At 42.1% G+C, this 144,179-nt stretch overlaps 4 protein-coding genes across 4 annotated transcripts; 2 read left to right on the top strand and 2 right to left on the bottom strand.

Annotated features, from left to right (window-relative positions):
* Positions 1–34,359: 34,359 nt before the first annotated feature.
* Positions 34,360–56,575, bottom strand: cd109 (CD109 molecule). Its single transcript, XM_035422139.1, has 33 exons — positions 55,531–56,575; positions 54,939–55,105; positions 54,607–54,635; positions 53,094–53,330; positions 52,834–52,959; positions 52,258–52,297; positions 51,831–51,912; positions 51,434–51,527; positions 50,979–51,093; positions 50,604–50,713; positions 49,207–49,515; positions 48,823–48,924; positions 48,173–48,235; positions 47,170–47,343; positions 46,740–46,892; positions 46,186–46,275; positions 46,014–46,089; positions 45,276–45,381; positions 44,712–44,829; positions 43,710–43,823; positions 42,707–42,922; positions 42,076–42,217; positions 41,143–41,319; positions 40,753–40,834; positions 40,418–40,646; positions 40,160–40,331; positions 39,872–40,062; positions 38,203–38,358; positions 37,750–37,815; positions 36,914–37,056; positions 36,553–36,709; positions 35,786–35,888; positions 34,360–35,259 (listed from the first exon to the last, which is right to left on the bottom strand). The coding sequence occupies exons 1-33, from the start codon at positions 55,596–55,598 to the stop codon at positions 35,072–35,074; spliced, it is 4,395 nt and encodes a 1,464-aa protein (XP_035278030.1). The 5' UTR covers positions 55,599–56,575; the 3' UTR covers positions 34,360–35,071.
* Positions 56,576–56,759: 184 nt separating this feature from the next.
* crnkl1 (crooked neck pre-mRNA splicing factor 1) lies at positions 56,760–64,316 on the bottom strand. The gene is made up of 14 exons (XM_035422137.1): positions 64,112–64,316; positions 63,779–63,931; positions 62,580–62,671; positions 62,282–62,440; positions 61,481–61,647; positions 60,964–61,142; positions 60,675–60,845; positions 60,351–60,542; positions 60,190–60,249; positions 59,831–59,911; positions 59,404–59,643; positions 59,075–59,176; positions 58,235–58,483; positions 56,760–57,606 (listed from the first exon to the last, which is right to left on the bottom strand). Exons 1-14 carry the CDS (start codon positions 64,157–64,159, stop codon positions 57,067–57,069), a joined length of 2,433 nt encoding a protein of 810 aa, XP_035278028.1. The 5' UTR covers positions 64,160–64,316; the 3' UTR covers positions 56,760–57,066.
* A 15-nt stretch (positions 64,317–64,331) lies between these two features.
* cfap61 (cilia and flagella associated protein 61) lies at positions 64,332–98,905 on the top strand. Its single transcript, XM_035422136.1, has 25 exons — positions 64,332–64,417; positions 64,704–64,850; positions 65,139–65,289; positions 65,416–65,492; positions 66,191–66,258; positions 66,466–66,586; positions 67,196–67,328; positions 68,818–69,009; positions 69,563–69,642; positions 70,388–70,427; positions 70,597–70,736; positions 71,223–71,349; positions 71,631–71,708; positions 71,982–72,188; positions 73,398–73,526; positions 77,207–77,334; positions 81,092–81,184; positions 81,464–81,632; positions 82,909–83,065; positions 93,072–93,370; positions 94,897–95,236; positions 96,455–96,531; positions 96,725–96,930; positions 97,589–97,685; positions 97,997–98,905. Exons 2-25 carry the CDS (start codon positions 64,711–64,713, stop codon positions 98,198–98,200), a joined length of 3,453 nt encoding a protein of 1,150 aa, XP_035278027.1. The 5' UTR covers positions 64,332–64,417; positions 64,704–64,710; the 3' UTR covers positions 98,201–98,905.
* A 2,312-nt stretch (positions 98,906–101,217) lies between these two features.
* Positions 101,218–103,918, top strand: insm1a (insulinoma-associated 1a). The gene has a single exon (XM_035422138.1). The coding sequence runs from the start codon at positions 101,565–101,567 to the stop codon at positions 102,987–102,989; it is 1,425 nt and encodes a 474-aa protein (XP_035278029.1). The 5' UTR covers positions 101,218–101,564; the 3' UTR covers positions 102,990–103,918.
* The last annotated feature ends 40,261 nt before the right edge of the window (positions 103,919–144,179 follow it).

Raw genomic sequence — 144,179 nt, 5'->3', positions numbered from 1 at the left:
TTCCCACTCACATTGAAATCCACTACACCAACTGTAATCTTCACAACAGCATATAATATGACCTCAAATAGTTTATCACGCCATTGCATCTTTGTTGTCTATTTGAGATGAGGCCTTCATATTGTGTGTGCCTTCCAGCTTCACTTTGAAAATTGCCATCTTATATCTGCTCTTGAAATCTGAATGAGGTTTTATTTGACCTTAATTCATAGAGAAAATTTATTAAAACTATATTATTAAAATATAAATGGAAGCAACATTTCTATATACAACAATGATTAAATTGAAATGTTTTTTAGCAGCTCATGGCATAAATTTAACAGTAGATCAAAAGGTTGGAACATTAACTCTCATTATCCCTCTTAGACAGAGTAACTCAAAGTACCTTTATGCATCATTCACCATCTGCAGTTCTGTTTTCTTCCACCTGCAACACTGGGTTGGAGCCCAGGGTCATCAATCACCAACATAATCACAGAGCTGCATTCTGTATTTTCAGTCATTACCCAGGGTGCTTTCTGTGATCAAACTGATAAACTGTATTGCTGAATGACCTTAAGCAGCCCTTGTCCAACACTGCAATCAATTGCACAATGAAAGTAAAATTATTTATTTTACCTCACATCTGTATAATTCTTAGCATTTTATGCAAAGTTCTGAAAACCCCACACATCAGTGGTATTGTTTTATGGTACATGTATCTTATCAAATCATTTCAATGAAAATGTGATTGCGATTTATGTTCATACACACACACAAACACACACGCACACACACACATGCAAGTAGGGTTTGGATATCAACTATCAACTTTATCTCACTTTGGAATTTGTAATTCACATTAAAACAGATTTGTTTGTTTACATAAAAACAACAGTGGTTAGTATATCGTGCGTAACATTAATTTAAATGAAACTCTAGTCAATTTTCTATTTTCAGATGACGTGAATGAAAAGAATCATTGTCTTCAGGCAATTCCCATTTTGTGTTTCTGATGTAAGCATTCACAAGAAATCATCACTTCACGACTCCACTGATCTTTTGCCCAACACTTGTAGTTGGTTGTACTTTTGTGTCAGTGCTGAAAGGGAAATATGCAGAGACACTTTTGGAAAAAAATCTTTTCAATAACATGCTGTTGCTTGGATACCCACACAATAAAATGTCCAGTGTTAAAACAACTCTTGCAGAGTACATATGGTTTGTATTTGGCTCATGCAGCATGTACTCTGTTAGAGTTCAATTAACACTGGACATTTTACAGTGTAGGAGGAATTTCAATTTATTTCCTAATGTGTATTTTCTACTGTGTATCAGTATAAGAGGAAATGGAAAATGCCATATTTTTTTATGAACATCTATTCTTTTGTTTGAAACAGACTGTGTCTTTTGCAGATAAAATATTATCAATTTCTCATTAAACTGGAGTACTAGAATAATAATAAATTATACAGAAAGCAATTACTAAACCATTTCCAGTAAAGAAAAAGGAAAATATTTCCAGTTTCCATTCTCAATGAACTTATTTGACAGGATTCTGAAGTGAGCATTGGGTGTATCTTTGACAGCAGAAATTATTACATTATAATTATTTACATATGAATTCATAAAGAAAACCTCTTAAAACAACCTTGTTAGAGCCGTAATGGCAACTGAAGTGTGGTTTGAAGGCGTATCACTTTCTGCTGAAAAATCCTTCAGCTGAAGCAATAATTCCATTAGACAACCAGTTAACTTCAGGGGTTGAAGATAATGGAAACACCTAACAATATATGAATATAAAGTAACTATTAAGGGGCAGGGCCACCCTTTACCTTCAGATTAGCTTCAATCATTATTTTAATGCTGTCATCCATGTTGTGTATAGTAGGATATGGACCATTGGATGTTCAGATCTGGTGATTGTGGAGTCGATGGAAGGCTTTGAACTTCATCCTGGTGTTTATGAAGGACTCTTGAATTTGTTTAGAAGTGTGCATGCATGGGGGTATTATCATCTTGGAATATTAAGTGTGAGGCAGGGCTGGGCATGGCCACTGTTCATGTGATGGACAGACAGGACAGAATGACATTTGGCGTATTGCCTTTTATTGCACAAAAACAAAGCAATAGATAACTTTAAATAAGTCAGAAACCTCAGTCTGGCAACAAAACACTTCCAAGGAAAAGGGATCACAAAACCACACATAAATCTGGCACCATCCCACCTCACCATGCATTCCACAGCTCCCAAACGCTCTCCTAAAAAGCTGTCTCTAGGCCTGGAAGCCAGGCCTGTTATAGAACCCATAATTAGGTATTGGGCCACAGCTGATGCGATTGCAATGAACCACATCTGCGGCCGTACCTATCTGTTGGGCTGGACCCCAATTCCCGTCCTGGCATCACAGAAGATATCATGAGAGAAATGTGTCATGAAGCTCACGGTCTACAGTATTTGATCAGACAGGATCGCAAAGTTTTTGATTCATTTCTGTGGTCATTTTTGAGGCTAAGGTTTTGGGGTGTTTAGCATATATCCTATAAGTTGTCCAATTGTCCCTGTTTGTGAACTTGTGACTGCTGTGCCTCTTTTCCCAAGAAGTTTGTTCTTGTCTGGCATATGTTGTAACATTTTTTTGACACTGTTATTCTTGCCACATTAAAATATTTGGCTGTTTGTGGCCAATGAACCTGCAATTTGGAAATCAACAACTTGGACTCTTTTGAACTCTTCGCCGCTTGCCTCATGTTGCTTTGGAAACTCATATATACTATAGCCAGCATATGTATGATTTCATAAACAACTAAAATAAACCATCATTTTCTATCCTTGAGTTGCATTTTAGTTTGGAAGATTTTGGCAATGCTCAATAAGGATTCTGAAGAATAATATAATAAGTGTTTAATTGTGAAGCGGAAGTTGATGATATATTTATGATTGCATGGTGAGCTCTATCTTCACATAATTGTGAAATGTATTATGTGCCACATGTTACCAGATTGCTTGTGCGATAGCTGACCTATATTTCAATGAGTAAATAGGATTTTTAAAAATCCCTTCGGGAATTACTGGCCTGAGAAAAGTGTTGAAGGAGAAACTACAGTTATGTTATTCTAACTGTGGAATTTGAATGGTAAGTCTGCATGCTGTTAATTGCTATAGCAGGACTACAACAATGGCTTGCCTGCATCTGTTTGTAGTTCATTAACAAGAACCGCAAACACCCAACACGAGTTACCATGCATAAGTCACCTATACAGTACAGAACATTACTTATTGATTTCATTTCATTTTCTTCTACTTCAGCACTGCAGGACCACATAGGTTCTGTCAGCATTACCAACCAAAAACAGCAGGGGAAAAATGAATGATGAATTATCGAGTCAACCATCTGTTATTCCTCAATAAACCACCACAAACAACATACTGTACAAATCCCATTTCTCTTCTCTGCCTGTAACTGATGAGCACTGATTGCAATCATTTATCATCATTTATCATCATACACTCATATATCATCAATTTACAGACATGTCATCCGGTAAATTGCATTTCGCAAAGAACTGTGGTGAGAAACCGTGGACACTGTACTGTAAGTCTCTGTGTATCAAGTTTGAAATTGAGCACTGCTTTATCAGCATAATCATTTGCTGTTTTGGAAGCCTTGGGTTTATTGGTAAGCAGTACATACTGAGCAGCATAACGTGAAATGAACTGCTGCTATTTGGTACACTGAAAATAAAATAGGAATGTGTTCCAAGAAGTGCCATTCGCATAAAATGTACACCAAATGTGAGAGTGTGTGTTTTGGCAGATCTTTAAAGAGAAGCCAAACACTTGTTAATTTATTATATGACTCTGTTGTGTTTCCTTGTTTGTTCTTATAAAATTAGATGTTTAGCCACTCCGGACTGAACGTAGTAGCGTCTGCACACTAGGGCCTAACACCGGGAAACGGGTTCCCGGGAATTCCAACCCCAACTATTTCTCATTTCCCGAGAAATATAAAAACAGGCGAATGGGAAAACATTCTTATTCATTGGCTTGCTCCAATGCTGTTATTTTACGAAATATATGCAATTTAATTCTATTTAAACATCTGCAACACCTGATAGCTCATGCCTTAAGAGAGCAGCTTATGCCTTATGCCTATGCCTTTCCAGGTATTCCCAGGACAACGTGTGTATATTCCCAGGAGAGAAAATGTTTTATTTTTGGGAAAAAATATTAATATTTAAAGCACAGTTGCAAATAATATATATAATATGCCCTTTTCATTTGATGTGATCACCGATGGAGTTACTACCCTTCCAGTTATTTATATAAAGGACTTTTAGGTATGGAATAAACCCATAAATATGCTCATACGGTTAACCTTTTATTTGTGGAAGTGTGGCTATCCGCCTGATAAAGATGAGCTTTCAACCAACTCTCTACCGTTAGCTGAGTGCTGAGATCTATCCTCAAACTACTGCGCGTGCTGCAGGTACCTGCTTTATGAAAGACTACAACGGGCAGGCGCTTAAAGTCTATGGGCAACCGTTCGACATCATCAGTCACAGGTTGCCACTCCTAGTGAAAACAAACGTAGGGGCTCAGCATTACTACCTGGCCTGGAGCTGTTCTTCTAGAGGAGGAATGTCACTCGCTAGCAAGCTAGCCACTAAAGAAAGAGAATCTAGGTTTATGTGTTCAGGTTACTTTCCTAGATTCTACTAAAATGAAAATGCCCCTTCACTGTAGTTTGGCTACTTGCAAGGGCACAGCCTATCAATATGTAAGCTAAATTAATGCTTAGTCTTTTAATATAATTTAAATATTTCAATCTCCCATTACGCTAGAACGCTTGATGCAGCCTAAATAGGCTTTTTCATAGATAACCACACTCTTATAATCATATTGAAAAAAACATTCCCGGAAATTTATGACATGGCTTTCAAAAATCGTAAACTAGATAAATAGGTCATGTAGCTCTGTGGACGGATTATTCTCAGGAATTGTCTAAAAGCAACACATCTTCCGGACCCAAGGATCTTTTCAGCTCTTCATCCCTCTTATTTTCCATATTGTGTTCCGAGACGTTCGGCAACCAGACAGGCATTTCCGTGTTGTGGCGTGTGCCATTATACCATGCCCAATTTGAGGGAAGAAATATGAAATTATGAAAGCACACACAAACAACAAATAGTAAGCAAGTACGTACAAACAGCATGCTTTTATTTCTCGAATCGGTTTCGTATAATTCATGAAATATGTTCACATTTGTTCATAACATGCCATGTGTTTCGTATTTTTATGGATATAGATATAATTACAATGATTCCTCAGACTTTCATAAATAATATTTCAGCAATTGCTTAAATCGGCATGAAACTGGAAATTGATTATATTGTTGTACAGGTTACAGAGACCAGCTAGATTGACTTGCCATGTTATGCAGATCACTGTAAACTTTATACAACACAATCAGCCAATGCGTGCATTGAATATAGGGCTATGGGGCTCTCAATGATGGTGACGTCACAGTTAAATAGGTTATTGTGGAAATGTTTACTCCAGTATGTGAATTATAGTTAACTCTGGCATCATCATTAGAAAACAAAGCATTCTTTGTTACTTGAGTAGTTCCAGATTCAACATGTTAAACCGGGAGACACGTTCCAAATACCGCATCATACTTCCATATTGATTTCCTCCTCATCATCACTGTGGATATAGTAGTCACTGAGAGCAATGTTTTGATGGTGCAATATATTGGCACGAGGCATAAATTCAAAAGATAAAACAAAACAAAAAAAAAAGCTGGCACAGTCTTCGCACTGAAGGTCATAAGAATATAAGAATGTTTCACCAAAACAAGTTCAAGACCTTTAGTCAATGCACTAACAAACCCATCCCACCACCCATCCATGCATGCACACACAATTGAGCTCAACTGTATATTCACACACACACACACACACACACACGGTGCACAATGAGTAAGCAGGGCAGATCCGTCTCTTCTGCACCAGCCCCAGCAGTGCTGCATGAACGCTCTGCAGCGCTCAGCGCCTGCCCTAGGGTCCCGCCACTTCCTGTACAGCTGGCCCTGGTGCAGCGTCAGGCAGTCCCACTGGCTCACCAGTACTTTCGCCCCTGTAGAGAAAGCAGACAGACAAAACACAACTGGCCGTCACCCCTCCCACACCCACTGGAGCACTGGACCCGCTTCCAGGTTCTCTCTCTGAGCCTGCAGAACCTGAGGAGTCTGCTTCTCTTCCAGAGTGAAGGCAGCGCTGGCTGGAGCTACTCGGTTGTGGGCGTTATCAGGCTCTGGGGCGTTATTAGGTTCAGGCCCGGGGATGGTCTCAGGCTTAAGAGCAGTCTCGGGTTAAGGGGCAGTCTCCTGTTCTCTTCCTCGGTCCTCCCTCCGCTCTGTACATTTTCAGGGGCGGCTCTGACTACTGGCACAGGGACGGCGTGACAGGCTATCAGCACAGTTGCGCTTCTTACCCGGACAGTGCTCAGAGTTAAAGAGGTAGTTCTGTAGTAGCTCAATCCAGCGAGCTGTCTGCCCCTCCGGCTCTTTGAACCTCAACAGGCATTGCAGTCTGCGTGGAGCTGTACTGTTGCTACCACGGCCGAAATAGTTGCGCTCCTCTTTGCTAATCACAGGACTAAAATACGCTGCCATTTTCTCCCCTTCCTCTGTGAGCTGCGATAGCACCCCGGCAATGCGTACATTTCTAGCATCAGTTCCTAGAATGAATGGTTTGTCAGGGGCCCAGGCAACAAAAGGACTGGTGGCAAGACGGAGACCACTGAAATCTCTCAAACTTTTCAGTAATAGCATAGCAGAGGAGTCTAGCCGTTAGACCACTGCTAGCCTTCATAGGGCTATGGAACAGCAGGAATCGCTGCCTTGGACTGAGAGTGGAAATTAGCAGAAGTACTATCTGCATTGCTTCAGTAAATATTCAGCTGTATGGATTTTATGTAAAAAATAATGTCAGCTGCGTTTTTACTGATGGTGAGGTCATTAGGATGTCAATTTAGGCATCCTTGAAATTATACAGCATTACTATCTGCCCTAGTGCAGGATATTCTTCTGTTTCATATTTTAATGTCATGATCTAAGGAGGAAAAACTTTACCACAAAAATCTGCTTTCCATTGTTGTTGTTTTTTTTATTTATAAAAGTATATTCTTATCAAATTATTTTAATAGAATTAGGCGAAAATATGAAATATCTTGTGTTACTCATATGAAAACTGTTGAAAGCATAAACATATATTAGTTGTTGTTTAGTCTGAATCCCTTCAGTTTGACCAGCCAATTTTTTTCAACACAGCACTGGATTACAGTAGTTTTGCCAAGTATAGATAAATGCTAAACTGTTAGCAATCACATTTTGATGTTCAAGTTCAATACCCAAAATATTTTGTGTTAAAACATAGTTAAAGGTGTAGCTTTAAGTACAATATTTGATTAGAGGAAGGATTTAGCACTTAACTGTATACTATGCTTAATTACAAAGCTACCCTAGAGTTGACCAATTCAACTCATTATACGTCATTAACAACTTTTTACTCAGAAAATCCAGAGGCCTTGAACTCTCATCACCATTGTTGTATTCACAAGCTTTCTGGGTTGCCTCAAGTCAAGTACCCTTTATATAGGCCCAATGGGAGGGGTAGGAGGAATAGCAGTAGCACTGGTCACAGTAATTGCACATATGCTGAGAAGTAAATGGACGTGCCAGGTGCAAAACACATGCAGCACATGTAGACTACCACGGGTGTATTTCATATTTAACAAACATCAGTCATATGAGAGGCCACCGATCTTGCCTGCAGAATGTGAATGATGGCCTCTGTTACCCAAGAATAATTTGGATTAAATAACGGATCAGAACCACTAACCGGTCATCTCGTGTGCCCTTTGACACCACTATGTATGGCATGAAGATGTTAGGTGGATCATGATTGAAACTCTGTGTGGAAATGTGGAATTCTGGTCCGGAAAAGCTGAATGTATTTATCAAAACCCCACAAGTATGCTGAGGATTGAAATGTAAGTTTCAGAAAGGTTCATTTTCAGCAGAGGTGAATATAATATCTTGCTATATCTACATACTGTCTCTATAATGCAAGACAATAAACTGTATCTAAATATTAGAGGGGTTAAATGAGAACCTATTGTGTGGTCAACATTAAGTTTTATAGAGCACCCTTGTAATGTGTCAATGATGCTTTTTTTTTGTATGGTACCCTACTTGGAGGCTGGGCAATGGGTGAGACTGACAACCAGAGGCCTACAGGAAGAGTAACGATCTGCTGTCTCCATTTCAGCGAGTTAACTCGCTGGAGTTTGAATCTAACAAACAACAGCTCACGAGCGGGTTTATAATTTACATCTGCAATACAAAAATATCTAACTAGACATTGGTTCACTTCCAGTAAGACAGCACATCTTTTCATTAGTATGGTTTTAATCTTCACTACGATTAAAAAGTATCTGTCATCTGTAGGATGGGTTACTTTTCATAAGATGTTCCACATTACCTTCAGACGGGAGCACAGTGACATGCCACATTGTCTCTCCTACAACTCTGGTCAGGGCAACCTTAATGCAGTCTATCAAACCAGTCACCGCACAGCAAGTTTTCCCGGTACAATACAAGCCTTGAGCACTGTAATTATGTGGAAACACACATAGGCCAAAATATTTCCTACAGTTGAAAAAATTGGTTGAAACCATATACTAACTGCTAGTGGAGGTACAGATAACTCACGCAAAGATGAACACCCATCACCACTAACACCCCTCACCACTATCTGAAATGATCCATTCAATTCTTACATTACTTATATAAAAATGGCTCCTCTGGTGCTTAGTTTGATTCTCAGGTTTTCATCCAGTTCTCCATCATGTACTTAAAGACACACCTCCGCCTTTGGCCAGTCCAGCTTATTCTCATCCAAGGTAAATCACGGAAAGAGAGCTGAAAGCCAGGGTGATGGATTTAACAGACGAGGCTCTGTTTGCTCTCTGAGGATAATCTTGTTTTTCCTCTCTCTCTTTTTAATAAAGTCCCAAATTTTAATATTTGATTGATTGGGTATATACTAAAAAAATAATAATAGCATTTGTTAAAATGTCATTTTCTGGTTCTGTTTCATTAAGACTAAAAATATTTAGCCGTATTAGATTTATTTTTTTATTTTTTTATTTTTTGTAGTTTGGAACATTGTGTGAACGTGTTTGAAGTATAAATTATACTGAGGGACAATAAACAGTGTATGTTTGTAAGAATTTTCCAGAGGCAAAGTGCCCAAATAGAATCTGCATTTGCTGTGTGTGTGTGCGTGCGTGTGTGTGTGTGTGTTTTCCATAACCTATATATATTTATAGATTATGGTTACATTTCATGTGAGATTTGTGCTTAATCTCACAGTAAAACACTCACTGATAAATTATATAGATGTACAATATTAGAAGCTGTGGCACAGAAGTGTCTGCCTGCCATTTCTGTACTGTGAAATCTTTATGCCACACAAAAGCAGCGTGGACTGTAGAATAATGACAGAACACCACAGTAAGTAAATTATGATGCATGAAGTAGGAATTTGACCAGGCATTGACCCAGCACTGAATTGTTTACTTTTTCAGCTAGACCAAATCACTATTGAAACATGCCTTGAACTCTGAAAATTACAAGTGTGGTATCAGTAATTGTGTTTTAAAAATGTTGAAGGGCTGGTTGGTTTTATTCCACTTTTTAACACCTGTTGGCATGCGCTTGTCCTTAGGAATCAATGGCCTTGTGTCGTGGCTCCTGGAGGCCAAAGAACTTCTGGTTCCCCATCCTAGCCCTGTCCTTGTTTCCCCTGCTTAGCTTCCCTTTCATTATTATGCCCCTACCTGCTTTGCTTGTGCCTGGTTGGTTCACTTGTTTCCTTGTTAGTCTTTCTATTATTGTTTTATTGGTTGATTATGTTTCCTCACCTGTGTGTCATTAATCATTAATTGCACCTGATTGTTCAGTGTATGTAAGCTTGCGGTGTTTGTTCAGTCTGCTCAGTTTTCATGACTTTCTTCCTTTTTGGTAAATGGTAAATGGACTGCATTTATATAGCGCTTTTATCCAAAGCGCTTTACAATTGATGCCTCTCATTCGCCAGAGCAGTTAGGGGTTAGGGGTTAGGTGTCTTGCTCAAGGACACTTCGACACGCCCAGGGCGGGGTTTGAACCGGCAACCCTCCGACTGCCAGACAATCGGTCTTACCTCCTGAGCTATGTCGCCCCTGTTTTTCAGTATGTAGTCTTTATTCTAGGCTTTTGATTGCCTTTGGAGTCTTGTTATTGGCATTTGTCAACATAAGGGCCAGAGTTGTGCTATTGAAAGGAAGGAAGCCATTCTGAGGGTAAGATATAAGAAAAAAACAAAAAAAAAAAAACAAAGACATTGACCTATAAAATAAAATCAATTGTTTGGAACATCATTATGAAAAAAAAGAGCACCTATGAGCTTCGTAATCGCAAAAAAAACAACCTGGTAAGCCAAGGCAAACCTCTACAGTTTATGACAGAAGGATTCTCACCATAATGAAGAAAAACCCCCAAACACCTACACAGATCAGAAACATTAATCAAGGGGCCGGTGTGGATGTGTTAGTGACTGCTGTCCACAGAAAACTTTGCAAACAGTACTCCAGAGGCTACACTGCAATATGCAAACAATTTAGCTGCAAAAACAGGGTGGCCAGGTTAGTTTTCTTAGAATTACCTTAACGTTCTGGAAAAAGGTTGTGTGAACAGATGAGAGTCATTTGTGTCAGAGTTATGGCAAGGGCTAAGTGTAGATTCCAAGAAGAACTGCTCAAGATCCAAAACTATCATGGGCAAGATCCCCCTCATCTGTGAAACGTGGTGGCTGAGTTTAAGTGAACAGGACCATTGATTTATTGTCTAAGACAAATGATTGGTCACTATCCAGTACATGACATTTAAGCTTGTACCTCCTCATCCTATAGACTGTGTATGGCTTTGCAGCTGGTCTTTACAGTGTAATACCATAACCAAATTTAAACCTCAAACAGAAGCATGTTTTTCACAAAGGTCCAATGTCACAGTCCCATGACTGAGCAATTCTGTAGACGCCGCAGTGGTGGGATAATAAAACCAGGTATGTAATCTAACTGGTAAAACCATCAAACCCATCACAGTAAAAACTTGCAAAGAGCAAGTCAGTGCATTGCTCTAGTACCTTCCTAGACCTGGAACATGTGCAATGGGCCAGGTTCCAATCTCCCTACAGATATCCCCCCCAGAAAACCAACACAATAAAAAAAGATCTCAATTCATACAAATGCCTTCTTTCCCCTGTTAAAATGTCAGCGCATTTATTTATTGAACACAATGAGACTGCCAATTCCTTCGGTTAAGGCCAAGTAACAAGTCAGTCAGTTCCCCTCATTCCTCTGCTGTTTCTGATTAAAAACAGTAGTCATGCCTGAAAAGGAAAAATAAATAAATCAAATTTAAAAAGATTTTTGCAATGGGAGGAGAGCATGGCCAAGGAAGAGTTCAAGATACTGAAGAAGCAGTGGTTGGGGAATCTGCCACGTTTGAAGCGACTGCATTGTGCAAAGTCAATGTAAAGGTCTATCAGAATAAGTTTAGTTGCCAACAGTTTTTAAGCTTCAGGTACAAAATTGCACAACCAATAGGTTCCCGAACACTATTGTGTTTCTAGTATATTCAGTGCTATTCTTTATTGCATTACATTTAAAACTTTAATGTAAAATCTCCAATGACTTTCATTACGAACTTGTGGCCATATATTCAACAATTAACATGGTAATTGCAAATATTGATGACTGTCCTGGGCCAAGTATTGACTGGCTACAGAACTAATATTTCTCTCTTCCTGTGGATAGGGTAACTATGTTATCTTGATGACAAACTGCATTTACTTTCTGAGATGAACTGCCTTTATTACCAGACATTGTAGTTGGTAATATTGACTACTGCTTGCTATAAATTTGTGTTTATCCATATCTATTCATCAATACATTTTCTGTATACCAATCATTTCATAATTAACTATTAAATAATTATTTTAATAATTATTTCATAATCAATTATTACAATTAATATAATACATTTCAGCATCATAATTAATTATCATAAATTATGCAAAATGATGGTACTGAACAGAGAGGCGAAGCAGAGATTTGAATTAAACTCAAATGGCTGGCTGAAAGTGTCTCCCAAATGCTGGAACAATTGAATCAAGCTGCTCTCGATGTCTGTCTTTTACAAAAGTGACTGGGCTTGACTGGGCTTGAAATCGTAGCACCATGGGGAACAAACGGACCATAAAATCAAACATTTTCATCACATTTGAAAATGAGAAATATCTAAAATCCTGGGTTCGATAAGAGTGTAGGAAATCGTCAGCACGTGCACGCAAACAGAAGGCAGGACATGCCAGAAGGCAAGGGGGAAAGTTCTTTCTGAAACAGTTCAATAGAGCACGGAGGAAAGGGTGACATAAAACAAGTTTGAGAACAAGGGTTTGCTTGACATTGAAAAGACCTTTTATTGCACCAGGACAACTATGCGATATGATATACCGAGAATGATAATGTGGAATTCAAGATATACTTTCCAGTGCCTTAAATGCTGTTTTGGCAAAATTTTACCAAATATTCTCATAGCCTTAAGGATATTTGATATGGCGGGCTAGCCTCCCATCACAACTAGGCCGTTTTTACTGAATGTTCAGATTTGGTGACCAGAACTCCCTTAAATTTGGTATGCCAGATAGCCTGCTATGGTATAGCACTTGCTAATCAGATATGCATTGAGACATGTATCACATGTTGGATCTACAGTGGCTTAGCATCAATTCATGTTTCCAGCATACAGTACCTTCATGTTTTTAATTTTTTAATTTTTTTAATATAATGGCCAGCTAAACTAAACTGCCAGCAATGTGCAAATATATATTTTTAATTTTTTAAATGAACCTGTTCAGTCTCTGACAAGTTACAAATAATTTTAGCGATGAGCATACTTGCGCAATATACTGTATCTGGTCAAATCAAATCTCTAACATGTTTGAGATAATGAGGGCTGATAGTTCTTCATTAAATATTCTGTCGAGCAATGATTTAATGACAAGGAAGATAAAATCTTTGATTCCTTGACAACTTCACCTTTAGGCAATATGTCTGTTCATTTACTTTCATGCCATTCATACTGATCAAATAAAATGTATTTTTCTTATTTTGGGCATCTCCACTGAGTGAATACATAGCTATATTGTTTTACATTTTTGATCTTATCTTGCATGCATCTGTGGTTACATTCACACCTGTAAAAGACACAAAGACAGCATAGTTTTTCATTGGAAAGGAATATGAGTCCATCCTTGCCATGGTTGTGCTTGCAAGAACTGACTCACATCCAGTGTTAGCAAATTTGCAGTTTATGGCTAATATCAGTGTCACAAACTAGCTTCTAGGGGGAGCCTGTTCTTAAACAATTTACATCAGAGGAATGAAAGTTTACAATCTCAGATTATATAAATATAAATTAGAGTGAACTTTATTTTTTAATTTTTTTTTTAATTGCAGTTTTGTAGATATATTCATATTGAAAAGCCTGCAATCAGTTTACGGAGGAATATGCATATCCTTCCAAGATTGATGCTGTTTCTGTGTGGAATTTCCTCTTTTCTAATGCTTGAGCGATTCAAGGGAAATGGGATTTAGTTAATTTATGACTCCATACAACGTTTTTTTTAGTCTCTATATGAACCTTCAATGCAAAGCATGCATAGGTGACTCTTCTGAAAGATTTAAGACAGTTGAATTTTCTAGTAAGCATGTCAGTGATGAACTTCAATGTATCCAGTATTTTTCTTTTTCATTTATATCAACATTTTTTCTCAATGAGCGTCATTGTTTCAAATGGCTCCCCTCTCACAAGAACAGGCGGAAACCTACACATGGGAGAGAATTCATCCCATTGTGTTTCGGGTGTCCTGTTTTGACTCAATAACATTTTTTTTTTTTTTGTGAGAAATGCACTGGTCGTTACATCAGCAGCAAGTACTGTTTTGTGTGTAGAATAACAGGGAAAACTTTTTTTGCGATCTTTAGTATCCTGATTATTTGTTCGTTCCTCAGGTCATACATACTAAGAATCAGTTTAATTATCAATTCACAAGCTAATGACCACATCATAAAATGAACGTAGGCAGTATTTTTATTGAGCAGGTGTTCACGGCTGAAAGCGATAAATAGTAGTATGGGCAACGCGTAAGCAGTGTGGGGAACATGTCGCCGTAACTCCTGGGATCGCTGAACCCCCACTGGACCCTGTAGTAAAGAGAGAGAGCAAGATAAACGGAGAGAGAGGGGGGGAGAGAGAGCAGGGAGAGAGGGGGGAGACAGAGGGGCGGGAGTGTGGGGCACGTAAACGAAAGAGGACAGGTGCGGTGGGCGGGAAAGTTTCTTACAGAGAATACGCGGAAGGGGGGTGTTTGAGGTGTGGTGCCTCCCATTAACCTCAGCTATTCTAGCTCCATATGTCGTGGAGCACCGTGGCCAGCTGTTACATAAACAGAGCCCAGCATCTCCTAGGAGAGAAAACGCTCAGGGAAAAAGTTTTTGTAATTGCGGCTTAACAACTGTAAAAATAATCTGAGGTGAAATTCCATTGTATCCAATAAATTACATGCTGGACTGAAGCAAGGAAGGTTAACACCTGTACTGTAGGTTGCTTCTGAATTGAACATTTACTGCGGTGAGCTGGGCAGCCACCTAACCTTTAGACACAGTCATGAGCTGGGTTAAGCGTAGCTCGCATTCGAGTAAATGTGACCCTCGTCTGCCTGCCTTTAGAACCCTTCGTTTAAAAAAACATTTTTGGTAATAGCGCTGCGGAGGAATCTGCTCTTTGATCCAACAATGACGTCATCCCTGTCGTCCGCTTTTGGTGGAGATAGATGCCCTGTTGACGGGGGAGATCTGGTCCTTAACAAATGGCTACCGCGTGTACCTTGTTGTGGCAAATTGCCTTTTTGGAAATATTGTGTTTCCAGATGTAGTCACCCACAAGGTGAAATGCAGTAGTGGAAAAAGCGCATCCCGTCGAGGGATGTGCCTGTTGGAATGTTTTGCAACGTGGAAGGAGGGAGAAGGTGACCTGGGAGGCGGGAAACACAACTGAGGAAAAAATGCGATATGATATCACTGAGCCGATACTGCGCGAAAGGCCAATCCAGTTGCTCGGTCTCATCCTTTCCACTGCGAGGCTCTTCCCTGCAAAGCAACAGTGACATCTAGTGGCTGCCCAAGCCATTGGGAGCCTGAAGGAGATAGAATCTGTAATGCCACTTAATGCTTCCTGAGTCTAATACATCATACCAAACAATCAGTGCCCCACTTTAAAATGAGAGCTAAAAATTGTACATGTACTAAGACTTGCATCACACACATTATTGATAATGATGTTATATCAGTTGGACTCACATTGTTTGGAGGATTGAATTTGTCATTGGCATTCTACCCAGTACCTTACCCAACCCAAGGGTTTATTGTTGAATGTGTCTATTTTACATATAAATCAAGTAACAAACCCTTATGTAACATAAATTTTATCTGAATCAATGAATGTTTGCATGGATAGATTGATGAATAATTTATTTATATTTAATTAGTTTAGCATCAGAGGCCTTTGGTGTTTGTAACCTATTATTAACATTGGTTTTTCCCTTACATGTACACGGAGGTGGCTTAATTGTGAAGTGTAACCCAATGAACATTTTACAAAAAGTTACACTGCCGTTCATTTCCTCTAACCAGATGTCCACTATAATCACCACTGCCACAGAATGAAAAAGCAAGCATTGGAACCACACTTTGAATCACCTGTATGCATGTACTCATATGTGTCTCTGGATAAGCGCATTTAATAAATATGAATCCACATAACATTTGCCATTTAGTTAGACTACTTCCTCCCTGAAGTTGCTTTATAGATAACTTGAAACACTTAAAAAAAGGGGAACAATAAAGAAGTAATACAAATAATAAACAAGGAAACACACAAAAATCAATTTCCCCATTGAAGACAGAGAAGGTGGTCTCATTGGGTTTCATGTTGAAATTGGTGCTCCAGTCTATTGCCTGTTCCAGTTCAGCAGGGGCTTATTTATTTAAAAATTACTTTTAGGGCTGCCGTGACTAGTACATTTGCATGTTTAGTCATTGAAGAGTTTTTATTTTGGTTCCAGCTGGCATACTTACATTCAGGCTCCCTCTCTTTGAGTCTTTCCTTTTGGCCAGCTAATATAAAAATGACCAAATAGACATTCCAATCTTTACACAACAGATGAGGAAGTGCAGTTTGTGAGACATTTTACCAGATATATTTAATTTGATTTGTCATCAATCAAAGAATTTATTTCTTCATTGATTATTTGCAACAGATTTTTATTCATACATTTTGTATGTGGGTTTCCTTACTCTCTTTAAGATTATTTTCCCTTTGTGGACAATGCTTTCCTGTATGATAATTACTTCCTTTGTGAAGGATTTAGGTCAGTTATGAAATGACTTTTCCTTCATGAATGATTCAAGAATCTAAAAGATACAGATTTGATCCCTTTCTTGTGATCCGGGAAGGGTTTACACACATATTCCTTCTAAAATCATCTGATCTTAATTTCATTCGTTCCCTTAGAGATTCAAAAGCAAGTCTGGCTGTTTATGATGAACACGTAATTCTTTTCTCGCCGCAAACATAGTAAATAAACAAGGTCTTAAGATTCACGTTTCCCTGAATGTGTCTTGTGTATCACACAGTAGACGGGGGTTTAAAGGAGTCAAAGAAATCTTTCTGAAATGAGTCAATCAATTGAATTGGCGGTTTCCCTTCTCTTATTTTCCATCCCTTTCGTGTCTGGTGCCATGTGTGAGTGAAAGAGTCACTCTTAGCAACTGACATAACAGCCAGCGATTCTCTGTGACCTATGAATTCTTCAATAGGATGTAGGAGTGAAAAAAAATGAATTAAAAAGCCTACAAGTTCTGGAGAAGTATGTAATCTAATTGCCTTTAGGTCAATGCTATTTGTGTGTTCATTCAAGGAGATGAAATTTTTGAATATTATCTTTCGTGTCAGTCAGATTGTGTGTTCCACATTCCTAAAGTCTTGCACACAATCTTCGAAATACCTCCGTGTTTCCTGTCACGTAGGAGCTGTATCAGATGGCTGCAGAGGCAATCCAATAAATATTTTCGACAGACATAATAATAATAATAATAAAAATCTATTCACAATTTCATTTCAAAAAATATCCATGGCTTTGTTAATTGTGAATCTAATGCCATTGTACACTTCGATTTGGCCACCCATTCTCCTTTTTGAAACATTTACAAAGTTGCGTTTTCTCAGTTTTCCCTTTAGTCGGACGAAATGAACATCTGTGTGCCGGCCTTGTGAATTATGCCAGAAAAACACTTCCAAGCTGTCTCTTTGTCTGGTTTGACCTCAAGCTTTTGCAAGTTTTTTGACATGCTGTTGAAAATTCGGAACATTGCTTCAGCTTTCTACAGCAAGGAAAGACAAACCCGATTTATACAGCTTCTTAATTGCTCTTAAAATTTAAGCTAAACTGAAAAGTCATTATTTTGCTAATTAATGATTTGCTAAAATGTTAAAAAGATTATGAGGGTAAGCCTGTCAATACAATGACCTTGTGTAGCTCATAGGCCAAATATGAGCTCATATATAAGATCAGAATGGCATTGTGACTGAGATATTTAGTGGAGAGATTTAGCTGGGCTGTAGCATTTGAATATTAATTTAACTGCTGGAGCTGTTTTGCTCCCTGGTCCTGTAAGCTAGTACCACCAAGCTGTAACAGGTGATCAGTAAAGTGAGCTGAGGAGGGGTGTGACGTGAGCACACTTGGAAAGATCATTGACAAACCAAGTGAGCATTATTGGGCCTGATGATAAAATATAGCATTGGGTCCCACCAACCCAGACCATCCCATCCCTGCACAAATACAGAACAATGTTGTAACGGTGGCTGGCTAACTTGCTAGCTGTCGCATGTGCGTGTAGTTTAATGATCAAGAGTGAATTCTGTGTTTTGATGTAACTACTGTGAGAAAGCCAGTTAGGATATCGATGTTGTGTGTTTCGCAGATTTGAACTTGGGTGGCAGGTTGTGTTATAAAACGAGCAGGCTACCCACGCTCGTGCCCAGTTCCACTCCTTCTGTGCTTGTGTTTGAAGCTGCATTGTTCTTTATTAATCAATGAACACAATAGCTCAATAATGTCCTCTGCCTGGCTTGTCTTTCACTGAAATCCTTACTTTTAAACATTTTAAGGGCCCCTGTCAGTCAAGGCCCTTGAAATTATCCTTACTAACATAATTGTAGATTATGATTCCCTTATGTACATGGTTCTCCAGGGAATCTGGATTAATAGATTAAAATTGGTGTATTGGTTTATTTGAAAGGGTCAAGCATAGATAACATTGACACCAATGCAATTAAAGCTCATATTCAGTACCAGTTCCTTGATGGCTTTGATTGATCATCTTAAACAAAAAAATTGACACATTGTCTCAGTTAAGATCAGTACACATTCAGAAAATACTGCAAAAAATGTTGCAATATGTTAATAATACAAATTCAGCATCACTGCAGCTTGTGATTAGGGCTCTGGTTCTGTTTAAGCAAAGCTTTAAAGAGCAGTAAGTGGTGAAGGCATAAATTTGTTTAATGCTGCCAGGTAGAGACTTCCAATGTCATGTGCTTTTAAATTAATTATATAAATATCATTCATCTATTGATTTACATTGCATTACAGATTCACTTCTGCCAATACAAAAACATGCAAATTAGCTTTCCAGTCAGAAATTAAACTACATGTCCCATTACAGAAAATATAGCAGGGTCTTTGGAATATTTGACTTATACTTCACCACAAACTGTGCAGGGCTTTTCTTCCCAAATACTTTCCAAAGATATAAATACAGTGTATGGTTGTTTTTTCCACTCATTAAAAATAAAGTACTCACATGCTGAAAATTCTGTGTCATCACAATTTTGCCCAGAAACAAAACTACTAAAACAAGTGTTTTTTATTGGGGTGTTTTATCGACCACAAAAAAAGAGTTCAAAATTTCAAACTAAGTGGCAGCTCATAGAGAGGGTGGGTATGCATGTGGGACTGCATGTATACAAGACATTTTCATGGGGGGTATGTTTGTTTCAGCCTGGGTATTGAAGGCTATCAGGTGTAGAAATCTATTACATGACCTGGAGTTATTTGTTTTCCTAGAACCTGCTTATATAATTATAAACCATGTGACCCTGTTGAGCCAGTGAGGTGAAGCACAAACATAAAGCCCTAACGGACACAATCTAGTTCACCAACAATGCTTTACTCGATATTTAGCCCCAGTTTTAACAAGATAGGTTTGACTGCCTGGAGCTTATTCTGGGAAATACTTCATATGAAAGCGTTTAGCCATAAACAAACCAAGTAAATAGATATTCATTGTTCTCTAAGATGTCTTAACTTCTATTAAATCCACAAGCTTAAACAAAAGTAGGATCAAAGGACAGTCACACTCTGACCATGGAAATGGTTGGATTGCACTTTTATTTGTAATACTTGTGGCATATGTTATGTAGAAAAACAACGTAGCAATGAATATGCCATAGGCCAGAATTCCATACAATTTGCAGTGATAACATTTCATGGTGGTCTGGTGGATATCTATATTTAAAATTTTTAACCCATGTCATATTCATGTTCTGTATGCTGTGCTTTGTTGGATTGGTGCTCTGTGGAAGCTTTGTTGACTGAAGAATCACCTGACCTTAGACCACATTGTCTGAAACATGTTTCTGCATGCTGCAATTGTTCATTCCGTGGACATATGTTTTTTTTCTCTTTCTTTCTTCAAAAGGATAGTGGGGCTGCCTGCTTTCCTTATGTAGCTATTTCTATTTCATTCCAACTGGGCTAAAGCAGACAGAGTTACAGATAGAGATGACGTCACAGTTCGCATAGGGATAGCAATGGCAGTGAACTAAACCCTGTGTGCATGGGGGATTTGTATAGGGTTTGAGATTTGGTCATCTTTCAGTTAACCCAATCTGATGTCCCGTTGCACAGTTTTTTAAGTGTTGCATGTATATTTATGCCATGCATAGTACTGCATAATAACTGGAGGAAACTTTCACCTCATATGGGTTGCTGGCCTATATTGCTGATGTATAAATGAATGTTGGTTTCCTATATTGCAATTATAAGACGCTGCTAAATGTACAGTTTTGTTTTAACTCAAACAAACACCCCTGTGAGTACATAAAAATTATAGATCGCTGAAAAACAGTGGTAGGCTATAGCATTTGGTAAAATAAATCAACAAATTTAGTGTTCCCATACCTGATCATGCATCGCAGACTCACTCAGTGGTTTGCACATTTGAAATAATCTGCATGAGTTGTAGCGATTAAGTTAGAAAGTGCATTTAACAAAACAAATATCTCTTTTTACATCATGGAAGCTGACATAACATTTGTACTGAGCACGGCCTGTTGGCTTTGGCGAGATCTGTCAGCAAATGTTTTATGTTTTCACATTATTCACGGCAGACAGACAGCAATTAGCCACGGCTATTAGCATGCCTCCAGGACCGCGTTACCGCATGACATCCAATGGCCGAATCTGAAGAACGAGTGGGCGGGCCCAGAGTCGCACAAACCAGCCTATGCCTCGCTGCTCAGAATTCTGCAGAGGCCTGTGATTTTCATTCTTTCCCCCGACGAGCTCGTATAATGACTGTAAATGAGCCACTGAGGTACTTCCATCCTTTCCATTCTGTTTTCAGGGATTGTGATTTACGGTGGGGTTTTGTGCCTCTTGTGGTGGGGAGGAGGTGGGGTCTGGGGTGGGGGTGGGGGGGGGGGTGCAGGGAGCACTCAAAACCCCACCAGACAGACCATCTTCTCCTCTCACAAAAAATGTTCAGCGAGCATCAGCGCAGCAGACCCGACAGGGTCGCCTAACAGGAGCCACGGACAGAAAGCTGGCTCCCTTCAGATTATTACTCACACAGCGAGCACAGGGATGACTTCAGGTCGGAGATGAGTGTGGGCCGCATGTTTGAGGAACGGCACGTCCTTGAGTTACCCAGCACACTGCCGCAGCTGTGGAGTGAGGCTGCTTTAGCTTAGCGCGCAACACGGTCAGATAGGCAAAAGCCTTGAGAGGACCGTGCGTGCCACGCCACGAACCACTTAAATCTTGCCACTCCAAGAAGCCAAACTGCAAACTGGATAAAGCACCTTCGGCTTATTTTAGCCGTGTTGGGTTTCCATACTCCGACTGCTGTTTCAATATTGACTTTGGATTGTGTGTCTTTCTGTCATCATTTCCCATCAGTAAACACATCTGACTTAGCTTTGCTGGGAAAACAAAAAAAATTTCCCTATTACTGTTTTTTCCTAATAGAATGGAGACACGTCAAAGGAGGTCTAGAGCTATGACAAATCAGAATGACATTAAAAGTATCTTTAGAGGTCTTCTTCTTTGTAATAACTTGTTAGTAACTAAAGTATATAATTTGTGTAGGGCATGTAGAGGCATGTAGTGGAAGCACAAGGACTTGCTAAGATAAGCTGATTTGAATAAGAGTCACAGTCGTAGTTGAGGGTGTTTGATTATTGTATGAATATTGTAACTTTAAAAAATGATGAATGCATGCTTTCATTTAACACCTGTAGCCCCGAGTCATGGGATATTCTCTGATATACCCTGACACATGGAGTCTTCCATTCTGCTCCACGACACATGCAAATGCTACGACAGCCTTAGTTAATTCATACCTTTCATACCTTAACGCAAAATACAACCTAGTATTCCGCATTTCAGAATAGTTGGATGAATATGAAGGCTTTAAGTCAAAACAATTATACTCATACCACAAAAAATATCAGGGTGTGCCCTTGAAATAACCTGCACCCAATATATAAATTATATCATCTCATAAATCATTTTATAATCATTCAAAACCCTGTAGGACCATTGGACCACTAAAGCAACAGCATTTTGAAATGGCGTGATCATGCTATCTAATTGATAACTCGTCAGTACTATTAGATATTTTGTTCAGAAGGGTAGGGTAGGCTAGCAGACAATTAGCTTCATGAATAGACTGCCGGAGCCTTCTTTTCAGCAGATGGCTCGGGTCATGTGGAGCTCAGATGTCTGAAGTGAGCCATCGAAGGGAAATTCCACAGAGCGCATAATTCTGCAGGATCTGGAAACCCTCGAGACGGGGCACGTCATAGGAGAGAGTTGGGAGGTATCTCCCTGGAAACCTCTGCCCAATAGCCTGTCAACAAGGAGCTCGTCCCCTTCCCATTAAACCACACGAGTGACAGAACACTACTCTGGGTCACATTACTTCTAGAACGCAAACCATCATTCACAGGAACATCAAAGTGCAGGATGGGGGTAAGTCAGTGCAAAGAAGACTGTCCAGAGCAAGCCAGTGGGGTATTGTACACGTGAAGCCTAATAGATTGAACATAGTCTACAGACATGGCCTTGCGGTCAGAAGTGATCGCATTCTGATTCCTAACTCAGTTTCGGTTGCCATTGTAATGCACTGTGTACATTTGCCCACAGTTGTCTGTAAACCTGCTCTGAAAATCATTCCATCACTTCAACATTTACCAGCCACTGGAAACTATCTGGGTATGTTTATTCACTCCTGCCAGTGTAGTCCTGCCTCGAATTTATGTTTTTCTTGCCTTTTTTTTTTTTTAAACAAGATACAACTAAAATAAATAAATAAAATAGTTGTGCGTATTTGAATGTCTTTGTCTGTCCATCTGTTTGTTCGGTTTTCCAGAGCCAGAAATGACTTTGCAAGTTTAAGGCTTCTCAGCTGGTCCCCATCACCACTGCAACAACCATCACCATTATGTCTCTAAGGTCTGAGTAGATGTTTCCTCTCCCCTCTATGCTGAATGTACCTCCAAGGGCAGTTTAGCTTCAATTTGTTCAAGATGGAGAATTTTCTAAGAGGCACCACCATTAATTTTATGGCCACACCTGAGGCAGTCAGGAAAGAATACACAGGTGAGTGTAGTTAAAAGCAATTGGTTTTTTTTCCTTGGAAACCAAACTGTATCATAAACTCTAACATCAAAAGGACCGAGTGAATGATTACTGAGGCGTCAGTTCAATCAAAGTCGTTGCATCTGCACTTGATTAGATGAATCAGGACAAACACAGTTTAACTCTTTAGTACTAAACATTTTTACGCAACATTTTTATTGATATATATTGTGAGATTATTTGTTATTTTATTTGAGAGAAGCAATCAAATAGCCTACTTTTATCTGGAAAAAAAACAAGCTACAATGGTAATGTCTGGCCACTAATAAAGCCAGTATGTATGCTCTTGATATTGGATATACCAGAATATGGATACCCACATCTGGCTCTTAAATGCCATCGCCATACCCAAGATGCATTGCTTGACATATGCCACAACTGACCACGAATGTCCATTTTAACACGCTCGACAGCACCCCCAGAAATCTCATCCCCCTTCATTAATGGTTAGCATCTGCCAAACAACGTGAGCGAGCCGTCAGGAGATGCAGCACCCGGATTGAAACCACATTGCACGCTGTCTTCCGTATATATTCTAATGTGTAAGACGACCCCGGGAATGCGATTGGGAAAGTTATTGTTTAGCTGCCTCCGCTCGAATGCCTCCAGCACTGGGTCAGCACATCTGTCATATTGCTTCATTAAAGAAAAGAATTTTCCATATTTTCAGTCCTCATATTTTTCTGAAAGAGTATGAACCCTCAGGACTTCATTTGTTCCCAGACTGTCAAACGCACATACATACATGCCCACGCACATATTTGCACACGTATACATATAGTATACGTATGCGCACACACACACACACACACACACACACATATAGACATTCAGTATCTGGCAGGTTTATTATTCTTGTAATGGTCATTTTCTAGAGAAATGTCAGGCCTATCCATCAATTATGTGTAATGAATTTGAATTTGTCATAAAATTTAGATTTTTCCATCTCACTGATGATGCATGCCACAATCACATTCTTTATTTCTTCACCATTAGTTGCTTAATTGTATTCCTTAGTGTGCCTTAATTGGTCAACCTAGAAATTAAATTGCAATCGAGTCTGTAAAAAGCTGCTGAACAGAGAAGGACAGCTTTACTGTACGATAACAGTATAAGCCTCGTTCTCTTAAAAATTCAGATTCATGTGGTAAGATCTACACAAAGTTAACCCTAACATGGGTAGTAATACAAGAAACATTAGGCCAGTTTCACGAACACAGATTAGGCCTAGTCTAATAACAAAGCTTCAGCAAGAGGTGCTTTCTATGAATATTTGCTTGCAAGCAGGTCTAGAAAGTCATTCAATTATGAATTAATGGCTATTGCAGAAATTTTTCAAATATCTATGATGAGTAAAGTCACACCCAATCTAGCACTAGGGTCATTGCTGTTTAGCCCACTTTAGATTCCAAGGGTGCAAGAACATAACTTTCCATTGAATAGTGTCTCATTTGTTACTACTAATAAAGTACCACTGGCAATTCCAAAAGTTGTAAATATGGTTCCAAGTACCTCTTTGCTTGGCACACAACATGTGGGCGTATTAAGATAATTGCCCTGTGAAGAACTAGGAGTCACACCCAGGGGGTGAGCATATCTGCTTGGCTGCTTCATATTTGAAGGAGTGGCTTCTCTGACTCTCAAGCCCCCAGAGGCAGCTTACATAACACAGTAACATGGGTTGCCAGGTTGCATTTATGAGTGCTCAGGAGATGCATCTCGGTGGAGTCATTTTTCCCTCTCTGCGGGATTCCGGCCCTCACACCAGTTCCAAAAAGCAGAGAAAAACAGTGGTTCTCCCAGTGTTTATATTGTTCATATCGTCATAGTGTTCCACATAGTGCAGCGAGCTAAGACCACTGCCCCCCACAGTAAATAAATCAGTAACATCAGGCAATGGGTGTTTCAATGGAAACTCAATTGCCAGAGCCACGTAGTACACTATTCAACAAGACAACTGACACTTCCTTTCTGGAATCAAGATCCATGAAAGCAGGTTTCTTTCATGTTTTAGAGACCCTGATGTATCAAGTAGAGTGCATGACTTGTTCCGGATGAATCCAGCACCTTGGATTGTCCAAAGTGGCTTTCACCGTATTCACGCGGTGTAGCCGGGAAGCATGGCACATGGGAGAGATGGCATCACCTGTATTGGATTAGGCTAATTGGCCGGTGTGATAAAGAAAATGTATGGCTGCTATCAAATTTGTACTAGCAAAAGCAAAAAAAAAAAAAAGAGTTAAAAAAAAGAAGAAGAAAGTTCTGCTAATGAGGCCTAATGGGTGAATGGCTTCCTGACAGCTAGCGCTGAACGGCTACAATTAGGTACCAGCACTGGAGTCACTCTCTGCTTTGGTGGTGTCAAATGCGTGGGAGCTCAGATGATCTCAGATTCACTTACATCTGGGGAGAAAAGCTATGCCAAACTCACATTCCTCAACAACCAACAAAAAAGTATTTTGCAGTATCTTAAGTTCAGAGATAAGATTTAGGTTTGTTTTAAGTTGGGTTTTTTATCCATTGAGCTTACAAATAGTATTACATTTAATGGAATATGTCACATTGAGATTTCCGTTAGAGCGCAATGGATGGAACTTAATTCTTGAGCCAGGATTGGAAAGAGTGAAGGGAGGTCGGTCAGAGTGCCTGTTTGTTCCTGAAAGAAAATTCCAGAACAAGAAATCATGGTAACAAAAATATGTGTACTCAGCTGTTTCAGGTGTGGTTTCAGATGGTTAAACAACATTTTTTTCATGAAAGCAAAATGATCAGGCTAGGATTTGAAAGATCAACAAATACCATTTTGGGTCAAAAGGCATTTGGATTCATAGCAAAAAAAAAAGATTTTGTATGTTCTGAGAGCAATTAAATTTAACTCTGTAGGTAACTGGAAGTCATGCTGTAAAATTCTGAGTTCCTTACATGCTCTCGGTAGTGAAAGTGTGATTGTGGCCAGCAACAAAGCAGGGAATTGTACTGTTGTCCAGATATGAAAAGTGAAACACTAGAACTGTCACAATGGAAAACTAACTTGAAAATGAGAAATGTTACAGTGTGTGTTCGATTAGAAGGAAGTAGAAATCAAATAAATGTATGGCCTGCTCAAAAATGACCAGCAAGTACTAATGTCGGAAGTCCAGAATTTCCCTTTCTCATAACCCCCTCGCCCCAGACTCACAAACTGGAGTGTGAGCATCTGTGTTTCGCACATATACACTCACAAACTAACACCTGGAGGATCCCTACTGCAGTTTGGTTTGGTGCAAAAGTGTTACACTGTTGCAACATGTCATGCAAGCACTGGCAAGAGGCACACTTAGAGGTCATAAACAATTCAGTGTCACAGGAAGACTCACAGAGGTCAGAGGTCAAAGGTGATGCTGTCAATGATTGCAAGATTCTTCAGGCTTTGTTAGTCCGGTGAGGAGGGTTCTCTTTCAGTGGGGATTTCCCTTAGTCACTTTTCTTGGATGTGATTATTGTGCCCTAGCAGACAGATAAGTCATCATCATCATCATCATCATCATCCAGGCCAAAAATGGTTTTTGAAGTTGTTTATTTTCATATGTTTCTAATTCTCCTTCTGAGAATCTGTCTAAGTCTGGTGGACGCTGTTATCTGAAAAAGATATTTCACTGGAACAGTATAAATGGACAACGTTTGAAATTTAATCTTGGCAAGATGTCCGGGGTCTCGCAGACTGAAGATGATGGCTGAAATATGAGACCTCCCTAAGAACTGGACACCTTGCAAAGCTGGCAAAGCATTATCCATTTACACAGTTCAGGTGAAATACTTTTCTTTGAGATAACAACAGTGCCTAGCAGGTTTTTGACAGTTGTTTATTTTCATAAGCGTATTCATTTTCGTTCCGAGAAGCTGCTAAAAAATGGCGGTCACTGTTTTTATCACAAAGAAAGGCATTTCACCTGAACTGTACAAATGGATAATGTTTGAAATTAAGCTGTTCAAGATCTCCAGTTCCAGGGATGCCAAAGAATGAGGATTTTGTGTTGCAGACCTTGCCATTTGTTTATGATTTGATGTTAATACCTAATGTGGAAAAACAACAAGTGTTGGTAGCAGACGGTGGTCAGATTTGAGGTGATCGTTCCTGGAAACTTGGTTCTTAAGGAGGTCTCAAAGTTCAACCATCATCTTCATTTTGGATTTTTATTTATCTGTCTTGTTTTGTTACAAGTGAAAAATATTGACAATCTGTGTTTTGTTAAATAAGCCTGGAGTACAGTACCATGCTGTACTTTTGTCTATGATTATGGCAAAGTAAATATATCCTCAAGTTATATTGAGAAGATTTGTAATAAACAGATCGACTTAATCTTTAAGTTATTCGATATTAGTTCAATATGAGAATGCTTCTATAAAAGTGAATGCATCTGTTCCCTTGGAGGCTGAAGGAGTCATAATAAAGCATTTCATAACCCAATAAAAACGCATTTCCTCTTCTGTAATGTCATGTTCCATCCAATTAGAATGTTCAAAAAGCAGGTCAGATTTTTCATTTTTTTTTAAGAAAACCTCTGTTTAGGTTATAGACAATGAGATTTTTCACAAACACCTCTGTTTAGGGTTCAGTCAATGAGGCCTTTATGTTTGTGTGTTCCTCTTCGTCCCCACGGTAACAAGTCTGACAATATTTCATTTTGTTGTGAGGACATGGACATGACAGAGACTCAGTGAATTTCACTGGGGACACTAGAACACTACAACTGAGTGGCTTCACACTGATTGTGGACTGTAAATAACACTGACACATGGTGAAGAGGAACAAGTTGGATTTGTGTGTGTGTGTGTGTGTGTGTGTGTGCATGTGCGTGGGTGCATGCGTTTGCATAGAAAACAGACAACCTTTGTTTACTTATTACTAAGATGTGGGGAGTTATGCTGGCCCTTGGAGACATTTCTAATGAAAAATGTTAACATTTTCCTTGTTCATTTTTGTGATGCCAGGCTATGAGTAAACAATATATCACAGAACTGTGTGGGCTGGTCCAGTTACCATAGCTTGTTCATTGGATTATAAAAGGAGTGCATTCTGTCCCCTTGGCAGACGCTTGTTTTTGTGACTAGTGACTTCCTTTACCAAATCCTGGGAAAGACTTGATAATCTGTTAATAATACTTTTCATATTTATCAAAATTCCAATGACCTGAAAACTTAGGATGAATGTGCGCATGTGTGTGTGTGTGTGTGTGTGTGAGAGAGAGAAAGAGAGAGAGACCTTGCGGCTTCTAAAATTTTTACTTGGGATGAAAAAGTCAGTTTTTCCAAGGAACTCCTTTTGAATTTACAGACTGAGATATATTATTACAGCCCCTGGGGGGAGAAGACCCATACTGCCCCTAATACATCAGACATATCGTCTCTCACACTCTTGGCTGTGATTGTGTGCACTGTTACTTCTCTGGGCTTCAATCCTTTAACACTTGTCACATAATGTCCACTCCCTTCCAAACTATCCGTGAATATTTTTTGTCATTTTTTTTTACTTTTAACCCAAGTCATCAATATGAATAGTCCATACAGTGCATTATCAATCATTATCAGGGCATTCAGTTGAAATATATTATGAAGAAATATATTAAAAAGAAAATGTAATGGTAATGTCTGGTTCTGATCGGTCTTGCACCCCAGTGTATGGAGCAACTCCATTCCAGATCAGGTCACGTAATATCTCTTTGTGGAAACTGGAGCCCTTAAAGGCAAAACTAATTCTCTTCCTGCTTTCCCCTTTGCATCATACTTCTGTTTGAAATTTAGGAAACACCAATCATGTGTGAATTGTTTTCTCCAGCTGTGTATTTTCCACATTCTCTGTGAGTCTATAAAGATTCTTCAACTTCGTTGTCCAGCATTAATAGATAGGCTTTTCTTCAAACCCAACAATCCCATCTATGTGCATATGATTTTTTTCATAGCATACAATAAATTTAATTAAAAAAGAACAATAATAATTAAATAATGTAAAAAATCTCTGGGTACAGTACATGAATTCTCACCTTTCATTTTAGTACTTTGAACCAAGATGGAACAAATAGCAGTTACTGTAAGAAACATATAATATCTATCTCCCGTATTATATATGTGTGATATCTATGGGAGTTAGATACAGAACTGTTAATTAATTATTCAACTCCATAATTGAATATAAAACATTCTAATTTTGACATCAGTCTGATCACTCACTGGCTATGCATGTTCCTTCCAAACATGTCAGAAGGACCTGAACACTTGCATAAAAGCGTGATAATGTGATAATCGCCGGTGGCAACGATCATACACCTAAATGTACAGTAAACTGTCCTTGATTGATTAACAAATATTACTACACTGCAAATATCTTGGAACGCTGGCTTATAAATAGAAGGCTAGATACATAGTGGTGTATGCACATTAGCTAAATGGGAGGCTACCTAACCACCACTAAAGCTACATTGTTGTTTTTTTTCATAAAACTGAGTGCACGTCAGTTTCAAACATACAGTATTTTTATTTTAGTTTTTATTTTCGATTGCATTAGCAACCATTGTATTTTGCTCTCATCTACTTTAATAACTAAAAGGCCAAAGAGGTTGTCAATCAACAAAACAAACACACTAAAGGTAAAATCTATGGGCAGAAGGCTATGTATTGCAGTGTAAAGGTGGGAACACTTGGTAATTATAACAAATCAGTCAAATAGACTTTGTTGTACTTCATTTCAACACTGGAGCCGTTGTGAATCTGCAGGCAGTGCTCTGCGTATCAAGCCTCTGCAGACACGCCTTTGTGGACTTAAGTCCTGTTTTTATAAGAGAACATTGATTAAAGCAACGTAGATGGATGCATTTGTACATAATGCACTATGCTTAAATCCAATAATGCTTTTTCACTTATTGAACTTTTGTTGAATGCGGCGAAGGGCAGACATCCAGTCATCTGTGTGAAATCAATGGTAAGACTCCAAACAGTTTTGCTTTTCATCCCTCATTTCTCTAGAGGTTATTTCTTTGACAAGGTTACTGTCCCGTTGCCAGGAATCACAGTGCATTCAACAATTGTTCATTTCTGACTTCAATTAGCAACAGCTTGCATGTGTACACATACTGTACGTAAGAGATTCCCTGAATATATTTTTCTCTTGCTTTTATCACAAACTTCTCACAATATTTGAACTGTTAAAGGGACAGTTTTCACTCGGTCCATACAGATTTTATGTGTGATGAAAGATGTTTTTGATATTTTAAGAAGTTGCCACTTGCCCGAATGTGACCTGTCCTGTTAATTTTAATCAACAAGACTTAATCAAGTCTGCCACCTGGTGGTGGGCTTTCAAAAATTAAAGGTAGACCACAAATATGAGGATACAATCCCCAGTACAGAAACAGAAGTACATATCAACGACATCACAGCTGGACCTGTGTCCAGACTAACCCATTCAGTGAAAATATCAAACTGAGCAAGGTCTAAACTAATCTAAACTAAGTTTAGATTGTTGCACAGGGTAGAAATAAAACTCGGCCAAATAGACACAAATCCCTGATGGAATGCGGCAATTATAACCTTGAATATGATAAATAAATAAATAAATAAATAAATAATGCAAATGATCTTTGACTACAGCACATGCCAGTCAAGAGAAAAATCTACTAAAATGGAATGGACAGGTGGAATGACATGTCTTTCTGCATTGTTCAGAAAGCACAAAATGATTCATAAAGGCAAGCATGTCTGCATTAGCATAAAGACAATGTATTCTTTTTGATCAGATCTTACCTTTATGAGTCTTCTAGAGAAGGTTCATTTCCAGAAAGCTTTCTGCTTTACATGCTTACACGAGAACATGGGAAACAGAAGTGCTATATGAAGCATATGTACTCAACAAATGCATGTAGGTCTGAAACATATGGTCTGGGTAATTATATTTGCTACACTTTCTTGAATTGGAGGCTTTACGTAAGAACAACATTTGTCTTCTTTATTTTAATTTATATTCTGGGTTCTGTACATTGTCATAGCCAAGCATTTTCAGTCAAGGGGACATCTTTGTTGAATTATTATGGTCGTAATATTAACAACACAGAATAAAGTGGTCTTTTTTTACTGACTGGTAGTTTTTTATGTGAAGTGACTATGACTTTGAGACATAAAACTGAATTGTGGCCTGTGTAGATAGACTGGTCTCTGCTCTGTAAGCTCCATTTAATGCACACTCATAATATATTCTTATTATCATGAAAAGGTTTCATGTCAAGTCAAAAAGTACAGTTGACAGAAAATGTACATTAAAGTGCCTTGCATGCAGTACAATGTGCACAGTGCTGGATCAAGACCTGACAGCGTGGCCTGTGCGGATAAATGGGTCTGTGCACTGCCTCGTTGTGCACAAGCACGCAAGCTTTCTCTTGCTGGACAATCTCATAGAACATTCTGCTGGCAAATTAATACATCCCCTCTGGTTCAAATGAGGATTAGAATGCTCTTTAGCATTGGAAGTTGACTTACAGAGTTCTAGCTTCGTACTGCTTGGCCCATCCTTCTTGTCAGAAGAAATAGCTTCACGATGCGCAGACATCGGGAGACTGGAGACTGTCCAGAGTGTTGAACCCATCACAGACCCGAAATCAATCTAGAATGGATACAATTCACAGCACGGCACCCTGGAGACTCCTCAAAGCATGGAACCTGTCACAGATCTGAGTTCAGTCTGCTGGTGTAGTTAACTCTTTCAAGGCCCCAAAGGACAAAGTTTCCAGGTTCAAGAAGTCAGCTTTCTAGGTCTGAGGAGATAAATGAACCATCCGCTGCAATGCACTTGCTGTACAGTTCCAGTTTCCACAGGAAAATCATAGTGCAAGATTTCCTGGAGGCAAACTAACAACACTCAAAGCTCCAAATTTCACCATCCAGTAACTCCATGAAACCCCACCCCGTTGTCTACACAATTCTTGTGGGGTAATGCGGCACTCTACATGTTGAATAAACCTCAGAACCTTTGCCACTGGATCAGAACAATGTTTCAGACAATGCATTGCAGAAATACTGATTTGGAACTCCTTGAAGCAAAACAGTATTTCACTTTTTTTTTCCTTGTTTTGTTTGTGAATTGGAACAAATGGTAATGCTAACAGTTCAAAGTGATAATATTAATGCCTGGGCCATGCAGCAGATCTAAAGCAGACAGACTCATCTCCATTGCCTGCTTCAGCTGGCTCTTGAGCTGACATGTAAGAGACTGCAGCTGGCAGCTACGGTGGTGTGCCAAGTCATCACTGACACACAATGGACAGACAATAATGCATGGAACATTGAATTCAATAACAACCACAATAATCCTAAAGCTGGGGGTCTTTCCAGGATGCAAGGATTTACCAATACCAAGATGAAAAAATGCCTTGGAAAAAAAAAAAAACATTTTCTGTGATGAATCTATAGTAATGAGACAATGTTATGGAAAGAACAAACTGTGCTCTTCTACTTGTCTTTTGCTAGACAGACATACTCCAGACCACTGGGGGGCACTAATGTGTAACAGTCCTTATGGCCCTGTTACTTAAATCACAGTCCTCGAGGGCTGAGAACTGCTGGTTTTCAACCCTCCCTTTACCTGGAAGTTAGGTGTGAAGACAGTCTGGCCAATCAGTAGCTCTAACTGTCCAGTTGATGACAGGGGAAACAGAAATCCAGGGCCAGATTTGACTCTCCATGTCCAATGGAGGCATCTTCAATTAACAAACAAGGCCAGATCTGGCAGGTACAATAAAATTACCTTCAAAAAGAACACTCCCTTCATTAGTATAGTGTTTGTTTGCATTTCTGCACCAGCACAAAATTCACACAGTGATAGGCTTCTTTGTAAATATTAGGCCATAATTGCTGCACCTTCACTCTCTCTATTCCACAGCTTTGTTCAAAATTATTATTGATGGGATGACACCATATTTCCAGTTGAAGGTCTATAAGGTTAAAGGTTCTTTTCCGGTTATGGGTCTACAAGGAAGGCAATGATATTGAGGGCTCTATCCTTGGACCAATCACGCACATCACTTGTGAAACTACTGGTGTAATCCTTGTGACACCACTTCAGCTTGTTGAACCTTCATCATCATTATATACAAAAATACTGACTTTGTGTAATTTCTAGAGAGAATGTGGCTCATATTGTATATATACCTGTTAAGTGTTGCGTTGTGTTACCTGTCAAATCATGCTAGCAGGCCAATGGTGAAGATTTACAGAATGAATGTATTGAAGAATGCAAGCCGAGGCAGTCGATCATAGATGGCTATAAATGTGTTGTCACAATTTACTACTGCAATAAGTTACCATCTCTCTATTCGTTTTACAATAACTGTAAATCATGCCGTTTTGATATGTTGGAAAAATGTAGCAAAAAATAATGGCACACAGTGATGGTATGCAACTAGGTTGTGTGTAAAAAAAAAAAACTGGGCAACTTTTCCTTATGGGATATACTGTAGAACAAATAGAGGAACGTTTCCATGCACTGTTTCCATGGTGATACATGCATAAGAACAGCGGACCCTGGGTCCAAACGAAGCTCCACACGGGATGGGCAGGATCTCTGTTCTTCTGCCGCTGAAGCAGGCATAAGCTCCCCATAATCACCACAGCTTTGAAGTCGTAAAGGAGTTTTCACTCTCTTCCTGTCTCTTCCTTGCTTGAGTCTCATTCACTTTGCCAGTTGAAGCTTTGATACTTTTTGCAATAAAACCAAAAGGACGGCACTGGCATGATTTATGCAAGCCCTTAAAAGTGATTCAAACGGCGCTGCATCCAGATCGACCTTCTGCTCAGAACGGAAAAGAGCCAGGAGAGGGTTCGCCCCACGGGCTGCACGTGTCACAGCAGACTGATAAACGTTGGACAACGTGAACCGCTTTGGCAGTTGGGTTTATAGCACACGCAGAATAAATCAAATTTCATTGTTTACCACCTCTGGGAACCACGCCTGACAGATATTGTAAAAAAAAAAAAAAGAAGAAAAAAAGAAGCTTTGCTGACAGTCAGAGTCTACTGTTACGTGGCCAAACATTTAAACCTGGATTCCATAGCAAGCCCGCTGCTCAAAAAAAAACAATTCTGACAGAAGGAAGCTTTCATGTGGTGTGTTTATCTTCATAAAGCCACAGTAGGAGAACAATAACACATCAATGAGTGACAGCACTAGTGGGTAGATATTGACATACCAGATATGCATTGTTTTTCCCCCCATTACATTCAACATTACATATTCTTCACATTCGCAATGAGGGAGAAAGCTTCAGGTACATTTCAAAGATCTTTTCCCTGCCTTGACATATTTTATCCAACAAGAGTCTTTTATATTAGGTTTTACATCCTATCTGTTTATTTATTGTGCTAGTCAAGATGTTAACATGCTTCATTCATTGTTGCGAAGACTATTCATTGCAATATACATTTAATGAAAGTGCTGAGGTCTCAACAATAAATCATAAAATAAATCATAAAATCCAATAAATCATAAAATCTGTGCAAAAGCAGTTATCTAACGCTGGCTCTTAATGATCACCAATAAATGTAAAAAGAACAAAAAACAACCCTAATTAGAAAAAAAAGTATAAACATGTAAATGTGTATTTCCACTGAAAAAAATGTATGTGTATAAAATGACCTTCTATATTACATCTTACAAACAAATCTGATCACAAAATTTACAAGTATCTCCAGTGCAAGTAATTGAAACAGCTACAAAAACCAAACAGACTATATAAACATACATAGTCGACCGATTGAACAAATGTTAGACCTAAGCTGTTCTCCGTTCTGTAAAATCACAGGTACCACTCACACAGTAAAAGGTATATAAATACCGCCCTCCTTCCCATTAAAAGGCAGAGACGAGGGAGAGGAGAAGCAATGCTGCGCTGACGTAGGCCGCGCCCTGTGTGAGGGAGGGGCCGCCCGACACTTGGGCGCCCCGCCCGCCGCACTGACTGCAGTCGGCCCCGCAGAAGGAGCAGGCGGCCATCTTCCGCAGGGCCTCGGAGTTGTACGTCCTCTCGGCCTTCCTAACTGGAACGGGAAATGGGAGAAAGCGTCACAGGATCGCAGGCTACAATTGTCTGCTTTGCTTTGAGCGACCGTGCCCCAGAAAAATGAATAACACCAACAACAACAAAAAACGATCACCCTGGAAACATGATAGTTCATTGAAAGAAAAACATTCTGTCCCAACTGGCTCCTTGGCCTAGAAAAGCTGGCTCCTTGGCCTTGAAAAGCATTAAAACCAAAGACAGAGGTGTATAGATAAAAGAATAGGCCACAACAGAGATAACAGCTGTATAGGCTATGTTAAATGGCAACTGTCAAAAAGGAAGATGAGAAAAATTCCTCTATTGTTATATGTTAACAATGGAATTTTCTGCTCTGTTGTGCGTCAGCACAAATACAGAACAGACAACGTTATAATGCCTTCCATGTTCAGCGAGCTGGTAACATGTCTCCACTCCTGTGATCTTTCTTTGGCAACGTTTGATGCAGCTTGTTACCGTTATGGTGTTTTGAAACGATTGGGAACAGTGCATTTTACGGAACTTACGAGGCTCGTAGTAGTCATAAACGAGGACCACAGCATCCTGAACATGTGCCACTTTGAAGTCCCTCATCGTTGGGATGTGGACACACACTGGCGAATGGCTCACCTATGAATGGTTAACACAAAGGGTCATTAGGCAGACCGAAGGCTTTCAGCGGTCATCAGAACCGTTTGACCCGATCTCAAATCTCTGAAGAACGTGTTGAAATGCACATCATATACACATCACAGCACATCATATAGCACAGTGTTACATATTATCCAGTCTATAGGTAATCAGAGCACTAGATACAATTTAGTTAGGAAAATGGCGACCATTCTTGGGCTGAATGGCCTGTTCTCTTCATTAGAAGGGGTGGCACTGCAGTATAATGGGTAAGGAGCTGGTCTTGTAACTTAAAGGTCACAGTTTTGTTTCCTGGGGAGGACACTGCTGTTGTACCCTTGAGCAAGGCATTTATCCTGCATTGCTTCAGTATATACCCAGCTGTATATATAGATGCAATGTAAATGCTACTGTATGAAAAATTTGTGTAAGTTGCTCTGGATAAAAGCGTCTGCTATATGCCTGTAATGTAATGTAATGTTATGTATGTTATTTTGTGTTATATAAATTGAGTACTTCATCAGAGTATCTTGCCTCTGCACCTCTACTGTGCACCCTACACTGTACAAAGACACATCATGTCTCACTGCTTCAGATCCATAAGAACTCAAGCGAGGAAAAAAAGAGGACGCGATCTGCTCGGAAGGGAAACACGTTCACGTACTGAATCCAAGTAAAGCAGGACGCTTCCTGGGGATGTTTCCACTTTCTTAACGAGGTCGCCGGTCTTGACTCCCTCCTGAGCGAGGACAAACCCACTGAGCAGCCCCACATCCATCAAAACCATGCCCGTCCGATTAATGCCAGCGTTTTCCAACAGCCTGAAAGAGAAGAGAAACGCGTTTGCGAATGTAGCCACAGAGATACAAGGCACCAGTTGATTTAAAAAATGGAAGAGCAGCCTGTTCACAGATTGATCAGAAGAGAACTTGCTAGAAAAGTTTTTTTTTTTTTAATTGACTCTTTATGGGGGCCAGATGATGAAAGTATTTTTAATGTCAGCATAAGTCAGCGTGTAGAGGCACCTCGTGCACACGATGATGGTGAAGTGGTCCATGTTCCCCGCATCGGCGGTGATATCCACGGAAAGATCAAAAGCTTCCTGTCCTGCAATTTCTCTGGGTCTCCGTGACAACCATTCGCTCTCCAAGTTGTAGAAGACGTTCAGCTGTTTTTCAAAGGAGTAATTAAATGCCACGCTTCACAGCAGTAGCCTTTCTGGAGAAGACTGCATCAACATGACTAACATGCAACTGTTAAAGGGATATATAACAATATCCACAAAGGAAAGGGTATAAGGATATCGCAGAGAGAAAGAAAGAGTAGAGAGACACAGAGAGACTGAGAGAGAGAGATGGGGGGGGCTCAACCTGGACACCAACCAAAAATTCAACCATAGTGCATCACAGGAGAAACTGAAAACAGGATGTTTAAGGTCATTTATAAGAGACTACAACGGTTCAATTAAGATTTAAGATATACTTTTTATTGAACCCTGTGGGGTAATTTGTCCTCTGCATTTGACCCATCCTAGTTACTTAGTAGCAGGAAGGTAGTAGTAAAAGGAAGTTATCATGAGACGCTTTAGTAAGATTTATCCAAACAATATGGAGACAATGGTGATTGTATTCCAAACATTAATGGCTTAGCTTAACTTGAAGGAGCAAACATTTTCCCTGTTAGGGTGTGTTTTTGCATACTTTGTTTTGTCCTGAGTGAGTTTTCTGTAGCACACAGGAGGCAAACTTATCATGCACACATGCAGAAGGTTGGTTTTTATACACAAAATTGACAATTAAAATCTTTGGCAATGGTTATTTCAGAGGTGCTCAATTACAGAACAGTTGCTTATGGGAAGTACCTGAAAAAGGGCAAATCCTCGTCCCTCAGCAAAGACCTGAATGTGGATATCTCCCTCTGCTTCAATCTGAAAAGTACAAAACTCTGTTAAACCTGATTTGGAATGGGAAATCACTACTATTACATTAGATTTGATTGTATTTGAACAGCTTCAGCCTTCCCAGATGCGGCTTTGGCATCATATACGCAACTACAAAACGCATGGTGTATACAAACTGCACTTCACTGCACAATGCAGTGATACAACATTCCAGCTATACGGGTACTGCCATAGTCTGGATGTCATCACGGTCATAAATTGATGGCGTGGGTACAACTCAACAGCCCCACATTCTCACCTTCTTTTCAAGAAACCCACTATAAGTAAATGTCCCATAATTCATTGTGCTTTCATTTTTCACAACAGAGGTTAATGGTGGGGATGGGTTTGATTCAAAGGTTTTCGGGGAGTCACCTCCTTGCTCTGGCTGAGCAGGTAATTGGTGGAGTCGACCCGAAATCTGGCCTCCGTGCCGGACGGTGTGCGGACCACTTCCACGGCCAGGTCGATGGCTGCTGAGCCGCTCATGCCGGCATACCAGGACAGGGCCTCCAGAGCGACGATCGTGTCCTGGAAAGGGGGAGGGAGTTCGGCGGGAGAAAAAGCACCGGCGCGGTTTGAAAAAAGGCAACGCTCCAAACCAACAGCTGCGAGGAATTACAAAAGGTGGAAGACCACACAAAAAGGACTCGGGATTCAGACAGACCGTGAAGAACGAGGCGCGACCCCTTTCTCAACCTCAGGCAAAGTCAACAACGCGAGCAGCGTCGGTTCCCTGCATTACGAAGAAACCACCGGCGATCCCAAAGCAACAATTTGACTGAAGACTGAACGTTTAGAACAGACAGCTAAGCCGGACATGGTGACGATTAGCTTAGGGTGAGGCAATGTATTGCGAGCAGGTGGACATGTCGGCGATGGTGGCGCGCCACATGCATCCAGCTGCATGCTTTCACCGCGTCGCATGCAATGGGCTGGAATCGCATCCATGTCTGTCGCAGCAGATGCAACCCTCAAAAATAAAAGGGCTTTAATCCGCGTCTCTGCCCAGCGCGGAACTGCACCAGAGACAGCAGCTGTTCCGTCTCTGACCACCGCTGTTCCCCCCCCCCCCCCCCCCCCCAAGAGCACGGGTCCAGGAGAAAACATCCACAGTGAGTTAGTTGACCTGGAATCTGGAGCACAGCTTTGGATTTCTGAGTCATATCAGTTCGTATCATACCGCATTAGTTTTTCCCCCTTGTTCGGTTTTATTAACGGGAACTGAGAGCAAGATCTGAACTTCATTTCTGATTTGATAAGTTTTTTTCATGTACGCGCCAAAGATTTTCTCCATTAGATTAGAGCTTAAAGACAACAATACAGGACTCAATACAGCTGGACACAGAGCCAAGCCAGCTAACACCACCATGATAAAAGTACAGAAGTAAAACAGGGACAAAGTTCTAGCCAAGCCAAAGGCAGGGTATGCCCTACACCAAAGCTTCTCAGACGCAGCTCCTAGGTCCATGAAAGAGTCCCAAACAAAATTCAGTAATTATTTTTCCTTTTAACAATATTTGTTTGTTGTAAATTTCCAGATTCAATCTGCATCTGATGTTGATATAAAAATACTGTACTCGTACAGGAGTGCCCAATCTCATCTGACAAGGGCTGGTGTGGGTTTAGGGTTTTGTGTTCGCTCAGCACTTAGGTCTTGACTGAAGACCATGATTAGTTAATTAGGTGTGGTAGTGCTGGGCTAAATCAAAAACTCAACATCAGCTTTTTTCGGATAAGACTGGTGACCCCTGTATTGGCATATTAAATTTCCACTGTGGTCTGCCGTGGGTGTTGGATACCAGTTTGAAATGCTACCCATCTTATTGAGGTCCCTAGTCACCAGCTCTAAACCAACTGAAAAACGAATAGTAACCTAACTGACTGGACCTGGTCTAAAACTCTGAGATGGAACCCTGAGCTATCTCCTGCTCCGTATTGTAACCTTATAGCAAAAAATATAAAAGTACACTGCTTAGCATAGTGACAAATGTTCCACAACAGACTGATAGCCTTTTCATAAGACAGAAAATGACAGCCATACCTGTGTGGAGCCGTAACCTCCCAGATGGTTTCTCTGTACGATCAGCCACTTCATCAGCGGGATGGCCTGATCCACCATGGCCAGTTTGAACAGGGTGAGCAGCACGTAGGCGGCCATCTCGATGCCTGAGGAGCGCGGCTGCCACGACTCCGACAGCCCGGAGCTCGAGGACCTCCAGGACATCACGTTATCTGGAGGGGTAAAAATGTGGAAAGTTCCTCATATAATCTGCTAAATAAAAGCTCCTAAGATTTATATAGTAGTCATGTCTCGAGATTGGGCCAGTACCGTGTATATCGGCTCTGTTAATCAGCTCAGTCAGGGCTGTGTTGGCGCTGGAGTGGTTTGTCAGAGACAGAGCGTACGCCACCAGACACAGGCTGTAGTTACTGGAGATTCCAGACGCCAGCTTGACCTCCAGAAAAGCTAATGCTTTGGACACCGTGTCTTGGTACTGGTTCTGAAAGAAAACAACAGGATGTTGGAGGAACCGGTCCAGCGGTCCTCTGAGACAGGACAGACGAAACGGCGACCGCGGACTCCCACCGTGAAGGTCTGCTCCTCCAGCAGGGCGGTCAGCACGTAGGCTGTCAGCGCGACGGGGCCGTCCAGACCCCCCTGGAGCTCCGTGTGAATGACGCTGCCCGGCTCCAGGAAGGCCCCGTCCGGCCTCTGCTGGGCCGCCAGCCAGGCCGCCGTCCGGGACAGCACGCCCGGGTCGATGGAGATGAACGGACGGGCCTGCAGGAAGCACCTCAGCACGAAAGCGGACAGCCTTCGGAGAGGGGTGATAAGAGCGCAAACAGACCGTCGCTGGAGGCCCACTTATGGAAGCTTATGCCCTACGGCGAAACGGGCAAGGATTGAGTGGAGCTACGCACCAAGTGCTCCCGGAGTTATCGAAATCTCCGAAAGCGCTGAAGGAGCCATCTCTCCTCTGGTACGAGAGCTCCTGCTGGTAACCTGCACGGCAACAAGGGCCCGATGTTAATAATAAGCTAATAACATTACCCACTGAATACACTGAATGTCCGTAGGGCAAGGAAATCATATTAGAAAGAACTGCAAGCCTCTTAATATGTCAAAGGGTGCAACTAATAAACAGTGAATTTGAGACAGCACCTATGGCAAAGTCTTCAATGAGAGACAGACCTGTGCATTTTACTAATAGAAAGGTAAAAAGGGATAAAACAGAAAAGTTAAGGCAGATGTTAAGGCAGTAACTTGGTGTTCTTCCTGTGGTTGCTCAGTGCAGGCTTAGCACAGTCTACCTTGCCTCATGAAGGATATGGCCTTGCTGCGGATGTCCTCTGCGGCTTGTCGTGTTTTGGTCAGGTACTGAAGTACGTAAATGTTGGGGGCAAAGTGGATCATGTTCTGCTCCCCGCAGCCATAGGGCATCTGAATTAAAGACTCCAGACCTGCGATGGACGGGCCCAGGATGTCACCTACAGGGCCACAGTGCAGAGACAGGAAGCAGTGGCCATGAAAAACAAAATTTCAGACTAAGGCTACTAAGGCTATTACTGAAATGAATGGCTAAATGTGCCCCGGAGCTCAGCCACAAAGCCCTTAATAGAGCTTTTTACCCAGCCTAGCCTTTTCAAGAGATCTTCCATTTAGTCCAGTGGTCTTCAGTGATCTACTCATGAGTTCAAACCACTGCTAAGGCATTCGAAAGTGATCTACGATGATTTACTCTGGTGAAACAGATGTCAAACATCTCCCTTAAGTACAGTCGTGTCAGAATTAGTGAGTGCTGCCACCTAAAATAACAAACATGTTTACCAGAGGAGAAACTTCAAACAGCCAGGAGAGGCAGCAAAATGGATGAGCACAACAAACACAACATACTGTATCACTTCACGGCTGGAAGAGTCCTAAGCAAACAACCACACAAGTGTTTGTCATTAAACAGTAATCTGACTGATTACCAAAGCTGTCCCTTTCCATGGGAGTGAATGACATTAGCATCGCTAAAGGCCAGCGTAAATTTTCACATCTGTGTTACAAACCAAAGGGCTCTCACTTCCGCAGTTAGAAAAATAAAATGAATGCTCGGATTCACACAAACACATACATACAAATACAAATACACACACATGCACACACAGTCGTGCAAACACTCTCCTGACCGCATGCCTTTTAACAGTGTGTGACGGTCGATTTATACATGAAAAAATAAGACGAATGGTCTCACGTACCGACCACAGCCACTTCAGCCCGCTTGCTGCCCTGCACCACATTTGGGGGGAAGGTGAAGACAACCTCCTTGGAGAGGCGATGCTCGGTTGGGGCCAGCTCCAAAAATAAAGATTTTGAGAAGGACCGCGGAATTCCTTCAGGCTGAAGCAAACAAACAGCAAATTTGCAAACCTTGGATTAGACACATGAATCTGTACACAAGTCCTTTTAAGTTGCAATTTATAAATCACAGACTAACTATAAGGTATAAATCACGGATTAACTACATGACAAATAAAAGGTCATTTGATGAAGAAGACATATTTCTCAAGAATTAGTCAGAGAAATTAAAGCTAACACTGGGGTAGTCATTACCAATCATTTTCAGGTTCAAATGTGTAGTGGGGCACTGCTCTTGTACTTAATCAGGATCACAACTGATATATGCCAATGTAGAAAAAGTCTTTTTTAATTCAATCTTTATTTTACCAAAAAGTCCCATTAAGATAAGGAATCTTCTTTGCAAATGAGGCCTGGTAAAAATATGCATTGTGTCATCTTCGACAAGGGCAGCTATTGGCTATTAATATTATTGAATCTATTAATTTTCAAACTTGCATTTCGCCATCAGATTATAAACCTGCACAGTACCTTGACCAGAACTTTCTGAATAACGGCATCGGAAGAGATGGAGGAGACGGCTTTCACATAGATGGGCATCTCCCCAAGAATTCTGGGTTTTATGGGAAAGAGAACTGTGGTGCTATCCTGGCTCCTGACGGACACTCTCTGTGTACTGGGCATTGACAGGTCATTGTCAAGGAAGACAAACTCAAAGGACTCACTCTCTGCAACAATCACCATGACCTGTGAGCCGAGATAGAGAGAGGGGAAGACAGAGAATTTGGTGTATGTGTATACAGTATATACAGTGTGTGTGTGTGTGTGTGTGTGTGTGTGCTCTTTACATTGCTACGATTCATACTCATGTTTCAAAATAAGTGCATAAACACATGCATTCATCATAAATGAAAAGCCTATGTCCTGAAATACATCAAGTGCAATAGGATCACAATTGGATAAAGTCTCAGGAACGGTTCCCATAAAACACAGAGAGTACATGTGCTGAGTAGGAACCCATTATGTAGCCTGAATCTTAACTGAAGTGCACACAAGCTTGTCTTGATCCCAGTCTCCTGACCCGATGGGAAATGGGACTTAGAACAGCTATAAAGCACAAAGTGATGTCTGATGTAACATAGATAGCATTGGAAAACAAGTGAGCTCCTCAGTTTTTCCACTCAAGTAGGAAGTTACACAGACAAACTAAAAAGCATGTCACAATAAACAAAGCAAAACAAGAGTACTGTCTGTTGCTCCTAAGGTCACGGAATAAAGTTATGATCAGAATAGAATCAGTGCATGAGACATCTGAGTGTCAGAGGACAGAGTCATATGGTGCTTGAAGGGAATGAGTCACAGAAAGGAGCTGGTAGGCATCATTAAATATCATTTAAAAAGCCTGTGCCAGTGCATAGCACATGCATTCCTCATAAATTGAAAGCCTTTTTCCTGAAACATTCAAGGGTGATTCAGGATTTCCTTCAAACGCATTTCTCAGGAGTGGCCACACAGAACGGTGGGATTGGGTCACCTCGAGCTCCTGCGGCAGGTAGTTGAAGAGGTTGACCTCCAGAATCAGCAGCTCCCCTCGGATGATGTAAGGGGGCACATTCAGCGACAGGAAGAAGTCCTGGAAGACCGTAAGCTGAAGAGACACCGGGATTTTGCTCACTCTCCTGGCAGCACGTTCGGACCACACATGACCTTCATACGAGCGCATCATTTCCTGCTCTAGACAAACTCCCTCAGACTCAACATAGGGAACCACATTTTCTGAACAATTGAATATATTTCTCAAACATCGTGAACCGTAAGGCTACAAATAAAATCCCACCAAGCGTTTTTTGGAAAAGATGTGCTCAACAGATTGGATTGTTTCGGCTTTCCTCAAACATAGTTCACCCTGTGGCATATGAGACATCAATCTAACAGGTTTTTATTGTTTAGAATTTTGCTGTTTTTCTTATTTCTGAAGACTTTTAAGGACATCATCCTCACAGTACATATGTGCTAAAACGCAGTAATGGGTCCTGTTGGCTTTCCATTCCTGACATTTTTTTGCATGTTGACTGCCATGACAAAATTCTAGTACAAACCAGAGCCAAGCACTGAAAGGCTCAATATGAAGGGACAATATGGACAATTTAGGGGAAGATCCAGGTAGGCAGGTGTAATCTCCTGAAAATCTCTGGCAACATGCTGCTGAACTTATATACAGTAAAATGCTCAGTGTTAAATCAACTCTTAGAGTACATTTGGTCTTTTGCACTTATAGCCGATGTACTCTGTTAGAGTGTTAGAGTAGAATTAACAATGGATATTTTACTGTGTAGAAATTTCTCATTTAACTCTTGCGGGAGGTTCCTGGTACTGTATCTCTGCTGTGCCGAGCCACTTTTACACATTCACCGGCTGGGCACGTTACTCAAATCTGGAAACCAAAAGCAGACGACATGGCTATGCCCTGTGTGTCTGCCTGGAAAGCTGTCAACATTAAATGGGCTGTTTGGAAGAGGTGAAAAAGAGGCTGCACCTTTGGTGGGGCACTAACGAGCCCCAGGCCTAAATTGTCTGACATCACGAAAGCTGTAGCAGTCCAGGAAGTAATGCTGTCTGGCACCGTGACAGGGAGACTTGCTGTGGTTGAAGCACTGTGAAATATGAAACGAGAATGTGATTACCCTTTATGTTATAGCCATTATAATACAATAAGACTATTAGACAGTTTTCTTTCACCATGCACATATAAATTACAGCTGCTTCAGGGCACCATAATGTTTGGGACAATCAGGCTTCACAGGTGTTTCAGATTAGTCAGGAAACCAAAAAGAAAACAAATAAAAACCATAAATACACACAGTATCAAGCCAAAAACAGCATCAAATAAATAATAACAAATAATAAAGTAATAAATAAACAAAAATAAACCCTAGTCATAAAACCAAATCATAAACACATTTTTTTTTTACCTATTGTGCATGTGTAAAAGAAAGAGAGATAGATAGATAGAGAGAGAGATAGATAGAGAGAAAGAGAGAATATATGACTCATAGTGTGCTTGTGTCTGTATTCCTCTGGCAAGTTTCCTAAACTTCACCTAATGTTAGCGTCAAGCCACAGCCAGGTCTCTGGGAATTCCTTTCGCACCCGCGGCTGCTGGCCTGCCACTTCTTCATACTGAAAGGTACTGGGTCCCTCCCCTGCTGTGGAACACACAAGGATCAGCTGTCAGATCTGTTCAGAAAACAGGCTTCAGCTGGGCCTGGATTCACCGAGCAAGGGAACGGAACATAAATCTTCTGGCCGCTCAGCCAAGGTAATTTCCCTTATAAAGATAACCAATCAATTTCATTTGTATAGAGACTTCTACTGGCTTGACTGCCAGATACATTCAGCAGCCAGAGAAAATAAATGCAATCAGTTCAATCATTTAAGATTCAACACAAGAAGAGGCAATAAAATTATTTAATTATGGATTCAATTATCCCAAATAATTTGTAATAATTGATTGAGTACAGCAAATAACACAAATACAAATATTTCAAGGTTCAAGGTTATCTTCCTTTAAAAACATCTTTTTTCTCAATTTTCCAGTGTATTAGAAAAACAAAAACAAAAACAAATTAAATTGTGAGTCAGTGTTCTAGACAAATTATGAAAAACTAATTGAATCCGTCAATTACAAGAATTACAATATTTTTTTTAATTATTAGACTGATTTAGATGAATGTGGCAATAAGTGTTTCACTGAGCTAACATAATGAGAAAGGGAGTGATTCAAGGCTATAATAAAAAAAATTATACTTGATATGAATGGAAGATAAAAGATACTTACGGAACATGGGTATGTATTGCATGTCGTCCTTCACTTCAACTAGCAAGGCATCTGTTAAAACCATCAGGTTACAGGCCTGGGGATTGAAAACCAAATCCCAATGCCAATCCACAAAACAAACAAATCAGTTGATTGTCCAGATAAGCTGTTCCGCTCTGTGTGTCATCCTTACCTTGAAAACGGAGTATGGGTCACTCCTCATAATTGTCCTCTCAGGAATGCTGACCTTGTCCGTGTTGTATTTAGTCAGTTCATCCAGAACCTGAGACGGCCACACCCCCCAAGAATGCTTTTGTTACCGCTTCTAATGTTACTGGCTAAAACAACCCTGAACAGCACAAAGAAGCCAGCTATGTTTCAACCTGTTAGCTCAGGTTTGAAAACCATATTTTATAGGGCTTCTATAGACACCTAACTGATACTAGGGCAGAAATCTGAGGTTTGTATTTCACGGATGTTACAGTTCATGTTTTCATATCCCAAGAAACATACACTTTATCCATTTAGTAAAAAGAAAAAAAGGCTAACACAAGTGAAATTAAATCACATAAATGCTATCATAATCACCTTATTAAAACACATAATGAAAATGATTTTTTAATGAAAGTGAGTTTTAGGGCATTCATAGCGACAGATAGTTTAGAATACATGTTAAGCAGTTAGATTTCACAGTATTTGCATCTTATATTTCACTCCTTCATTAGAAAGATTTTGGTCTTTATTCACCGCTTCCAATGTGATGTCATTCTCCTGCTTCAGCCACTTGGTGGCCTGGTCAACCACCAGAATTCCCACCAGAGATTCGGGCTCCGTCACGGACACCCCGAGGGTCACCGCTTCTCCCGGCTTCGCTGACGCCTGACTCCAGCTCAGAGACACCTGTCAAACAAAGCCCATCAACGGCGCCACAGTTCAGTTCACGGGCAGGGACTAAAAAAACTGCAATTTACTGGCATCATAGCATAGTGAGCGTTTACTCACTGAGTAAAGCGAAACCCATCTCAAGCTAGTAAATAACAGACAGGATTTATCATGCCTTTACCTTGTACATTGATTTATCTATTTATCTATTGATTTACTTTATGTCCCTAAAAGCCAGTATTCCACAGGCAGGGATTAATGAGTTTGTATCGGATAAATAGCCACGGATAATTACGTTGTTCCTCAGCACTTGGGTGATGGGAATGAGCATTGCGTCATTGACGATCTCTCCATTGGTGAGGACAGTGTACACAACCAGGCAGGCCTGAGGGGCCCAGGACTCATCGGGGGTCAGAGTGAAGGAGGCGGACCTCTTCCCCGCAGCCACCACCTGCCCTTTTGACATAACCTGGGGGAAAACGACATTACCGGTCACTACAGGACAAGGTCATGGAAATGAAGAGGCAGGTGGCTATTGGGCAGAACATGTATGTTATACCTTTCAGCAACCCTATTGTAAAATCTAAAACTTAATCAATAAAAATAAAAATGTTTATTTACATATAAAACTTCTTCTGTATGAATGGGTCATTTAACATTTGTAGAATTCCTAGATTTTTTTTTTCTTTTTTGAATAATATAATTGCTGCAGGCTGTGAGCAAGTGTTTGAAAAGCCATGTTTAAAAACATTGCAGAAAATTCCAGAACTGGACTCCAAGTCCAATTTTACAATAAGGAATTCCACTAGTCCAAATATACAAAAAAGTTAACTACAAACACATTCAAGGCTTCAAAGAATTTTTTTTTTTTTTTTTAATTAAGGCTCTGGTTCACTTAGCACAATTATCAATTGAATCTATGAGAAAAGTTAAATATTTGATAGAAGATGTCAATATCCATCCCATTAAATTTTTTGTTGTAATAATAAATTATTCAAAATGTCTCATAAAGTGCATGTGGGGTGGGATAGCTGGAAAGTGTGGTTTAGATTCAATCAGATGTGTCTGAACTAATTAGCTGACTGTGTGGGATTATACACAGAGGGCTGTGAATTCATATCCTGGAACACATCTGCCGGTGTAAAATATTAGCTTCTACATGTGTGGGACTCCACAAATAATCTTCTTGTAAATAATTCAGACCATGTGGGCCTTTGAGGACTGTGTCAATTCAACATCAGTAAAAGCATCTGGTGAGCAAAGGGAAAAACAGAACGGACATCCTGTCCAGCACCTACCAAATAGTGCACTTCCGTTAATGGAAAATTGCTCTGTGCAGTCAGCCGCAAAGGGACTCCAACCTAAAACGAATCGATATTAATCAACACAATATGCATTTACTCACATCAGGTGCTTTGCACAATGTGCGCTTTACACAATGTGGTTTCTGCAATGCAAGGCACTTCATGATTTCCTAGGGTGTCTTGCTATAGCAGAGATTTACTAAAAGCTTTTGGAAGAACACAAGCCTTGTGAAAAACCCTTGCATGTGTTGGGATTCCCAGAGGCTTTCCTTGACTAATGCCATGACAAAAGACAAGACAGTGCTTTTCACACGCATTTTGTAAGCATGATTTATTGCAATGTAGTCCACACATGGTGATTTTCTCTCTGGGTAGAGGGACGTTTGGAGATTCCAAAAGTTTTTTGATGTCATTTCCACAGTTACAGTGAGGAAACAGTGTTTTTTTTCATATGGTACAGTAAGTTTGAGAAATCACACATAGTTTACATGCTCAACCACAATTAATGTACCTTGAGGATATCCTTCTCACCCACACCTGATTTACTTTCTTACCCATACCTAATTTAAGGACATGCTTCACAACACACCTCATTTAACCGTTCATCGACACCTGATGTACCTGCTAAATCACACATGACTTACCTGTGTAGGAGAATGGTCCCTGCGGATCTGGATGTATGATTTACTGGGAGAAAAGTAGCTGCCATACAGCGCCAAGGATGCTGTGTTGTCCTGGAACCTTGCCTGAAATCACCCCAAATAACCATAATTGAGAACAGAGTTATCTACAAACTTAGAATGAGAGGTTACATTAATAAGAGTCCAATAATAATTGAGTCTGAAGTAAGACACAGAATACATAGACCCCGTAGAATTATATAAATATGTTAATACTATAATGCTGGTAGAAAATTAGAGTCGGCAAAAATTCCCAGAAATATTTTGAAAATGCCACAGAGTAATGTTACATTGTGAAGGCGAGTGACCATGTGACATAGCTTCTGGCACCAGTCCCACGGTTCATACCTCAATGTGGAGCGTAGCCACGTCATCTGAAAGCTGAATGTGGATGGGAACGACTCCGCTAGCAGGCACAGGGAGGGTCAGGGTCTTGACCACAGGCCCATCCTTCCCTCCGGGCAGAGGGCGTGGATAGACCCGGGCTGGTTTAGTGGGGTCCACGTGGGAGGAGTTTGGGCCCCGGGGCTGGAGCTGGTCCCAGACGTCTTGCCTCCAGCTCCAGGGGCTGTACTTGTGCTGCGTCACGGTCAGGGTCACACTCTGCTTCTGACTCGCCGGGGTCAGGGGCTTCATGTCGTATGAGCAGACTTTCAGCTGCAACAGCAAGATACTGTGTTTCTTTGTATTCCCAAGACACTGATGTTCTCTGCTTTTTTAAAGGCACTCTGCACAAGAGAGTCTGCTAAATGGATGTAATGTAATGTCATGCAGACTCGTTCTAAGCAGGACAGAAAATCCGTGGGGATTATTTTTAGTATGGGAAGCCTGGTTTGGGGTCAGTTCCCTTTCAGTTCAGTCAATTGATGAATTGAATTGAAATTCTTTTCATGAATTGACAAATATCTACAATATTCCATGAGGATTTTGCAATTAATGAGTTGAATTTCAATGAATTACTGAAGTGTCAGAAGGAAATTGAGCATGACCCTATAGGTAGCACATGCTCAATATCAGATACTCAGTGGGCTCTGCTTCACCAGTAACTCATCTAGGTGGCTTTTTCTCCTGGCAATAGAAACCATTTTCATGGTACCTCTACTCACCAAACACCAAATATACATACTTAATGGCATGTGATTTACCAGCAGTATATCGTCATTTATCCACACATAGCCCATGTGAAAAAAATAGCATTCTGAAGTAGCTATTTTACATAGCAAGCAAAATAATGGCTTTTATCGTATGATACACCGACAGATTTTAATAAAGAAAAACAGGGTTTTTTGCTTGTTCATGTACATGTCGCTATGTTTTAGTACTATGCTTTAGCACTAGCACTATGGAGCCCATGTGTATAGCGCAAAATATAGTTCATAAATCTAGCAAGTGGCAACATACATCTAGCAACCTAGTATCGAAAACCTGATAACCATCAAAAATGACTGAACCAGTAGTGGGAGCATTTGCAAACTTTTCCTTCTTTCTGTTTTACCAAATTAAAAGAATCAAACAAAAATTACCTGCATGACAAACAATTGATGAAACAACTGCAGTAAGCTAGCTAAGCTATATAGCTAACTGTAAGAATCCTTTTTTAGATATATAACCAAAATTCTCACCTTCCTCTTTGACATTATAATGAGAACTGGTAGATTCTTGTGAGGAAAAATAGGTTCATTATTGTGTCCAAACAAATTGTCTAAATATTTCAGCCTAAATGCAGTTCAGAGGTATGTACTCACTTGTGTTGAGAAATTTAAAGACGGCTTTAATGTGCTGGAATATTCTTGAAATGTTAGCCGAAATTTATTTCTTACAACAGTCACTTCAGTGGTTGTGTTGTACTTCAATCCTTAAACAAAGAAAAAGAACTAATCACTATTGAAATGGATCAAAATCAACAAGTCGTTCAGGTTATAGTAAATATCAAGAATTGTAAATATCATACTTCCACATAAATACTAAATACTTTACTAAATACTAAATTTTTATATTTTTACATCATCACCACTTTCATTCAGCTAGGTGGAACAAACAACAAATAACAAAAAATTAAAAAAGGATATGAAATTTTGAGTAGTCCACATAAATATGACCAAGCAATTCATTTAGTTTACCTGTCAAGGACTCCGTTACACAAGCTGTGATGGAAATCACTTCCTCGTGTACATTATGCAACGAATACTCATGAAAGTCATCTTTGCTGAAGGTGAAATCGGCGGAGCCATCAATCTGAGAGATCATTTCAATATTATATATTATACAACATTAAATGAGACTATTTCAGATTTCACAATGTCACACTGGGGCTGATTGAAATCAAAACTTTTATCAGAAAATGAAATGAACTCTACATCATTCTCTGCAGTCAGATTCAAATGTCAATAACGTGTGTCGAGAGCCGTCACAAAATAGTTCAAATTCAAAAGGCAAGAGCCAAGGGCTCTGTGAAAAATACTCAGTAGTTTCAATGATAAGCACAGGCAGTGGTTGTTTGGTATTCCACAGTGTACTTTAAGAAAGGCCAAGCCACATGTATTTCCTTTCACTGTTTCACAAAGCAAACACTCACCTTCATGGTTTTATTCACACGCATGGGCATACTGTAAATCTCAAATGCAGCTATCACTGTCAACAATCCCTTCACTGGCTTCCCATAAGTGTACCTGAAAGAGAGGATTGTTTATTTATTTTTAATCATACCCTTTTATTTTCCTGTGCAGAATTTATGCATAAATTCTCATCCAACCAAGAAACAGGTAAAAATGTGTGCCATTTAATTAGCCTCATCAAAGCTCCACTCTCCCTTACCTGATTAGAAGTAGTGTCTTGCTATTGTTAAATGTTAAATATTGCATGGTATACCAAAAGCATCACAGGGCATGGGAAAGTACACATAAATATGTGTGTGTATTAACAATACTGCAGCAGGCGTCATTCACATAATAAAGTCATGAAATATTACTCACTGGGTAAGGACAGTGACTGTTAGGTCATCTTTATAATAGATTGTCTTGGGAGCTTTGATCTGCACCTCAAACCTGGGAAGCACTAAAGTGGAAAACAGGAAACACAATACGGTATTGACCTCTGTTTATTCTTCCCATAACAACAACTTCTCATATAATGGAACCCGCACAAATTTTATACTGTGTTATCTGATTTGAGGAGAATAGGCTAGAACTCTAGGTGCCAGAATGACAGTATTACCTTTTATAACTTTTCTTTGAATTTAAGAACACAATGAGCTTGCTTTTTTAAATTGGTGTAAAAGGTTTTTATTTTGTATCTACCCAAGCCATCGGTTACACCCGTTTTTTGTTGTCTGTCTTCGTTGTGGACAATGCAAGAAGAGCAAGCACACTGTGCCAATTTTCACAAAAAAAACAATCTTACCATAGTAATCCACTGTGAACGTCTTCTCACTCACCACTTCCTGCATGAGGACAGACAGGAAGACAGACATTGTAGACACAGGTTGTTCAGGCACAGTGAAGACCAGAGTCAAGGCCACGCATTTCTGACTTTTATTCCCGCTAATTACAATGAAAAACTGGCTTTGTAGCAGGTTTAAGTCTTCCAGGGAACCACTACATTAGTTCCTCCCGACAAGTAACAAGGACACCATAGGCCCAAATGCCAGTTTTCATTGTTGAGAAATCTAACTTTGAAAGCTGGCGCCAGCTCTCCTGTAGTGCTGTTTGATATGACACAGAAAATGATCACTTTCTTGCACTGGAGGACAGCACAGACTTCAGCTGCAGTGTTCCTTGTACAAGGTGTGAATGGTATTGTGGAACAATCTGGGATCAAAAATAAAGCAAAATAAATCTTCTACTTAAATAAGAATATGCTCAGTTAAATATCAGCTGGTATGACAAAGTCATCTTGCAAATTGAAGAATAACATAAACCAAACAGGTATTGGCAACAACTAAGTATGTTACATTTAGGAAATGAACACTTAACTTACATCGACTGAAGCTACAATCGTCCACAGCCCCAGAGGAGGGTTTTCAGACAGCTGAAACTCTCTGGAAACAACGCCCAGAAAGCCGTCCAATGCCCGCCACTGAAGGATCATGTTTCTCTTTGGATCCTGGCTCGCACAATGCAAAGAAGAGCAGCGTATCAGTCGAGCTTCATGAGAACACAATCCCTGCTCCAGATTCTACATCCCCATTCATCTCCCTGCTGGTGCAGTCTCGTTATATCCTGTTCACACACACCCACCTTAATGACAATATCGACCGGGCTTTTGCAAGGTTTGCCGTCTGGCAAAATGGACACGGTGCGGATTTTCACCGCCTGGCCCGGGCTGTAGGTGGACTTGTCTGTCTGGATGAAGGTGGAGGTGCTCTTGGGGTTGAAGAGCAGAAAGCTTGTGTTGGTGAACACCAAGCTGTCGCCGACATAACCCTTAACCACCAGCTGGTAGGGGGAGGAATAATGTATGGCGCTGTCCGGAATCTGAGGAATTGCAAGAAACAAATTTAAAAAAAACGAAAGTGTCAGGATAAAAATGTAATAGCACTGCTGTAGGTACAGTAACTGCCCCTTGCTCACATTAGCTACACAGGCAACCGCGGGGCTATCGGGTTCAGTGCTGTGTTGTTGACTTTGTGATATTCACATGAGACCTGCTACTTTGTGCTGTCCTCGCTCTAACCTACAATAGAATAATTTGATCTAAGGAGGTCAGGAGGATGATATTTTTCTGGATTTAAGCTAAAATATGCCACCTGATCCAGACTTGTGACTACGTATGAACAAGTGTTTATGATCCAGTCCCGAGCATTCTGGTGCACACTCATTACTGCTTCCTGCCATTTCTGCCAGGAAGGGGGATTGCTTAAGGGTCTCAAACATGTGACCTCCCTGCCCCGGACCTCATAAGCGACCTCACACATCTTCTCTTTAGCAAAACCACCTAATTCAGTTACCAAAGTTCACAAACACAGCAAGCTGTTAAACTATAGATGAATACTTGATGTTATAAGAGCAGATTAGATTGTAAATTGTGATTATTTACACACTGATGGTATGCCTGTTCATGAATACTACTTTAAATTATGGGCAGACCCTATCAACCTTTAATATCATCTGAATGGAAAAGGAGCAGACACATTATGAGGCCAAAACAGACTGTGACATCTGTGGCAGAGAATCTCCAATGTTTTACAGTGAGGTTTTCATTCATGTTCATTTCTAGAATGTATAATGTGCAGTTTATTATTCCCTCTGACATTAAGCATTTAAAATGCAACGTACCAAATATTGTGCCAATTTGGTTTTAACTACTGAACAGTCACTGTCCTATTTATATAAAACTCTTGACAGTTAAGCACGTTTAGCTTTTGGAAGATGGCAACTGCTGGATTTATGTGGTAAACATAAAATTGGTTGTAAGCTGATTTAGAAGGTAGTGACCACCAATGACCATACATAATAGCATTCATAATACGTATAACATAGCAATACATCTCCTGTTGGTATATTTCAGCATAGATTCATCATTTTAAGTTGATCCAGACTGCAGTGAATGAAATTAAATTCCTGAGTGTATGGTTATGGAGTGTATGGTTATACACTTTGTACGTCGCTCTGGATAAGAGCGTCTGCCAAATGCCTGTAATGTAATGTAATGTAATCCTAAAAAAAAAAATTTTTTTTAATTAATTGTCATCACTGTTGTGGAGAGTCACAATTTGCATACCTTTGTTCATAGGATAAAAATCATACTTACAGGAGGGAGGACCTGACGGCCAGTTGAACCTTTAAACAAAACAATTAAATAGCATATGAGAAACATAGAGTGAGTTTTTTTTTTGGTTTTTAAAAACTGATTCTGATTAACCAGCTTAACATCTTAAAAACATACAAATGAAATGTTTTCACAGCAACAATTCAGTGATATTAGAACTGTTACAGTGAGAATGATTATCACTGTAATTGTGTCTGGACAGTCCAGTTGTAGTCCAAATTATCAGAACCTACTATTGGCTAACACTGAAAGGTTATTAAAAAAAGAAGACACGGCAAAAGTAACCCCCAGCCTTTGACTCAACCCCAGTTTACCTCCTTGAAAAAGACTTTCCGCACTGACCACACTGGTGTTGCCATTGACAATTTCTGAGGTGACCCTGACCGGAGATTTGGTAAGGACAGTGACTGACAGGGAGGTGGGAATTCTGGGCCGCAGAACTCTTGGAGCTGAGATCAGATAGGAAGGGTTTTGCTTGGGACTAAGTGTAAATGAGAGAAAGAGAGACAGATAGCAGGAGACATAGAAGGAAATACGAAAGGTATTGAAATATTTAACATACAAATTGCTCAGGAATTTTCTTTACCAAGATACATATTTGAGAATTCTGTCTGACACAATATTGCCTCAGGAACAACATGAATTTGTTTTCAAGTTTATCGTCACATAATTTAGCCAGCCATTTTAATATTGGTTACGTCTATCAAATATAGTCTACATATGATAACTTTTTCTGAACACAATGTTGGTGAACACAGGTAGTGTAATCAATCACTGCACATACTTCACAAATATGAGCCCTTCTTGATAATTCATATAATGAAGACATTTGGCTCTTTCATACTACCAATGGATACATATTATATAAAGTAAGACAATGACTGAGTAAAAGACATCTTACAATACCTTGACGTTTGTGCTCCGCTATAAACAAAAAGAATCCCGCAAATGGCAATAACCTGAAGCCACTCCATATCTACAGCTATACAACTCCAAACTACGGATCGAGGGAAATCCTGGTGAAGGTCTTCACACCCATTCTATTATAACTCCACCTACAGAGCCCCAAGAGACCACAGCATTTCCTACAAACTTCCAGGCATATCAAATTCAATCCAGTCATAAGGATCCATGACATGTGCCCCAAGCCACATTTCTGCTTAAATAAGTCTCACCTTGAATTAAAAAAAAATGTATTGTGCACTTTCTCTGAAATGATAAAACAATGCAGAAATATGCACATGGTAAGTATATTGTGATAAAGTATCACACTACTAGTGCATACTACGGTGATGCACAAACCAGTGTAGTAATGTTAACATATTCATAGGCGCAATACAATAGTATAATTACTACTGTATATTAATATACTGACACAATATTTCAGTGGGAAAATTGTACAAATAAAAATAAGGGGAGGAACTTCAAAGGCTATATGGGCCTGAAATCCAAGTGAGGATCATGGGATTTAAATGCAAGTGAGGGTCATGTCTTTTACAGTCTCTCCACTAGATGGCAGAAAATAATATTTTATAGAAGACTCCCAACAGAGGTCCAGACAGATGTAAAACTCATTCCACCATCCAAATGGATTGGGCACCTCAACAGGATGATTGAGCACCAGAATTGCCAACTAGGAACTTCATTCCAGATTACAAACATATACAAAGGCCTCTACTAACAACAAATAAACAAAGATATCCTACGTTCATACACAGGCAGATTTGATTTTTACGTTGGAACTAACAATACCCTTTTCCATACTTGCATAAACAACAACTGTTATTTTGGGCAAAAGATATATGCTTAAGTGTGTCTTTCCTTGGGAGAAAATCATATCTGCCTATGGGACGAAGCACTTGTTCAGAAAGTTTTCCAAGAGTTTTCCATATTGTGACCGATCGTGCTGAAGAGCGTGAAAGCTTTGGCAAGAGTTCATTCTATAGTTATGTGAAACCGGACTCCTGGGTAGCATATTTTACAAATCTGAAATTTGGAAGGTAGTATGCACTTCCTTCACACTCCGATCCTTGCAAATATTGGACATTTTATTTTTTTCTCCTGTAAATGTATACAAGAAAAATACTGTTAACTGCCACACAAATGTTGACATGAAAAAACAAGCTGACATTCAATTTACTTTCTCACTGTAGCTTTTACTCAAGTACTCAGCTTTTTATTTCTGAAACATCTAGCCAACAGTTTCAGTGGTGAATAAACACACACACAGATATGGCTTCTTGATATCCAAGGATGTATTTACAGGTGTTGAGGGAAAATCTGGAAGCAATAAAAGAAACCCTGGCAAATGCTCGATGACAAGATCACAAAAGGGATTTATTTATTATTTTTTTGTATAAAAAAGCAGAAAGAAACCAGAATGAAGCCCCAACAAAGAGTGGAGGCCAACACAGTCACTTTGAGAGAAGAATTCTTCGGACATTAGTCCTCATCTTTTTTGTCTTTATTGTCTTTTCCGCCTTTGACTTTCTTGGCTTTGTCATTGGCGTCGCTGTCGCTGTCACTTCCGCTATCGCTGCCGCTGCCGCTGCTGCTGCCGCTACCGCTACCACTACGGCTACGGCTACCACTGCTGCTGCTGCTACCGCTGCTGCTTTCGTCGTCGTCATCCCGGTCATCATTCGCTGCCTCCTTGGGGTCTTTATCCTGCTGGTGATCGCCATTCTTCCCTGGCCGTACGGAGCCGCCCTCTCCCTCCTCCTCCTCCTCCTCCTCTTCCTCGTCGTCCTCCTCCCCCTCCTTCTCCCTCTCTCCCTCTTCCTCTTCCTCCCTCTGTTTCGCCATCTTCTCCAACTCCAGCTCCCTCTCCCTGGCCAGCTCCTCCTCCTCATCCTCGTCCACCTCGTCTTGTAGCTGCTGCTTCTTCCACATCTTGGCCATGGCCAGCAGCTTGAGGTTGGGCTGGTTGGCCGCGTCCTCGGGGAAGATGTAATCGTAGTACTCCTCCCAGCCAGCGTCCGACTAATGGGAGGAAGAGTAACAGTGTTACACGCAACTGAGCACCCAAATTCCTCAGCACAAATAAACAGTAAACGTAATCAATCATGATATCAAAAGCTTGAATCAGGAGCTAGAACATAATGATATTACATATGTGGACTTTTGGTGGGAAATTAATGAACTTGCATATTAGTCATATATTGTAAAGTACTGTAATTTATTTTTATACAGTGGAGTATATTTGGATGATCAGAGCATTAAGGAAGCATTAAGTTGTAGTTTCAACCCTTTGAACAGTATATTCTTTGGAATGTTTATATTTTCAAAATTCTAAATCAGTGTTCTAGAACTCCATTGCTTCAAATATCAGTAGTGATTGTTACATCAGCATTAGAATGTTCAGTTAAGAAGATTCTAATCACATATTTCTGATCTTACACCTTAAAAGGGTTAAAGAGAGGATGCTGAGCAGTCTGGGGGAAAGTAAGGAATTTGGACTTTATCAAGTAAACAGGATGCAGCATGTCAGGTTTTTAAACTCTGCTCCTCTACTCTATACTACTAAAGAAATAAAAAACACCACCCCCGAGTACTTTTGGCAATAGCTCCCCCTGCTGACAGAGCCCTGAAACGGCGGGCGCTTCCTCACCCCGTCCTCGGCGGTCAGCTTCCTCCTCTTCTTGACCTTCTCGGGCAGCAGCTTGCTGACGCGGTCGCGCGTGGCGTCGCCGCCGAACTCGGCCTCGAAGTCGCGCCAGGACTCGAGCAGCATGAGGCGCTCCTCCTTCTCCTCGCAGCCGCGCATGCCCTTGTTGGCCTCCTCGTAGATCTGCCGGCACCGGGCCAGCCGCTCCGGGCCGTCCACCGACAGCTCGAAGTGAGCGTAGCTGATCCAGACCTGCGGGACGCCGTGCGCAACATCGTCATCACTCTACTGGTAACCGCAACCGTGGTTAAACCGTTCATTTGATTGTTGTTTCCATTTTGTACTGTTGTTAGGTAGCATTTTTAGCTTCACTGCTGTCTTGATGTATGTTTTCCTGCTGTGTCTGAAAACATATGTACTGCTACTCTTCTTGGCCAAGTCGTTCATTTGACTCTGTTTCTCCTTCGCACTGTTGTTATGAAGCATTTTTAGCTTGACTGTTGTCATGACGATATGAGTTTTGTTGTTGTCTAAAAATGTATGCACTATTGCCCTTCTTGGCCATGTAAGGTAACATGAAAACAGGCCCATATTGTAAATAAGGAATGTTTGGCAACAAGAAAGCAAGTGGACATAAAACAAGACTACAAAGGATCAAGTTACACAAGTTGAAAAACATGTTAAAACCATGCAGTAATATACACACAGGCATTATATTCTACAGGAAAAGAGGACAACTTGGAAGTGCAGATGATGGACGTGACTTGTTGAAACTTTAGCCCCAGTGCCCCTCATGATCTGGCTGTAGGTGGGTGGGAAAGCACAGGGGTCAGAGGTGCTCACCTTCACGTGCTGAGTGCGCTGAAGCAGCCTCTTGTAAAGCTCTCGCGTGTTAGCGTACTCCTCCTGCTCGATCTCAAAGTCGATGTACGACTTCCACAGCACCTACAAATGAGGTTAACGCAGAATTGAACAGCTGAACCAAATGCTTCCATTACACAAATATGCTCATATCCCAATCACTGCCAAACAGGGGTACATAAAAACTTGAAAAACCAAAGAGAAAGTATCAATCGCGGTAAAGAACAGTGGCCTGTGATAGTCGTGCGCGGCTGAAGAGTTACACTACAGGGGGACTGTGGGAAGGGCAGTCTCAAGCAGGGAGGCCGCACCTCGGGCATGTCCAGGCGAGGCTGCCCGATGGCCAGCTCGAAGATGGCGCGCGCCCTCTCCGTGTCTCCCAGGATGGTCTCCAGCTCGGCGAACTTGATCCAGGTGGTGCAGTTCTCCGGGGCGAACTCCAGGTACTTCTCGTACAGCTTCCGGCAGCGGTCGAACTCTCTCAGCTGGAGCTCCAGCTCGATGTAACCCTTGAAAAGCTTGTTCTTCGGGCACTTGCCTATACCTGTACCCTGGATAAACGGGAGTTAAAAAGAAGTGAAGCAATATGCCAGGTCATTTAGATGCACTATAAGGAAATCCAGAAAAGAGTCTTTATATGGTAATGAATCGTTATTCTAAACCTTCGGACTGAAACGTATAGACCTACATAACAGTGCTAGTTTCAATTGAGTGTAGTTTCAAGTAAGTTCTACTTACCAGACCTCGTCTGGCGAACACGAGATTCTTCTGCCGTATTTCAAACTGGCCATACAACAACCAGATTTTGGCAAATGTGAACTGGGGAGGGGTGAAACATCCCATTAGTACACAGTAACAATCCAGCAACCCAAATAAAATTTTGTATAAATGCGAGCACAGAAAAATCACTAGAACTCTGCTCTGTCAGAAGATTAGTTACCATTTGTCACATGCAAAGCAAGAACATGAATAAAAAACAAGAACGCATACCAAATAACAGGAGTAATAACTGAGTTCTCTCCAGTACTGCATAACAACAATAAGAAAGGGGCACAGCCCAGTCTAAGTGGACATATCAACACACTGTAAGCACATACCTTCTTATGAGGGATGAGGTCAAGACAGGCCTGATAGACTTGCCTCGTTCTCTCAGGATCCTGTTTTTAAGCAGAACCAAGGTTACAACTCCACTATAAGAATACAGCCATAAGCACCGATTCCGACAATAACCTGAAAAAAATTCGATTTCAGGGCCTACCTTGACTTCCAGCTCCTCATAAAGGGCGTAGTTGATCCAAAGGTAGATGTACCTCCTCCAGTGTCTCTTCTCTTGGATTGGGGGCATATTGGCGATGGCCCTCTCATAAACCTCCCTGACAGTGTCGGGATCTGCATCACTCTCCACCAGGCGGAGGTAATCAAACCAGGCATCGTAATTATGGGGATTCGCCTGCAAAGGGAGAGGTTGATTAAAAGGGCTGGGGGTGGAGACTTCGGTAGGAATGCAGATTCATCTTACACCTGTGTCGAACAACCCACAATTTCTGAGAAATTCTAGATGCCGCAGGTGCAGTGGACTCACCTTGACCTCCTCCTCGTACTGAAACCTCCTCTTGTTGACAATGACGTCTTCGATGCCCCTCCTGTCTCCGAACTTCTTCTCAAAGACGGTGTAGCTCTTGAAGAGCTCCTGCGCCTTCTGCTTGGGGATCCGGTCCAGAGCGTATTTGTAGACGACGCGAACCCGCTCAAACTGGAAAAAGACCAGACCCCGGCCAATGATTAACCAGCACAGCTGAGACCAAGAGATAAGCTCCAAAACGCGAGTCAGAAGGAACAAAAAAATCTTTGGTAGCTGCGGGGAACCTTACCTCTTTCTGCTTCTCTTCGAATCTGGCGAAGGCCACATAGAGGTTTTCGTTGATGTTCTCCTCCCCGAAGAACTCCACCGCCCTCTCGTACACCTTCCTGCTGTGCGCGATGTAGCCGTGCTTCTCCTCGAAATGAGCGTATTTGATCCAGTTCTTCACCTCAGGGTGGACGATCACAAGTTCACCGGAGTTAAGCAACATAACTGAAGTAATCAAAGACTGAGGGGCAATGACGTGGGACTTCCAAAGATGAGAAAAAGACAGGTCAACAACCAATTTATACCCACCATTTACCAGCCCCTGTGGAGCAGGGTTAAGAGACAGGAGTGAGCACCAGAACATCCGCCACATAAGGTGACGTCGCCCCACGGAGTTTGACCCGGGCCAGCTAACCGTGCCCATTATCGTGCCACGAAAGATGGAAGGGGGTGAAGCTCTAAACCCGCAGCAGATCTGCCCCCATGCCCTTCCCGATGTGAAAGAAGGAAGGCCAGCGTGTTCAGGGGGGTAAGGATATATCTCTCGTAGGTGGAGCGGGCCTTCTCCACCTCCTTGTAGCGCAGCTCAAAGTTGATGTAGGAGTGCCAGGCCTGCTCCTCCGGCTCCCACTCCATCCAGCGCTCGAACACCTGCCGGCAGCCGGCCACGTTGCCCAGCATCTCCTCCATGTAGGTGTACTTGTACCTGCACGGCGGGGAGGGCGCCAGAAACCGCATGAGTGAGACAGGGCGGAAAGGCCTGCCAACGGCCCATAACAGTACTGACACTGTTCAATGCAGAGCCTTCTCTGGTGATAGTTTCTAACAATTATTCAATTTGTGCATTAACATATACAGTTATGCAACGGTTCATTTGTACGAAAGCGGAGATGATCGGCAATTTAGCTTGAGCTGGTATTGTCCTAAATTACTGAAAAGCACACGTGATAAAATGGCTACACTGAAACCATTTTGGAGGACAGGAATGATACCAGTTCAGTTCGTCAAGGAAACTGTTAGGGGTAACTGACATGAGATTTCAAGTCGATATTTCACTAATCGGGGTGCCTGATTGCCATTGAAAGTGGACCAGGTCCCGGAAAACCCAGGTAAAAGGCATCCAGTTAACTCTGGCGGGTCAGGCAACAAAACTTAATTGCAGCTTTATGCGCAATGAAGTCTTTTTACAGCCCTTTTCCAAAGATTTTGTGTAATTGCAACATATTGTAACACTTTTACAAAACTTTTAATTCCATCAAAATGTATGTTCACACTTCAGCTTAATCTCAACAGGGAACGCCAATTACATCCCAGATTAAACAAAGGGAGCTGATGCTTACCAGAACTGGTTAACCCGGGGCAGGATGGTGATGGCTCTGTCCCAGATGTTCCGCGCGTGGTTCACCTGGCGGTTCTTCATCTCCATCTCGGCGTATTTCAGCCACAGAGCGATGTTCCGGTGGTCCACGTCCAGAGCTCGCTCGTAGATGGAGCGCGCTCTACGGGGACAGAAAATAAAACGGGCAAACGTGAAATCTGAGATTCACTCCATTTCACGATTACCACAACGGTGATGAATTCTAGAACAGTAAATGCTTGGTGCAACTCGCAGTAACCATTGGTGCCACGGCGCAGTACCTCTGGACCTCCTTGAGGCTCTCCTCCCATTGTGCGTACTTTATCCAGTTGCTGATAACAGTACGATTCTTCCTGATGTTGTCTTCAAATCCCTGTCAAAGCAGAAAATCCATTGGATTTTGAATCAGTGAAGAAATAAAACAGTTGCTCTTCCAGGAAAAATCACAAAGAAGCACAAGAGGAAAACACAAGTAAAACTGTACTTTCTGAGACGGAATCAAAATGATATCTACAGAAATGAGTGGAAAGCAACATAGATGTTTCGACATAGTTGTTTAAACACAAGGAGAGGAGTGTACACTTCCACCTCCTTGCAGTATTTAACCACCTAATCCATGCATATTCAGATAGGGAGAAATCCATGATGAAAACCCTGGGGTTGCTGATGGCTATAGCCTATAATGTGGGTATTATTTTCTATTTGAAAATAACAGTGTCACTTTTCCTTTTGAAAGAAAACTTTAAACTGTGACACGAAAACTATGAACCGAACAGAGCCATTCATTTTGTAAATTGTTGCACCCAAAGTTTGATATTATACAAGGGACTCAGCTCAGCTCACCTGCTCAAGAATAAAATGCTCTAACGTAGGAATAAAATCTACACTTGTTTGTCAAATGCCTACCTCAAATAGACAACAATAGTGCAAACTGAAGTTTCCAATATAAGTTATTAAAATCCCTTTACTGAATTCCCTTCCATTAGTATGCTTCTGAATGTATGTTTTTACTTTCACGTTCAATTTCTGCCTTTTTACAGTGCACCCACCTTGATGTAATTGTATCCATCTTTGTATTCATGAGCAAAGGAAAAAACTGTACCTTATTAGTGCTAATAAGAAAAGCAGGAGCCATGTGCTCCATTAGTAGGCTATATTTCTCACACATATTAAATTAAATGACAAGCTCTCTCCCTGAAACATAGATGCGCATGTATGCCCAGAGACTGCCTAACAGAAACAGGGGAACAGATCGGAGAATTTGACAAGCAACCTTTTGGTTACGAGTCCAGGCACTAAGATGCACATGAAGTCAGTTTGAATATTCCTATCAGCTCATTTAGACTTATCTGGCCACAACTTACTAACATTACGCAAAGCATATTCTAAGGGGATATGTCAACTGTCGAACCAGAAAAGGAACCCGCTTTCACAGTCGAAGATATGCTGCTTATTTATACCGGTTTTGAATATCACTTACTTTCCTCTTCTTTAACTTGTAATCATTCAGCTCTTCTTCATCTGTGATCTTCTGTTTGGGTGGCGGCGGTAGAAGCTCTAGTTCCCTCTCTTTAGCCTCTCTGAGCAACTGTTCGGCAGTGATCTGAACTTCGGCCGGAGCTTTGTTTTTCACCTGCAAAAACCGTAAACATATCACGCTCATCTCAAATCACATGCAAATGGTTACCTCGGTTAAAGTAATGAAAAAATATCAATACACATTCGGATGTAAATATTACAGAATCACAAACCAAAAACGTTACAACAAATATCTTGAAGGCCTTTTCATCCGGTATAGCTAAACGTTTACTACCTTCGCCACTTTCGGTATTCTCTGTTTTCCTGCCGCTGTGGAAGCCATGTTTCCTGATAGTTTCTCCAAATACACGAACGTAAAACAAAATTCAAAAGATGAATTCAGTTAAGTGCAGAAAATATGACAATCGATAACAACGATGGCGCCCTCAGCCATCACACACGCCTCACGCACGTACGTAACCTCTACACTCTGACCTTTCACACAGTGACATCACGAGCGTTCTGTTTCTATGGTTACGGTTCCATTCTTGTTTTCTTGAAGTACTGTGTATTTTTTACAGACATTGACGCTACATGAGAGGTAAGAAACTAAAATTCTGTCCCGTTAGCAATCTGTTTTAAAGTGTATTATAGCATTGATTTGAGTATGCGCACACATTAGAGTGAACGATAAATTAATAACGACAGGACGAAATGTATATAAGTTATAGAGCTAGACTACTGTAAGTTAGTTGGTCACTCAGTCTTGTTGGTCCGAACAGATTGGTGATGACAGATAAAAGTAAACAAATATGACTGTGCAAACATCGGCAGTATGAGACATAATTCGTTCTTTCATTTGTCTGTCTCTTTTCCAATTCGCTCAGGATAAATATGAGGACTACCAACTGGGGCGATGAGGTTGAGACAATAACCGTGAGAAGAACGGAGTCGTCCGATGCTCGCGAAATCAATGAGCTCATAGCACCCGTAACCGAAGCGGTGTTTGGAAGAGTGAATGTCATTTACCTGTTGTAAGTCCAGGAGAGCGATAAACAAACTTTTTTTTTACACTGTTGTGATTATTTATTAAAAAGACAAAACAATGTAATACAGATTTTTTCCATTATTTCTGTATTAATTTCTGTATGGTGCTTAGGTGTCATTCATTTCTTGATATTCTCTGCGACCATTGTCTGATAATCATGCTATTCATAACTTATTTGATAAGTGTTTTTCACACCATAGAAATGCCTGTTTCATATGACAAATATTATGCAGGCTGAAGGACAGTATTAAACTGCAATGGGATTCTTTTTCAGGGAGAGGGCTAATCTTGCAGTGACTGTGACCAATTCCACAAATCAAGTTCTTGCCCATGCTGCTTTCCTTGACCACCCCAATGGTGACGTGGTTGATCCCGCTGACTGGGAACCATGGTTGCACAAGCACTTTAGTTCTGACAAATGCACTGTGAGTATTGGTTTCAGAAAAAGACTAACTAAATGTAAAAGTGAACTTGATGACCTGAGTAAGGACATCAGTAATGCTGACTAAATCGTGTCATTTTGTATTTTGTGCGTGTGTATAATGTCACAGCCCCTGAACACACTCTTCTTGCACCTATTTGTGGCTCAGCCAGACTTCTCTCTTGGTAGCGCTAAAGAGATTATAAGGTAAGGAAATGAGAAAAGAAAACTTTGCACATCGCTGACACTGATTTATAACCAGAAATAATGTTATTGTATAAAATTGAGCTGTCTTTTCATGCTTGTTAAAAACTAGCATTAGTGTTGTATTGTTTATTTCGTCAGTGTCATTTTGTATCCACTTGTCTGGCCTGCTGCTTTCTGTGGTTGTCATATACTCAATTTTCATTTGCTCCCTGTCTCTGTGTTGTAATGTAATACCTTGTGTCTGCACATGCAACTTATTTAAGCATGTTGGCTTAGCCGAAGCTTTGGGTAATGTGCTGTTGCTACCATCTCTATTGGGTCATTAGTACCACAAGTATTGATTGCGTATTGAAATACATTTCAGCAGCAGCAGTAATGTGAATTGATAGTTGCTTAAAAATGTAACACAACTGTACGTTATTGTTTACTCTTCAATCTATGACAGAACATAATTTTTGGTGGATCCATAGTTTAGCACTTTTTATATTTTATTGGTTGAGCCAAAGTTTCTAAGTTTTAATTGATAGTATAGTGCTGTTGAGTAAGATACCCCATTGAGCAAGATAACTCAGTTACCACAATGGGGCTTGAGTTGCAGGTCTAGTTTGCAGAATGGAATAATGATTGTATTTTGAAACAGTAACGATTTCTTTAAAGATATAAAAAGCATGTACTAATATCAATATGATCCCTTACAGAACAGCCTTCAATGCCATCACTGAGCTGCACTACGTCTTTCTAGTTATTCCAAACAGCGTTTGCCTGGGTGAGAGATATACATCAAACATCACAATCATGATATCTATGGAAACAAAATTAAATAATCATGTCCTTCTATCAATCATCGCTGTGCTAAAACTAATGCAATTATAGCAATTACTGTAAGAGTACTTTATTACAATTGTATTGTACACTGCCCAAACACATGCATTACTTTAACGGGGTGCTTCAATCCAATGTTTTATGTTTTCAGAGCCAGCATTGCTGGAGGTCTTCGAGCCTCTGAAGTGCCTCCAGGATTCTCAGTGTCAGTGGTCAGCGTTTGTGTGCCACAGACATAACTACTGCCCAATACTGCACGTCCGAAGAGCCAGGTCGCTTTTACAACCGTCACTCAATTTACAGTGCTTGGGTTATGTGTGTTTCTCAGCCGCTTAAACTGAACTGATACAGTAGGAACATAGACGTGGCGGATGTGGGCAAGGTACTGTGTATTAGCACTCATATTAGCTTACTGTATATTGAAACTATCATTGTATTTATGAAGATATGTTTAAGTAGCGCTCACTAGAAATACGCATTTAGCAACACAATGGGAGTACTCTTATGAACTGGGTGTGTTTTGGTCTTAGGACACAATTCCATTGAATCGTTTGTGCTTATGTGAAACTGATCTTTATCTGCCTGTCATTATATATTGAAATGAACAGTGCATTACAATAAAGAAACGTACTCATTTTTTATAAAATGATAATTAGACCTTACATTGTGTTCTTGGCCACAGAGTATACATATACAGTATGATTGTTAAAAAATGGCTTATCACATTTGAAAATTAAAACTGTGGGAAGTGTTTGGCAAGCTTATCAAGTGGACACCAAGAAGACTGCCATGTGCTGACTTCAGATAATAACCCAACATTAGGTACATTTAAATGCATGTGGGTGTGTCCTGGATTCTGACCCGCCTCCTTTCTGTGATAGGGTGGAAGACCATGATGACCTCACGCATATATTAACAGAGCAGACCAAGGTGTGCTGTGTGTCCTATGGCCCTTACTTCCTGGCTGAGCTGATTGAAGCTCAGAATGATGTCCTCCACGCTGCTGTTTGTGAGGTTAATGCTTTGTTAATTAATTTCTTCTTTTTTTCCCAGAAAAATACATACATACATTAATTATGTACATTAATCCAAACTAGATGCATAAGCAAGCACAGATGGAGAAATACACCTGAAATTAATAACAAAGAACAATTAATAATGTAGTCTCCCTGTTGAAGTTTATAAATTGCACAATAGGAAGGGATGTTTTCTGAAATAACGAGCAATAGCACACCATACCAACCTTTACTCAGATCTTTCTAAAACTTAAAATAATGTCAAAATTAGAAATAATAAGGTAGGGATACAGTCACAACCTTCCATACAGTTTGTTGAAGTACAATGAGTTATAGGTTTGGCATGTGATTACAGTATAAATCCTGTGTTGCAAACTGCTCCATGCATTTTGGTTGTCTGCATGACTGTGGACAGTCCACTAGAGTAACTAACCTTTTTGTCCATATATAAGAAAACCACACAATTTTTTAAAAGTGTATAATTACTATTTTTACTGTGGTACGCCCATGCCCAAAAGCTGGTTATTCAATCTTGCTGTTTTAAGTTATTCATATTATATATTTTTTTTATGTGAATGTTATTGTTAGCCCCGTTTTAGCATGTAGGTTAGCACTCACGTTCACCAAAAGGTGAAATGTTGTTTCATCCACAAATTAGAGAGCCACAAGGCATATAACAGAGCTCTCCGTCAAATACGCATTCCAATTTAATTAAAGGTTGGCAGATGTTTCCATCTAGTTTCAGTACATTATTTATTGCTTAATACACACCCTCACCTGGGGTGACTCAGTACAATGGCTTACATTTTTACATAGCATTACTTATACAGCTGGATGTGTTTGCTGAAACAATTCATGTTAAGAACTTTGCTCAGGGCTACATCGACAATGGCCCACCTGCAGTTTATCCCTTTGACAGTCTGGCTCCGAGTCTTGACACACTGCACTCCCCGTAACTGGAGAGATGACAGATCTCTGTTCCTCTTTTTTGGAAGTTAAGCCAGCCATGTTTTTTAATCTCCATATGGCAGATGAGATCTGAGTCCGAGCCAAAACTCGCCCACACACGAAACACGCTGTCTGCAGACAGCTGGAGCATGTATTTATTTATTTATTTTTTACTTTTTTGATGAAAAGATGACGATATTTTGGACAGAAGACTCGTGGAAAGATTCAGGGCTGTTGTTGCTTTGTCAGTGCCATTAATCATTCACTGAATCATTTGCTTTGTCTTTTTTCAACATTGCAGACTTTACATAATGGCAGTTACTGATAAATAGTTAATGTGCTGTTAGCAAACAACTTTTAGGTGAAAGCTATTGTTGTCAAATTAACTACTATAAATAGACACATTAAATGTTGTTAGAATGCTGATTATTATACATTTCTGTTAGTATCCTGTAAGGTTCTATTACTGAAAATAATTGACCATTTTTAAATGTTGATATGAAATTCATGCTTGTGCGTGTCCGTGTGTGTCCGCACAGAATGAAGGCGCAGCAGTGGGGTTCATGAGCATGAGCGGCGATGTCAATTTGAAGCTGTTGAACGAGTGCTTTGAGCTCGGGCCTTTCAATGGCCTCTACAAGACGAGCCCGGCCCTCCCATCCAAGCCTGCACCCGAGACCGAAGAATCAGAGGCTCCTGAAGAGTCGTGTGATGGTCCTGAGGAACCAGAGGTAGCATTTGACATGAATATCATAATAGTGGAATTGTAGCATTTGACATGAATATCATCATGTTGGAATTGTAGCATTTGACACGAATATCATAAGAGTGGAAAGGTAGCATTTGACATGAATATCATAAAAATGTGAAGGTAGCTTTTGACATGAATATCATAAAAATGGAAAGGTAGCATTTGACATGAATATCATAAAAATGTGAAGGTAGCTTTTGACATGAATATCATAAAAATGGAAAGGTAGCATTTGACATGAATATCATAAAAATGAAAAGGTAGCATTTGACATGAATATCATAAAAATGGAAAGGTAGAATTTGACATAAATATCATTCCAGTGCATTCATTGGTTTGGAGCTTTGAAAAGCTAATAAAATGTGGGGTTCAGAAAGAGATTAAGCGCATGAAAAAAAATGTTTGGAAAGCGGCTTCGTGAAAAATGGTTGGAGCGATGAAAGGCTGCGTTTAGATTTATCGTTAGATCTCTGAGTCTTGATGGCGCTAAAGCTGCTGTTAACGGTTTCCCCGTTTGTCTGCTGTTGTCTCAGGGCCCCGGAGAACCGGAGCAGAGCGGCCTGAACGCTTTCTGCATCCAGCTGTTTTTTATAGACAAGAAGTATGACATGAGGTAAGCTGGAAAAGAGGGACGGGAGTAGCGTCGGAGCACGCCGGGCCAAGCAATTACGCGCCGAGAACGCGGCTCTGCAGGCTCGTAAAAAAAACCTCTGTTGTTCTGCCAGTGCTCCCTCGTTGTAGTGTTTCCTTAGAGCCGAACACCTTCAGGCGCTTCGCTTTCCATCTGGCGCGGTCGTCTAGCCATTGTTTTGCAGTGGATCGCCGCCAAGCTGATTTTTTTAAAGTCATATTGTCAGCTTCAAAGAAGTCATCTGAAAAATTTTGTGTTGTGGTAACACTGCACATAGCCTAAAATTGGGCGGCAGATCTCCGGGAACACGGTTAGGCAGCCCTGACCTGACCCTAATGTCACTGGTCCTCCATACTGTTTTCCTTTGTTACTGAAAATATGAATAGGCTTGCTTTGTTTCATGACACCTATACTACATTGAAATGAATGCCTTATTTTTCCTGCTTCCAAAAGTATGTATAGTGTAGTATAGTATAGTATAATATAGTATAGTTTTGGAACCAGGAAAAAATAAGTCATTCATAGTATACTGTACTGTACTACTATACTATACTAAAGAAATTTCTAATGTAAGTAAGAGCTCTATCAGATGAAGTCTAGCATTTCATTCGAAATCAAAAAACCATTTATTAGCTAGCTAGCTAGCTGTGGTCTGATGGGTCGATTTGGCAGGCAATCCCAGGCTGGAGTTAGTCTGTCTACACCTTCTCATCTTTTCTCCTCATAGATCTGTGGACTTCCTGCCTTACATCTTCAAACTTTTCCCGGTGAGCAAACCCACATGCGTGCTGTAGATAAGGTCTTCTCTAGACCAAAAATAACTCAAGCACACTGTATAAGGAACGTACAATACTATGGAAATACCCCCTCTCCCTGAACGGTCGCTATGACCGCAGAGCATTGTGTGTTGATAAACTGTGTATGTTCCAACCGCAGGACCGGGACTTCTGCGTGGTCTTAGTGCCCAAGCTGGGCCCGGAGTTCCCCCTCCTGCAGTCCTTCCTCCGTGTGGTCCCCCAGAGCAACAGCACCCTGCCCAACGAGCTCTACATCTACCACCGCTCCGGCCTGCTGAAGTGCGCAGCCTCACACCACACAACTGCCTGCCTTATAATATAATATAATATAATATAATATAATATAATATGATATAATATGATATAATATAATATAATATAATATGATATAATATAATATAATATAATATAATATAATATAATATAATATAATATGATATAATATGATATAATATAATATAATATAATATGATATAATATGATATAATATGATATAATATAATATAATATAATATTATATAATATAATGATAATATGTTACATGTTGACTGCGCATGCTTCAGAGGAGATGCTTATCTACGCTCTCCCGTGGAGAATGAATCGTGAGCGTGGCTGTGTGCAATTGGCCATTCCAAACTGGAGGTCAGAAAATGGGGGAAGAAGCAGGAAGACAGTGTCTTAAATCAGTTTTAAATCCTGATCTTTGCACTGCATGGCAGTCATTCATTTTATAATAAATTAATTTTAAAATTAATTTTCTTGCAGGAACTTTGAGGTAAGGGTGGCTGTTTCCAGTGACCAGCCAGCTGTGGAGGCGCTGGTAAAGGAGCTCAGCTTGCACGAGTCCATGCTGGAGGATCTGGAATTATTCTACCAGGCCCGAAAGGACAAGGTTAGCCAGCCACCGCTGCTGCCACCCAGCAAAGTGTCCAGTGTTCATTCAACTTTAACTGAGTGCATGAGTCCAGTAGGGACTGCATGTACCCTTGGTTTCTTTTGTTGTACTGTGCAAACAAAATAGGCCAAAATGACCGAGAAACCAAAGATTGAAAAGTTTTGTGTTTATTTCTGATGTTTGCGAGAGTTGAACAATTTATATAATAATTACAGTATTTTGTCTTTTAACTTTCACGCCACATTTTTAAATTCTCTTTCCCTCACTCTCTTTTGTAGGATTGGATTCCTATGCAGGCATTTGTGGCCCAGGTCATGGAACAGGTTGTAGGGATTGCGATGATCAAAAATGAGGAGGTGATCATCCTTTATTTCCAGCTTGCTGTGTTTTCCCTCATCTCTCATATCTTTACTATATAAATATATCAGTCGGAACTGAGCCCTCAGTTGCAAGTAGTTTTTATCAAATCACTTCTTTTCAGTTCTAGTTGGACAACTTGTGATTTAAATGAAATATACCCGATTTTTTTAATTGAAGGTACACAGTGTAATTCAGATCTCAAAGTTTATCCTCATCAATAGGAACTTTATCCTCTCCCTCTCCCTCTCTCTCTCTCTCTCTCTCTCCAGGACATAGATTACATTCGGGCTCATTACAACATCGAGAGCTTCATCTACTTCAGCCACCACCGGCCCGAGGAGCACGGCCAGCTGTGCCAGTTTGCCCTCAACCCCGTCTTCCACCACTACGCCAAGCACTTCCTGAAGGAGGCGCTGCGCCTGGGCCACAAGTCCTGCCTCTACTACCCCGTCTACCCCTCCTACCACACGCAGAAGGTGGGGAAACGCGCTCCTTCGCGGGCCTCCGTCCAGGAGGAGAACATCCTCTAGATTAGCCGTGGCTTTATCCGGTATTTGATCCGGCTTTATCCGGTATTTCATCCAAACTCCCTTTTGGTGCATATCCAATCCGTGAACAAAACGGATCATCTATTACATCAGCTCCTCCAGCTTCCTTATTTCTCAAGGGAGGAAGCTATCGCAAGCCGTCTGCGTGAAATGAATGTTTTTTTTGTTGCCTCTGAAGGGAACAGGCAGTCTCCATTTTGTAATTTTCTTTTTTCCAGACACAGTCGTCTGGGTCTCTCTGTGAACAGGGGACCAGGTGCAGAAATAGGCAGTTGCCATAGAGCACCACCGTCCTCCCTCCCTCCCTCCCTCCCTCCTTCTCTCCTTCCCTCCCTCTCTCCCTTGTTCACCATGATGTAATGAGACATTTCCTTGCGAGCGTTCTTCCTGCTGCTAATTACCGTGTACAAACATGAGTCAGATTGGGAGATGAGACGCAAATAGAATTACTGGGGAGCTAACAAGGAGAGAGGATCCGCGGTGGGGGAATGGATGGGCCGGGGTCCGGTCTGTCAGCCAGGGCTCTTAAATGGGGAGACGGATTCTAACGCGCCGGAATCGCGGCGAATCGCGGTTACCGTGCTCCCAACGCGTTCTCCCGGAGAGGAAAGCCCCCGCGCGGAGAACATTCCCGTAAATCCGACCGCTCGTTTCCCCATAAGGCGGTCGCCGTGGCGAACACGGTCGTCGGGGCCAGCTGATGAAGACGTCTTGTTAGCCCCGGAAGGCTGAGGGGTGTTCACGCTGCAAATGAAGTCTGTCTTAACACGTGCTTTAGTCTCGTAATGAGACTTAAAATCTTGAGAGGAAAAAAAAAAGATTTTTTGTCACATTACAAGCCATTTTTTTCTTGTCCAGTGAAATTGTCTTGCCCCATTGGCAAATGAAATGAGTCAAACTGGCTCACCTCATTGGCAATCTTTCTGTTTTATTTAGCAAAAAAACGTAATAGAAATACAATGTTAAAAATCTAAATATAAGGCTAAAATAGTATGTTTGACTTTTTTTGGTTTTTGCAGTGCAGAGCTCATATTAGGTCCCTTTCTCTCCCTCTCCCTGTCCCTCTCTCTCTCGCTCTCTCGCTCTCTCTCTCTCCCCCTCTGTCTCTCTCTCCCCCTCTCCCTCTCCTTCCCGCAGAACGCCTGTGCCCACTCTCTCACCTCCGCGCTTAGCTGCATGGTGCCCGTGTGCCCGCGGCGGCAGATCGTCTACCCGCTGGAGGAGCTGGGCCTCAACGCGCCCTCCAGGCGGGTCACCGCGCAGCAGGTGAGTACGGGGGGGCAGCGCCACACAGAATGCCACAACCTGCAAGTGGACAAATGACAGACAGGGGGCGACAAACACGGGGAGAAAAAGTGAGACAGAGGCCTCCCTAAATTATGCTACAATATTTCACTTTTATGATTCGTAAGTTGATCAGTCAATCAATCTTTATTCCGGACTGAATGTCCGTAAATGGGCAAACAGGTTAAAAAGACAAACAGACAAAAAAGACAAGTCAGTTAATTGTGAATAATGTGATTTCTCAGAACAATTGTGTAACTGGACATCTGAACTGCCCTCAAACGTCTTGGGCTATTTGTTTCACTATTTAATCTTTATATTGTAAAACACCAGCTAACCTGACGTAAACTGAGTTAAACAATAACTGCTTGTAAATGCTGATGAAAACTCCATATTAAGTATAGAAATACTTACATAGAGTCAGAAACAGAGCAGTACCATACAGAGCTACACCTTCAACTTACAACTTGTTATAGACAGCTTAAGTGTTTATTTCATGATTTACTCAAAAGTTAACTACATTTTGAATGGTATTTGCCATGTCACCATTTTATGTGAAATATCTTGGCTAAGTATAAATCTGAGAACTTGGAGCTGTAAAGACTTCTTTTTTTATGTACTCAAAGCCAGTAACACATGCTATTTACAACATTTTTTCACATTTTTATAGTTTGGGAAACTGTTGCCCACAAGGGGGCACTGCATTGTAAAGTAGAACCAGTGGTGTCCTGTTATTTATTTATTTATTTGTTTGCTTCCTTACTTGTTTGTTTATTAATGAGTAACACTTAAAATGCATACAACAACAAAAACAGGTTATTTTATTTGTTTAATGTATAGCAAGCTATATTGCTGTAGCGCCCTGTGTCTGCTTTCTACAGTTGAAAAAGCAAAGAACTTAAAAAAATAAATACATAAATAAATAAACATGTATTTCTCAGTATATTGTGGGGGATTCATTAGTTTATATACCTGTTGCTTTTGCAGTGTTGCAGAAATTATTGTCTTGTGCTATTTAGCAAATATTTTGTTTTGTAATTATATATATATTAATTTGTTTCGATCAGTAAGCACAAAGCATAACTTGAACCTCTTTTTCAAAGAAGACTTCAAGCGTAAACGTGCCAATCAACATTATAAGCCAGGACAAAGACAACTGCAACAATAGCAACAACACTACTGACAACTGCTAAAAACAAACGTGCATAAGAGAAAGAAAATACTATTTGCAGATATGTATAAAGTAAAGTAAAAACAGATAAATGAGATAAACTAGCAAATGAAAAATAAGTCAAAATACAAAAAGAAAAAGCAGCAACTTGTAAACAAAGAAGACAGGCATCTTAAAAAAGGGGTACATGATGAATCATTCATTCTTAAAGTTAATTAATGGTCATTTGGAAATTTTGTATCAATTTATCAGTTTTCCCACATTTAAAATCTCTAAATATGCACATTTAAAATTATAATCCTTTTTTTCTTTTTTACAGGTTTCCAAATAGGTTTTTGCCATTGTTATATGCAAAATAATCAGGTAGCAAATTCCCAGTGTATACAGTATATACTATATGACACCGTGCCATGTTGTTGTGGCTGTTTTGACAAACCTTGTTGCCTCTAATCTTTTGTCATTTCCAAATTTTTAAATCTGTTTTAAATATGCATTGTGTATTTTCCTTACTCCATATATTATATACATGTGCTCTCTGTGTGGTATTTGTAACAAATAGAACTGTTTGTAAATAAGACGGGCTCATACAATAACAAGAGCTGTTTCTGTTTTATAAAGATGAGCCGTTGACAGGGAGGAAAAAGCTGGCCTCGGTCAGGCCTTGTTTTCGGAGGTAGAATTCATGCATCGCTTGTCTTTATTAGGCTCGGCGATGCAGGCTGCCCTTTGCGCCGGCTTCAACTTATTGTTAAATCGGCTCATTTTAATGTGAGGCAGCAGATGGCCTCTCAAACAGGTGGATGGAGGATGTTTACCGCGGGCGTTTAACAGGTGAAAATAGCACGCCCCCGCTCAACCAATCAGGAGCCAGCAGATGTCACACCGGGGCCTTTAAAGGTTTATGAGACACTTTTGTGCGGTCGCATTGACTTATTGTGAGACTTTTTGGTCCTTAATAGTCTTGCGGCGATAGGAGGGCTACTCGTTTTATTTGCCTATGGAGTCATGCCTGGATTAAACGCGTTTTGATTATTGTGAAATTGACCAAACTTAAAGGGCATGGAAATTCAGTTTTAAAATGCTGGTGTTCCCATCTGCTCAAAATTCAAACCTTATTCAGTGCCTAGTTAATTGAGAAAATATTAAGATAGGTGTTCAAGCTCCAGTAAACGAAAGCCCTAGATTTGTCATAGCAAATCCATGGAAATGATGCGCACAATTGCGAAAGAGGTTATTCTACCTCAGCAATGTTATCCACCTGTATTTCTGTTTTTGTATTTCACATTTTCTGAAGGGCAAAAGCAGCCCTGTGTAAGCCTATATATGACAAAGCTTTTTTCCCGTTGAATGCTTGAATGGTTTACATCACTGCCATAGCAGTTGTGAAATACATGCTCACATAATCTGTCCTTGTACATTGTGATCCATAAAACCAGTTTGTAAACAATACGCCGAATATCTTTCTACCTCAGTGAAAAGCAATGGCGCTGTTGCGTAAAACGGCATGTTGGCGATGTCGCGGACATGGCAGAGCGCGTGCCTTGTTTTTCCCCGCGAGTGCCATTTCGGCTCTCCCGTTTCCCACATTAACGCGCGCGTCTTTGCGTTTCTCCGCTGCTCCGCTCAAACCACTTCCATTCGGTATCTGGGCAACAGGCGTTTGGAGGATGCGGGGTAGATAAGACCCGGCCTTGCATAGATGTATTAAATGGGTTTAAAGCACCTGTCCCCGTTCGCTCAATAACATATCGTATTACAGAGTGCATTAGCTATGGTGCGGTTACGGCCCATTGCGTCCTATTTAGGCCTACCTCTAAGAAAATGTAATGTATGGCTTCTGCTCAATCTGACTGTAGAGTGATTAAATCTGAATAAAGAATGCAAGCCTGTCAGAATGCAAGGAAAAAAGATTGGCCTTTTTTTCTGCTTATAAAAAACAAATACAAACCTCAGTGTTGTGTTTATGAAAATTCTTATTACAGCCATGTTCTCTCATATGCATTATGTATTTCGACATGTTTATGTCTATGTTTCATTTGTAATATGTTCCTTCTGTAAACCAGGGGTCTTTTTTCTGCCTTCTGTCGGGGTTTAAGACATTTTCAAATGTCCACAATTTACACTTGGAGCAGGTGTAATTAAATGTTTCAGTTCCTTTGTAGAGCTGTGTTAGATCTTTCCACAATCGTACTGTTAAATATATTGCATTTATGGGTGTTGTCCTCCTTGTTTCCTAACTAAGAGGTTACTAAGGAAACCCAGACAGATTACTAAAATGTAACCTGTCTGGGTAAACGTGTCCATCAATAGCAAGCATTCTTGTTTGGTACATTACTGCGAAACGAAATAAAACAATAACAAAAAGTCTTGACAGGAACAATACTCTCAGTACAATCTTTAACATGAGAGGCTTAATGAACAATCAGGGGGGTTGTAAGAGATATTGTCCAGACTCTTTGTTCTCATCAAATCTCTCTCTCTCTTTTGCTAGATACCTTACGCTCTCAACCACATCAACAGAAAGCTGACCATGGAACCAAAGGTCACGGTCAACGTCAGAATCGTGGTTGTTGGAGCCTCGGACACGGGCGTATCGTTTCTGCAGATGCTTGCTTTCTGGTGGGTACTTGGTCCGGCTTTGTTTGGACGATCTCGGTCGCGCGGTGATTTGACGCGAGAACACAGCATTCGGTGCAGCGGGGACGCAATGTGATTAGGTAGCTAGGGAACTGCGCTTGTAACCCGAGCTTCAAATCCCAGGTGTGCCACCGCGACTGACCTTTGGAAAAAAAACACTTAACTTGAAAAAACACTTGAATTGCTCCAGTAAATTTCCAATGGCCTAAATAGATAACGTGTGTGTCACTATGTATCTACTAAGAAATTTAATAAAAAATAATAATACATGATTATGCTACTACTACTACTAATACTACTATACTAATATGACCAAAAGTATGTGACGACCTCTTGGGCTGGGGCTGTTTTTCATGTTTCTTTTTTCATAAAGGCAAATCTTAATGCAATGACATTCTAGATGATTCTGTGCTTCCAACTTTGTGGCTACAGTTTGGGGAAGACCCTTTCCTGTTTCGGTATGACAATGCCCCCGGGCGGACAGGCAGGTCTATATAGAAAGGGTTTTGTCGAGATCGGTGTGGAAGAACTCGACTGGCCTGCACAGAGCCCTGACCTCAACCCCATCCAACACCTTTGGGATCAGTTGGAAAGCCAACTGCAAGCCAGGCCTAATCACCCAATCAGTGCCTGACCTCACTAATGATCTTCTGGCTGAATGGAAGCAAATCCCTGCAGCAATGCTCCAACATGTAGCATAAAGCCTTCCCAGGAGAGTGGAGGTTGTCATAGCAGCAAAGAGTAGACCAACCCCATATTAATGCCCATAATTTTGGATGAGATGTTGGATGTCAGGCGTCCACATACTTTTGGACATGTAGTCTACTACTACTACTACTACTACCAATAATACTAATAATCAAAGATAGCATGTAAATTTACAATTTGAATCAGCTTCCACAGTCACCAGCTCTGGCTCTACTTTTTGCTGCAGACTTTACCACCGTGGTTTGGTTGGCTGAAGCTCAGGCTAGCTTCAGCAGCATGTGAGGAAGCACAAAGGACTTTGGTCCTGTGCCGTTGTCCCTGTACCAACAGGCACTGATAGGTGACATCAGACGTGACAGAATGCTTTAAGGTAGCGTGTCCTTTTCATCGCTGAAAACACCTTCGCACCGCCCTCCACCGAAGCCAGTAATGAGAAAACTGATGGAAGTGCAAAATCTGCTTTAATGGATTCTTTTTTTTTTTTCTCATTTGTTCTTCAAAAGCCACAATTACTGTCTCACAGCGAGTGTCCAAGACCATAACTCTAACACTGCTGTTACATTTGCTTGTGCCTAAATTAATGTAATGTAATGTAATGCCAAATACATTTTGGGTTGAGGCACGGCCTTTTCATTATGGGTCTTCTACTCGACAAATTCCGAGCTGGAAAAATTAGAGGTTAGGTCCTAAAAGGTTTTGTGGAAAAATGAAACAGTGGCTTACTTTTCCGTGCTGCCGTGAGCGGTCGTGAAAAATTGACCAATGAGAACGGGTTTTCCGCTTTCCCGCCTTCGGCCGAATGAAGTCCGCCCGACGACCGGTCCTCGGTTGGTTCAAGTGACAGTAAAGTGCAAGAACATGGTGGAGAGGAGGGGGATCGAGGGGTTTGGCAGGCGCAGGCTAGCACACAGCTGCCCGGGGGTTGGAATTCGGGAGAGGAGCGCCGCCGTCCCTTTAATTAGCCCCGCGCCGCGCGCTCCTGTCAGGACCGCCCAGAGGCGCCCTGTGTTTACTGTCACTAACGAGCTGACTAATGAGACGCTTAGCGTCCGCCGAACTGATCACAGGGCGGGCCCGTGCCGGACAGGGCGAGTGATGGATCACGATGGGCGTGTGTGCCCCCCTACACACCCCCCACCACCTCCCCGCCCCCCCCCCCAGGCTGGCTTTCCTCCGGCTTCTGCACGTGCTCGGTGTCAATGGGTCTTCCCCCTCATCACTCACCGGGCTGGAGACGGGTTTAAAACCCTGTGAGAGATGGGCTTGGACGCGGTAACGACCGACACACAATGGCCGCCTGTCATTGACGTATAACAGGAGAGACCCCACCGCCGATAGCGGCCCCGAGAAGGCGTCGCTGCCTCAGTCAGCGACTTGAGCACGATCCCGCCCCACCCCCCGCCTCTCTGCCAATAGAGAGGAAGACATTTTAGAATAGGCCGTTGGGTTAAACCTGGTTTACTATTCCAAAACAAATTAATGGTCCCCCGTTAATGGCCAAATGCTGTGCTAAGTACAAAGCACTGCTGTTAAAATGCATACTTTACTAGCTTCCATTACTAACTGCTGACTGTCACCTGAAATGTGCAAACCTTTATTGTTCATGAAAGGGAAAATTAGAAAAACTAACCACAACAAAAACCTTAATTTTTATGACTACTTTGTTCTTGCAAAATTAAACCAGTGATGAAGAAGATGAACCAGAAGGATCCACAATTTAGAAAACACCTTTAAAAGATTTAAGGAGGACTGTTGAGGGAACATTAAAATAGTTAATGCGTCTTCCTTGAGACTTGTTTTCATTATCGGTGAATTATTTTGTTCTGGCGTTCTCATTTCGCTCATTCAGAACGGTAAATGTGCGTGTCAGCATTAGCGAGCTGAGTGATAATCTTTTAATACCCAGAATCAATCACTTATAACCACAGGCAAGTGGACCTGCCGGCTGCTGGAAGCAGGAAATGTCATCGCTCAGCTGAATGTATGCGGTCCCTTCCTGACAGCACAATGAACGTGTCCGCTCGGAACATCCAAACAGATAATGTCATTTAAGCCGAACAAAAGGGGTCATTTACATCACAAGGGTTTTTCTTTTTCTTTTTTTTTTAAAACATTATTAAGGAGGCAATGATGTTGGGGGGTGGGTGGGACAGCAGGAAGGGGACAAAAAGATTTTTTTTAAAAAAGGAAGAATAATTGCCCGGGATGCGAGATGCAGCCAGGATTTACGTGTAAACCGGTACAGGGTGTGGGGGGTAGGGAAGTGGGGGGGGGGGGGTGGGCGGGGTGGGGGGGCGGCAGGGGGTGGTGGAAGTTGGCATGAGAGAGCATCGGTCCCTTTAGCGATGCACTCTGTCCAGCTTTCGCTAATCCCCACTCCTCCGCGCCCGCCCCCCGCTCCTCTCTGAAGTGCGTCTGTATCCACGGCAACCCCAAATCCCCTCCGTCACTCGCCCGGCGCCGAGAGTTCCTCCGCTCCCGGCTCACCCCCCCCCCCCCCCCCCACACCCCCCACCCCCCAGCCTCGCGGCGCTCCGTCAGAAAGCGGCCCGCACTTCCGCCCCTCCCCTCCCAGCGAAACGTCGTTTGAACGTCCCGCTATTCTTCTTCTCTTCGTCCGCCGTCGAAATCGGCCCGCAGTCACGGCCGCGCAGGCCAAAAGCGACCGCTCGCACCGCGACCCTCGGTCGCTCTGCACCGCGCCGGTCGCCCTCGCCGAAGTCGCTCCGCGCGGTCGCTTAGCGCTGCTTAGAGACACCGAGAAATGATGCAACTCCTGAGTCATCCGCTCTGAGGAGCGGCTTTGGGAACGCGAGCAGGATTTCCCAGAAGGGAGGTGACTCATTTGGGCAGCGCTGTTAAGCTGGCTTAATGTTACCCAGAATCCTATGCTGAAAATGGATTGTTGCGTTTGCGCTCTGGGAAATGCGGTCCTCTTGTGGTTCCGCCGAGCCGTTGGCGGATTGACATGCTCTGTATGATGTCACCCCCCCACCCCCTTCGCCCCCCACCCCCAACCCTACCCCCCCAGCCCTCATCTGAGGTTCAACAACCTGACGCTGATTTCCCCTCATGGACTTCCTGGCTCGGCCGACGGAGAGGAGATCAGTTTCCTGGCTACAAGGTGAGACGCCACGCAAGCTTCTGTGCTTGTGTTTGTATTTTCCAAGAAGGACCAAAATATAGACATCGTCCGATCTGCCTGCACAATAAACATTCTGTGAGGCCCCCATTCTCAGTATTTATGTTTTACCACTTATCTCTGACGTTCACTGTGTCTCTCTGCTATCTGGACTCTGGTTGGTCAAGCACACAGCTTGGAGAGGAGTTAGGGGGGTGGGTAGACGGGGGGGGGGTTGGTGGACGGTCTAACGGCTCACTGCTCACTCTGCCTGCCCCGTAGCCACGGCTACAGCGACAGAGACCACGCCCAGCTCTCGCTGCGCTCCTGGGTCAACGTCATAGCCGGCAAAATGACGGGCATCAACAGGGCCGACAAGCATGTGCTGGTGTCCGGAAACAGGAAGGTGCCCTACGACCATCTGATCCTCTGCACCGGGCAGCAGTACCAGGTGAGACCTGTACACACACACAGAACACACACACGCACACACACACACACACACGTTTGTATTACTATACTTGTGAGGACTTCCCATTGACTTGCATTCATTCTGTAACCTCTAACCCTAACCCTAACCCTAACCCCAACTACTACATGCCTAACCTTAACCCTAACCTTAACCTAATTGTAACCCTAACCCTAACCCTAAAACAGCCTCTTGAACTTGTGGGGACCAGCAAAAGGTCCCCACCTTGCGTAATTTTCCTCATCTTTCTATCCTTGTGGGGACATTTGGTTCTCACAAAGATAGTAATACATGCCCACACATACACATACATACACACACACACCTATGACTATCTGATCCTCTGCACCGGGCAGCAGTACCAGGTGTGACCTACGCGCACACACACACACACACACATACACACACACACACAGTAAGAGCTGCAGTACTAGATGAGGCAGACACACAGGAACACACACCCATATACAGGCCTACGTGTTACCAGGTGAAACACACTCGTTTCCATGGCAGCAGCGTGTGCTTGGGACAAAACAAAACCAATTGCTTGCTTGTTTTTTCTTAATCCCCCTTCCATGGAGAGACAGGGGCTCACTGGTTTCAACTTACTGATTGCCTGTTTGCTGAAGTCAGTTCAAGGGATATTAGACCAGAATAATACATTGCATTACTGGCAATTAGCAGACGGTCTTAACCAGAGTGACTTTTTTCAATTTTTTACATAGTATCCATTGATACAGCTGTATATATACTGAAGCAATGCAGGTTAGATAACTTGCTCATGGATACAACAGCAGTGCCCTACCTGGGAATCGAACCTGCTGCCATTTAGGTTTATAAGCCCATTTCCTTACACACTATGCTCCTCGCTAGGACACTGCCGTTGTACCCTTGAGCAAGGTACTTAACCTGCATTGCTTCAGTATATATCCAGCTGTATGAATGGATACAGTGTAAATGCTATGTAAAATGTTGTGTAAGTCGCTCTGGCCTACATGTAATGTAATGTAATGTAATGAGTTTAGGCTGACAGAGAATACTGGCAGCTGTGAACGGTGACACACATCTGCGCTAGACATCGATTCGGAAGGACGAGCCGTTGCGACTCGAGGGGCGTCTGTCGAACCCTGGGCAAGCGGGCGCACGGCCTCGAGCGCGTCCCCTCAACACAAGGAGGCGCTCTTAAACGCGCAGCGGCAATATAACCACTTAACGCCGTTTCCCCATTTGCGCTCCCTCCTCCTCCTCCTCCCCGCAGCCGCTGATCCTCGCGGACGAACGGCCGTCGTCGCCGCCGCCGCGGCCCGACCGGAGGTCCGCCGGCCCCGCCCCCTCCAACCTCTTCACCCTGAACGACGAGCGCGGCTGCCGGAGGGCCCGCCGCTGGCTGCTGGAGAACTTCGTCGGCGGGGAGGGTACGCCCGGCGCCCGTCGCCCGTCGCCCCCGGCAACGGGCTCTGTTTGATGTTGCCTCGTCGCGCTCCGGCGGAATAATTAGAACTTAATTAATCTGAGTGAAATCTTTCATCTGTCTGGTGAGGGCCTACGCTTCCCCTCCTATTCGCAGGATGATATTAATTTCGGGAGGGAGCTGTACCCCCGCTGATGAAAAGCCTGATATCCTTAATTACGTGTAATTCGTTTTTTTTTTTTCGTTTTTTTTCCGAGGGACAATAATAATTGCGGGGAGCAGAGCCTGATTAACCCCATTATATTAACTAATTAGAGGATCATTTAATAATCAGGGAAGTAGCACAATCATCAGAGAATGCAAATTATACCATCCGACGAGTGCCATTTCAATTTGGGTTCGGCTTTGTCTGGAAAATATGACGCTCCGAAGTCTGACGGCCGCCCCTCCTGTGTGTTTCGTGTGTTCGTTCACGTGCTGGCTAGGCACCATCTTGAGCACTGTTTCCACCAGGAACTTTAACGATAAGATATAGATTCTTTGTTGGCATCCATACCAGAGAATCTTTTATCTTTGCACGCACTTGCCAATCAACACACGCACACTTCCTGAGGGTACTGATAGTACATGGCAGTGATTGTAATTAGAGATGTGTGCACACTTTCATTTGAATTGGAATTAATTTCATTTATTTTATAGTCCTGGATATACTTATCGTTCCGAATGTAAACAAGCCTATAACAGGGCTGCCCTAGCTTACAGTAGGACTGAGTAGGACATTTTGATTCACTTGGTTTCACCTCATGAATATTAATTTGTCCAATGAAATCCTTCTTCCTCAAGGCAGATGGATTACATTATTAATGTTTCTTCTTTTGAGTAAAACACGTGCAAAGAGAATTGGGCCACAGATGTTCTGTATACTGACTAGATAGTCAACTCTGTACTTAAAACAGAGTTCTGTCTCTTCCATTGTTGGTGCTCAAAGGATTCTGAATAAAGGGGTTAAATAGCATACATACTGTAGCTACCGGAGCAACACAGACAACACAGGAAACTCCTAGATAAGGAGGGTTGAAAGGCATGCTGACTACCATGGGAAATCCAGTTTCAGAAAGCAAAAGTCCTTTCCAGTATTTTGTTCCTGGATTTGCTAATTAGCACAATTCTTCAGCCAGGAGGTAGAACTAATTAGCTAAATCAGCTGGCTGAGTTCATGGGTGGAAGAAACAAATGGACAGAAACATGGAAATTTCTTTTGAATTTTATGTTTACCTTTTAAAACCAATGGAAAATTATTGTTTAGAAAAACTAAACATGGAGATTTTGCATTGTGTGTGTTCTGCTATGCAGTTCTTTTTAATATGGTGTGTCCGGAGCACAGCATTAACAGTATTAGCTCAGCATTAACTATGCAACATTATCTTTTGAACATTTATTTGTGTGTGTTTGTCGGGGGGGTCAGTAACTCATTATGCCAAATGTATTCTAAATCAAAGGGATATGCAGGGAAACATAATCAGAAACCAAGAAAAGGTACTTCAGCATAATATATTATTGTATGAATATTCTATTAAGAGCAGTATAGTATAAATATTATATAAAGAGCAGTGTAGCATAAATATATTAAAAGCAGTTTAGCATAAATATTATATTAAGAGCAAGAGTGTGCATTCATGTTGTGTGGTGCACCATTGTGAGTGTTTCAGAAGCAAGGAGAGGAAAGGTCTGTATGGGAATGAAAGCAGACAGATACCAGGTCAGAGAATCTCAGCTCTTCCTCCTGTGTCTGTTTCTGTGCTCTGCTTTTTTTTTTTTTACGGTGACCTTTAAATAATGTACTTATCCTCGAATTTGATAAAGCGCTCGGAATGATAAACCGCCCTCATCTGCCTCTGCGAGCGCGCCCCCTCTCTGATTGAAACAGCGTCGGCCGACTGTCGGCAAACGCGAAAACGTCCGCGCTGATTATGATGTAGAGCGCGGAAACCCGAGTGAGAGCAGGAATCTGTTTACGGGTCGTGATTCTTTAAAGGGGCCTCCAGCGTAGAGAGAATCAGGAAATGCTTCGCGGTTGGACGGTCCTGACTTGCGAAGGACTGTTCCCGTGAGCGTGCGCTGGGCTTCAGCACCACGGACAGCGCTCACTCCAGGTCCCGGTACAGGGACTGCGGAGAAACAGGCGTGTGCATTTGTTAAGCCCATCGTCTTCTGCTACAGTACACTTGGTAATCTACTATAAATACTTGTGCTGGTAGTGAAGTGGATTTTATTTTTATAATACTGTGGATATAATTGGCTTGAGCTCATTGAAACCTGGGAGGAGGCTTCTATTTCCAGCTCTGTTGTTGCTGTAGTTACTCTAGCATTGTTGTATTTCCAATGCTTTTGAAAAAGTTTGATAAAGAAAATTAATTCTGAACATAAACTTTATTGGAAACATAAACCATAGTAGTATACGCCTGTATCTAATCAGGCTGCTTGGACTGAATAAAATTGGCCGGTACATTGTTGCTGCAAAGGCCGATGTTTGTCCATATACAAAGTGAACCAGGATTTATAAGGCTGTGAGCGTCTTTTTAGCACGTGCAGTAGAGACCCTTAACAGGTTTTTTTTTTTTTTCCATTGAGGGTTACAGCACCTGCTCTTATTTTAGGATTGTAGCAAAAATGTTATAGAACATTTCTATTGGCATTGGAGCTCAGTGGATTCTTATCCCTCATTTCCCCCTATTGTAAATGCGGTTGGCACTTGTACTAATGGCATACCTACAGACAGCTTATTAATCTAGATGTGCAACACGGGTCGAGTTTTCAGAGGCATATCAAGTTGCTGCCCGTCAGCTGGCTAGAATTCCTGTCACGGTGAGGCTCCACTCCCACACTGTAGACCTATCAGGGCACCACAGTGCAGGAACTGGTTTCATAATAAAGCATTTGCAATAAATAAGGCAGGCCACCTATGGGATGAGCTCACTTCCAATATGAGATCATCACTTTTTATAATGCCAGTCTCATGGACAGGAACTGTATACACCAGCATCCCTCCCCCTCCCCTCTCTCTTGTCTCTCTGTCTGTCTCTCTCTCTGTCTCTGTCTGGTTCTCTCTGAATGTCTCTTGCTCTCTCTGTCTGCCTGTTTCTCTCTTTATCTCTGTATGTCTCTCTCTCTCTCTCCCTCCTGTTACGTTCAGAGTAAGGACCCACACGCAGACCAGGGAAATCCAAGAAAACGTTGTCTTTATTCCGTGCGAAGTTCGAAGCCAGGTGATCAGAGATAGTGCGGTACAGAATCGAGTTTCCAGAAGAAAAGTAAAAAGACAGGCAAAAAGTCAAAAACCAGGAGATCAGAGATAGCGAAGGTACAAAGGGGCAGGCAAAAGAGAAGTCAAAGAAAAGCGAAGGTCGAACCAGATCAAACAAAACCAAAAGGGGCAGGCAAACTCGAAGTCGGGCAAAGGGGTGTCGCAAGAATCTCAAAATACAAAGGCTTACAAATAATCGGCACAATGAATCTGATCAACGTTCTGACAAGAAACAAGTGGAAAAGACTGACATTTATACACTGGGGAAGATAACAATCAAGGAGGGGTTAAGTGAGTGAGGGCGGAGTAACAAACAACATCCAGGTGAAGAACATTAGGATAACTAATTAAATGACAGGGGACTGACAAAACGCGGACTGGAATCACATAGACAACAATGATAACAGACGGCCTGGGTTTAGCAGGTAAAACACGTGCAGAGAGAGAGAGGTGCAGTTAGAGCAAGAGACAGGTGCAGGCAATTGCAGAACTCAGCGTTAGAGCAGGCTAGAAAGAAAAGGGGCGGAGCTACAGCGCAGCATGGAAAAGGGGAGACTGGTTAATGTATTAGTATAGTGATCTAAACTATCAAAAACCCAAAACTAGTGTGTGTTAGTCCATTAGTAATATTCACATGTTAGTATATTAGTGAGGTTAGTACTTTACAATCTATAAGTTAGTAGGGATTAGTAGAAATTAGTAAAACTAGAAATCAGCAGGAAGAAAGTAAAGCGAGACTGGAAAGAAGGGGGGAAACCACGAAAACCCAGAACCACCCGAATAGTGAAATCACACAAGTACAGGGGAGTGAAGCAGCTCAGGGAACACAGACACAGAGACAGTACTGGGGAGACAAGTGACCGGAAATACAGACTACAACAGTACCCCCCCCCCTAGGAAACGCCTCTTGGCGTTTTCACCGGTGGCACAGGGTGTTTAACATGAAAGTCCTTAACAATCTGCTTATCCAAAATGAAGCGAGAGGGGATCCAGCTTCTTTCCTCGGGGCCGTAGCCTTCCCAGTCCACCAGGTACTGAAGGCCGCGACCCCGACGACGAACATCCAGCAGTTTGTTCACGGTGTAGGCATCACCACCATCAATGAGTCGGGGGGGAGGGGGGGGCTCAGGGGCAGGGCAGAGGGGATGGGTAACAACGGGTTTTAAGCGGGAAACATGAAAAGTGGGGTGAATTCTGCGCATGGTGGAGGGTAACTTTAATATAACAGCAGTGGGGCTGAGGATTTTAACAATAGGAAAGGGGCCAATAAAACGAGGAGCTAATTTCTGGGACTCAACATGTAGGGGAATGTCTCTGGTGGTGAGCCAAACACGCTGTCCAACTCTGTAGGAGGGGGCTTTAGAGCGGCGGCGATCGGCCGTCACCTTCATCCTGGCGCTGGCGCGAAGCAAGTTGAAGCGAGCGGTCTTCCATGTCCTTCTGCAGCGCCGGATGAAGGCTTCCGCTGAGGGGACCCCCACCTCCTCCTCCTGACTAGGGAACAGAGGCGGCTGGTACCCTAGGCAGCACTCGAATGGAGAAAGTTTGGAAGAGGAGGTGTGAGAGTTTATGGCATACTCTGCCCAGGGTAGCTGATAAAACCATGAGGAGGGATTCTTGGAGCAGAGGCATCTAAGGACGGTTTCAATAACTTGATTGGCCCGCTCGGTCTGGCCATTGGTCTGGGGGTGAAATCCTGAGGATAGACTAATGGAGGAACCCAACAGTGAGCAGAAAGCTTTCCAGAAACGTGCAGTGAACTGGGGGCCTCTATCGGAAACTATGTTAGTGGGGATGCCGTGTAGTCTAATAACGTGATGAATGAGTAAGTTGGCGGTTTCTTTAGCAGAGGGAAGCTTGGTGAGGGGAACGAAGTGAACAGCTTTAGAGAACCTATCAACTATGGTGAGGATAGTGGTGAAAGTGTTGGATGGGGGTAGGCCTGTGATGAAATCTAACGCTATGTGAGACCAGGGGCGGTGTGGGATGGGGAGGGGTTGTAACAGACCTGAGGGTGGGTGGTGAGAGGGTTTGTTCTGGGCACAGACCAAGCAGGCAGCCACAAAGTCCAAGATCTCTTGTTTCATGGAGGGCCACCAAAAGCGTCTCTGAATAAAGGTCCTGGTTCTGGTGGCCCCCGGGTGGCATGAAAGTTGCGAAGCGTGGCCCCAAAGGAGAACTTGAGAGCGGACTTGGGCAGGAACGTAGAGACGATCCGCTGGGCAATTACTTGGACCAGCCTCATCCTCCTGGGCCTTACGAACCCTCTCCTCGATGTCCAAGTGGATGGCATTGATGAAACAGCTCCGCGGGAGGATGGTGTCAGGTGAGGGATCCTTGGTGGGTGGTTCAAACCGGCGGGAGAGGGCGTCAGGTTTGGTATTCTTCGACCCAGGGCGGTAAGCAAGGGTAAAGTCAAATCTGGAGAAGAAGAGTGCCCATCGGGCCTGGCGAGAGTTGAGGCGTTTGGCTGTGTGAAGGTACTCCAGGTTCTTGTGATCAGTCCACACCAGAAAAGGTGTTTGAGAGCCCTCCAGCCAGTGGCGCCACTCTCCCAAAGCCATCCTCACCGCCAACAGCTCACGGTTCCCAATGTCGTAGTTCTGTTCCGTGGGTGTCAGGCGGTGAGAAAAGTAGGCACAGGGATGGATCTTATTGTCTCTGGGTGAACGCTGAGAGAGAACGGCTCCCACCCCAATGTTGGAGGCATCAACCTCTACGATGAACTGGGCAGCAGAGTCAGGATGAACAAGGATGGGTGCAGAGGTGAAGTGGTTCTTGAGGGCTCGGAAGGCTGTTTCAGCCTGGGCGTTCCACTGGAATCGGGTCTTAATGGATGTGAGGGCGGTGAGTGGGGCTGCCAGAGAACTGTAATTACGGATGAAACGACGGTAGAAATTGGCGAAGCCCAGGAAACGTTGCAGTTCCCGACGACAGTCTGGCTGAGGCCATTCCACAACCGCCCGGATCTTCTGGGGGTCCATCTGAATGCTGCCGGCGGAGATGATGTACCCCAGGAAAGAAGTGGTGTTACAGCTAAACTCACATTTCTCCGCCTTGACGAATAAGCGGTTCTCCAAAAGTCTCTGGAGCACCTTGCGGACCTGGATGATATGTTCCTCCTTAGTTTTGGAAAAGATCAGGATATCATCCAGGTATACGAAAACAAACTTATTTATCCAATCCCTCAGAACATCATTGACCAGTGTCTGGAAAACAGCTGGTGCGTTTGTGAGCCCGAAGGGCATCACCAGATACTCCCAGTGTCCGGTAGGGGTGTTGAAGGCTGTCTTCCATTCGTCGCCCTCTCGAATGCGCACCAGGTGATAGGCGTTGCGCAGGTCCAGCTTGGTGAATATCGTGGCTCCTTGCAGGAGTTCGAAGGCGGAAGCCATGAGGGGAAGTGGGTAACGGTTCTTGACCGTAATGTCATTGAGGGCACGGTAGTCGACGCACGGCCGGAGTGAGCCATCCTTCTTCCCCACGAAGAAGAATCCGGCCCCCGCTGGTGAGGATGAAGGACGGATGATGCCGGCAGTCACGGACTCCTGGAGGTATTTGTTCATTGCTTCCGTCTCCGGCCGAGACAGGGAGAACAATCGACCTCTGGTGGGAGTGGTGCCGGGCTTCAGGTCAATGGCGCAGTCGTAGGGGCGGTGAGGAGGCAGAGAGGTGGCTCGGGATTTGCTGAAGACCTCTTTAAGGTCCAGGTACTCGGGAGGAACCGCCGACAGATCCGTCGGCTTCTCGGGATGAGGTGACTCGGGAACAGAAGAATGGGCCTCTCGCAGACAAGATGCTAAACAGAATGGGCTCCAGCCCAAAATCTTGTGCGAGTTCCATTCCAAGGTGGGGTTGTGCTTCTCAAGCCAGGGGTGCCCGAGAATGATGGGTGAGTGGGGAGATTCAATGATGTGGAGCCGAAGCTCTTCTTGATGGTTACCGGAGAGCCGAACCTTGAGTGGAACGCTGGTGTGGGTGATGTTTGCCAACTTCTGACCATTGAGCGAGTTGGCCACTAGGGGGCATGATACCTTCTCCAAGGGGATTCCCCATCTCTCGGCGGCCCCAGCGTCCAGGAAGTTCTCCTCGGCCCCGGAGTCGATGAGAGCGGTGGTCCCTTTGGTTCGTCCCCCCCACTCAATGGTGACAGGCAGGCAAGTCCGGTGTTTTGAGGAGGATTCAGTCGGAATCATGCCCACTAGTGCTCCTCGATACACTAGCGGGCGTTGTCTTTTAACGGGCAGGCTGCGACATAGTGACCTGGTTTCCCACAGTAGAGGCAGGACCTGGTGTGCATCCTTCTATCCCTCTCCTCCTGGGTCAGGCGAGCACGGTTGACTTGCATGGGTTCCGGGTCCGGCATCATGACTGGAGGAGGTTTGGGGTTGGTAGGGGATGCAGCAGTGGTCCTGGACCTCTCAGTGACTGCTCGGTTGTAGACACCTTGACTGCGAGCCCGTTGGCGCTCCTGGATGCGTGAATCCACGCGGATAGCCAGGGCAATGAGATCGTTGAAGTCCTCGGGTAGGTCCCGGGTCAGCAGCTCGTCCTTCACGCGCTCAGACAGGCCATTGAGGAAGGTGTCGTATTGAGCCTTCTTCTCCCAGCCACTGGCGGTAGCCAGAGTACGAAAATCGATGGCGAAGTCCGACACCGTCATACCACCTTGGCGCATGTGCAGGAGTTCTTGCGCCGCATCGTGGCCGTGCTTGGAGCGGTCAAAGACCCGTTTCATCTCTTCTGCGAGCAGCGTGGAGGTCTGCACGCAGGGAAGCCCCTCCTCCCAGGCAGCCGTTCCCCACTTCCTAGCTCGCCCGGTGAGCTGCGTGATTATGTAGGCAACTCGGGCCTGCTCAGTGGGGAAGGTAGCTGGCTGTAGCTGGAAGATCAGCCGGCACTGGGTAAGGAATGGGCGGCAGCCACCAGGTTCTCCGTCGTACTTCTCCGGAGGAGGAAGGTGGGGTTCACGAGCACGTGCAGGTGGGATGTCAGGCGTAGCGGGAGCCGCAGGTTGCTGGGGAGCGAAGCCAGGCGAGGAGGCCCGGAGTGCAGATGTCAGCTCTGCCACGCAGGAGGTTAGAGTCTGCAGCTGGTGAGAGACCGACTCCAAGTGGGACTGGTGGCGTCCCAACATGGCTCCCTGCTGCCCAAGTACAAATTGTACCTGGGCAGGGTCCGCTGGGTCCATCCTCGTCAGAACGTACTGTTACGTTCAGAGTAAGGACCCACACGCAGACCAGGGAAATCCAAGAAAACGTTGTCTTTATTCCGTGCGAAGTTCGAAGCCAGGTGATCAGAGATAGTGCGGTACAGAATCGAGTTTCCAGAAGAAAAGTAAAAAGACAGGCAAAAAGTCAAAAACCAGGAGATCAGAGATAGCGAAGGTACAAAGGGGCAGGCAAAAGAGAAGTCAAAGAAAAGCGAAGGTCGAACCAGATCAAACAAAACCAAAAGGGGCAGGCAAACTCGAAGTCGGGCAAAGGGGTGTCGCAAGAATCTCAAAATACAAAGGCTTACAAATAATCGGCACAATGAATCTGATCAACGTTCTGACAAGAAACAAGTGGAAAAGACTGACATTTATACACTGGGGAAGATAACAATCAAGGAGGGGTTAAGTGAGTGAGGGCGGAGTAACAAACAACATCCAGGTGAAGAACATTAGGATAACTAATTAAATGACAGGGGACTGACAAAACGCGGACTGGAATCACATAGACAACAATGATAACAGACGGCCTGGGTTTAGCAGGTAAAACACGTGCAGAGAGAGAGAGGTGCAGTTAGAGCAAGAGACAGGTGCAGGCAATTGCAGAACTCAGCGTTAGAGCAGGCTAGAAAGAAAAGGGGCGGAGCTACAGCGCAGCATGGAAAAGGGGAGACTGGTTAATGTATTAGTATAGTGATCTAAACTATCAAAAACCCAAAACTAGTGTGTGTTAGTCCATTAGTAATATTCACATGTTAGTATATTAGTGAGGTTAGTACTTTACAATCTATAAGTTAGTAGGGATTAGTAGAAATTAGTAAAACTAGAAATCAGCAGGAAGAAAGTAAAGCGAGACTGGAAAGAAGGGGGGAAACCACGAAAACCCAGAACCACCCGAATAGTGAAATCACACAAGTACAGGGGAGTGAAGCAGCTCAGGGAACACAGACACAGAGACAGTACTGGGGAGACAAGTGACCGGAAATACAGACTACAACACCTCCTCCTATCCATCTCTCAGCACACTAGCACAGCAGTGCTATAGAAAGCAGTGCTCTTGTCATATAATCAAATGTTCTCCTGTTAAAACTAAAAGTACAAGGGGAACACGGTTCCTGGCTTCCTCGTTGCCTTTGATAAACTGCCATTCTGTACTCGTGAATGGCCAGGGCGTACCCATAGCACAAAGGTGGGCCTTGAAACGGGAAAGCATTTAAAACATACACATAACATTCAGAAGCTTGCTAATGGACGCTCATTTAGCAAAGAGGGAGCAGGATAACTCCACTTTGAAACTTCAGTCTGCCGCATTGTGGTGCTGTGGTTAAGGAACTTGGCTTCTATCCAACGGGTGGTTGGCTTGATTGCTTGCTGAGTGAGGTACCTTTAAAATATCTAATGACATAAACTGGATAGTAAATAATGAATCATTTTTTTAAATGAAACCAATTTTTGGCTAGTTTACAAAATGTTCTGCTCGTTCTCCCCGCTCAGGTGACGCCGTCGTCTACGGTGACACCGTGGACGCGTACACCTGCGTGGCCAAGCTGCTGGACCTGGGCGTCGCGGGCTCGCGGATCCGGCTGGTTCACCCGCCGGCGGACCCCGCCGCCCCGCCCCGCTTGGGCAGCCCCGAGGCGGAGAGGGCCGTGCGCGAGGCCCTGAGGCGGAGCGAGGTCCGCGTGCACCCCGACTGCCTCCTCCTCGCCTGGACCCCCGGCGGGGAGGCCCCCGAGCCCCTCTCCTCCGTCACCTTCACCTGCGACGGCGGGCCCGTCACCCTGTCGTGCTCAGTGAGTCCCCGTCCGGTCCGTTAGCCGTTTGTGCTAATGTTTCGCCTGTCCTTGGTCCAGACCTGGGTCAAATACGTATTTGTTTGCTTTTCTACGTTTTAGTAATCTTGTCTGGTGTACTGGAACCAATGAAACACTCTCAAAAAGTGCAAACCTCGCCTTCTGGTCATATTGGCAGGCTCAATTACACCAGGCAAGATCAATAGAGCACCGAAAAGTATTTGAATCCAGAACAAATACGTATTTGACCCAGGTCTGCCTTGGTCGCATGATCTGATTAAACAGTCTCATTCGCTCTGTATCACTGTCCGCCTTCAACATTATTTGGAATTTCAGAAGCGGATTGATTGAGAGGCTGTTTTTGCCCCCGCAGGCCTGAGGTAATGGTGGAACTTTTCGGTCCAACATTATTCAGCATCAGAATAAAGGCTCCAGATGGACGACCTGAGGGGACAGATAATTTAAAGGAAGAAGAGCCAGCAGCTAGGCTTTGTCACAGGCGAGCCAGAGATCGCTATTCAGCATTAGGGGTGTGGCACCAGTTACCCTCTGGGCGTGTATGTGTGTGCGTGCGTGTGTGTGTGTGTGTGTGTGTGTGTGTGTGCGTGTGCAAGCATGTGTGTGTTTCTATGCGTGTGTCTAAGCATGTGTGTGTGTGTATGTGTATATATATGTGTGTGTGTTTCATCTCCTGAATACCGCCTGAAATTTATTGATAGTTTACCAAGGCTGTACAGTTTCACTTACCTCCTAAGTGCTTCTAAGTATGAAGTCTCATGTGTATTTATCATGTTTATGCCTCTGACATGACCCAACTACTTAACCAAGTTAAATAAATGGATCCTCTCAGAACCTCACAGTGAGACATTTTAATGTGTCTCCATTATTTATGGGCTTGTCAACTGAACTGCACTGATTTGGGTGTCTAAGGTTCACTATTAAAATCATATGATCCTATGATTAACAGATCATATGCTGTCATATCAAGAGGAATGTTATATTTAAGAACAGCTAGTAATAAAGTTGCTTTATCCTCCGTCGGCTGAAGTCATGAAAGGTTATGGTTTCCTCAGTAAGAGACCATTTCCTTGACATTGATTGCTCCTGCAAAAGATGGTGATTGAATCTCCAGCCATACTCCTCTCCTGGGTGGTAACTTAATCCCAGCTTTCATCAGTTAGAGCAGCAGTGGAAAAAACCCACCAGGGCTTCTCTGTAGCATTAACCTGGGGGTGGTGCAAACGGTCCTTATTTACCCTCACGGCCTTCGCTCTCTGTCGCTCTTTGGTGTAGTGTAATGGGTAAGGAGTTGGTTTTGTGACCTAAAGGTCGCAGGTTCGAGTCCTCACTAGGACACTGCCGTTGTAACCTTGAGCAAGGTACTTAACCTGTATATATCCATTGCTTCATTGCTTCAGTATATATCCAGCTGTATAAATGGATGTAATGTAAATGCTATGTAAAAAAAAGTCGCTCTGGATACGAGCGTCTGCTAAATGCTAATTTAATGCTCATTCATCCTGCAGGTCTTCTTCAACTTTTACAGGAAAGGCGTGGACCGCGACGCCTTCGCGGCCGTCAACGACGCCTGCCTGGTGTACGACGGCGGGCTGGTCATCGACACCGCCTTCCACACCAACGACTCCTCCATCCGCGCCGCGGGGCCGCTCACCAAGTTCGCCCGCTCCTACCACGCCGACGGGCGGGGCCACGAGCGCTTCTGCTCCCGGGAGGTCGGCGTGGAGCTGGCCGCCGTGCTGCTGCCCCTGTTCGACCCCACGCTGGAGGCGGAGGAGGAAGAGGAGGAGGACCTCGACCCGAGCGCGGATCGGCTCGTCCCCATCTACTCCCAGGCTAAGATACAAGGTCAGGCAGCGCGTGCTCTTCGACGGCCTGGCTCACCGTTTCGGTTCTCCATTATAACATTCGGCTGCATTATAATATTGCGTTTTCTCTTGGCTTGTTGCCGTGTTCGGTTTAACCGGTGGCATACGGTATACGAGCCTGCACCAATGTAATTATCTCTATTCTATCAATAGCAGTGCTTTGTAATTGCTTTGGTTCACGTCCAAAGGGCTGAATCACTATTGTCCTCCTGTGAGTTTATTATCAATGTCGTTGTGTTCGAGTTTGCACAATTTCCCATGAAATGGTACACGCCAAAAATTTCAAACTTGGAAACAACATAAATAAAAGTAAAAGTATATTTGCACAGCTTCAACTTTAATATTGAATGCCTATGTGTCGCTATCACTGTTCAGTGACACCATTAAAAGAGCCTATTGTGAGTAATCATTTTGCCTTGTCGTAGATGGGTTACAGTGTTGTAACTCATCGTTTTCTTTTGTTTATTTTATATTTATGTTATGTTTTTTTTGCAATGCTGAGGCCACATTGTTTACGTTGTTTGTTATGTCTCTGTGTCAGGGAAGTTAAATTTAGGCTATTTATTACCAAAATTAATTTGCCTTGTATTTATTATACTTTACCCCCTAGTGGCGAAGGTTGGTAATACAGGTGTCACCGGTCTTTTAGAGGGAAGTAACACTTGTGTCAAAATAGTAACACCATGACGAGCCTACTGTTTAATGCTTTACACAGTCACAATATGAATCATAATGAAAACAAATTAACACCATTCATCTTCTGTTGTTAGGATCGATAAATATGAACAAGTGTTGATTGCGTAGTGCTTAAATACATCATCACTTGTGCAGTAAAGAGATCAGAGACTACAGGGAAAATGTGCAGGTTGTGATTATAGATAATGTTTTACATGCAAGAATATTACACATCTGTTTGCACTGGTGGATTGAACCAATACATTTCATTATTAAAAAAATAAGAATCAGTATATTTAGCGGAAAAAAAAATATTTTAAAAACAATATATTTGTGTTTTTATTTCATTATGAAAATGTTCAAGAATCATTTGAAAACATTCTTTATAATTATTATATATTTGCATATATTTTTAACTCTGATATTAAAATCCTAACTGTATTGACTCTCTCTCTCTCTCTCTACATATATATTTATATTTTTTATTTTTTTATTTTTTTGCTACTTATTCGTATACACACAGGTGGGAGGTTGCCAGGCGGATACAACTATCTCCATGCCGCAAAACCTGCCATAAATCCCTCCGTGACATCATCCACGGTATCTACCAAATATGCACCTCAGTGACATCATCTTCAGACGCCCCTTTGAGACCCTTTTCCTGTTTGAGCTGTTTACAAGACAGCTGTACATTCTGAGCCAGTGTACGCTAGCTATCTGGATTTTGTTACCTCGTACGCACCTTGGCAGCGCATATCACGTAATGATAATTGACCTCTATGGTTCCCTCCAGGGTAGAGAGATTGTGACCGGGAAGATCGAGGAGGGCAACTACTTCCGGCTGCTTCTGAATCGGTACGGCCTCGTGGAGTCCATAACCTGCCTCTCCACGGGGCCCATCCCGGTCTCCAACTACCTGTGCCTGTACGGGAGGCACGAGCTGCTCTTGAACCGACTGTGTGCCCGCTTTGACCAGGGACTCGTCCCTGACCTTTACAGGTACAACGCACCTCTCTTTTCTTCAGTTCTACCTTTACTCAACACAGTCAACAGATCTACAATCTGAGACTGGATTGTGTTCTACAAAATGCTCAGAAAAAAGTGAAAAGCCTAAACTAACTGACATGCAAGCTTCTGTACTGCTGCTCCATAACACAAGAATAACACAATAGAATAACACAAATCCATAGCATAAGACTAACACAGTAGAATAACACAAATCCATAACACAAGACTAACACAATATAATAACACAAATCCATACTACCTGCTCCATGACTTCGGCCTCGAGAGGAGTCCCATTCTGCCAGAGAGAGAAAAATAGAGCTTACTGTTGTTATTTGTAATGTTTTACTTGGTAGTAATATATCTACTACATCAGTAAAGTTGAATTAGGGGGAGTTAGCAAGAAAGAAAGAGAGAGTAACTTGCTTGGAATTGACTTAATCAATGACTTAATCTTACCACAGGCTTACCACAGTCAACCATTTGTTACATCATTAAGAGAGTACTGGTGAGCACTGGTGAACAGCAATCGCAAAGGGGCTTGTAGGCTAAGGAAGAACTCTACAGTTTATGACTGAAGAATTCTCGCCACCATTCAATATACACAACAGAGCAAAAAATACTACATGTTCTTTTTTTTTGCATTATACAGCTATTTTAAGGAGAGGTGGTGCTTGGCTATATATCATGATCGCTTTGTGGATTTTGAAGAGGAGGTGCGCCAGATTATGGAGTCTGCCAAAATACAGGTCTGTCTATGTGCTTCTCCCATACTCCCACACACAAATATGAATGAAATAAGATAAGCAATATCTCTGTACTGTATTTGTACTATAGTGTATGTGAACATTATATGGCATAAAATCAACACCAAATTTTTGTTTTATTTTCTTTTTAAAAAACTACATAGATCAATTTGACCTGTTTACTGTAAAATTATACAGTTAAGTGGCCTGTGGTGTGTCTCAATGGCCTGCCTTGAGTAAATAAAGGTTAAATAAATAAATAGTAAAGATTTAAAAATCCACTTTAAGAGTAATATCATGTTGTCTTCTTTCAGGGTGAAGACAACTTGCTGTCGATTCCCGAGGTCATCCAGAAGATGGTGGAAGGAGAGCTGGTAGTTTCAGAGGATCCGAATCAGTATCTGGAGAAGGTGTTCGCGAAAAGTGATGGATTGACCCCCCTGAAGAGAGGTGTGCTTAACTACCTGAAGTACAATCGCTACCACCTGACCATGTACGCGCAACCACAGTTTATATAGCAGCACCAAGTCTATGTGTATTTTTACATTTTTCCAGAGGTATCTGAGATGCTCACATCTCCTTTATGAACATGCCGTGCACATGTTTTTGCCTTTTTCAAAATCCCATTGCATATTTTATTGCAAAATGCTAGAATTTTTCATCTTAGTACATTATTTATAATCAATATAAAAGATGTGCATATTAAATGTATCCAACAACAATGTTAACATATGCCACCCATTCATATTTAAATAAATAAAATCGTAGTTCCCCAAATCTGTAAAAAAAAAATTAAAGAACACTGTTACCTGTATTTTATCAACAACATGAGGTATTTGACTATTTCCTGTTCGTTTACCTGCCCTTACTGTGAAGCCTTCACTAAAGTGATGAGTCTTGGAAATGCAAATGTATTAGTAGTGTGCAGTATTCAAGGACAGGCCTTAGATTGCATCTGCTTGACCTCTAACGTTTCGCAAGTTGGTCTGTATTTCGTTTCTTTCCTATATTCACGTGTAGGCCCCATGTTCAACCAAAATATAGTCGAAAAGAAAGCCTAGCACAAAAAAATCTTTGTGTTTTGTCCTTGGATTGTTGACTAAATCAGTGTGGACCTTCAACAAACATATTTTAAAATATATGAATGCAGTTTATCTGTTGCATGTTACATAGTCTTGTCTGAAGCTATGTATCAAATAAATAAAAGAGCAAATTATAGATTTTATAATTATTACGGGTCATTACTTATGTGGTGGGGGCCTTTAAAACTTGATTTTATTCAACCCATTATCCGTTTACTGTATAGAGCTGTATATTTACTGAGGCCGTTTGTCTTGCTCGGTTGGCCCACCTTTTATCCAAAACTGCAAGATTCGGAGAGAAAGCGTTGGCAATAAACCGGTGTTTATTGCTGATTGGAGTAACGCCAAGCCTGAACCATTCGGGTGATACGCTTGTATTGTGTAAGGTGCGTTGCATTTCAGAGTAACTGCACGCCACACAGATAACACACAGATGAAAGCAAGCAGTGTGTACATTAGAGTGGTAAAGGAGGGGGAGGTGTGGGAGGCGGGGGGCAGCTGTATGCTAATGAGTTGCGAATCTTCGGTGGGGCTTTGCTGTGCAGCACGCGCCACTGAACAAACACGAACACGCGCCTCTGAAATAGTACCAGTCAAACTGTGATAGAACTGTGCAGAGAATTTAGAGTTAATTCTGTTTAACTTCTAAAAACACTAGAGAATACAAAATGAATTTATTTTATATCTGCGTTGTTACGTAATTTTACAAAGGTAATTTAATTTGTAGTTACATGCGATTCCTAAAATGTAATTAGTTGTGTGTGCGTGTGCGCGTGTCTTTATCGGTGTATGTGCGCGCGCACGGAACAGTGAATAAGCTGAAAGGAGAAAGGACATATCCTTTGGTTGTGAATTATCTTACTTGGTCATACAGCAGCTTTATGCTAATACAGAGAACAATAAGAGATGATAACCGGGTTTTCAAGTGTCATGAAAAGATACCCAATTCCAACGCGCCATTGAACGTGTGTCCAATGAAATTGGAAAGGTCGTCAGCGCATAGCTACCATCACCAGCTACACGCAAACCAGTTAATAGTGCTTCCTACATGCTAGTATAACTTCAGTTTAGATATTTTGATTTACTTTTTTAATAAACAATTGAGCCAAAGTCAACAGTTAAATCCAAGAGTTTAGTGGCGGAATAGCTACAGGCTATTAGCGACATGTCTGAATTCATTTTGATTGTTAATCTACATCTGCCTTCAATTTGAGTATTCACCACTTCCTTGTTTGATCGCAATCGGAAGGTTCAAGATTTTTAAAAACTTATGCATATGATAATTTTAAATAGGTGAAACGTATTCCCCAGTTATATTTGTGCTAAAATTAGACTTGCTCAATGACACGTGTAAACTTGTAAATGTTGACAGGTTTTCCGTTTGTGTACCATGGCTGTAATACTTATGAACAAATAAATCAGGCTACATAAGGTTTACCACATTTTTTAAAAGACAATGACAAATTTATATTTTCACATGGACAATATAATTAAACTCTGTTATAAAATATATTGATAATTCTTCGCATAGAAAAAAAATTAAAAAGTGAACGTACTAAGAAATGCGCAATATTCGCAAGAAAGGAAATGTTAGACAGGCTAATACAGGGAAACTTCAGTATTGGGAGAAAATAAAACAAACAAAAAAATGGTTAAACTTGAAATACTCTTATCCATCCCTTGTCATGCACGATTTAGGCCAGTGAAATCTTGTGGCTTTAATGGAGAGATAATTGTTGAATGGCCTTTTTGGATGGCCTGCTTTGTTCGAAGCAGTGATTACACTCAGCACGCGTCTATATTTTGACCAGATTTCCTGCGAGTCCTATATTTCACCGTGGTCAATTTCCTTTTCAAACGCAAACGAGTTACAGCTTGGACAAGCATGACTATTGTGATGTTAAACAATGCGTCCTAATAATTATTTATGTATGCGTAAGATGACTGATTTATAACTGCACGGTTAAACTGCCAAATCAGACACGTCTTTCTATAGCCTATACCTTATTCTACCAATCTGTTTGTTTGTGGGTATGACTTTGCAATATTACGCAAACCCCCGTAATCTATTTAAAAAATATATATTTAATTGATGATGGATTAAATTTATTTGTATAGCCTAGTTGTTAGCGGAATAAACAACATTTTGGTTTGATTTGAACGCCGTTATAGTAAAGGGACATTTCAGTTCAGTCAGTGCTTCACATCTTTGTTTCTGCGTCCATTTGATAGGCACACTGTAGCCTCCATTTTTATTTTAAATTCTGATGATCGTTGTAGTGACTGACATTTCCTTTAGACCGAACACTGAGCATCCCCCCTCCCCTCCCCTCCCCTTCCAAAAAAGCGGAGGAGACGCACAAAGCCGTGGCACGTGCGCATTTGTATAGAAACCCACCAGACCGTAAAAAGGAGGAGTGTCCAGGCTTCTGCCTTCATCAGGGAGAGCTGCATAAACCCTCAGTAATATAATAAACCACATGTACATCTGCCAGGCAATCACGAAATCCTGTATTTCCCCTCGAAATCCAAGTCCTTCCCACTCGCTAATCCACTGGGAACTCGGTTCAATCTGATTGGTCGGGGATGTGGCAACAAGGGGCGAGAACAATAGCATCATTTCTACTTAAAAACAGTGCAGCTATGCCTTGAAGACGAAAACATTTCATGAAGAGGACGAATGGTAAAGGAGAAACACGTCGTGAATCAAAGTTTGTTGTCCATCAGCAATCTCCTAAACCTGGATTTTATTTAAACCTACAACGATCCATTTTAAGTGCCTTATTCACTATCTGCAAGGATGCCAAAAGGTTTTCTCGTAAAAAGGAACAAAAAAGCGACACCTGTGTCTTACAGGATTCGCTCTGAAGAGGAAGGTCAGGATCAGATTCAAGAGTTTCAAAATCAAAACGAAGCATCGCCTCCCGCTTCTCCCTTATCCAGCTCTAAATACAATGCGGGAGCATCACCAAATAATGAGGCAGACACTGCAATCTCAAGGCAGGATGCTAAACCAGTTCAGTTTGGCATTCCGGAGGCAGTGTACCAAGCGCTGTACAGCCCCACCCGGCCCGTCAGCAAAGACCATGGGAGGACGTATTTTGAGAGACATTTCAATCTTGGCTCACCAATTTCTGCTGAATCTTTTCCGACACCTGCAGCGCAGACGAATTTGGATCAACTTTTGTTTGCTCCGGTGGATTTGAAAATAGGTACCAGCAACAGCAACCGGAACGGCACCGCCAGCACCGTACCGCCCGCTGCTATCAGGAACACAACCAAAAGGCCGTTTTCCGATCCTGAACGCAAGGGCAAACATGTATCAAAGAAACCCAAAGCTATCAGGAAACTTCATTTTGAAGACGAGGTTACCACTTCCCCTGTGCTTGGCCTGAGAATAAAAGAAGGACCGGTAGATCAAAAACCTAGGCAACCGTCAACAGGGGGTAACAAGCCTTTAGGGGAATTCATCTGTCAGCTGTGCAGAGAGGAATACGGCGACCCGTTCGCTTTAGCTCAGCACAAATGCTCCAGAATTGTTAGGGTTGAATACAGATGCCCCGAGTGTGACAAGGTTTTTAGCTGCCCGGCTAACCTAGCCTCTCACAGGCGCTGGCACAAACCCAGACCCCCAAGTGCAACTGCGATGACGGCTACACAAGTTACCAAATCTGAAATCGTTAATGTGTATTCTGGTGATAAGTCTCTGTCACAGGACATCAAGGACATTAGATCCGAAGTCGGGAGTGACAGAGACACACCCAGTCCCGGTTCGTCCGAGTCGGGGTCAGAAGATGGTTTGTTCGATTGTCACCTTTGCAGAAAGAAATTTAAACGCCAGACGCACCTGAGAAAGCACCTTCTGGGACACAACGCCTCGCAGAATAAAACGCACGATGACGTTATTTCTCCATCGGTGCAAAATGCAGAAAACGGGGAGGCACCCAAAGAAGTACTCTCTTCAGACGAAAGCCAAAGCCCATCCCCTCTTAATTTAAGTTCCACTGAGTGCCATCTGTGCCCTGTGTGTGGAGAAAACTTTCCCAGCAGGGTGAACCAGGAGAGACACCTCCGCCTCCTGCACTCCTCCCAGGTTTTCCCCTGCAAGTATTGCCCCGCGACGTTCTACAGCTCACCGGGACTCACGCGGCACATCAACAAATGTCACCCCTCGGAAAACAGGCAAGTCATCCTTCTTCAAATGCCCGTGCGACCAGCTTGCTAAACTACGAGAAAAAGTCGTGCCTTCCCGTTGAAAAAAAATGTATCATGAAGGGATCTCTTTCCACCAAACCGAGGTCACGTCGTTGGCATGGCAATGCAAGACATGTCTCCTGCAAACTATACAATGGACAATGAAACGTGTGAAAATGTATGGGACTATACATTTAATTATATATTTTCAAATTCATTTTAGTTTATCAAAAGAAAACAAAACGGTAGACTATCTGAAATATTTTTCTAGGACCTCTGCACAAGTGATAATGTAATAGCTTTTAGACCTAAGAGAGGGATACTGTAGTTGTTTTAAAATTTATCTTAATTCACAGGCTGTGAACTGTCCTACCACTTCAGCTTTATTATAGCTTGTGAATTGATGGGCATTGAATTTTAGCTTTGCCTTTAAACAACAGACACTTCTTTAAACTTGCCCCTCTAGCGTAGCCATAACTGCCTTGAATTAGAATGTCTCATACATCAATACCCCCCGGCTGTGTAACTGCCTTAAAAAGTTAAATTTGAAGTAATGACTGATGATTATTTATTATTTATCTTCAGCGACTTAGGGTATATATTATATGATTGTTATTTTTAATACTGCAATATATGTAACTTCATGATTATTTATTTATTTATTCACACTATTGTATGTAATTTATTAATCTGCGTGGTCCGTCATTTTGACATTCTACATGCCGTAGCCAAATGTTTCCGTTGTCGAATGTATCTGTTGAGTTTTATTGCCCTGCCACATTTTGGGGACGGTGCACAAATGTAATACAATCGATACAGATCTTGTAAAACATAGCTCTTAGATGCAATCCTTTTCTAAAAATAAGTTATTTTCTTAAGCTTTAGCTTTTTATAGCGCTTCAGTCGTATGTTTCAATCGTGTTTGTAAAGTCAAATAAAAAATTAAAAAATGAAATGGAACAGGTTTCTTTTTGTGTAAAAGTAATTTGCAGTCGTGGTCTCTAATACGTGAAATCAGGAGTTGATATGTTTACATGTGTGTAACAAAAGGCCCAATGTGTACTGAATAGCTGCTCAAATTTAGAGTTTACATCTAAGACGCAGACAAAGAAAGTATGACACGTTTCCTCAAAAAATTTTGAACACATTAGGGTTAGAATTTTTTGCATATTATGATAATTATTTTGTACACTTAAAGTAATTGTTTTGTAAACTTGTACACTTAGGCAAAATAAATAAAATAAAATAAACAATTTCAACTGTTAAATTTCAACAGTTTTCTTTAATCTTTCCTGTTGATTGTTGATTCTGAATTTCCCATTAGAGTCTTAATAGTTCAAAAAAGTAATTTTGACATCATGTCATGTATTCAGCCTAACATAACAGGTAAAACAATCTCACTTTCACAATAAAAATGAACATCCCTATTGTTGCTGTATCCATAGGCTGCATGCACTTTGACCGGTGATTTATCTGAGTTGATTACAGAGACAAGGTTTAGCACCCCACAGAATTTATGGTACATGAATTCAATAATTGGTATAATTGATTATCTTTAATCTTTTATCACATGTTTAATTATAAAATGAAAGAAAGAAGCAACCCATTTATAAATGTGGCAGTTATTTCAGAACAACAGAACACTTAATAACTCATTTTGTGTTGAACACCTATAAAATACAGATATACAAATAATTGTAGTTGCTTATAACCCCATGCTCGTCGTCGTTATTAGCATTATCGACTGCATGCTAGAAGGAGGAGCTTTTTTTCCTTGAGTCCATTATCGTCAGTGCATCTCCAAACATTGTTGAACACAGCAGGGGAACAGATGGGAGAAGGCTCAGGTTACCCCCTGTTGCTCCTGGTTCTCTGGCTAAAACTGAATCAACACCACCATCCCCTCACCTCACTAATGTGTCCAGCGGGGAGCATTATGGCTCCTTGCCAGAGAGAGCCGAAACGAGTCTTTGAGATGTGAATGAATCGAGTCAGCACCAACCGCAGGAAATGATGAGAGTTATTGTAAATGCAATGCAGTTTCAACAACGTTCAACTACTGAAAGATGGTAAATTTGGTTATTTATTCAAAAATTCTGTTTGTGTGACAGAGGAATGAATATTCTGGCATTAATAAACCATGCAAGTTATTTCATTTAACTCATTTGAAGGGTTTGGTTTCCTATGAATTACAACAAAGAACATTTTCTTAAGTAAAACAATAAAAATGGCTGGTGTGTAATAAAGATGGCAGTTTCAAGAATTTATTTATTAATGAAGATTAAGCTACAGGAGAGGTATATGCACATCAGGTTATGAAACCATATATACCACAATGCAGACTGCTAACTTATCATGCTACAGTGAAACTGTAGGAGATTATGAAACATTATGAAACTGAAGGAGATATTCCTCGAAGAAGTTATCGAAGAAGATTGAAAATGCAGGTTAAGCAAAGTATAAATTAGGTAAAAGTCATGCCTTTCATGGAAACTGATTTGTGGAAGGAGTGGTTGTATGATGGTCAGCCTAGTCTCCGTGTTGTTCTATGAATGATAATTTATATATGATAAATTACAAACAGCCTGTTAAAACTGCACATACATGTTGAATAGTTATGCTAACATTGCATATAGTCATACTGTAGGCATTAACCTTTCGGTGTTGACTCAGTTCTGAGTCTGTGGTGAACAGATTGTGCTCAGCCCTCTGCTCTCTGTGGCCTTGTGGGACGCACAGGGTCAGCGCTGTCCGTTCCTACGGCAACACTGAGCTCAGCACCCGCGTTGCCCCCCCCGAGTGTTTCCGAAAACCACATAAAATCACTGTTAGATACTGACCTGTGCTCCTGCAAGCGCAGGGCTCTTACTGTTGTCTGACAAACGCCGCTCTAACTACTGTATGTGCTGCAGAAATCCTGCTCTCTGCGTGGGCTGACTGTGAACCACAAACACTGCACTTCTGCTGTGCCTCAAAAACCACAGCACTCTCTCTGAGCCCGAAGAAACATCACATTCACCGAGCTCTCATAAACCCTGAGCTCCTATTGCACTCACACTACTGTGTGTCTTTGTAAAACACTGCGTCCTCATTGCACTGTCACTATGGCCAGATAAACACTATTCTCTCACGGTGCTCTGACAAACTGTACCTCTCTGTCGCTTGTTTTTTATGAACAGAACCCTGCAGTCTTCCACAAACAGAGTTTTCACTGGTGCCTGCCGAATTAGGGGCTCCCTTGAAGCTTTAAAATCCGCCACAGATCATTTTGCATGCACCTGACATTTTTATATTTGATCAACAGATTAAAAGCCAGACATGCAATATACAATGCGCTAATATATAAGATATCCTCTACTTATTCATTTGTTTTAGTAGAAAAATGTATGTACAGATTTTGGGTATTTGTTGAATGTTTTTTTTTTTTATTGTAAAAGTTTTATAAATTGATAATTCACAACTGTCTAATATACGCAAGTGACCTTTGAGTGTAACATAAGTACTAAATTACCTCAATAATCAGGTGATTAGGCACTGTTGAGTTGATTTAACCTGCTGAGTGCAAATCTAGTGGAAACCAGGGGAGAAAACCATAGAAAGGAATGAGTACATCCATCTTAAGAGAGCAGTAGCATCATGCTATTGATACAAGAGTATAATCTTCTGACACAGTATCTTTCACCATTTATATTGAATATTTTGTGACACTAGTTGCAGCACATATTGCAAAAATGCACATTATTCCAGCACCAGTTAATTGTGCCTTGTTTACAATTCCAAACAATAGAAGAATCACCAAGAGAGATTGACAGGTACATAAACATGCAAAGCGGACAACTTTCACATCAAGCGATTAGAGACAACAAGCTTTCTCAGGTGGAAAATGCTCGCTGGCGTGTTCGTCGAATGCGTTTTAAAGGCCCGCTATCCCTACCTCGGGCTCTTGATCTGTACAGGGGCCTCCAGTTCAGACATGTTCTATGTGCTTTGTCAGGGTGCCATCTGTTTGCCTTTCTTTTCTGAAGTGTCTCAAGTTCCTGCACCGAAAAGGAACATGACAGATGGCCTGGAGGAACATACATTCGGCTGAGAGGACAGGAGCTCTGCCGATTTCCACGCAAAAGGGCAAAAACAATTTAATGAGGAAGTGTCCTTAACGGCTGGGAGGCATATGGAAGGAAGGATGGGGATGAGAGATTGGGGGGTGGGGGGGTTGGGCCTCGCCCTGGCACCTCTCCACCCGGTATCACCCCAACACCCCCCCTACGCTGCTTTCCCACATTCCGCGAACCGCCGTGCTCCGCGCATTCCATCACTCAAACTTTCCTCCTCCCGCCCGGCTCGCCGTCGCTGGCAAGCCCCGCCTCTCGCGCCACTCCCCTGTTTGACTGACAGCGAGAGAGCAGCTGCGGAGCGGGGCAGAGATAACCGCAGCAGATAAAGCTTCCGCAGACAAATATTATCGCAGCTCCGTATGGAGGTAGCCTTGGCATGGAGCCATTGAGGCCAACCTCCTCACACTGCCAAAGTTACAGAGAGAGAGAGAGAAAGACAGAGGGAGAGGGAGAGGGAGAGAGAGAGAGAGAGAGAGAGAGAGAGAGAGAGAGAATGAGAGAGAAAGCAGAGGTGCCTTTCTAAAAACACGGTCAAAGGTACAAAAACACGTATCTCCATAAATGCGTTGTGGTTCTGGTTATGGGTTCAGAGCAGCTGTAGCATATCCTTCTGGGCGGCATATCTTACTTCTATGAGATGCTTTACGTTCAATATGCATTAACAGCCCCTGTGACCTCCAGCGGAAGTTGGTCAGTAAAGAAATGCTTTCTAGAAGAATGAACTGAAGTGATCAATGGAAGCACTTTTCCCTGCCGTACCCTGGTCTTGACCTCTGAGATCTTTGTGTTTGGAGGAGAAGAACGGAGAGTGAAGTGAAGAGAGAGAGAGAGAATGGCACATCATAGTCTTGTTTGTGTACACTTGTGTACAGGTCCTGCAGCTAACGTCCTCCAACAGCACCGGTATAGCCCTGTGTGTGTGTTGTGGCATGCTTAAGCAGTTTGCCTGCCAACCCAAGCACCCCCACCCCACCCCCGGGCCCCCCCTACTCCCCACTGGTCTATGACAGGACGCATTGTGCCCCAGACACTTGCTGTGCTGCCCTGCCCAAACCACCCCCACCCCCCTAAGTGCGTCCGTGCCCACTGCCCTTAACACCACAATGGCAATGTCTCCTTTCGCCCACGTGCTGATGCATTAAACAAGAAATCGCACCTCAGTGCCGTAAATTCAGTTATTCTTCCTGAATTCTGTGGGCTATAAAATCACAACAATTTCTAAAGATGTTTTGTTAGACGTAAGACATTTTGTAGTTGTGTGAGTTTATGTACAGTATGTATGTAAGAATGTACAGTATGTGAGTATATTTTACGTTCACCAGAATCTTTTATGTTCATGTTCTATAATAAGTGTGGTGAATGCTTGGGAGCCTTTCATAATAAAAGTGTTAAATTATTTAATGGTTACCTTATATTGCCATGATAAAAAGCACAATTATTAAAGCGCAATAAAGGCACCATAAATCATTGTTTTAGTGCCTTTGGGATTTAGATGCATGTTGGTACACAGTAGCAGGTAGGTTTCTAGGCAAGTCACAATGAGACTATATCCATAGTACATGTGGGGTATTATAATAAAAAATAATTTCACTAAACTATCCTTGCCTTATAGATGTAATGTTTGTGCAGAGTGCTCAGCTCCCCCAAGCACACACACACACACACACACACACACACACGCACACACACACACACACGCAATCACTCTTATGCACACACAAAGTAAATGCCTGCTGCTTGCATTCACCCTGTCTGAGATCGAGCAGACCAACTGTAAGACTCACACCTGCCCTGTTCTTGCAAAGTCCTCACACGCTCCTCTAGGTCCCCCGTCACTCACGTTTTCTTCCTTTTGTCCTCCCTCCGCTCCTCCTCCCCTCCACTAAACCCCGCTCCCCCCACAGGTCCCCAAAAGCAAAACAAAATTGGCCGGCTGACTGGAGAGTGCCTCTCCGCGCGTGCCTCCCCTTATCTTTGCCATTTCAAGATTGCTCCACTCCGTGCTCAGACAAAGCACAAGCAGAAAAAAAAAGGAAATGGCCTTTCATTCGTTCCCATTGGCTCCTTGCAACAATTCAAACAGAACCTTAAGACACTGTCAGTATGGCAGGTGTGTCAGATTCTGCCTAAGGCTAATAAACAAACATGAAAAAAGGAAAATAAAAAAAGCTGAAAAAATAAGTATTTATTTAAAAAAATAAAACCAGGTATTTACATAGGCAGTAAGATATTAATACTGTAAACCTGAATTGTTGTTGGATATTTAGCTAGCTTTAAATACCACATTTGCTTCGACTTAGCTTGTAAGTGATTAGACTAAGCGTACAAAGACCCCCGTGACATTTTAAAGCATTCCCTCCCTTAAACAGTATGCTAGGGGAAAAAATGGATAAGATTAGCGAGAGGTGGTTGTCAGCAGCAAACATGTGACAAGTAAAGGGCATACCGTTATCAATTAGCGTAATCAGACCTTTTACCCAGTGTCACCCACAAGAGCAGAAGCACAATAGGTCCTGATTTAAGACATGGCAACAGCACCTGCCAGAGTGACCCTAAAAGATAGCGTGTCACCTGGTGTTTGTGTTTGTGTGTGTGTGTGTGTGTGTGCTCGTGTGTGTGTGTGCGTGTGTGTGTGTGTGTGTGTGTGTGTGTTCTGGACATGGAACCGGAACGATGTATAAATTCATGAGTGTGTGTGTGTGTGTGTGTGTTCTGGCCATGAAACCCAAACAATGTATAAATTCATGAGTGTGTGCGTGTGTGTGTGCGTGTGTGTGTCAGTGTGTGTGTGTGTGTGCTGTGTGGCCACTCACTTGATTAGAGCACCAGGGGTGAAGTGAGCACGAGGCCATTGTGTGCTCCCATATCCTGTGGCACATGTCCCTTTTCCAAACCCAAACAGTTTTGGTGTGGGGGGGGCAGGGGGTGGGGGGGGGCAGCTGATTCCAAACCCACAGCATACAAAAGACCAAGACCCCCTCCACGCCAGCCTCAACAATGCTCCTGCCGTAATGCTTGTAAATCTATTCAAAGACCAAGAGTCCAAGATAATAACAAGCTGTTAGAAATGAATTCCCAATGAAGCAAAAGAGACTGTTCACAATAAATCTTGATTATGCTGTGAACATGTTCAAATTGGGATAGGTGGTTTTGCGTTGCAAAGCAATTCCCTATTTAGGAAGGATAAAAATGCTTTTTTCTGTGGTCTAACTTAATGATGTACAACACACACACACACGCACGCACACACACACACACGCACAAAGAGGATAAATAAATGCCACAACTCTTAATTACAAGCCTGTCTAATTTCTTTCGCTCCTTCTGTCCCTGGGCTGTTTAGTATTCTGGTTAGTGAAAGGTCAATAGAGGCCAGTGCAGTATTTCTCAATGTCTCTCCAGGAAACATACGCATAATTATGCAAATGCAGCAGGCTCCCCTCTGCTTCTGACAGCCTGCTTATCTGGTCTGCCTTCTGCAAACTGCTACTGAAGATCTACACCCTCTCTCTCTCTCTCTCTCTCTCTCTCTCTCTCTTTCTCTCTCTCTCACTCTCTCTCTCTCTGTCTCTCACACACACAAACACAAACTCTGAATGCCACCACGCCATGAAATTCTGTGTTAAGTTGACCAATTTTTTTCTTTTTTTTTTCTTCGATACCAGGTGTTTGTGAAGAAACTACAGTTCTAGTGGTATTCAGGGCAGAGGACACTGATACACCGGGAATTATGGGGGAAATGCAGAGGGGTCGGGGTGCAGTGCATCTTGGGAAGGACCATGTACAGAGAGTCAGAGGAAACTTCACAGAAACGATAGTCAGAATCGGCAGTTTAATATAACATAATCTGTCACTGATTCCATCCTATGCGTTATATGACAGTCTTTTCAATTTTCTACTGTCACAGTAGAACATGTTGAGGGCTATGGGATGTATTGCGTACTGTTATGAAAGGAAAATAAGCTACTCATCAAATATATATTTTATTGGACATAAAAAAAATTCTGTTGCAGAACTGATCTTATGAGACTGAGGTGAGCTTATGAGCTGATCAGTGTTTGGCTCCAGGGGAACTGATGATGATGATGATGATGATGTTGATGATGATGATGATGATGATGATGATGCTGATGATGAATAAGCTTTCTCTGCTTTTCTTTTCCGATAACTGAGCACTAAGCATCAGAAAAGAAAGAAAATATAAAAAAGAGAGCAAGTGAGGTAAAAAGAAGTGTAAGGTCTGAACTAACTGATGCTCATTAGCACATGGGGAGATGGAGAAGTGAGAAAAGGCAATATACAGGTGTCTGGCATGTGGAAATATGAAATTACAAAAAGATTTTGAGGGTGCCAAAAACTTGCTGAAGCAAGTGAGATATTTCTTTTATAAGTCAGCCAGCTTTTTCGACACACTGACAGGTCACCAACAAAAGGCTTTAATGGACAGTATGGGTTATGTTCTAATTAGGCCGGCCTTCCTCAGGATCCATGTAGTCTCTGCGTACGCGCTCTACACTCTGAGCACTGGCAAAGTTGCACTACGGCTTCCATTCTTGCTCTTTGTCCGAATTCACGCATAATTACTCAAACAAGTACAATTTACAGATAAAATGAGTGAGAAAAAATGGAGTGAACTCTTTGACCGAATGAAAATTCTGTGTTTTGCAGCCCCTTCCTGCGATCCTGTGTTAAGCGTGTGGTCTTATGGTGTTTAGCTCTCCCTCCTGCGCTGTCCACAGTACCGTGGATGAGGGACGGCTGTGATGTCAGAATGACCGCAGGGCGCTTTGGGGGGGGTGGGGGGCTCCGTTCGCCCTCGTCTGTTCCGGGCTGAACTCCCGATGACTCGGCCTAATGAACAGCCCGCCGCACCGCTCCGGAGCGGAGAGAGCCGCGCAGGCGACCCCACGGGGACCCGCCGATGCCGTTTCGGGCCCCGTCGGGAAGCTCGGTCCAGTCCCGGGAGGACGCCAGGCGGTCGCCAGGGCCCTCCGACTCTGCCGCCGCGGCGACCCGCCGGCTGGCTCCGTCAACCGGCAGGCTGTCGGGTCTGAGAGGGGCCGTCTGGCAAACAGGCGTGGTGACACCGAGCCAGCACGCGCTGCCGCAGCGGGGGTGAGGGGGGGCGGAGGGGCGGGGGGGGGTGCGGGGCAAGGGGGAGTCAGAGGCAGGCGTGACAAATTGTTGAAAGAGGGGCCTGGCTGAACCGGGGTTTGGAGGGGCGGGGGGGGGGGGGGGGGGGTTGGGGGGGCGGGGGGTGACTTGCACCTGAACCCGGGGAGTAAGGGCTGGCACGGGGGGGTGGGGGGGGGGGGCGGGGGTCCAAGGCCCACCTAAAACAAGGCCCGGGACACCGGAGAAAGGCCGGTCACGCTCCTGCTAACGCCTCCCCCGCTGTTTAACGAGGGGAAAGGGCCTGCTGCACTCCACACATCGGCGCACAATAGTGAACACCGCCGGCCCCGAAACGGAGAGCTTCGTTAGCGCTCGAATCGACACGGCGCGGAGGAGGCGGCGTCAACGGCCTGACAAAACGCGCGCTGACGGGGGCGCGGAGTCCCTCGTCCTCGCGGCGAGACGGCTTTCTCCAAAAAACGTATCACACAGGGCCAGGGGCGCGCGCAAAGCTGTCCTAATATCACTCCGGCTAAGCTGGCTTTTATCAATAAGAAACTAGCTCCGCCGAAATATCTGATAAAAATACACGAGCTAAAGGGGCATGCTGGGATGGGTTAAGGTGAAATGAATATTAAAATACAACAGAAATAATGACAGGTGCTGCGGTGGAAACTACCTAAATTTCCCCCGGTCAGAGTCCAACAGACTCCAACAGACTTACACACAATATTCCGTTTCACATGTGTAAAAAAACAGCAGAATTTAAATGCTACCAGAATTTTGCTAGAGCTCTTAGGTTTACAATATAGATTTTTTTTTTTTAAATGTGCACCAATAAGCATCAAGCACACAATACATGTCCCTGCGGGTATAAATTGCTTGACTCATTACTGCATACCTGGATGATCAGGTCCTTACGCAACACAGTTTATACCAAGGTCACAGCGACCTTGCGGTAGTTTTGTTATCTCCCTGCTCTGAGTTTCACCGCCTCAGTCAGAGCACCAAAAGAACATCACCGGCTTTGCCATGGCAACAACACGGGTAACAGGTCATCTCAAGGTAGTGGGTTTATTCAAAGAGAGAGAAGTGTTATTTCTCACAGTGGCTCTTATTCTTTCTATAACTGCAGAAAAAAAAAAATGATTCCATTGAATTGTGCTTTTTCCCTGCGCTTTTAGTGTTAGGGGCTTTGGCCTCGCGCTAAGTCATCTGCCCCGAGAAAGGAAATGATCACGAACAAAGAAAATCAGCGCGATCCCAAGTGGGTCCACGGAGCCATATGGTCATCCGTTATCTGAAATGCAGATGACTCTTAGCCCGGCTGTCATTGAGATTCCTTGAACAAATATTGACTCCAGCTGGGGGTTTCCGTTATTCCTCTGAAACCACGTTGCCACCCCCCCCCAACACCCCCCCTAAACACCCGCCTCCACCCCCCCACCCTACATTCTGCTGTTTCCTGTGTCACCCAGACCCCTGTCTGAACCAGTCTACTGACTGTTAAACAAGAGGGAAGTGCTGCTGAAGCAAGCAATGCCCAGAGGGTCTGTCGGTTCTTGTGCTGCAATCTCCTCCCTTTGGCTTCTGGTTACCGCGCGACCATTGTCAGGCTTTTCCCAGCTGGAATTTTTCTTCTCCTTTTTTTGTCTTTTGCTTGTTGGTTTTTCACCCAGGTACTGTAAAGCAGTAGGGACAGATGGTTAAATGCATCGTATTTCCCTCCACAGACGGAGGCAGAGTTATATCACTATAACAAAGGAAAATGGAAGCGCGCACTTTCGATTGCAATCCTTGATCGTGTTCTGTGAATTACGTCGACCATGCTGGTGACAGGAATTTGCAAACATCCTCAGTCTGTGTGGGTAATTTAAAGTGTTGTCCTCACTGTTTTAGCTCCAAATATAACTGTTTGAACTGATTTTGTGCAACTCTGCTGAAATTGCAAACATAAGGCAGTGTTTTACAAGCATTAAGAGGCTTCCAAAATCATATAGAAATAAACAATTCAGTTTATGTGAAATAAAAACTGCTTTCTGTAACTATTTTCAAGTTACACTGTTTCAAATTACAGTAAAATGAATGGAGGAGACATGATAAACTAATTGTAAGTTCAATCATTTGCACTTTAGGTAAAACTAATTCAGAAAATTATTAATTTTACTCGAGTTAAGTATTGTCCAAATATAATTTGACATTCAGTTTTTAATACTCCCCTTTCAACTGCCTTTTAATTTATTTATGCTGCAAAGGCGAGTTAATTCTATGGCAAAGATACTGCAGAGGTTCACAGAAAACATTACAGGTTAAAACCTTATTCATATTTGTTATATTTTACCACCAGAAAATAATACATAATGAATAGGAAGTAAGTTTGGTACTTCAGACCATGTGGTATACTGCTAGCTTACTGATATTGATGTGCAGTAGGAAAACATTTTGCTCTTTCTGAAAGAATACCAAAAAGTATCAATTCACGATCTTGACAGCATCAGACGGTAGCACTTCAATACAATGAGTCAGCTGAATGAAAAGTCCACCACTAAACCACGTCACGTCTCCGAAGCAATTGATTTCGATTTTCTAGACAAGAAAATAGAAAATGGAGGCACGGTCAAAATTTCCATTCACTCGCAGATTTCATTGCTTTTCACTGGCTACTTGGTACAGTTTTACACACTGGAGATAATGACAGCCATTTTCGAAATGCAGTTCTGCAAAAAGAAGGATGACACCGACATTCTATCCCTGCTTCACGGGTCACCAGGACAAAGTCAGAAATGAATGAGAATGATGGAGAACGGATAGCACAGCTATCTTTGTGTTGTAATATGACAATTACTTAAATGGTTGCCCTTGGAGACGTTGCCAAGAGGCCCCCATCACCAAACATTCAACTTTACAGCTGCTTGAGCTCTTGACATCTCAGTCATTGATATGTTAATGAGCTTATTTTGAAAATGCATTATAGGGTACTTACTTATTTATCTGACAGGGACAGTACGCAACTTTCAGTGTGGATATAAGTGCATGTAGTGCATTATACCAGAGGTAGCCCACAGATCATTTTCATTTGGAGTCCCTGGCCAGAAATATGAAACTAAATTATCTTAAATGATTAAATGGCTTCATTAGCACAGAGGATATAGGGAACATATAATATAAATGAAAGTATTTATAAGCGAGCAGCTCAGGCCAATGGTGAAAATCACAGCTCATTCCAATGTGAAAACCTAGAGCTATAGTGTGCCCTTGTAACTAAAAGCTTAGAGGTTTGATTTCTGGGATGTGCTCGACTTCTCCAGTACACATTTTCTCTGTGGAGTTAATATGGATTTCTTCCATAGGCATCTTGTTGCATCACTGGATAATATAAGATTTATTATGTTCAAGTTATCCCTGACATAAGAATATGTAGGCACAGGAGAGAGATATTGAATAAAGTCCTTAAGTTTAGGTGGGCTCAAGGTAACCGGGGCATATGTGAGCACGGAAGACAATCGAGCGACGACGTTCGCAAAAAACATTATTCCAGGCTAAAAATCCATTCTCGCAACAATCACGCGTCCCTGAGCAGGGAGCGGCGGGGGGACTGAAAAATGTTCAGACGGAGAGGACGGAGTAAGTGAGGGCACTCTCAGCCCGCTCTCGACCGAAGGTCGGCTCATTAACCTCTGCCAATCAGGTCGACCTTCCAGCGGACCGCCGCGCGGCGCGGCGTGGCCACGGCAACCTGCCCCGGCCTTGTGAAATCACCGGCGATGGGGGGGGGGGGGGGGGGGGGGTTTAAAAGGCGCGCAGGTACTGCGCGTGTCCTTCTTCTTCCCGCATAAACTGCTTCCCCTGAAAGGGGGTTCTGTAAAACTCTTAATTGACTTCATCAGCTCCCAGGTCTTAACGAGGTGCTAAAAGTGATTTGTACCGACTTTCACGCTGGGCTGCTTTTGGTGTGAAAGCCGGGGCTCATTTTTGTGTCTGGCGGTACGCTGTGAGATGATTAATCATCCACAGGTCTTATTAACGGTAAGATATCAAAGATGGAGAAGGAACTGGATAGAAAAGTTATAACAGAACTGAAGAGAAAGCAATCTGCAAGTTGTTGTCAGATTGTAGTCCAATGAGGAAGATAACGGACATGCATTGAGAACAAATAATGTACATATATGAACATTCAAGCTGAATATAAGCATCATGATCTTGAGCGATATCTTGAATAAGGTTTGACAAAACACTGTTCAAAAGCAATGCTACTCTGTATAATGTAGTTTGCACAGACAGAACGTTGAACAACTCAGCCCTCTCGTAGCTCTCATCCTCTCTGATGTACATCGATATTAATGCAAATGTGTTTTATCTAGCTTAAAAACATTTCACTGAGGCAACATCCATCATTCTTGGCTATTATTTGATTATATGAGTCATATGCATTCACGGTATTTCACAATGCATAAAAAAAAAAGTAGTAATATCTGCGAAAAAAGAAATTCCCTTCTATATTATATTATATTATATTATATTATATTATATTATATTATATTATATTATATTATATTATATTATACACATAACATGGATAACATTTGGCATGTTGCAAGAACTAGAAACCTAAGAACGACATGGACCTGAAAAAGCCATTGATGGACAGTGTCAGAGATACCTGTTGTAGCACTTCTGTGAAATTGCCCAGAACAGGAGTAGGCAGCGCTGACTTATTAATAGAGGGACAGGTCCTCGAGGAGACATGGGTAATAATGGGTCTTTTCAAGCTCACCTGTGCTGCACCCGCTCCCTGGAGTTCTGCCGTCCTATCAGACGGCCTCCTTGATGATGAGAGAGCGAGAGCGGCATTGATTGGAGGCCCTCCCCTTTCTTTATTACAGTACACAATAGGAATGTTTCTGGAAGCTCAATCTTCAGCAATTTCTCTTCAGGTAAGAGAAATTAGAGGGGAAGAGAAAGAGCAAAAAGGAGGAAAGTAAACAGAGAGATTGATCACAGGGGTGAGATTTAGAAAGAATGAAAGGAAATTAGTCTAAGAGGGAATGAGAGTAATGGTGTTGTGGTGTACACCTTGCACCACCCAAACATAGAAGAACACTACAATGCTGAGGCCACAAGGCAAGGGCAGGCAAATTGACTGTTTGGATGCGTTCTTTCTGTTGTGCAATGGAACTCCATGTTAATTTCATACTTGTGCACATTTGTGAGCATGCAAGAGCAAGCCTTAAACCAGGGAGACTCATTCAGAATGTGCACTTAACATGAGAAAAGACAGTGAGAAAGGCATTATGTCTGCTGCTATAGCTGGTTCAGGGGAGTCCCGAAAGAAAGAGAAAAAACAGTTGTCCACCCTCAGCGTGAGGGGAGGGTGCTACGCAGTGACATCATCATCACAATGGCAGCACCTGAAGAAGGAAGCTGCTCCCAGGGCTCCAAGGGACCCCGCTGGCTTTGATGTCCCCACCGGAACAATCCGGTCATTGGGATCCGCCGTGGAGGGTGGGGTGGGGTGGGGAGGGGGGCGGGGAAACGTCTTCTCTGGGAGCGCATTCGGGGCTCGGGGGGTCACCGTCTCTCTGATAAGGTCCACGGGGATCTGTTCTGTCTGCTGAGCAGATGGTTTACGCCCTGTCCCCCTTCCAGCGCCCCAGTGGGCTCGGCCCAGACCGCAGGGCGGGTGGAGGGTGTCCAGATGATCCAGACCATGGCCGGCGATCCTGGCGCCACGCCTGTGCCCCTTCTAACACAACTCATCCAACCGGCTCTACAAATAAATTAATCAGCGCTGCAAATAAAGAGCGCCAGAAATACACCGACGGAAGCATGTCAGCCACATCGGGGGTTCCACTGGTCAAGTGTTTAGCAATACACGACCACAGGTGTCTATCTACTTTAACATTTCTGCCATCGTCAAACGCCAACCTCCCTGGGAATTTTTAACAGGGTCTTCAAAACAAAAGCTCTTTTTTTCAGAACTGGTCGCTTGTTTACTGCTGGAGAAAGCGCATATGCGTAACACATAAGGGAAACAATTAGCTGACAGAGATCAAAATGTAGGCAGAGGCCGCTATTGCGTTAAGAGAACGTTTTGGAGAAGTGATGCGTTCCAAGTCGGGGGACATGTCATGTTTCACACGTGAATTTCCTTGGTGCCTGATGTAGGCCCATTTAAGATAAAATAACACGTACCTCGGTACTTTGTGTCATAACATAATAGTGGATTATCACTGCAGGGAACATTCTGCATAGCTAATGTATTATATTTTAAGTAGAGCAGGGCAATTTTTGAGAGGACACATCTGAAAGCATGTAAAAAATGGCAGAGGAGAAAAATGATAAGAAGGCAGAGATCAACACCCAATGTGTTTTATATAAATTCAATCATTGCCTGCATCTTTCCAAATTAAGTACATGAGCAATATTGACAGGTTAATGTGTGCCATTCACAAAGACATGCATATCATGAGACACTTAATGCAAACAGTTGTAAGTTGTGGACAGATAGTACAAAATATAGTATACAGTATACAGGGAAAAGTATACAGGGCGAGATAGAGATCAGCATTTTAGTCACAGGGAAAGTCACATCCCTACAGGGGGCAGTGAAGTCCTTTTTCCCAAATGAAAATGGTTTGAGAAGATAGCTAAAGGTTAATAACAGGCAACTGCCATGTTTTCCAGTTTGACAAGTATCTCTTATATTGTGTTCATGGACTGTAAAGCTACTGAACTCTGAGAAAACATGTTACTCCAAGTGCTCAGGGTTGATATAGATGCTTACAAAATAGCCACCACTCCTCCAATTAACCTTCCCTCCAGAGAAAGCACATGGAGAGTGTGCATTATTTTGGCAGATGATAAAGCAGTCTTTGGGGAAAGGTTTTTAATGCTAAAGGCTTTGCTCTGAGCACTGCATCCAAATAGTAACTTGTTACTTGGCAACATGTTATATAGGTGAGCCTTTCCAATCCATGACTGGAAAAAATTACCCATTTTTATTCACCGAACACAGAAATTGCCTTGCATTCAATGCATCATGAGCAAAATGGACATCTATACTCATACAGACAGACAGAGAGAGAGAGAGAGAGAGAGAGAGAGAGAGTTGAGAGGCTCTGGCAATGTAGAGTAGGTCAATGACAGCTGGCTGAAGGCCAGACCTCAGCCATCTGCAATGTTCTATTTTCCCAATGCTTCAGAACACTAGGCCTGGCATGCCGCAGAGTGGCTCAGCCCTGATTGGCTAGGAACTGGCACCAGCATTCTCCATGACCGGTGTTCAGAACTGTCAAAGGGTAGGCTGCTTCTGGGCTGTCATAATTAGCCTGTGGCTCGTAAACTAGACTCCGTTCAATAGAGGTAACTAAGAGTCAGACCCTATCCATTCAAGGTCGCATTAACATATTCAGATTCACACATTGAGATAGGAAGTAATTAGAACATGGCATTTTCAAAGTTGCATCTGCTTAAATCAAACTGGAACAGGAAAAAAAGATTTTACGGGAGATTGTAAGGATTTAGTAGAGTGACATGATATTTAAGTCCGTAAGGCCTGAAGGCTTTCTTCAACAATACAGACTCTTACTAAACCAAGAACACCTATGGACTGACAAACAATACTGCAGAAAAGTAGTACCTTTTGACAAACAATGTATTCACACACCGTTCATTCGGTATGGAGACTTCTCTTTACACTGAAGCTGAGGTTTCATTGCCTTTGAGAGTGCTACCCCTTGACCTGCAATGAATAGGCAAGGTTATTGCTGACTTGATGTTCTTAAGCCAAATGACATGATAGCACATGGCAGAACATGTGATGTTTCAATATGCATTACTTATAGTAGATAGAGTGCCCTCATAAAATTGTATGCACAATGTTTTACAACAGGGATTTTCATTTGTTGCAGTCTTAGTGTCCTTCAGATAGGTTATTGTATGTCTAACCATATTTTGTTACTCAAGTGAATATAGAGTGAATATAACTTAAAGCGGAAACAAAACTAGCCCAAGCTAGAGCTATTGCATTTCTCTGCAAAACACTGAAACAGGCCTACGTAAAACATACAACTATAGTAAAGTATTTTCAGTTAATTTAATGTAAAAATACAGAGACTAGAATTTCTTTCCACTTGAAACTGCCCAATTATTTCATCAGTCAAAAAACCTTTAAATTTGAATTTACGTAAAATGGATTAATTAAGGAGTAGATTTCCTTTGAGTGCAGGTTTGCACTTGAATTGATTGTAACAATTGACTAACTGATTAAATTATGTAACTAAACCAGTTATACGCAGGTGCAACTTTCTTTGTCCACTCATGATGTCTGAAATATAACTTTATTCAACTAGATTAGGGCTGTCCAATCTTATCCAGAGAGGGCCAATGTGGGTGCAGGTTTTTGTTTTAGCCCAGAACCACGACAACTGATTCAACTTATCAAGGCCTTAATTGAATATCATGATTAGCTGATTAGTTGAATTGGGTGTCATAGTGCTTGGCTAAAACAGAAACCTGTACTCACAATAGCTCTTTCTGGATAAGATTAGACTCCACTGAACTAGACTAATGTTCCATCTCCACTCAAGAGTTAACAGTCCACTTTCTCCACTGAATCAAATTATCATAAATAATCATTACTAGGGGAGAGCAAGGATATAACAAAATTCTGAAAATATTACTAGCGATAGATGAATCATTTTTAATACAGACAGCCTACATCCCTTGTCTATGATTATACACCACAATGAAATTTCTGGGACGTACCATTCACTAGCAATCAGACCGAAAGGACTGAGAGTGAAATATTACATTTAATCCTAAAGTTGGGGTAAAAGCTACTGCGGCACAGGGTACGCCTAACAGTCTCAATAGCTTTAAAAGTTAAGACTAAGTAAGGCAATTAAATTCCACATTGTATGATACAATTATACAATGTGTCTTTAATTAATTTTTTGATTACATTTATACAGTATGTTTTTTCGTGGTGTACCTACGGTGAACAACTATCACAAGACTGTACATTATTCTCTAGTTCCCATCTATTGTCTTTTCAATCCAAACAGCTGTATGTCAAAGTCAATGATAATAATATTATTATTATTAAGAAGAAGAAGAAGAAGAAGAAGAACCATAATCTGTCAAAATATGTTTAATTATTTAGTTTTTAAAACCCTGGTGTCAAATAAAGTGTGGGAGAATGTTTCTTTGTTGGTGTTGCCTGTGAACAGACATGTGGAAATCTTCCTCCAATCAATATGGCCCTTTCTCTCTCTTGAAAAAACAATGCCAGGATGGAGTGGGTGAGGCTGAGCAGGCTGTACCAGCCCTACCTGGAATGAAATGGTAAGATGGCATTGAAGGGTTGGGGAGGGGGGGTGGGGTTGTGGGGCTTTGGGGCTGGGGCTGGGGATGGGGATGAGGCTGGGGCTTGGGCTGAGAAGAAAGAAAATGGACTTCTGTGTCGGTAACAGCTTTTTAATCCTACCCCCAAGCTATGCTGTGCACTCAAGCGGGCTATTACACGGCAACAATTAGGGGGCCAGAGCCCAGCACCTGGTCCTCCCCATTTGAGGCCTTCAGCGGCAGCTGACTGTCCGATCTCCCCGCCAGGTGGTCCCACTTCAATCACATTAGCTAGTCATTCTAGGGTTAATAAAGAGCCCAACCTCCCTCGGTCTGTCCGCGTGGAGCCTATTCACTCTCCGCAGACAGTATGTCTTTTATGGGTCCGGAGACAATGTACTTTAAAACTCGTTAAAATTAAGATCTCTCCATTCAGCCAGATGATTAAACTATGGGCAGGGCTCCTTGGAATCCAGCTAATGTTCAGCGCCTGCCCCCGTCAGTGGCCTATTTGTACAGAAAGCAGCGGATTATAAAAGACCTTTTCACCGACGCACAAAACAGATGGAGGAAGACTGAAATGAGACTGGCAGAATATATGCCTCCGTTCTCACAATATGGGGAGATGGGATTTCCAGCAAAGGCCAGAAACAGAAAAAACAAGTGGGTGTAGCGGTGGCAGCCCCCAGGATGCCTGCTCTGTTCTTTTTGTCAGCTATTTACAACCGAGCTAAGAGATCTGAGCAAATAACACAAATTAAAATAACAATACATATAGATTTGCACATAAATCTGCCAGGAATCTAATCAATGGTAATTAGTGCCTATACAAATTGCTTGACAAATGACGGCATACACAGGACGCTAAATTTAAATATTGAGAGTCAATACAGTTTTCTGCTGCGTGCAATTTGTAAATTGGCTGTCTGCGCTTTGTTTAATCCTGGAAGGCCTTGAGCAAGGGGAGTTAATCTGTTTTATTTGTTTTTATGACTTAGTTTTTTTTTTTTCATTTGCAATTTTAACTATTTTATGTTTTTTGCAATGTTTTAATTTGAAAGATTTTTTGAAGTAAAAATTTCAAAAAACTGCACAAAAAGGTACTACATAAATAGCTATACCTGACAGTTTGTGATTTCACTGAAGAATACATATTTTGATCGTTCACATTCTAAACTATCACCATCACACTTATGGCTGTCATTTTTATCAGGATATATTCTCTGCACAGACATTTGATAAAAGAAATGGCTGAAAATCAGCCGATTCCATCTTGTAAAAACAAATCAGAGAAGTTCATTATTTGACTCTGATCAGTGCTTTATTCACATGTGATATAAAAGAAAAGAGTTCCATCCAAAGATTCAGATTTTAATTAGAGAGCTGTTTTAACTTATTTTGAGGCAACAACAGGGGCTCTATAGGCATTACAAGGATTTTTGGCTTTGGTCATTCCACATTAATTTTACCAGGTTTGTATTTAATTGTCAAACAAGCCTTCATTTAAACATTCTTGTCTGTTGGCCTTGTTACAAACACATTTTTTGACTCGGTGTGAGCCAAAAGTTATTCAGTTTGGTTTGGCAAATCAGCCATGGAATTGTTTGTTCACTTCACCGTGTAGCACCAGTATTCAATTTATTCTGTGGTTGTGGAAGTAGACATTTGGCTTGAGGCCCTGTGAAATATCTGTTTACTTCATAGTCGCTCTTGCTTGGTTGGTTAGCTAGCTAGCTACTGTGCATTAAAGTAAATGTGAAGGAAATTAATAATAATTATTCTCAGGCTATTTTAATAAGTTTGTGCTTCACAAACCAGACCCAATACACCAGCAACAGCATCCCAGTTATAGGGCTGAGAAGAGAGTATGACATTATGATTAGGATCAACATCAACAGAGAATTTCAGTATATGTATTGTCAAACATCAGGTGTTACATATAGCTAATAGGTAATTGGAACTATTTTGATTCAGCAACAAATTAAAATAGAGAGTTTGTGTATCTAGCTAAGCTAGCTAAATACGTAGGCCTACATATGTCAGATCACAATCTAGCATTCGTGAGGAATCTGAACGCAGGCTAGGTAGGGCTAAATAGAACCCAAAGCCTGATGCCAGCATAAATATCTTTACATGGCATAATGTACATTATACTTGCAATATTGTCCTTTATTAAACATCTATGTCAGTGCATATATAAGAATTTCCCTTAGTTCTGGATTACTTTCATTCGTTTCCAGGCATTCGCAGGACATTTCAAGCTTAACAGGACTACATCAGTGAGGAAAAGTTTCTGGAGCACTGGGCATTTTCTTCTGGACCGCTGCACCTCACACTTGCATGGGACTTTTTATCTGAGCGATAACGCCACTGGAACAAATTCAGTAGATGCTTTTTAACACCTCACACGTTCACCGGGCTGCATAGCTGACAACTGACACTGCCAGAAAGTTCAATAGCTTCTCCTCCAGATGCATACACAGGAGCGCACATCCGTGTGGGCGCACTGCCGTAAAGTTCAACAGATCCTCCGTCAGGGGAGAGACAATGAGCAACACCTCGGGATGCTGGGTCACGGTACCCTCATTTGCACATTAAAGATGGTCTTCTGTCAGGAAGAGAGGGGAGGAAAAAAACACAACAGAAACACTTTAATCTCTTTTATTTGGTCTTGTATGCCTCGATGATGCCGAATTCCATTTTTCAAAAGATGCTAATGCCCAGCATGACGACGTCCTTTACACCAGAACAAACAGACACGCCGAGCAGAGCCATCGCACAGCCTTTTGAACTGTTTAAAGTGTTATTAATGCGCAGCTCATAAATAATCAATGATTCGTACTTTAAAATAACACTGCAAACAGCGCATCAACCGCCGCTAATATTTAAACAAACAGCAACGCCGTTGCCATTTTGCTGAGGAATAGAAACAGGTTCATCAACCCGGCCAGCTCTCCTTTCAGAGTTGAATCCTCTGTCAGCTTTCTGGCTATTGAGGACAACCAAAATCGCTAAACGTAGTATGGTCTGACATACGATAGATCACATAATCAAACCAACAATAAAATATAATTTTTGTAACCAACGTCAGTACACACCAATGTCAGTGCACAGTTTATATATGTAAAATACCTGCACAAATGGAGTAATGTATAAATATTACTTTGTAAATAAAAAAAATGTAACAAATTTCTGTATTATATCCTCGAAAGTGGCAAGTGAAAACTTTTGAGTGATGGTATATTCAGCTGATGATGATGAACACAATAAACTGTGCGATTGGACTGCTGTAGATACAGATAATGCCTAGCTGAAGGCAGCTTCGTGGAGGTCACCAGGAAGGCACTTGGAAAGCTCAGATGCTGGGATCCTTATCAGCACTGGCTCCATGACAACAGGAGTCGCAGGTATGACACACGGGGAGTAAGAGTGGATGTGAAGATTAACAGAACCAGAGAGGCTAGAGCAATCAATCTTACGGACAATGGTTGTCCAGTGCCTCTACTACTTCTTTCAGTGAGGAGAAATCTGTCTAATCAGACTCCTACTGACTTATCTATTCCCCCCCGCCCACCCTCCATACCACCACCACCACCAACATAGTACCACCACAACCATGTCTGTGCTCATTCAGGCCCAGACAGTCCCTCTTCAAGATGAAAATGAATCCAATTTATGTGATAAAAGGTTGTAAGTGTTGTTTCACAGAGGTCATTGTCTTCACTTCAGAAATCATCATTACAACATTCCAAATGATATCATATCACGAATCATCACTTAATAGCAAATTATCACCATTCCACCATTCATATAATCTGTGACCACTCTGCCATCAATCACCAAATCACTAATCATCACCATTCTGCTAATTGTAATCATAACACCAATGGTGACCATATTGCTAATTATCACCATATCACTATTCATCAAATATGACTAATTATCACCGTATTGCTAATGATCATCACATTTCGAATCATCACCTGAGACACGAAGCAAGCATAAAACGATTAATCTTGAGAGTTCGATCACAAATTGTAGCTTGTTTACAGTACATCTCAGTCACATTAGGAGAACACTGACAACGTCCAATGACCAGAGGAGAAGCTATTTCATTAAAAATGGGTCTTTATGTGCAAACGAGAATGGACAGCGGACAGAAAGGTTGGCTTTACATTCTCAGTGAAGCTGTCCTGAGATTGCACACAGCAAACAAAGTGAGGTCACTTCCTTTTTCCTGTGCGCATCTTTGTGGCACAGCTGTAATGCAGCTGTTTTGGACTCCAGAAAGATCTGTACAGCACCAAGCCAGCACTGTGCGCAGGCATTCAGGTGCAAGTCCATTTTTGCTTGTCATATAGATGCAGATTTCACATGTCATACAGACACATTGACCTCTGTGGACAACTGCAGAAATTCAAAGGCAGTTCCAGCCATGTGCCAGCTGAGCACCTGGTTAGCATAGTGCTATAATGATACTGGGCATAGGTTAAAAGACTGTGAGGAGGCTTAAATCTGGGAACAGAGGATCCCTGAAACAGACACACCAAGTTCCAAAAACACCACCTCTCCCAGGATCTGGAAAATGACAATGCTGTGTGAGGAAAGTAGATATTCACTCACCTGTTTCCAGAAATTACCAGAGGAAGATTTTAGATTTTGAGGAGTAAGCTCAACCAAACATACTGAAAATTTCCCATTGATGTTAATTGTTCAATAAACCACACTAATCAACTAACTAATTAATCAATTCGCCATTGGTAAATTTGTTTATTGAGCAATTAAACATGCATGAATCAAAGACACATACAAAACAAAGTTGTCAAGAATAAACACAGTAAAGTCCATATGGTCCATGTTGTTTAAAGATGGTTGTAGTCATCAGTGTTATGGTAAACTATTCACAATACAATACACTTTAAATAACCACATGATGTTTATTTATGATATTTTTGACCAATTCCACTGTTAACTCGAGAAATTGCAAATACGGTTTCATCACAACCAGAAAACGCTGTGAAACCTAACACCTTCCACAGTTGCTAAAACAGAATTGACTTTATTTCACACATCCCTTGGGCCAGGTCAGGTGATTGGGGAGTGAATAGCTGGTTAAGCGGGCAAAGGTGCTGGCGATGGCTTCGAAATGCAGGAAGCTGGCTTGATTACATGCAGATTGTTTCTATCTCTCCCTTTTAGACAAGCCTTGTGTCTCTGGGTATATAAGCAAATGGGGCGGGGGGTGGGGGGGGGGGGGGTGGATCCATCTCAGCCGGTCAGTTGTGACAGATACCACCCCCCCTCCTCATGGGCCCATCTGACCATGTCAAATGCACTGCCCCTCCCACACAGAAGCCCCAGCACCCTCCACAGTCACAGATGCAGCTCCGACACACTGGATGCAGCGCTTCCCCTTGGTCGTGACAATGGTACGAGAGCGCGGCTCCATTTCAAATGAACACGGCCGGTAGATACAGAGTGATTAATAGTTTTTTTTTCTGTAATAAATAAACTCAATTTGCTACATTCTAGCAGTGATTCGGAAAAAACTCGCATATTACAAGAAAAAAGTAGTACTCATTGCACCCACTACTTCGAAAACCACACACCATACTCTGTGGTGGGAGAATACAGACCTTCCACTCCACACTGTGGCATTTGTGCACACTGTAACAGACAGGAAGTGGGTTTTTCGGCAAGCTGTAATGGCATGAACTATGATTTAGTAGCAAGTAAGGTATTAAGATGAATACCATTTCTGGAGACAGTAAAAGGTCTGAAGTGCATGTTTTTTATCAGGCCAAAGTGCCTGACTGCCTGACGGAGCAGAGTAAGAGGCAGCACACCCTTTTCCTTATTTCCCATAATGCCCCCTAAAAGCCCTGGGCCTCCAAGCCTGGCCATGGGCAAGAGTAGGTTATGGCTATTGATTGCTGCCTGTAGATGGATCTGTGATGTGGGGTGGAGTGGAGGTACCGAGCTGAGTGTGTGTACAGCCATTGATTCTGACCAACAGGGGAGGAGTGTAGGGGTGGGAGGCACATTACAAAATGAAGGTCAGCAATTTCATAAATATGTCATCCTAATGATATTATTTGAGATATTTAGTCACCCTACCCATTATATTTTTCTTGGACCGTCTAAGTCTATGATGCATAGTAATACAGCGTGTTTTTAGATCCTCCAAACAAACTCCCTTCTGTCACAAAGAAAGTTAAAATTGGATTACACTGAAACAAAGGGCAGAAGGAAAGCTAAGCTAAGCTAAACGAAGCTAAGATAAGTCCTCCTGCGGAGCACAAAAGTTGCCTATTTCTGACAGAAGCATTGGCCTTCATTTCAGAGCGGGTCTTTTCGCGGTGCCAGCGGCCTCATGGTAATCTCGTCCCCGTTTCGACGCTTCTCTTCCAGAGGAATGGCAGGTGGGGTTTTAGTCCGAGTCTGTTTGTTGCGAGCGCAGGAGGGGTCTCGGGGAAGGGGCCCGAGACAGACTCCGCTGAGCGTTCGCCCGCTGAGAAATCACTTGGCAGCGAGTGACTGGCATCTGTCACCCCGCAAAATTCACCGGCTCCTCGAGAGACCAGAGGACACGGGCGAGACAAATGAAACAAGCTCCGCTCACACGCGTGGACACAGATCCCAAGCATCCAGAGCAAGGAGAAATACAAGCGTACACACACAACACAAATGGCTGTTCCCCTCAGTAGCTAAGGTTTCTTCTGATGTATTGTACTGTGCCGTACCAAACCACTTTTATTGTTTACCACGTCAATAACGTTAGACCACAATGGTAATAAAGTTTAATGCTGTAACGACAGCGATTAAGACAAAATTGAAATGTTTCGTTTTTTTTTTTAATAAAAAGTTTTGTTTTGTTACTTCTCTCTAGCAAACAAATATCTTTTGGCGTTCACTCCAAAATCAAAGATGTGTTCCCAGACTTTCTTCAAATCATGTCTCTGGAAATTCATTCTGGAAAAGACTTTATGCAATCTACTGCAATTTTTCTGAATGTCTTAGTTACAAAGTTATTTTACTCTTTTTTGCGGTTTCCTGAATGGGATTTGATACAAAGTATGTTCACCTTGCGGAATGAAACACCTCATTGGGCAAAACCATGGACAATTATGTGCCACCTGCAATGAGAGTGACTTTTTGTGTGATGAAACTGAATAAATAAACAAATAAACAAATAAATAAATACATTTTTTTAAGGTTCTGTGCTATGTTAGCATTCAAAAATGTAATCTAAAAATGGAATTTTACACAAACATTGTAATTCAATTACTTTTTCAATTATTATTATTTTTTTTTAGAACACACTCCCTTTTGACAAGGCTGCGAGCGGCTTTTAAATCGCGCTGATGCAGAGTCGGCTGCGCCGCGCGCTTGGACGGAAACGCCGACCCCCCGGCCCGGTGACAGACGTCCATTAGCGGCGCGGGCCCGGCACCGCGGGGGTTTTTTAACAGGTCTGCGCGCGAACCGTCGGGCCTCCCCCGCGGCGGGCCGTCACGCTTGGCGGCGCTCCGATGACACGTCGGAGGCGGACGGACGCAAGCTGCCGCTCGGGCTGGTCCCGCTTCGCTCTCTCCCCCCCCCCCCTCCCCCGCTCTCATTCGCTCGCGGTCGGCACCCGTCGGACCATCGGCGGGGCTCCATTGTCTGGAGCGTCCGCGCGCATATGTGACACATGGCCAGCCCCGCGCGCTGAAAGCTCCCCCCCCACGTCCGTCCCCCCCCCTGGTGTTTTCACTGAACATTTCTCTGTTTGAGGGCAGCGGCAGCCACACTTCGGCATAAATAATTAGCCAAATTAACCGAGCGCTAGACGCACACAAATGCACGCGCGAGCAGTCACGCGTTTATACACACACACAAATACACACACGCACATGCACGCACACACACATTCTTGTAAATGTCCTTTAAACGTGATGTAACGGGCTTCTCCTCTACAAAAAAAAAACGAAAATAGGCAAGAGGCCATATGTTGCCGTAGCCTCTGTGGGCTAACAGCTGAAACAGACGTTTTCCTCTCTGAGGGGACACAATCAAGAGCACCGTGGGCCTCCAGAACACACAAGCGCCACAGCGGCCAACCTGAGTCACAGTGTCTGGGATTAAGGATTAGACCGAGGAATTAATGATAATGAACAGCAACACGGGGGTGAACTAAAAAAAAACGACGAGAGGAGCTTTGCGAAGTTCGGAGGTTAAAGGGATGGGAGCTGGGAGGCCAAGCCATTAAAAAATCATGACGAGCAAGCAATTCACGGACACCTTCAGGAAAGGCGATGCAGAAATGATCAGGTCGAAAAGGTTGGAAAAATCAGACCGCTATTCGGTGGGAAACATTTTCAACCTTCTCTTCTGTCTGAATAATACACACAAATTACAGCAAAAGCAGGCATCTACAAATCTAAATATATCAAGAACACTGAATTTCTGTGTGTTTTAAGTGCCTGCCTCGTGTGAAATTACACCCAACTGCAAATAGATATGTTTTTTTTTTTTCCAAAACAATAATCTTGTTAAATCAACTTAACCATCGAACATGATGGAACCTCTGTAAAACCACTCTTTATTCATAATCGGTTTCTAAATATACACAGGCACACCAAATAAATACACCATATGCACAAAAATGACAGGAAATACACCCCCCTCAAGCTTTAAAGTGTTGTTTTGCTGGCCCGGTAGCTGGATGCGTGAGGCGTAGCATGGACAGGCGTGCACAGACAATAAACACGTATAAACCGAGACGTGCCCATAATTTAGACCTTGACACCGGACTCAAAAGGGATAAAAGGGATCCCACATACAGCCTCTTCTGCATAGAGAGGGGAGGCGGCCTCCGCTCCCTCCACACACAGGATCACATCTGCCAAAGTGACGGGGGCTAATGCGCCACAGAGCAAACGTGCCCTTTCCACCAAAAGCATCATTAATGCAGTCTATGATAAACCCTTAATTATGTTAATCGGCTAATGTTAAACAAAGTCACAACATGCTAATGACGGCGTTGGGTTCATGAGCACATTTATTCTGTAGCAGGATCAGCGACTCACATGGGCAGCCATTTAAAAAGGAATCATATTTAGTTGGTTAACAATGTAACGTGGGCAAATAATAATTTAATTAGCGTACAGTTTTGGACATATACTGTACGCACATACAATGGTGGCCTCCAAATATGCTTATGCCCTTTAAAAAAATGTTAATCCTAATCATTTTTATTTCCAAAAATCACATACAAATTATGACCAGAATTTTAGCATAACCTGTTGATGATGAAAAGTAAGTAAATGAAAGGAACGTGCCAGCCTTAATTATTGCATGTACAGTTTAATGATTTCTTGCTCAGGGTGTTGAAATACTTTGGTTCCTGTTGTAAAGATTATCTCTTCGAGTGCATCTTCTAGGCCAATACCTCTGTCTCTGTCTTGCTTGCACCTTGATTTATGCCTCCTCTTTAGAGGCGGAGAAATTCCATTCATTGACTCTCAGTAATTGTGTGAACTTCAATGGAATACATAATCAGACAGACTATATAATATAATATAATAGCCAGACTGTAAAATATCTTATAATATCTCTGCCTGTCATTTGCACAATCCTCCTTTGAATGCATAAACATTAAGGAGAGATGCGCGCCTTGCAATGACTAGTAGTTGACACACATGCTGTGCTTCCAGCCCTGAGAGCCTGTTTGATACATAATACACTTGTTTCTGGGGTAGAATGCATCCTATCTGCACCTGAAACCTAGTCAGAAATGGCTTAGTACACATGGCCCCTAATGTTTTGAGAAAGTTCTAAGAAGTAAAAATTGTTGTCTGGGTGTACTGCATCCTTACACGGTGCCTTGGCCCTTGTTAGATGAAAGCCTTATTTTTCAGACAAGGCTCTTACCTCTGCCAGTGCTGTTGACTGTTAATCTGAAGCTTGATTGAAGGAGTGGAGGAGAGGGCCATTTCAAAGATAACTTTCAGTGTCACAGCCGAGATGCCCAGCTTTCAGCAGGATAGAGAGGAGCTCTATCTGAAACATCAATTCACATTTTGCAATGTACATGTGCAACTGACACAGTAAATTAAAACCAGTTACATTAGGTAAAATGACTGACCAAACAGCTGGCGTTAAGTCAGATGGACTGCAATCCATCACCTCAGGTCTTTGTTTCTCACCCCTTTTCTCTTTTCCTGTTTTTGTCTATCCATTCAGCGATACATTTCAGCTATGATTAACAGTGAGGCTTTCCAGACTTTAGCCTTCCGCATTGCTGATGTGATCAACGGTCACCATGTCAGACACCAGAGCGTATTATTGTGTTATCTGTCATGCTCACATCTCACATTCTAATTGAATTGTAACATTGTATGGCAGGACTGATGCATTCAGCATTCTGCTCGTGCCCTTTTACATTCCAAAACAAAAATGTCACACTTCCTAAAGGGTCGTTTTTGAGAAGCTATTCCAGCAGCGTACACCACTCTTACACCGTATCTAGCGTCTTATCTTTGAAATGACCTTTCAGAGTGGACAATAGCAAAAACATTCCTATAACTCAATGACAACTACCTCTTTCCAGCGCTCTAAACAGACGCATATTTTGATCAGGCAAGGGATGCTGTCAACATAATAGGTAACAAAATGTAAAAAATAAATCATATGAAAATCCGGCAGTTGTGAATGCAGTACTAGATGCATGAGGGTAGCAAAGGACTGTGAAGTAGGTGGGTTTGAACCATAGAGACCTTTCTAAATGCACATTATCATTCATATTCTAACCAGTCATTATTTTTTTCGAGAGTGTTTCTGATGTTTCTGTAAGATTAAGATCACTGAGAGGGCCTGTGCTTCCTAGGCCATAATAGGGGCTGTATCCGATCCTAAATACCTGTTTCATAAATGCACTATAGACATTTTCTTGATCAATGATATGAAGATATCTTATTTTTTCGCTCCTTGGTAAATCGTGGAAATCCCATGTTTCTAAAGAAAATAACTGGTGATTTGGATAAAATGAACATTAAATAGAAAACAGACACACTTGTCAATGGTTTCAAAAAAATTTAAAAACTGAAATACATGTCTCAATGTGTGTTAGATCAATCTAAAATGAACTAGCTCTGAAGGTGCAACACAATGAAAACAAAGGTCATTTCTTGTGCCCAAAAAGCCAGGTATTTTAACTATTTCTTAACACATTGACAGATGCATTTGTTAACAGTGCGTAGAGCAGTTTAAGTTGAGCTGGAGTGTTGGAAAAAACGGACTTCCAAACAGTCCCACTTCACACTGGACTCGTATCTCTGAGGTTCTAAGTGACTATAGTGGGGAGCTAAGGAGCAGGTCTGCCGCACAGATGCAAACAAACACATTTTTCAGCTCTGGCTGAAAAAATGGACACTAATGGATATTGCTTCAACTATTTCCCATGTAATGTTAACAAATATTTCTGCAGCCATTTAAGGTATTCATTTTAATGCATCGATTGCTGGACTGAGATAAATAAATACACTGATAAACAGAAAATGGAGCACTAGGTGAACTTCATGATTACTGACTAATGATGCAGAACATAACAACCGTAATGTAAAATTAAGCCTGTTTTAGTAGGGTAAGGTATGATGTTGCTTTCCCCTACACTCATCTGGTTTGCAGTCAATAATAATAAAAAGTGAATAAAGGGTTTTAATAGGGGACTTATGGGAGCTGCAGTGCAGAGCTTATTAAATATATCCACCCTCCTCCGCGAAGCATTTGAGGGTGAACGCAGCCAGAAGAAGTGCCCTGTCCTTATAAAAGCCTTTCTCAACATTGTTTGTACACTATAATTAAGCTTGCATTTACTTGGCATTGCATGTGTGGATATTAAATCCGAGGCTGTGAACGGTGCTTCCTTGAGCTAATTGAGATTTAAGAAAATTACCCCTGCTGGGTCGTCTCTCTTCTGTACTAAGGGTTGTAAATAATCCACACTCCCTGAGGTTATTCGTGCGAATGCCATATGCAGAGAAAATTAACCGAAGGGATCGGCATTGTTCAAGTTCGCGTTCTACCGGACGGCGCTGGTAATAGCGCGCGGCTGCGAGGACTCTCGGTCTCAGCACCAAACTCCCATTGCATCTGTCGGACTGGCACCGGCTCGGCGCTGCCATTAAGGAACACAGCAACGGGGCGAGGTGACTCTTCATCTCCCGTAATGAGCCGTCCCTCGGGGTGCGTGCTGCAGCACAATGTTCGCCCCCCGCATAAACAACACGAGCTCGCCGTGGATTATGGAGGAATCTCTAATGAGGTCTCTGCTGCACGCCTAGCCCTGCGTCCCTGCGTTGACTCCCTCATAGCGATGTCTCCCATTGTGCGCTCCATTATGATATTCGTTTGAACAGACTGTCATGTCGGCCAGTGGCTTTTGCTCCAAAACTAGTTTTTTTTTTTTTTTTTTTGGTTTTTTTTTTTTGGAAGTCAGGTAAGATTGATCTAGGTCTGGTGGTGGAAAGGAGTAGGCCGAATCTGTGTGATGATCTACCTCTGAAGACAAACCTGCCAGATCTAGGCACTCCAAGTCACAGCAGTGTTGAAACTCAAGTTCAGCATTCCCACCACAATTACTGAAATGTCATTCTTTGTCATTTAAGCTTCTTCATTCTCTTACTGTAATCAGACCTGGGTGAAATACATTTTTATTTTGGATTCAAATACTTTTCTGTGCTCTATTGATCTTGCCTGGTGTAATTAAGCCTGCCAATATGACCATAAGGCAGGGTTTTAACTTTTTGAGAGTATTTCATTGGTTACAATACACCAGACAAGATCAGTAAAGCATATAAAATTATTTGAATACAAAACATATATGTATTTTACCCAGGTCTGACTATAAGATACTATGGACATCATGTCAGTATCTGCATACTTAATGCTTAATATTGTTGACTCAGGCAATGGGCAAATTTAATCAGCTTTGCACCAAATATCTGTGGCATGTCTGATTATTTGGTCTGATGATTGTAGTCCTTGTGATTTGCACTTGCCATCGTTTGCTATTGTGGCCATAGAAGTCAGTTTGGTCCCGAGTTTCCGTTAAACGAAAAATATAATGAAAATACATGACAAATAATAAAATGGCCAGTATTGGGCGACCTGAACCCTTGGCAGCTGTACAGTATGCATTGTATTGAATATTCCTGCAGCACACATAATGATGACAAGCCTTCCAGGTGGCAGCTGTGAAGTATGCTGTCATTTGAATTCAGGGCCCTGCTCTTATAAATGACTTTCTTTTACTGGGCGGACAATGGCATATTTAAATAAATTGCCCATCTTTCCTACTTGAAATGACATCCTTACAAAGCTCTGTCCTCTTTGACTGTGTCACCCAATAACAGATGACTTATTCCCAGTTCATTGCGTGCCTTCCTAATTTGTGTTAAGCCATTTAATAAGGTTCAGAAATGATGACATCGAAAGAGCAGAAACAAAAATGAACTTGATGTTTGTCCCGGATTGAATGCAATTTACTGTATAAGAAAATAAGTTACCTTTGTCTGTGTTCATCGCAAAAGTGTTTCAAAATATATAACTTTTTAAAGAAAAAGGTGTCAAATTCTCTCTCTCGCCCTCTCTCTCTCTCTCTCTCCCTCTATATATATATATATATATATATATAGGGAGCTATATATATCAGGCAGCCAGATGCAATTTGTTCTGTTGTGTTGAGCGCTGTGGTACCAACTCATCTCTCATTTGGAGGTTTCTCAGCGTGTAACCAGCACCCGCCGCAACACGAAATAAATGGGTTTTAAAAACAGAGTTTGGATCCCATCAGAAACAAAAAAAGCTCTTTAGATTCCCTTCCTGCTTTCAGAACGAGACCTCCGCCCCGCGCTGCTCTTTTTTTGGGGTCATAAGATTCGGAGCCGCGTGCTAAGTTCCACAGAGGGACAGATTAGGCTTCCATTAGAGGGGGGAATTGCTGTTGCCGGAGGACGGGAGATGAAACTGTACAAATTGGCCCCCGTCCGCAGGGAGAGGGCGACCAGGAAATAATGGCGCTGCACACACACACTTATTTAGGCCACGAGAGACCACAGATTCCCCATAAATGAGGAGAAAGGGGGAAAAAAGTGTCCCCCTAAAATATGTGTGTATCTGATGGAAAAGACAGAGGTCAGCAAGCACAAAAGACTGAAGTAGAGCAGTGTGAATTTACTGTGGTGGAGGTTTACTATTGTTTTTCTTCACTTTTTTTTTTACATTTATGACATTATTTACTTGCTTCTCTTACACAGGGACAGTTACAAAGATGAAATTTGAAGATATTACTGATACAAAACAATGGGATATTCATCAACTTGCTTTCAGGTACAGAAACATTTGAACAATTTATTACAGTCTCAATAACCCTCCATAGTCATCGGGTACGTAGTTCCGAAGCCAGTTTCCCCATTTGACGATTAGTTCATGATGTTGGGGATTTTATGTGCTATATTGTGTGTGGATAACAAAGTACTAATTTTGTAAGGATTTCTGATGGAATTTTATCCTAGATGATTGCTTGGGAGGTCCAGGCAAGCACTTCACCAGAGGGTCTCGTTGGTGCTGCATTTGGCCTCTTGTCCTCTCCACTACGGTTGCTAATTGCTATCCTTTGAAAAACTTCCATGAGAGAGCTAATCTGCTGCTGGAGGTTCAGAATACAAGGACACTGGGGTCCTCAGGACAGTCAAGGCTTTGGCAGGCCTTGACATCAAGAATGAGTATCACTACCCTCACAACAACATAATGGAAGGCGATATTACATTGCACAATGACACAGTGATATTCAGTTTTGTAAATAGGTATTTCAGATTTGTGTATTTTGGAAATAATCACTTATAATCACACAGTGATTTTGATAAAGGATCCACATTTGAAGTTTTTTTTTTTTAAGTTAAAAGCAAAAAGTTTAAATCACGTGCATTTTTTGATAGCGATAGTGATACCATTTTCACAGCATCTTCATCAATATCATATTTGTTCACATATGAGAATCATTCAGACTTCCCCCTTCTCCAAGAAGCAACTCTCTATAATGTGCTTCTGAAGAGACCCTTCCACAAACCGCTCCCACAGCATTGCATGTGTGGGCCTGTGGTAAAAATCCCACCGATCGCAAAGACGAAAGGGTGCTTCCCAGAGGTTTAAAACAGAAGATGGAGTCCCGGTTTGGGCTTGAAGCGACAGCACCGCCGGCAGGTGATTATTTTAAAACCGGCCAATCGGAGCAGTCCGACCCCCACGTAGAAAATCTGGTGTGAGGTGGTGACCAGATGGGCCCCGCTCCGGGCCAGCCAGGCTGGGCGTGGCGGTGCGGCGGGGCCGCGGAATGAAAAGGCCCCACGTTTCCGTCGGGAGGGGAGCGATTAAGGCGCAGCTATCCCACCGTACACCTGTAATTACGCCTGTGAATCCCAGGTACGGTGCCCGCCCACGCCCCCCCTGCCCCCGCGTGGCGGCAGATGGAGGCCCTCTCTTTGTGGACATATGTCGCGCTAAGGAGGGATTTGACGAAATCCCTGCGCTGTCGAGGGGCGCAACCGAGCATATTTCCCAAAATTATCATGAACAGCCACGATGTGAACCGAGCCGTTGTATCAAAGGGACATCTGCAGTAGTTTTCCATTCAGAAATGACAGTGTAGTTGAGATAACTATTCTACACATAAGTAACTACATCATTATCTTTATATAGTATAGTGTATCTATATACTATACAATATTTTTATATGGTTGTGCATTCTGAAGTGTTAACTGCATATATATATATATATATATATATATATAAATATATATATATATATATAGTGCAATTGTTTACTTTGTGATTATTGTTCTTCTGTAGTGTGACTATACTGTAAATTCTTGTGTGGTGTGGAAGGAATACTCAAGATCTGACCTGGCAGACTTTCATAACTAAGGGTGCTTTATTGTTTATGTAAATGCAGAGGCGATTGTTATGGTACATGCAAATTCATTCATAGGTAGTTTCACATGATCTCATGACCATTTTGGACCATTGTTCATACAGCATTAGAATAATTTTCCATTAATCAAAGAGTTGTGGCAAAATAATTTTTTAAAAAGGTGGTTCAACAGGCAACTCCCCACATAATTCCAGCATAGATCCACTCAACAGATTCCCATTTGTTGGGCAGAACATACTAATTTCTTCATCGAGAAGGCACAAAAGTTCTATTGCGGCAAAAATCAAGTATTTGAAACAAAGATTTCTACCTGAATTTGGAAAATGGCTACATCTGGGTGGGTGCAGTGTGAGCATTATGTAGATAAGCTTAGACTGCCTACTCCCATTAAATCACTTAAAGCCAATGATTTTTAATCAGGAAAACAATGAAGAAGGTAAAAACGTGCGGCAACAGAAATGGCTTTAGCAAAATGGCCATTTGGCTGGATTTTAGTTCTTGTTTTTTTTTTTCCTCTGTGGTAATTGACCTTAGGAAAATAGCAAGGGCAAAACAGCATATGGTAATTAAAAAGTTTTGAAGCCCACAATTAATGCAAAAAAGAGCATTTCAATAGAAGCTGTCCATTCTGCTGAACATTTTCTTGAACACATAAAGAAAAACTCAGTTGTAGATGTATTTGTGGATAGATTTGTACCCCTACGTTCACCCCTTGATGACAACAGGTCAGGAAACTGCAACAAAAGATGCATTAAAGTCATAACTTCATGCAGGAGCAACCTTTTTACAACCATTATCACACTGTATGGCTGAATATATATATTTATTGCTTATTTCTTTGAATATTTTCATATTTATAAAGTGGAATATGTTATTTATTTCTTGCATTACAATCAGAAAATAATGTTGTTTTATAACAAATAACTTCATGTGAGACCAATATGAAATCTAAGTTCCTACCATAAATCATTATAATTTGGTCAGCTCTAAATTTATGCTATAAATTTGCAATTGTTGCAAAGAGGCATCCTGAAAATCCAAATTTTTCAAAAATATAATAATTATTGCTGAATCCCAGAGCATGCAAATATGTTCACACATATTTTCTCCTCTGATGTTCTTTTCCAGTATATTGCTAAAATGGTAAATGGATTCATTAAAACGCGTGACATCTGAACGTACTATAGCAGTTCGAAATTGCAAATCACAAACTAGCTGTGGGCCTTAATGTTCAGGAAGGATCCCGCTCACCTCCGTTTGATTTATTACACACATTATTCTCTTGGCGGGCTTTGCTGACAAAGGAAGGAAATAAGAAACCTTAATGGTAAGAAATGTGAACGCGGGCCTTAATTACGTTCCTCTCCGAGCTTCTTTCTCAGAGGCTGATCGCCGTATCTGCGTTTGTGTGATAAGACCCTGCGGGGTGGTGCTGCTCCAACTGCGGTGTCCTTTCAGGAATTTCAACAAAGAGAGCTACTGGCTTGTTCGAGTAAAACACAAATGGTGTTTGTAATGCATAGCTAAGATTCTCCAGGCATCTATTTCTGCTTGAACAACTATAATTTTCATCAGCAGCATAATACTTCCGTTTGCTTAACTTCAGGGTCACCATAATTCAAGAATGTGTTTTCCGACCTGGGTCAAATATCTATTTGCTCTGGATTCAAATACTTTTCTATGCTTCATTGATGTTGCCTGGTGTATTGGAACCAATTAAATACTCTCAGAAAGTGCAAACCCCGCCGTCTGGTCATATTGGCAGGCTCAGTTACACCAGGCAAGATCAACAGAGAACAGAAAAGTATTTGAATCCAGAACAAATGCGTATTTGACTCAGGTCTGTGCGCTTTCCATTTCTTAGCCGCTTTGTGCTTATTTTATTGGAGCATTGCGTTTTTCCAGATAAGGTTTTGTGAGAGGCCACACCTCACAGGAGACTCGTTGAGAGGCCACACCCCGCAGCAGACTCGATGATGAGCGTTAATCCTTAATGAATAGGTGTCACCTGTTTCCACAGACCGTGACAGAGAGGGTTCACACAGTGCTCACAAGGTCTAGTTTTCCATCCTGCAGTCTGTGGAGAAAAAGTGAATTAATTAAGCTAGGTATGGAAGCATGCGCATAGAATTAATTTATATGGTAGGCCTGCACCATTCATGAGAAATTGAATTTATGGACATGCTTTCATCATCATGGGGGACATTAAGGGCGGTGATATTATTTGGAATGTAGGAGGGTTTTATGTTTATTTAAATATGCTAAACCATTTTTCTATGCAGTTATTCATGCTGCAGAGTTCCACGTCTATATCGCTGGTGGTATGTAATGAATTATATATATTTCTTAAAAACTAGAGAAACCCCTTACTATCCAGAGATATATTGATACATTTATATATTTTTGATATGAAGTTCAAATTAAGACAATTATGGCAATTTCACTAACACAGAAATATTGAATATATTGAATCAGGAACATTTTCGCACATAGCTAAAAAAAAAAAGAAAATTCAAAAAACGTTCAAAAACATATTCAAAGACAATTGACCCAAGAGACTGGATTTTACTTTTGCTGCATCAGAATACACTTGGCTCAGTGACACCAATTGGCAGATACTCATTACTATTCTTCCATTCCTGTGGTCAGACTAAAAGAATTGAATGTAGCCCACCATAAACGACAAAGCACAGCTTAACTAACGTGTGATTGACAGAGCCTCTACTGGCCAAGGAGGGTGTGTTTTACCTCTGAGGATATTCAGAGGGTGTGTCCCATCAATATTTGACATTCAGGCGATATTGGGGGTGACTGAAGTTGTGCGCAAGTCTGAATTAGGATATGATTTTGAGTCACTGTGCATAAAATGTGTTTAAGTTTACACTTATTCTCCAAGTCAGGATTCTTCCTATATTATGAAATGTTATGGCACAACACTGTATTTTTTGACAATTCTGGAAACTTGAAAAGTGCGAGGTGAACATAATAGTAGAAAAATAATAAAGTGAATTGTTATCAAACCACGTAGTGTTTAATTTCTAGTTTACATAAGATCACATGCCATGGTTCGTCATAAAATATTGAATATTCAGTTATTCAGATATATATATCATGTTGATACAACAGTACACCTTACCCTCTTTACACACATGCATGCACGCACACGCACACACGCACACACGCACACACGCACGCACGTACACACACACATGCACACACACACGCACACACATACACACACACACGCACGCACGCACGGATGCACGCACACACGCGCACACACACACCCACGCACATTCTGTCAGCCATCACTGCTTTGTGACTTGGAATCTTGGAAGTCTACAGCAGTAGCTGCAGTACTTCCTTCCAGGTCAAACTGCTCATAAACCTCAGTCTTTGATTAATCATATATAAAGTGCAGGTGTTCAAGCATTATGCATTGGCATTGAGGCATCTTACTGTCTTCTTGCCAAGTTTACATACCAGTCCCAAGCAAGAAGCGTTCTCATTACAAAGAAGTGCAATCATAACCGCACTTTCTGTATGCTGTTTTTGATGGAAGGGTTCCATTATTTTCTGTCAGTGCTTGCAGTGGCACTCAGCCAAATGCACATGGAGATGGAGAAATTATTTTCATTATGAGATGCAAGAATGACAACTTAAACAGATCAACAAGCAAGAGAGAACTGGCATAAAACAGCCATTTGCTATAGTAACCATACAGTATTAAATCAAGTGTGACAGAGTGCATAGGTCCCTATTGGTTTATGTATTCTTTTAGAGTCAAATTAACACTAGACATTTCACCATTCAGGAAGGTGGTAATGTTAAAATCTGTATAAAGCTAACAGGGTTTAAGGGCAATCATAATGATTCATTTTATAACCCTAATCCCATCTACAGTTACTTTTTCTGTGGAAAAAAAAGTAACTGATCAAGAGGCAGGTTCAAGTCTAAAAACCTATCAAGACCATTTCAGTGAGCACACTTTCCTAACCCAGATCAGCCACGTTGAATTTGAGAAAGGACCTGTTGTGCTCCTGTTCGCACATTTTCCTCGGTCACATTACTTCCTCTGTGGCTGGCATCCTACCCCAGTGTGTTGTGGATTATAGCAGGGGGGTTACGCACCCTAACTTGACAAAGTATCAATAAGTAATTGACGGCTCGCTGTCACCTGTCATTTGTAACGAAGCCTTGTGAACACGTTGGCTTAAAAACACCATCTACAGCCTGTTACAATAAAACAAAGATATTCTCCATTGTCCGCAGGCAAAATGCATGCCTTTGAACATCAAAGACAGGCAGTAAAACTCATACATAGAGATAACAGGCGAGCCATTGGTGTGTAAATTTAGTGGGTGACAGGGGTCTGGTTTACACTGCCATCTGGGCAGTGGAGATAGAGTAGCAGGGCCGGGGGGTATGGATAAGTGTGGGGGCAGTGCCTCTCGCTTCCTCTTACACAGGGTGGCTTAGGCTTTGAAATCATTCTGCAGTAGCAGTTCTGTAACTACTGATTCCTCTTGACTTCCGCTTCACACAGGGTAGTGTTAAGGCATAATTAAGTCAATAGGAAAGCAAGACAAACTAGTTTTAAAGATCACCAGTATTGTTTCGCATGGCTGAGCTGATCCTCAGTATATGGCTCCTCGTTTATTAGGGCATACATGACCCTTGTACTCAGCAGTAAATTTCATGAAATCACCGCAGTAGTTTTGTTCCCACTGGACATAGTCCTCCATAAAACAAATCAAAATTGTAATTAAAAAAGATAAACTAGATGTCTAATATCCTAAAATGAATTTCAAGGTCATAAAAGATATATGTCAGGTGAAAATTAAATTTCAGATCTTTATACACCCTTGGGTCAGGGCTATCAGTGGCATACACCTTTTACCACAGCGCCATCTACTGAACACAAAAAGAAAGACCGCATTCATTGTCCCGGTTCAGATTCTCCGAAGCTGGAAAATACAAAACACACCACCAGCCTTTCACAGGTTTTGAAATTATAATAATCTAATAATAATGTATGTACAGTTCTGCACAACAGATCCAAAAAAAAAAAAAAACGTAATGCTCGTGTGAAGCACAGATACTATGAAAAATGTATTACTGAGATCTTCAAAACCAGTTTCATTGCACCATGTTTCATTGGTCCTCTATACCTGAAGTACTTCAGAGGGTTACATTGTACAATTGCCTCACATTCGCACAGAATATATTACTTTCCTAAGAATATGATATTCTCTTTTATCAGCATAATAGATTTCAAAATTGTCAGTTATGTGTTATGATAATGATACTGCTCATGCCATTACATTCATTTATATATTATCTGTGATCACACACTTCCAGGAGACCATTCAAACACAATTACGGAAGTGATGGGTCTTCTTTTCTCGGTGCCATAGAATTAAAATGTACGAATCCAGCTTGTTATTGAGTGCCATCTAGTGGTAGCTACATTGTGGAACAGCAGATCTCCACTGATGTACATCATTCATTGTATTAGAATAAACTTGTTTTACCTTTCTGAAACAGGAAAGACATTTTTCACAATTTCCATGATATGTAAGTTTCTTGTATGCAGATGTTAATCTGGTCTATAAAAGTTTGCATGTCACACCAGCAACATTTTAGAGTGTACCAGGGATTTTCAGAGACAGTGGTCAGTTTTTTATTACATTACATTACATTACATTTATTTGGCAGACGCTTTTATCCAAAGCGACGTACAAAAAGTGCATTTCATGGTCATAGACAACTACTAAACACAGGTTCAGTAAGATACAATACTTATTTTGTACAGATATTTCTAGCCAAGAACACAGTTTAGTTCACACAGTGAACACTATTCAGACCTAACCTCTGCAAAGCCAACTAGGCATAAGAATAAACTACAGTATTAGGACAAATACAAATTACCAAAAAGTGCTGGGATGAGGCAACATGTAACAAGTGTCATGAAAAAGGGGTGGGGGGGGGATTTAGAGTGAAATATACAGCGTGGTGGTGGTTAGTCTAGGTATAGTCTGAAGAGATGAGTCTTCAGGCCACGGCGGAAGATGGGTAGTGAGGGGAAGGTTCGGAGAGGGACGGGGAGTTCGTTCCACCACTGGGGAGCTAGGGTGGAGAAGCTCTGTGATCTCTTTGGTTGGGTGGGAGGGGTTACAAGGCGCCCTGCTGCAGCAGAGCGGAGTGGTCGAGCAGGGACATAGGATCGAATCATGTCCTGCAAGTAGATGGGGGCTGTCCTGTTGGCTGCAGTGTAGGCAAGGGTCACTGCATGTCTATGCAGTAGGAAAACTACAATATGCAAACAGCTTCATACAATTTTGACAACTTACTTTCATGAAACCTATAATGTAAATGGAAGCTGAGTGTATCTTTAATGAAAGTTGCCTTGGAATGAAAAAATATATATGTAATAATAATGCCTATAGCAACAGCTTTCTTCTATCAACTAGCTGCTGAAGTGGGTTATTTAATATGACAGACTTTAATATGATTGCTGAACTCACAAAACTGAGTTGGTGAAGGAAAGGCGTAACACTGGATGTAAGGGCAAATGTTGATTTCATACTGACCATAGTGCAGTACGGGCATCACCTTCTAACGCATTCTAAAGCCTCGCCTGTCAAAGCTAATCCAATGTTGTGACGACTCT

The sequence above is a fragment of the Anguilla anguilla genome, chromosome 6 (assembly GCF_013347855.1).
Source record: "Anguilla anguilla isolate fAngAng1 chromosome 6, fAngAng1.pri, whole genome shotgun sequence".
Taxonomy (NCBI): Eukaryota; Metazoa; Chordata; class Actinopteri; order Anguilliformes; family Anguillidae; genus Anguilla; species Anguilla anguilla.
This window is presented reverse-complemented; position numbering and strand designations above follow the sequence as displayed.

What these genes read in the sequence shown, in the direction of transcription:
- crnkl1 (XM_035422137.1), bottom strand. Translation starts at nt 64,159, where the DNA reads ATGGCTTCCACAGCGGCAGGAAAACAGAGAATACCGAAAGTGGCGAAG. An exon ending in ACAAGTTAAAGAAGAGGAAA is followed by an intron (nt 62,672 to 63,778) that starts GTAAGTGATATT and finishes CTGCTTTGACAG; the next exon opens with GGATTTGAAGACAACATCAG. An exon ending in TCGAAGAGAAGCAGAAAGAG is followed by an intron (nt 60,846 to 60,963) that starts GTAAGGTTCCCC and finishes GTCTTTTTCCAG; the next exon opens with TTTGAGCGGGTTCGCGTCGT.
- insm1a (XM_035422138.1), top strand. Translation starts at nt 101,565, where the DNA reads ATGCCAAAAGGTTTTCTCGTAAAAAGGAACAAAAAAGCGACACCTGTG.
- cd109 (XM_035422139.1), bottom strand. Translation starts at nt 55,598, where the DNA reads ATGGAGTGGCTTCAGGTTATTGCCATTTGCGGGATTCTTTTTGTTTAT. An exon ending in ATGACATCACATTGGAAGCG is followed by an intron (nt 46,276 to 46,739) that starts GTGAATAAAGAC and finishes TGGCCGTCTCAG; the next exon opens with GTTCTGGATGAACTGACTAA. An exon ending in TCGTTAGTGCCCCACCAAAG is followed by an intron (nt 43,824 to 44,711) that starts GTGCAGCCTCTT and finishes GTGTCTCTTCAG; the next exon opens with CTTACGGTCTTCCAGGACTT.
- cfap61 (XM_035422136.1), top strand. Translation starts at nt 64,711, where the DNA reads ATGAGGACTACCAACTGGGGCGATGAGGTTGAGACAATAACCGTGAGA. An exon ending in CTGCACGTCCGAAGAGCCAG is followed by an intron (nt 66,587 to 67,195) that starts GTCGCTTTTACA and finishes TTTCTGTGATAG; the next exon opens with GGTGGAAGACCATGATGACC. An exon ending in CTCCCAGGCTAAGATACAAG is followed by an intron (nt 95,237 to 96,454) that starts GTCAGGCAGCGC and finishes GTATACACACAG; the next exon opens with GTGGGAGGTTGCCAGGCGGA.